This window comes from Peromyscus californicus, unplaced genomic scaffold (genome assembly GCF_007827085.1).
Source record: "Peromyscus californicus insignis strain IS unplaced genomic scaffold, ASM782708v3 Scaffold_4__1_contigs__length_199733344, whole genome shotgun sequence".
Taxonomy (NCBI): domain Eukaryota; kingdom Metazoa; phylum Chordata; class Mammalia; order Rodentia; family Cricetidae; genus Peromyscus; species Peromyscus californicus.
In genome coordinates, this window is record NW_026294562.1 from 40506716 (window position 1) to 40650894 (window position 144179).

Genomic DNA, 144179 nt, shown 5'->3' on the forward strand with positions numbered 1-144179 from the left:
AGCAAACTCAGAAATTAAGCAATTAGTCCATGGGCTCCCACTTGCTAATTTAAAAGTAAAAATAACAACTACTTAGAAACTGCTTTTGCTAAAGCGCACTGACTCATTTGGGCCCACAGGTGACTAAAAGCTGGGTACAGTCTGGGCATCCCTATCTTCATTTTGCATCTCTCTTCTTTGTCATAAAACTGGGTCAGATTCTTGCTCAACTCTGCACATAGACACATCAATCACTCCAGGAGTCTCTGTCCAAGCTGCCGATATCTTACCTATCTCATACCTCTTCCAGGCTAAAGGCACAAAGATAAAAGTGACTGAGGTATGTTACCTTTTACAGGATCCTGTCCCAGATATCCAAAAGGTACCCAAACGTCTCTAGTCATTATCCTAAAACTGTAGTCACCTTGGATTTCAGGAAGAGCAAATCCTTGCAGACTGCTCACCCCTGTGCTGGAGCAAAGGTCTCTTGCAAACCAGTTTGTCCCCACAAAACAATGATTTCTTCCAACTACCTTTCCAAACCAGAACTGAGATGATGCTCAACCCTGCCACACCTTGACCAAGCTGGCTTAATTATGCCCCCACCCCCAGCCCAACGCTTTCTTCCTCTGTCTAAAACCTAAAGCTCGGGACAGTGTCAGGAAAACTGGCTGAGACCCTGAGCCTTGTACTCCCAACACAGCTCTGTTGATTTAAATCCTTTCCTACAGTTTCTCATCACTTTCAGTTGCCTTTAAGAATTATCTTTAATATGTGTGTGCCTGTGTGCCTGTGTATAGGGGTGTGCACCTGAGTGCGGGTGTTCAGAAGGGCTGTCGGAATGCCTGCAGCTGGAGTTACAGGCAGCTGTGAGCCCTCCTCTACCCACCCTCACAGGACATATGGGTTCTGGGAAGCGAACTGGGTCCTCTGCGAGAGCAGCAAGTGACCTTAACCATTAAGCCATGTCTCCAGCCGCTCTGGTTGCTTTCTGTGGAGGCGCGCAGGACCCACCACGTGGGAATAACCTCCCTCTCTCCCAGCCGCAGTCAGAGTCATCCACTGTTCTTTCACGTCGTTCTTTACTCCAGTTTTCTTGTTGGACAGGAGAGACGGCTCTGCAGGGAAAGCATTTGCTGTTCAAGCGTGAAGACCAGAGTTTTGATCCCTGGAGCCCATGGTGAGCTGGGTGGACTGAAGCCCACAATGTCAGTGTTTCTAGAATGAGATGAGGTGGGGGTGGAGGGGCGGGGGCGGGGGGGGGGGGGGGGCGGGGGGGGGGGGGTTGCAGGCAGAGATGGGATAATCTCTGGAATCTTGCAGGCCAACTAGCCTGGAGTACACTCTACAATTTCAAACAGCAAAGAGACCCTTTCTCAAACAAGGTGAGAGAAGATCAATATGGAAGCTGTCTTCTGATCTCCACCCCAGCTTTCTCTCTCTCTCTCTCTCTCTCTCTCTCTCTCTCACACACACACACACACACACACACACACACACACACACACACACACACACACAGAGAGAGAGAGAGAGGAGGGGGGGCAAACAGACAGAGAGAATGAAAGTTCCAATGTTATTATCCATTAAATCTCCAATTGGCTAATTTTGCATTTCCCAGTAACCATCTGTCTCATATAAAGAGATAAGGGACCAATATAAAAGTAAATAATCCTGTGTCATTTCTAAACAGGTCACGACATATGTATTGAAGGAATGGCTTAGAAGATGACTACCTGATATGTCCAATAGTTATCCAGAGACTTTGGTTTCAACTATTTTAGATACTACATTTTTAATTGAGATAAAATCAACTCGTTCCAAGGAGTTTACAAGAGCTAGAAATTACAGAGCAGTAAAACAACCCCTCCTCTGAAATCATTCATGTTTGTAACTGATCCCCTCCTCATGGATAAACTGCACAGAAGACACTCCTTGATCCTTCCCAGTCTCATCTTGCTTGTGTGGCATCTCCCGACTGGAATCCTTACCCAGCCTTGCTGCCATGTGTTTCTAATACGGAGCTGCAACGGAGAAAAGTTGTAATTACCAAATCTCTTCCTTTTAGCTATTGAAATAAGGTGACTTAGAGAAATGCAAGACACTACAAACAAAGAGAACTTCCAGAAATACGTCGGGGGTAAATATATTTTCTTGTGACGAAATCCCTGGGCTCAAATTCAAAACGACTGGATGATTCAGAGCCTGTCAGTGGTTTTTGTCTGGTCTGTGTTCTTGGACCATTACCTAAAACGGGAAGAAAATCGGCTATCCTCTACAACATGCCTGGTCAACAGAATGGACCCGTTTCAAACCCAAGCGCTCACATGCTATTGCTGGTATTGACTGAATTCCTCAGTGACTCATTCTCTAAGCTGTATCTCTTCCAGGTTGATAATTCTCCCCACACTTAGATGGCTGCACTTCTGCATTTAGGTCAATATGTGGGAGGGTAAATTGCCTTACAAATCAACCAGATTAGATAATTAAAACTTTCAGGTACACATTACTTTTAGCACTGTAGGTATTGTGGGCAGATATTTAAATGGAATTATTGCCCAAATGAGAAAGCATTTGGGACATGGAACCCATTTCTGAATTAGTTAAGCAAGGACTAAAAATCCTGAGTGTTGAACAGGGAACTCATAAACAGGATGAAGTTACAAAAGAGGTCTGGGAATTCAATCTTGCCAATAACACATGCGCGTGCACACACCACCACCACCACCACCACCACCACCCCCACCACCACCCCACACACACCTCTCAGAACCTTGAACAGAGGGCAAAAGGTGTTGATATGATGTGACCAAGAAGAAATGGAAGGCAGGTTTGTTGCCAACAGCATTCCTTCCCAAGTCTGCAATTTAGTTTCAGCTTATTACATAAAGCTTAACTAGTGATTTCTCCTCTTGGGTAGGAAGTAAAAACATAGGTGATTGAAAAGCTGAGATGATCACTCATGAATTTTCATTCTGTTCCTTTATGGTAAAGGGGGTTGAAAGAGATCACCTATTAGCTAGACTCGTTGCCCCTCACCAGAATGGCAAGAGCAGAACGCTACACAGCCCAGCGGTAGAATGGGTGCAGTTTTCATTGCAGAAGAGTCATTTCCACATTTCCTAGCTCTGCTCTGTAACATCTGGGTTCCTGAGTTGTGGCACCCTCAAAACCACCAGCATAAATGCAATCCTCCTGTGGGTATTCAAACCAGTCCCCTAAACAAGCACTGCCTGCCTCCAGGTGCTGCTGCCCAGATACCAGTAGGACAAGGGCAGAGGCTGAGCACAGGGCAGCCATCTTGCAAACTTGCTTTAAAATTGAGCTCCTAATTCTTAACTGCTATAAAATACTAAAGAATTTACCAGTATCGGGAACTCTGATGTAAATTTTTAAATGACCCACCAGGTGTTTCAGATTGCCAGCTGTTTTCGAGCCAAAGCCACTCTCATTTAGTGCCTCTTGTGATTACACAAAGTGTTTATAGTCCCACTTGCTAGTTGCGAAGGCAGAGAGGGTCAGAAGTAGGACACTGCTCCCAGTAACACCACTAAATGCCTCCACTGGCATCAGACCTAAGTAGCTTACTACAACATCTATCATAGCAGTAGCAAATAGCTACCAAGTTTCACTGCCTCCGGCCCGTATCTACTAAGAGCTGGCTTCCTTAAGCTGTCTTCAGAAGTGTGTGTGTGTGTGTGTGTGTGTGTGTACACATATTTTTTTAAGGCACCAACAAGGTTTCTCTTCTAATGGGTCTTCTTTACCGTCAGAACTTACTTCTCTCTCCAAGGTTGGGAGTTACTCATGTTCCTTACCTTCTGAGACATGTTCTTCTCCTTCAGAAGCCTTCTTGGCCCAGGTGCCTCCCCCAGGAAGTAGGTGCTGATGAGCTGATGGAGAAGAGAAACTGGACGTGCCCACCCAAGGTCCCACCCTTTCCCCAGACAAGGATCAATTTCCTTATCCCCAAGTCCATCCAACCACCTCTTGCCAAGTTCCATAAAGTTCTTGTATTAAAAGGCATTTGCTTACAACACATTTGTATTAACAGATTTGATACATACAAGATAATTCTCTCTATAGCCAAAGCCAAGACACCTATGCCTGTTATTCTGCATTCTAATCATAGCGAACTGCATATTTTTCTTTCAACTCCTTCCAAATACTAAAAAGAATTGTAAAATCCAAAAGATGCCTGAGATTTCTAAGCGGGAATAACCATAGCCAAAGGAATAATTTAAACAGCGAGAATCTCAGTCATCATTAAGGGGAAACCTGATCATGGGCTTCATATAAAAGCTTGCCTCAGTAACTGCCATATATTTTGGTGTGCATCAAATCTGGCTGGCAGTAATCAAAGCAAATTCTGGGAGAGACGTAGAAAGATGAAACCAGCGAGCTAAGACTGTGCAACACTGCATGTGTTTCCACTGTAGGAAGGGTGGGGAAGAAATGGGGGGCTTCCGGGGTCCTATGGGGTTTCCAAATGGCAGCCTTCTTAAGCAGCTCCTGGAGAACCTGTGATGCAATTTCATGGCCAGCTCCACCTGCTGGGGAGGCCGGTGGGGTGGGGGAAGGGCAGAGCCTGTGCTTTCAAGTGCCTCCTGTGACTCTGTTGCAGGTTTTTTTTTTTTTTTTTCCCTCACTACTTTTTAAGTTCTCTAAATGTTGACAAGTACCAAGAACAAAACAAGGTGCCTGACCAGTGGTCCCTTCTCCAAGATCAAGGCTCAGCAAACTCTTCCAGGAAAGAGTTTAATAGTAGGAATCTGGGGGCCTTGTGGGCAAAAGCCTCCTTCAACATTACCAAGTCATCACAAAATTAGCAGTAGTCAATATAATTTGCATATAATTTTCACATAATAAAAGGCCTTCCTTTTCACAACATCCCTAAAACCAAAAACCATTCTTAGCTCAGAACACCAGAACTCACTGCTCCATCAACAATAATGTGTTAAATATTTAAAGTGGTGAGGAGTTTGAATGTATTCGCCATAATGAATGATGAACCATCAAGTGATGGATATGGTCATTACTCAAAGCAGATCATTAGCTAATGTATACATATCAAAACTTTATAAAGTACCTTGCATGTGCAATTATGACATTCAAACCACAAGAAAATAAAAAAGCAAAAATTCACCATTCTTAAATGTAGAGGGAGGACCTACTGGGTTAGTTTGGCAACTCAAATTATGGAATCATGATCATAACTCCTGACCTTTTCAGGGGGAGGCCTTTAAATGTGTCACTTTTCTTATATAAGACAATCATTTTGTCTATTTAAGGAAATTTAAAAAATAATCTATGAATATACTTCCCAACTTTCATAGTATTTTCAACTAAAGCATTTCCATCTTGAGGCTGAGTATTTTTAAATCAGCTAGTTTCTTCACACTGAAGCTAAATAAAAGTGAAAAACCTTCTTTTCCCAATGGCTTGACTCATCCACCCAACAAACTGTGAGTAACATCTTGTCTCTTGTAAACAAGGAACCGGATGGGCTCTCAAGGACTTTTTTCATGGTTGAAAAGGCTTGGGGTCTAGAGTGGCAGTTAGAGCATTTGACTAGCATGTGTAAGACCTCATATTCAACCCCAATACTAGAGGGGGGAATGGATAAGATATGCTAAGAGGGAAACAGAAGGTAGAGGGAGAGAAGGAGGGAAGGGGGAAGGGGGGGGAGAAAGGAGCCAGAGAGAGTGAGCGAAGGGATTGGTGGAAAGAGAACACAGACTAGCTCCAGTCCAGAGTGTCTATTCCCATGTGTAGCAGCCTGAGGTAAGTCATCAGCAAGTCAGAGCAACAGTAAAGATCCAGTCTGTGACCCTATTGAAGATCTTCACTCTGGAGTCCCTCAGGCTATTAAACGTGGCTAAATAAGGACCTGAAACCTCAACAAGAATTCCAGAGTCCTGACTTGTACAAAGTGTAAGGATTTTGTCTTTAATTGCGTCAACAGCCTTGGACGGCGTCCTAGCCTAAAAAGCGGGTGGGCCCTCTGTGCATTCCTTCCCTCTCTTTCCTTCTGCTCCTTCCTTCCGTCTGGACCTCCTTCTTCTCTTTCCTCTCTCTCTTCCTCCCTCTCTCCCTCTCCCCCCCCAATAAAGCTCTAAAAAGGTAACTATGGCTCGTGACTCTCCTCCGCCCACGGCAGCCAGCCACGAGGAGCAGCAGCTCTGTTTAACCAACATTGGTGCCAAGACCCGGGATAGACCACCGAGGACCTGCTGACTGCTGCTGCTTGCTGCCTCCTCCCCCATCCAGCGAGACCATGAGATCACGCGTCCCTCTCCTCCGCTGGACCCCCACACGGCTACCACTACTGATACCGCCATGATTCTTCACAGTGAGTCTGCCATTCTCGCGGCTGTAGTCTGAGCTATATTCTTTGCGAGGGACACTCCGGGGATTGTCCTCGGGCTGTACTGGCAACGGCAGGCACATTTTCGCTCCTGACAAGGGGGTCAATGCTGTCTCGGGTCTACCGGGTGGACCAACTGCAGTGCAGCCACAGCCCTTCCCATCCCTTGATGAAAAGGATGGCGAACTTGAGCTGATTCTTAGATCTCTCTTCATTCCTCGGGGACGCCTGAGATTGGAGTCTGATCCCGGTTTGTTATTTTAATTTTTTATTTTTCTCTCGGCTACAGCCATGAGACAAAGGGGCGGATACATTTACGACCTACATTGGCGGATAGGGGCGGACACAGTGTAAACCTGGCCACATAACAGCGTCACGGGAACTTCTGCCAGTGAACGGGCAAATAAGAGTTACTTTATCTCCAAGCTTTCTGCTAAAGTTCTAAACCCTTCTCCTTCTCCACTTCTGCATCTGCCACGTGCAACCTTTTCTGTCTGACTTCCCCCAGCAGTGGGCGGGCTCAAATGTGTGGGCTTGGGTGGTTTCTAAGACTCGCCCTAACTCACCTTAACTCCACCCACTCATTCTCAAACTGCCTGTGTTTCTCACGTGCATACAAACAGGGCCCTGATCTTTGCCTTGTCCCTAATTCCAAAAAAAAAAAAAAAAATTCTCATGCACCATAAGCTTTTCTCTTCCCAGTTCCCTGTTCTAACTCACTGTTCAGCTAATGGTACAGGACCGCCACAGAACCGGAGTCCAGAGATCATCAAATAAGAAACTGTAACAGCTAAAAGTTTTTTTCTGTGTCACCAGCATCTTGTCAAACAAAAAGTTCCCAGCCACAGCCAAGAGGGATACATGTCTCCAGAGCAAATGGATGACAGACAGCATCCCACAACACCTGTTTACCTCGGAAGACTCCCCTTCTCCATTCCCCCAGAGCCAACCGACATCCAAGAGTCAGCTGGAAGCAGTTTTTAAGAGGAACGACACCCCTATTCCCATCTACCTGCTTTTTTATAATAAGTGAAAGTCTGGAATGTAAGGATTTTGTCCTTAATTACGTCATCAGCCTTCGATGGTGTCCCAGCCTAAAAAGCGGGTGGGTCCTCTGTGCGCCCTATCTCCCGCCCCCTTCCCTCTCTCCCAATAAAGCTCTAAAAAGGTAACCATGGCTGTGATTCTTTCAATAAGCACGCTCCTCTGCCGGCATGGCCACTGTGGGCGGCGACCAGCCACAAGGAGCAGCGCTACAACGTAACCAGCATAACCAATACAAAGTCCTAGACAAAGCTGAGTGTTGGAACTACCAGTATCTCTAGTACTCAGAAGGCTGAGGAGCAAAGAACTCCTTGAGCAAGAGGCTAGCCTGAGCTACATAGGCAGAGCCTACCTTCAAACAGTAAATGGAAAGAATTGCAGAGGATAAACTCCAAGTCTGCAGAACAGAGCTAATAAGCATTCTCAGTGGGATCCGAGCACTTGTCTGCCAGAAGAGAATGAGCACTGGGGTTAAGTGCATGCCTTCCTAAGGAATGCTTTTCCACAGGGCTGCTTCAAACATTCCTTCACCCACTAAGGAATGAAAACCCTGTTATCAGGAGCACTCAACCCTTGCCCATCTCCTCCCAGCCCTGCCCTCCTCCACACAAAGTAACCCGCTTAATGGCATAGATATGCAAAGGGTGTGGTAAAGTTGGAAAACAGAGGAGTCCTGAGCCTGTCTCCACCCCACGCTGTGTAAACATCAGCCTGGAGGCAGCTTGGGAGTTATCGCCCATGAGGCCATGCACCTGCCTTTCATCTTCCCAGACACACTCTTCACTTTTCAAAATAATCTATGCAGTGCTGGCTCAGGTGGACCCTCTGTCAAAGACATAAAAACAACCATCAATTGACATCTGAAAGTCACTGTGTTTCTCCTCAGTCAGCTGATTTGTGGACAGCCTCATTTCTGGAACCCAGGGAAGCCCCTTGCCTGATAGAAAATGCCCACCAAGTTGTAAACCACCTTAGAATACAATTTCTCTGCACAAAAAGAACACAGTGAAACCTCGGCAGCAGTTTGTATGACTAATAAGCAAAGACTATTGCTGTAGACTGAAAACTATTTTTAAAAAAGCCCTTCAAATCCATGCCCTACCTGATACAGTTCCACTCAGATAGGACTAGCCAGTCAGGATCCTCAAGGTCCTGGCTGTTGGAAAGACACCCATGGGTAGGCTGGTGGGCCTCGTTATGATAAACAAATATGTGGTGGAGAAATGAGAGAGAAACAGAAGCCAAATGGTTCATAGATACATTTTGGACTTACCAAAATAGGATAGATAATGGAATTATTTTCTCTGAATTTGTCAAATACAAATGGACTAGACATTGTTTAGGTATTTATTACTTGTATATATTGTATATAGTTATTGTACTTTTGTATATAGTTTTTATGTTAGTTATAAGCTTTTTCCTTTTTTCTTTCTATTAAAATAGAAAAGGGGAAATATGGTGATATTTTATTTTGTACTAAAATGTTATTTGTATGTTAATAAATAAAGTTTCCCAGGGGTCAGAGCTATAAGCAAGCCATAGGAAAGCCGGGCGGTGGTGGCACACACCTTTGATCCCAGCACTTGATAGGCAGAGCTAGGTAGATCTCTGTGTGTTCAGGGATACAGCCAGCATTGGAGACACATACCTTTAATCTCAATACCAACCATAGAAGACCTGGAGGTCTGTACAGACAGGCAGTGACGAGGCGGTCATGTGGTTGGGTTTACAACCAATGAGAAGGCAGAACCGAAAGTCTTTATAAAGACTTTAACACAGGAAGTAGCTCTCTTTCGGAGAGGTAGGACCACCGCAGGAAGAAGGTAAGGTTTTAGCTTTTAGCTCTGACCTCTTGGCTTTCTTCTTTGCATTGGTTCTGTGTTTCTTATTTAATAAGACAGTTGGTTACATCTACAGTTCATGCACTGTGGAAAGACTCAGAAAGGAAGAAATGAGGGCAGTGAGGAGTGGACAGATATTGGAGGTCTGCTTGCCACTCGGGGTCATGTTGATGTCTGGGCCAGGCTATTGCCAAGGTTGTGTATGGGTCCCTGGTCCTACAGTAGCCAGAGTCTGTGTTGATGTCCATGACTCCTGTTGCCATCAAGTGTCATCCTGATTCCAGTGGTCTGGGCCGCCTCCTGAGGCCATGTTTGGGTCCAGGGACCACACTGCTGCATGCTAATCTGGGCAGCCTTTACTGCCATCTGGGGCCATGGTGACAACCAGACCCAGGCTGCTGTGGAGGGCCATGTCTGGGTCCGTGGCCCTATAGTAGCCAGGACCCAGTGTTGGATTGACATACATGACTCCTGCTGCCACTGAGGGCCATGAGGATGCCCAGAGTCAGGTCAGTCACCTGAGTCCAGTTTGGTGTCCAAGGGACAGGATGCATGCAGATTTGAGTGACCTGTGCTGTTTCTCAATGTCTTGATGTCCAAGTCTGTGGCAAGCCACAAGAATATATTATAGAGATTCAGCTGTGTGTTAAAGCTATACTTTGACTGGCCAAGGGTCTGTCAAAAGGCAAGCCATTTATTATGAATATTTGGTGCTATCCAGCTTTTAATATTTCAGCTGTCTTCTGCTATGAAATTCTTGTGTGTCCAAATATTCCCAGACCAATTGGCAAACAGTTCAGCTCCTCAGACTTCAGACCTGCTGAACTTCTAGGTAACTGACACCCACCACCCCCCACTCCCCACCACCACCCCCCAGCCTGGGAGACAAGCTGGCTGAAGACACATAGCTTTGTTTCTTGTGCTGATGAAGCTCAGACCATCCCCTTACTTTGAGGCCTAGTGGCTCTCCAGAGCAATTGATTGAGAACAAAAGAGGTTTTTACATATCAAAGTGGTAGGGAGGATGGAGCAATATTTCTGAGGAGGCAGAGAATGAGAATGCATGGCTAGGGGAAGAAGGAACAGGTGTTTTCTGTACAGACAGACGGAACAACATGACCAGGGAGAAGGGAAGAACACAGAGGTTTCGTAGATGGTAAGGCAGAACTCTTGTAGAGTTCATCAGAGCCAGGAGTAGGGAGCAAGTAGAGATGGAGGGCGAAGAAACAGAGGAAAAAGATGAGGCTGGAAGCGTGAGAGCTTAGTTGTTAGCAAGACTATGAGAGGGCCGTAAAAGAAGGGACAAAAAGGAACTGAGTGACAGGACGGAACTGAAGCTATGTAGACAGGATTTCATCCTAGAGAAATAAAGTAGACGGACAAAGAGCTTGGTGTATCTAGATTTATTCCTGCCCTGAATGCCTGATAGAATTTTGTCTTAGAGGAATAAAGTTAACAGACATAAGAGCATAGTGTATAGACTTTTTCCCTCAGATATCCCACAATGGACGTAGCAGTTTCCCCAGACTCTGGGTAATCTATCCAGGTCAGAACAGCAGTTGAAGGCCATGTCAGGGTCTGTGGCCCTACTGCAGCCAGGGTCTGTGCTGATGATGTCTGAGGCTCTTGTTACCAGGAATGCTGTGCAGACACCCAAGATCGAGGACCATGTTGGCGTCTGAGGGACATACTGCTGCTGGGGCCTGTGCTGACCTGAGTGGCCTGCACTGCCACCTGGGGTGACATCCAGACCCAGCTGCTGCCAAGGTACATGTCTGGGTACTGAGGCTGGGGTCTGTGATGAAGTCTGAGCCCCATATTGCCACCAAAGATCACATAGAAGCCAAGAGTTGGGGCTGCAACCTGAGGACTTGGTGGTATTCCGAAGACATGTGGTCACCAGAACCATCCCTAACTGAGTGGCCGTTACTTCCACCCAAGGCCAGGATGTCATCTGAGCCCAAGTTGCTACTGAGGGCCATGTCTGGGTCCGTGGTCCAGCTGCAGCTGGGGTCTGTGTTGATGTCTGTGGCCCGCGTCACCTCAGGAGGCATTTGAAACCATGTGAGATGAAATCAGAGGGCCATGCTGAACTGTCCCACCCTTCCCTGGCCCAGGGAAAACTGGCCTTGCCTCTAGCTGGGCACTAGAGCAGGGGTGCTAGCCCCTGCACTCAGGAGAGATGGCTCCATCCCTCACCACAAGCAAAGGTGAACGGCCTCTGAGGACATGGAGGTAGGGGAGCTGAATCCACCCCCTCGCCTGAGGTGGGTAGCCCCAGTGACTTAGACTGACCAGCTCAGCTACCACCCAGGCCCACATGGCCCACCCTAGCATCTACCCCATCTAGGACCTGCTGGAACTTGTAAAGGGACTGGTCCTGTGGAACAATACCCAAAGAATCTTCAAGACTCAGGGTGATACCAGGGTATCCCAGAGGAGTTCCGGTGAGGATCCAGTGATGATGGTGTACCAGAAACCAGAGGCCCTGAACCAGACTCATTGCAATGAACATTTGCTAGTAAAGCTGATAGGATAAAAGAGTATACTGTGTAACATACCACAGCCCCTAATGCCACCACAACAAATGAAGAATTGTTAGAAAAGCAGGAAAGAAGGGGAAGCAAAGAGAGTTTTGTTGTTATTGTTCTGGTTTAGGTTTTTTTTTGTGTGTGTGTGTTTTGTTGATTGCTTTGTTTTGTTTTCTTTTGGGGTGAGGGGAGGATATGGGGGGACAAGGAGGTGAGTGGAATTGGGGTATATGATGTGAAACTCTCAAAGAATCAATTAAAAAACAAACTTTCAAACTGGGCAGCGGTGGCACATGCCTTTTAACCCAGCACCTGGGAGGCAGAGGCAGTTAGATCTCTGTGAGTTGGAGGCCAGCCTGGGCTACAGGGCAAGTTCCAGGACTACACAGAGAAAGCCTGTCTTGAGGGGGGAAAAAGCCTTTCAAAAAGTAACAACAGTAAAATACTGTTTTACTGAGAATCCTGTGAGTGACATAGGGATCTCAAAATAACATACAGATACATTCAAGTGTTTTAAATAATTTACTTAGCTTTATTTTATGTGCATATGGTGTGAAGGTGTCAGGTCCCCTGGAACTGGAGTTACAGACAGTTATGAGCTGCCATGTGGGTGCTGGGAATTGAACCCAGGTCCTCTGGAAGAGCAGCCAGTGCTCTTAACTGCTGAACCATCTCTCCAGCCCCATGCAATTGTTTCCTAATTACAATAATTTTGCAGATGGAAGCTGAACAGTGAGGTTGTAAGTAGTATTTCCAACATGGCTGCATGTTAGAATGACCAGGGAGCTTAAAAAAAAAAAATCAAAATAAAAACATCTTACATGCCCCAGCTACACCTAAAATCAATTAACTCATTAACTCCCATCTGGGAGTAAGCCAGTGGGGTCCAGGCCTGTGTATTTTCTAAGGCTCTCCAGGTGATTTCAACACACAGCCAAGTCTGGGCTCCTCTTCATGGTAAAACTTGTTCCCTGACCTTTTAACTCAGTCTTGCAAATCTGTATAGATGGTCATCCTTTATTTCTCCCAATAACTTCTTTAAAGCTGGAATCTGAGATCTGAACAACTGCAGAGATTCACAAACACACATACACAAAATACATGCACACATTTTTATTTACTTAACTTAGGCCCTAATTATTAGTACATAAATCAGAAAAACTGAGTGCCTTGAAACTTGCATACCTTCTCCAAATATTTTTTTAAAAACTTGAACTCTAAAAAAGCACACATCAAATATATTTAAGTCATAATATACAAACACACACATCCCCACACACAATTCAATCACCTTCAGGAACCATTACCCAGTAATATACTTAATAGGTAAGATCTTACTGTACAAAAAAAGAAGAAAAAAAAAACCCCACATCTGAAAAACCCCAAACAAAGAAATAACCAGACTTTGATTAAGACACGTGCCCTTCCTGTGAGCACTTACAGTCGGCATGGTTTGTCACAGCACTTTGAGGTAGCATGTTCTGTAAAGAAACACAAGTCACAGAGACACAGTACGGCATCAGCCTCGGCCTTCACACAGGAAGATGGGCTTGTCTGTATTCATTGCTAAGGTCAGCCCGGACATGCCTGGCTAGTCATCCGCCCACCTGCATGCCGCCCAGCAGCATTCTGATGCATCTTCCTCCTGTCTGCAAGGCCAGCCTCCTCTGCCATTTGTCCCCACAGGCTGGAGAAAAGCCCAGTAGCAGGGGCACTGGGCATCATGGCATCCTTCTTGTGTTTGACAACTACATTCACTAAGAGAGACTCTTCTTTTTAAGGCTACAAAGAGGTTCATATCGTCTCCATGACTCTGACCTAAAAAGGTGCCTCCTCCTTCTTCCCCTTGGATACAATATTTATGGAGAAGCAGTAAGCTCTCTGGGATTTTCTGGAAGGATGATGAGCAGAGACAATATAAAAAATATCCACACACCAAAACAATAAAACACCAGTACAAGATCAAAACCAAGGACAGGTTTCTTTTTGCAAGCTAATTTTTTTGGGGGGGAGGGGAGGTTGGTTTTTTTGTTTTAGACAGGGTTTCTCTGCGTAGCCCTGGCTGTCCTGGAACTCTATGTAGACCAGGCTGTCCTAGAAGTCAAGAGATCCGCCGGCTTCTGGGAATTGGAGTAAAGGCATGCGTCACCATGCCCAGCTCCCTTTTGCAAGTTAAAATGACAGACGTTTACAGTTTGGGAAGTGGCTTGCTTCTTTTAAAGAAAAGTCAGTTCAGCTCTGCATTTTAAATACAAATACACAGTCAAGACAGGATAAGGATTAAAGCTGCAGAAGGTCCACCAACTTCAGATCTGGGTGCAAGTCATGGGGTTTTTTTTTGTTTTGTTTTGTTTTTGTTTTTGTTTTTCTCAATGGTTACAGATCAAAAAGATTTCAAAAGCCCTTTTGTCCCAACATGGTTCCCTCTTTGAAAGGTGAACCCTTAAAAGTAATCAATATACAAGTCAATAAAAAGAGTACATGTCCAGGCAAGAAGGGCATGTGCTGGGCCTGAGTTGCCACTTAAAACGTATCTGGCATCAGATAAAACCTTCACAGGCTGTCCAGAAAGGAGCCCCAGGCATCACTCAACAGGTCAGCCACTGGTGTCGACTGCACAATAAGCATTAGACTTCAAGTATCAAGGCGCTAGCTACAGCAGCCGCGTGGAAGCTCTCCCCGCACCCCGCTACACAAAGAGGAAAGCCCTGCTGATTGGCTTATCGATGTGAAGGACGAGAGAACTGCTCTCCAAACTCAGCAGCCTCAGGAAGACAAAGGGTTCTTAACATGGGCGGCGCAATGCCAGGGTGCACGAGCTGGCACGCGGGCGATTGCTTTGAGTTCTTCTCTCTCCCTTTTGTATCAAACAGGAAAATGGTTCCGTTGGGTTAACAGTGTCATCTTAAAATGCCATAAATTAAATAAGTTAGTTCACATTTTTTTTTTTCTTTCCCAGCACTTAAATAACAGCCAGTCTCTAGCGCGCTTTTGAAGCCTGCTGTAACAGCTCGAGGTCTCTTCTGTGGACACTGGTCCTGGAGCACCCATAGTCTTCCACCTGCAAAGGGAGGTACTGCTCGAGCACCCCGAGGCCCTGCTCAGCAGGACTGGTGAACAGCTTAGTCCATGATGGTTTAAAGTTTCCGCTGAATCCCAAAAATACAACACTGCCTATAAAAAGAAAGAGAGAAAAGTTGAAGTGTAGAGCTACCGGTTCCAGCAAGATAATGAGGGAGGTGAGTCAGAGCTGAGTAAGACAAAGACACACACAGACACACAGACACACAGACACACACACACACACACACACGTATTGATAAAACACCTGCACTTCCTTACGTCAGCAACAGATTCTTGCCACCCAAATGACAGACCATATCCCAACACACTACCTCTGACACAGTCCTTTATGAAGAAATTATTTCAATGACGCTCACTCTGGGGAGAGCTCATGAAAACAGGCTAGCACATAAACAGCACCATGAAAGTATTTTCACTGCCACATGCATCATAAGAACATCATAGGATACTGCAAATACAAACCTTTGCTATAAAGATGTGCTGGCTTGACCAATCCCAGAAGTACTAATGAATCCGAGATATTCATCTGCTTTAGTTCTCCTCTTGTGCTCAACAGAACGATTGACCTGTGGGTCAAAGTCAGAAAATCAGAACCGATGGCAGCCATTCAGCATGGATTTACTGAGACTCCGTCTGGACTGAGAGCAGTAGAGGAGTCTGAGATAAAAGCAAATTTAGAAAGGAGAACAGTCCAGCCGCTTTTCATCCCCGATGACACAAGTCCCAACTCCCTGCTGCAAAGGGAACTTCTCATGTTCTTAGGAGGGGATAGTAATACAGGGAAACAGAAAGGTGTGTCTTTCCAGGATTGGTCGATTCAGAGAGGGTGATTTGGGTTTCTCTCAGGTGCTCTATTACGCTGTGTGTCATTACCTCTTTATTACGAATGGGTAAACAACCTTAGAACGGAAAGGTAAGAGTTGGGAGTGCAGATCGTTGGTGCAGTGTTGGTCTGGCACGGGGAGGCCCTAGAGTCACTCGCCAGTGCTACAAATAACAGCAAGAAACAAGTACAGACACAAGCTGTTCTCGATGGTTTGAAAGAGTGTTTTTGTTTGTTTGCTTGTTTTAACTGCCATCTTTGGGGCTGCTGAGGTGGTTCAGCGGTCAAGAGCAGTTGCTGTTCCACCAGAGGACTGGGGTATGATTCCCAGCACCTACATGAACGCGCACAACCACCCGCAACTCCGGTTCTAACAGATCTGATGCCCTCTTCTGGTCTCTGCAGGCACCAGGCACACACATACACATAAAATAGTAAAAATTAAAAAAAAAAAGTGTCATCTTCAACAGTACTCAGAGCTGTTTGTGGATCCCTGTTTTTCCTCCTGGTATAGGTTGCTATGGCTTCGTGGTTTATTTTGTACCTGACCAACAAGCTCTTTAAATTTCTTAAAATAAAAAAAAGCTTACCACTCTTCAAAGTGGACTACAATACCAGCTGCCAAGCACAATAGGAAAGTAAGCTGTTTGCTCCCACATATAGAAAGTATGCTACTTATTAATTTAATTTAGTTAGGGGCGTCTTATATTAATTTCCATTCAGAAAAAGAATCCCTCCTTTAAACTCTAGCTGTAACTCCTTTAGCAATGCAGATATTTTCTTAATTTGGGCTTCGACAAGTGCTTAAGACTGAACTATGGTGTAGGCTCTTGGTTGTATTCTTCCTAAAGCAGTGATGACTGGATTCAGCATTACTGCAGAGGACTGGCCACAGAAGTCCTGCACATCTGAACTTCAACAGGATAGAATTATCAGGCCAGTCTGGAGAGATCCTTACCAGACGCACGCACGCACGCACGCGCGCAGTCCACCAACAAGCTCTCAAAAAGTCACTGTCGGTTGCACAGTAAAGTAACTTCATTCTGAAGCCCTGGCTAGCTGGATCTTGCTAAGTAGACCAGGCTGGCATCAACCTTATGGTGATCTTCCCGTCTCTGCTTCTAGAATGCAAGATTACCACTACTTCTGGCCCTTGCCCTATAACTTCTCGACATTGTATTAAAATGTAACATACACACGTAGCAATCCTAGGGTCCAATGCATAAGCTTCTGCAAACTAAACACAGTAATATAACCAACAGCCAGCTGGAGAAATAGCTCAGCCTAAAAGTCTCTCCTTAGGTGGTGGTTTTTAAATCTTCAGTGTGTAGGGTACTTGCAAATCTATGTTTTTTCATTTGGTGAGACTTATGTCCTGGGTTGTTTGAGGAAAAGTAAGTATATGGGTTTTTAAACACTGAGAAAAGTCTTGAAATCCTGAAACCTCAGAAAAGAATCCTCTAAAATTATCCTGAACAATAAGATAGCTCTATAGCTGATCCTCTTATCCACAGGTTCTGCATACATTATTTCAGTAAGACATTCATCAAAGTTACTTGGGAAAAAGCACCACCCAGGTGGCAGTGGGTACAGGTACTTGTTGTGCAAGCCTGATAACCTGAGTTGATTCCCAGAACCCACACGGTGGAAAGATGAAGAACTGCAAGACATTCGCTGATCTCTATATGTGCACCTTAGCATGCGTGGGCACCTTAGCATGCATGGGCACCTTGGCATGCGTGGGCACCTTGGCATGCACGGGTCTACATTCCTGTCATATACAAAGGAAACATAATGACGGGTTGGGGGGCAAACCTACATGTGTACCGGATACAAACACACTTCTTCCCTATCACTGTTCCCTAACCAATACAACAGAACAAGTATTTACATGGCGTTTACATGGGTCCTGCCATTATTCAGAGGATTTAAAGTGTACAGAAGGACTATGAAGGTCATATGCAAATATTACACCATCTTAAATAAGAGGACAGGCATCGGAAGATTTTGGTATTTGCAGCGGGAACTAAAACCAAACTTCTCTGGCTACTGAGGGAAGACTACCTCCTCCACACACACCATCCCCCACCCCCGCAAACAGTATGAACATATGTACACAAATGTTAGGCCAAAATATCCTAAAGACTTTATGGGACTTATTGGGAGCCAGTTTTTCAGGCTACCACAACATATATCATCAGATCAATGGAAATGACTGGAAAGCCAGGCTAGCCTCACTCCACAGGAAACTTATGCTCTTTCTGTAAATGGCTGCACTTAAAGTCTACCACAGAGCAGTGAGGATATTGGATTCATCTCCTTGTCCTCACACACAGTCTGGTCAATCCAGAAAAAAAAAAATTCTCCAGTGCCTCTTTTTTTCAGAGATGAACAACAACAACAAAAGCCAGACCCTGCTCTTAAAAGAGAGCTGGGACCCACAACCTCTTAAAAATTAAGTTACTCTTTTCCAGATACCACGTGACCTGGGCAACGACTTCCTGAATCCCAGTCACTGTACAAAGCCATGTGAGAGTCCATCAATGGGACCAATGGCCACTGAAGAAAAAAATACCTCACAGAGCCTGAAATGCTCATGGAGTGAACAGAGCTCAGAAGCAGGCATCGTAACGAGGAGTCACATCTTAAGACAGCTTTTCTCTGGTGCAGGGCAAGCTTGACCTACCTTGGAGGGATGCTAGCCTTTAAATACTCTTCCATGTGGCTGACATCTGCAGGAAGGAACATCTTCTTTTCCATCAACCGGAAGGGAACACTGCAGGCATCCACAACAAGGAGGAGAACACCCGCACTCCGGAAGGTAAAGTCTGTTCCATTGACCTGAGAATGCAAAAATATCTCATGCTGTCATCTCATTTCAGAAAATCCCTAGGATGCTTGAATTTTCTCTAGCTCCTTCTAAGCCCAGGATTCAAAATACATTATGTTTGGTCTACTGTTTCCCTGAAATGTCTAAAATTCTACCCATATTCCTCCAGATTTTAGCTTCTTCAACTGTAGGTCATAATCTCCATGTAGAGTCCCACGATTGGAAGGTTTCTGGATGCACAAAAACCAAAAATCCATTAAAATATAAAACACAAAATGCATCTGGAGTATTTCTATCTGTGTTCAGTCATGTAGCATCCTGTGTTCTGAACACACAACATGTATACTTTATTTTACACTGTGTGTGCTCTCACTTACATAGTCCCAGCAAATGCTGTTTCAAACACCTTAGTTGAGTCAAGGACACTGCATCCCACCACCTGCAGTATGTAAAATGCACAAAGTTTTCTGCTCAGGTAGAAAAAATAAACAAAAGTCTTCAATTTTTCCTGCCATCATTCCTGTGTATAAGCATCAACTTGCTGTATCTTTGGATTGGACTGTGTTAGAATGTTTGATTTTAAAACTTTGTTTGAGGTGCTGACTTGTGTCTCATTAAAAAAATTTTTCAAATCATCAAATAAAATTTGGCCTGGGATTAGGACAGAATTCCCAACAATTTCTAAAATGTCCCTAAAGATCCTTTTGCCATTTTGTACTATGTATTTATGTGAGATGGCATTCTCAGCATTGATGACTATAACATCAAAATATGGATGAACTCCAAAAAAACACTGAAGATATTCTATATCTGAAAGTATCAGAAATGCAGCCAAAATTTCATTCTTTTTGTGAAAATGAACAAATCCACCCATCTCACTATTCAAATTCACTTTAATCTTTGACAATAGTTAGCAAGATTATGTGCAGATCAAAGAATTGTTTTGAAATACATTTCTTTTAGTGTTTGATTTGTGTTGTTATATGCCCAAGTTTTTACAAAAATTCCTCTGCAAAAAGAAGGCTATGAATGGGAAAAGGTTAGGATGTCCTGCTAGAGTCTGACCTGGGGAATCATTGCTGCCCTGAGGAATCATTGCTGGCCACATAACATACTCTAAGCAAGATGGGGCAGGCCCCATTCAGCCTCACAGGTGACTCTGAAATGTTCCAACCTCAGCCATAAACAGTTGTGATGTCACTGAGGTGAAGGGTCTGGAAGTCAGAGCTCAGATGCTGGTACCCAGGACACAACCCTTCAGCATCTAGGTCTGGAATACCAAAGCTGCCGAGTGCCTCCTTTCTCCTCCAAATACAGCTCTCCTCCTCTGACATCAAAATAGCAAAGTGGGACTTTTACGAACACTTAAGCTGTGAGGTATTGAAGCAAAATAGAACGAGGGGACAGAGGAAACATGGGAAGAGAAAGGAGCCCTCATCCTGGAACCTGGCTGAGTCAAGACACTGCAAGACAACTGATGAATCAAAACTGCCCACTAAGATAGAACATGTCTTCCTAAAGATACCATTAAGAAGTGAAGCCATGTAGGGTCAGAATGTGTGTGACTGTGAGCTGTACCATGTTAGCATCCTACCAACCCTAAACCCCAAAAACACATCTCACAAAACTCCCTTACAGGTTCATTTACAGAAAGAATAAGAATGCCATCTTGTATGTTTCCTTCCATTTTTATGTTTAATCTTTGAACACTGCTGTAGATGAAGTTTCTTGAGCAATATAAGTTAGAAAGCCTCAGAGCTGAAAAAAAAATTAAGCCCAGCTCTCCTCAGAAGCCTACACGTCTTGGAGTGTGTGCCTTCTTTTCAGTCTGTTCCTCTGCCCTCCACTGCGCGCACACCCTCGCTCTCCTGCCTGCCTGTGCTCAGCTTACATTTAAGGCATAGATTCTCCCCTGCCTCTGAGGTAGTTTAAATGAGAATGGCCTTGGATGCTTGCCCCCCATTTGGCAGAATTCTTTGGTGAGGATTAGGAGACAGGGTCTTGTTGAAGGAGGTGTGTCACTGGGGGTTGGGCTTGAGGTTTTAAAAGCCCATGCCATTACCAGTTAGCTTTCTCTCTCTCTCTCTCTCTCTCTCTCTCTCTCTCTCTCTCTCTCTCTCTCTCCTTCCCTCTCTCTGCCTTTTGGCTACTGTCTTACAATGTGAGCTCTCAGCTACCTCTCCAGTGCCATGCCTGCCTACCTGCTGCCATGTCATATGGTCATGGACTCACCCTCTGAAACTGTTAAGTCTCAATAAATTCTTCTATAAGTTGCTTTGGTCATGGTCTCTTCACAGCCACAAAAACTAACTCAAACACTCTACTTAATAAATTCATTAATTTTGGCTTCTTGTCCTGTAATTATTTTGTATGGCAGTCAAGGATCCAGATCTGCTGAGAGTCGGTCCCTAAGGCCTCCGGTGGCAATACTGACCTTCCTCTCCCTACTGTTGACAATGTCACGACACTTTCACAAAAACCTTCCCTACATCATGCTCTGTGATCTTGTCAAGAAAGAGAAATACCAAGCGGGACATGAAGGCACATGCCTGTAATCTCAACACTCAGGATGTTGAGGGAGAGGATCCTAAGTGCCAGGCCAGCCTGGGCTACTTATAAAAATCTTAGCTCAAGAGAGAGAGAGAGAGAGAGAGAGAGAGAGAGAGAGAGAGAGAGAGAGAGAGAGAGAGAGGGAGAATGAAATAAAATCTAAAATAACAAGAGGAAAGCCAGGGTTCTGGAATTATTAAATATTAATCTCTCAATGAAAAAATAGAAAATGAAACAAAAAAACTCCACACTAAGCAGCCATTGCTTCTGTCTGTTAAGAGTAAATCATGCCACACTGACAGTTCATAAGAGCTCGACAGGTTCTCTGCGCTACACCTGTCCTTCCTGAAAAAATATTTCTAACCCATGACTTAGCTCCTGAGAACTCAAAACTATTTGTTTAGCTATGTTTAAGTCTCTCTAACTCAGGAAATAGTTCTGCATATTCCTGACATAATCTTTTCTCTTTTAATTACATTTTATTTATGGGTGGGGGTGTGTGTACTATGGGACAAGTGTTGGAGGTCAGAGAACAATTTACAGGAGTCAATTTATTCCTTCTACTATGTGGGGTCCCAGGGACTGAACTCAGGTAGTTAGGCTTCGTGGCAATTGTATTAATCCACTGAGCCATCTTTTCTACCCACTGTAAATCTTACGTGCAAAAAAAAAAAGGACACAATCCACTACTCACTAATATCAGAATATTTAAATTTTATGTCACATAAGAAATTCCATAATGATTCTCAGAAACTCAAATTGTGCTTGCAAAAAGCACCACCCCCTGTAAAAACAACCACACAGAGGGGGAAAGCAGCTTTCAGAAGCGGCTACCATCATGCTGAGGCCTCGGAAGTGGGTCATAATGTGAAAGTTCTGGGGATAAATGTGCCAACTGTTTGTGAGAAACACTGGGAATCAGAGCTCAGTGGGGGTGACAGCAGCCCAAGATGAATATACATCATATAACCGGCATAAGAGCAGGTAAGATGGCAAATTTCATGCTACGTGTCTCTTATTGCCTTAAAAAAAACAGGGCAGGTGTAAACCTAATTTTGTCCCCACACACTTGGATTTGTGATGATCTTAACTCATCACGTTAGCAAAATGAATTCCTGCAGAGACCACAAGAGACTGTGAGAGGGATGCTGGACACCTACTAGCACAGATCTCCTTACAGAGAGCCCCAGACCACCTGACTTCAGACAGACTGCACTTGAGTCCTAGTTCCTAACTGGGCCATAAGCCCAAATTCTAGTGCTGACCCTGTGACTCGCATCTGCTCCACTGATGCCCTCAGAAGAGATGACACCCTGTCTCTTTGTTTTCTTCACTACTGTCCTTAAAAGAGATGGGTGGCCTTCAAAGAAAAGGCCAAAGGAATTTAGAAGCCATCATTTCCCATATCTTAAACAACCTGGGAATTTATTTTAATTCACAAAACAAGATTAAACATGGGTTTCTCCATATTTAATGAGCATGAGAATTAATCTAACTAAAGATGCCTTTCCTGTGTAATGGTGAATGAAGAATAATCTAAGCAAATTTTTAACATTGGCCTAAGACAGTGGTTCTCAATCTTCCTAATGCTGCGACCCTTTAATACAGTTCCTCATGTTGTGGTGACCCCCAACCATAAAATTATTTTGTTGCTTCTTCATAACTGTAATTTTGCTACTATTATGAATTATAATATAAATATCTGATATGTGACCCCAAAAGGGTCACTACCCACAGTTTGACAACCACTGGCCTAAGAGTAATCAATAAATAATCCGCTTGAAAAAATAACTTTAAAACACAACCGTTTCAGAGGCATTTACACCTCAGCTGCATTCCTGCCACCAGTAAATCAAATGGGATGACAAACCCATGATTGGTCCTAGAAATAATGTATATCACTGGGATTAAAGATCAAAGCAAGAAGCCACAGCAGTTCAGACATGCGGTGGTCTGCACTTGGCCAGGAAGTGATGCTGTGGGTCATTATCTGTGCTCCTAAAATTCATAGTCTGAGATTCTGATCCCCAAAGTGATGGTATTAGGAGGCAGAGTCTTTGAGGAATGAGGGGGAAACCCTTATGAATGAGGCTTAGGAGCCAAGCTGGAGAGACAGGCACAGAGAGGAGGTGCTATCTATGAGCCAGGAAACTGGCCTTCCCCACAGTACTTTACTACTGCCTCCATCTTGGACTTCCCAGCTGTAAAACTGTGAGCAGGAAGTTCTTTTGCTTCTCAGCTACTTAGTCTATGGCATTTTGTTACAGCAGCTCCTAAAGACTGAGGCAACACCAGACTGTACTCACAGAAATAACAGATGGCTCTCCACGCTGAGTTTCTGCTTTACCGGGTGACTGGAATCGTACAGGGAGGTAGCTCTTGTGAGGGTCACTGCTAAACACCATCTAGACAAGAACACATTGCATCTTTGAAGGCAACTGTATCCACATCCCATAGGTCCCTCAAAACACAACTATCCCAAGTGGCTATTTCTTTATCTGAACTTTTTACACCCACTTCATGACCTGTAATTCTATCTCATACATGTAATACAGGAAGTTTATGCTTCTTGGTTTCTGGAACAACCACAATTTCAAAGAATTGTAATCTTGTTAATGAAATCAACAAGGGCTGGGGGTCTAGCTCAGTGGTACATCACATGCTTAGCATGCATTCCCACATACAATCGAGTCAATAAAATTAACTCAGTAATATGTGCTAAATGTAAATCTTTGTAAACATTTCATGAAAAAACAGGCACACATCTTTTTCAAAATGATTTCTTTTTTATTTTTATGTATTTAAGTTAGTGTGTGTGTGTTTGTGTGAGTATGCATGTGTGTACAGGTGTCCATGGAGGCTTGGAGCAGGCATCAGATCCCCTGGAGCTGGAGTAAAAGATCAACGTGAACTGAGCCACCCTATATCAGTACTAGGAACCAAACTCCTGTCTTCTGCAAGAGCAGCAAGTGCTCTTAACAGCTGAGCCATCTCTCTGTCCCTGGGACACATCTTTTTAAAAGATCTTTTTCAGATTAATTATCCTGAACTGGGGTTCATCAATCTAGGACCAAGGAAAGTCTCTAACGTAAGAACGGCTATACTTTTACCAACTTCTAGTGTCCTGAACAGGGCCAGGTCTCAGCCCTCTCCACTGTCTGCAAAGTGCTAGGGTCCATAAACAGAGCCAGTCAATACATTCAGGCCCCCATTTCCCTCTGTCCTGTCGCCCCAGGGAGTCAGGGCAGCCCTCCACTTCCCACAGGCACCTACTTCCCGTTCTTCCCTGACTCTGCTTTCTCTGATGCTGTCCACTCCACCTTCTCCTTTCTCTTTCACTGCTCCACTTTACTCTCGGTCCCTAAAGTCCACCTCCCCTGACCAATGTGCCTCATTTCCAATCCCCAGGCATGAACAGCATACAGTCCTCATAAATCACCATCAACAATTTCACGCAAGAATCATCATCGTTATACCAAGCAACATTTGGAAGCTGAGTATTTCTTTTGAGTCTTAGTTTGGGGCAGAGCTGAGTGAATCTGATTATTTCTAATACACATGTGTTTGGCTCTATGACACAATACAAACACTTCTCAAACTTCCAAGGAACCACGATGCTCCCAAACACTTGAAACGCTTTGCAGCTGCACAACCAAACAGCAGTGCTGTTTCTTCCTTCCTTTTTAATTTGTGAGATGGATTTTCTCTACTGTAGACCAGGCTGGCCTCAAACTTGAAATCGTCTTGACTCAAGTACTCAAGATTTGAGGCATATATCACCACACCTGGCATCAATATTTTTAAATGAATTCTTCCAGATGTATATGGCATAGCAACTAAGAATGCTAAAGGTAGGAGAGGAAGCCTGGGACACCAGTGATGATCAAGTCATTTTGAAAAGTTATCAGGTTTATTTAGTAATGAAGGACATTCTGAACACTGAGCTAGAGCACTCAATGTCTCCTCCATATTCATTAAAAGTGAAAATATTGCATGGGACTTGGAATCTCAGTGGTAGAGTATTATTCTGGTTGAGTATATGTATTTAGAATGTTCTAGGCCCTACATTTTGGAAAAATATGGAAAAGAAAAAATTTACATGAGCCAGGCAAGAACCCCTATTTAAAAATATATACCCACATGCAAGTACTCTTCATGCACATGGAGTCTGGGGTTTGTGGTTGGCTTTCTGTTTTACTTGAATGGGAAAGCAGAGATCGTTAACGAATATGAGTGAGGTGGTGATAGTGAATTGCCATTAAAAAACTGCCAACTGGGTGTGGTGGCTTAGGCAGAAGGACCTACATTTCAAAGTCAGCTTGGGCTACAGAGACTCAGGCTCAAAAAACAAGACAAAGTAACAAGGTTAGGGGGTACAGAGTGGATGATGATGGAAGACAAGGGAAGGGGTACAGAGTGGATGATGGGGGGACAAGGGAAGGGGTACAGAGTGGATGATAGGGGACAAGGGAAGCGGTACAGAGTAGATGATGGGGGGGGGACAAGGGAAGGGGTGGAGAGTGGATGATGATGTCCCTTGTCCCCCATCATCATCCACTCTGTACCCCTTCCCTTGTCCCCCACATCATCATTTTATACTACTAATAAAACAAAGAATTATGGGGCATGGTGGCACGCATCTCTAATTCCAGGACTCAAAAGGTAGTCAGCATGATCAGAAGTTCAAGGTCATTCTAAGCTATATAGTAAATTCAAAGATATCCTTCAATTGATGAGACTATGTCTCAAAAAACATTGAACACGTACATACATAAATAAAACAACTTTATAACACTTTTAGACATATAAACCCAATAGTAATATTGGAACAGAATCCTAAACCTAGTAAACAATTTTAAAATTCTTAATCAACATTAATTAACCTATCAAGAAAAAAGACACATTTGCTATAAATGGGGACTATTTTGCTTCTTATGAACAACATATTCTAGACTAGACCAAAATTCATGTATCAGCATGAATTAATAAAGTTGCACGCTCTATGTTTCAAAGCCAAGTGATCTTACTGCCAAGACAAGAAAATTTCCCTCCAAAGGCCCCCTCCTCTTCCTTGCTTACCTGGTGGGTGCCGCAGCCTTGACAGAGTCCCGTGAGCATGGCTGGCATGCGCTTGACTGCCGAGGGCTTTTTGTAATACTGTGGGTACGCTTTGGCCATGCAGTTACTGATGTCTTTGGAGTCTGTTGCTGCCTGAATTTTGACTCTTTCGCATCCCTGAGATGAACAGTAACTGTGACCATCTCTGTGGCTATGGGCTCTGAGATACAGAAACAATAACCTGTAAAATAAAAACCAAGCCAACTGATGTTAGTTCCTCTCAGAAGCACAAAATTTCTTAACTTGATTCATGGCCAAGGGGATATTTCTCCAATAAAGAAACATTTCCTTAAAAGAAAAATAAATTGCAAAGCTAATAAAATGTCTCACTTCCTTCCTTATCCCCTAGTGTTGCCGGTCACTACCTTAGGGAGCATTGTGATATTTAGATTCAGTTGTCCTGAAAGACATCAAAGTTGATTGCTGGTTTAAATTAGTTCAAGGGGTCATCTGAGAGGAAGGAATTTAGCTGGCTTCGAAAACTCCTTGAAAACTATATTTATATTGAGTTTAGAAATGGAACATTAATGTCAACTATTCCTTTTGTTGTTGCTGCTCATAAACTGTTGTGAAAACAGGGATAATAAAACATAGTAGTGACTGTGGCTTGTATAACTAAGGTCAAGATAATCAAAGCCTTGCGACGCCTTCCAAGAGCACATGGGCCTGGGGTCCATCCTTCTCAACTGGGCCAACACCAGGCTGAAGGACAGTTTCATCAGTTCCAAATTATAGTCTCCCTACCAAGATGAAGGGGAAATCTGATGTCTAAGAAATGCTGCAGCATTATCTGAAAACTTAGTGTTTCCAAAACAATTGAAAGGTAAGCATACAATCAAAATAGATTGTACAAAATTCTCAAAGAATAAATAAAAACATTATAATAATTGTTTTTAAAAGGTAAGAGCCAAACATGGTGGTACATGCCTTTAACTCTAGCACTCGGGAGGCAGGACAGGTAGATGGATCTCTGTGAGTTCAAAGCCAGCCAGGTCTATACAGAGAGTTCCAGGCCAGCCAGAGTTTATAATGAGACCCTCTTACCCTCCAAAAAAGGTAAGAAAATTGGTGACTGTCCCAACATCTAATAATTTTAGTACAAATACTTAAAAAAAAAAACAGGGGCCTAAATTGGCAAGAGCCTTTTAGTATATAATTTAAATTGTCAAAATGAATAAAATTAAAAAGAAATAAATCTTCAAAAGCTGGATTTTTTTTTTAAATAACCAAACCAAAAAATAATGTCCCATCTTTGACACGCATAATCACTAATTTGTGGCCACTGGAATGTACTTACAAATATGGTCATTCCTTTTATTTTTGTGAATTTTCAACTTAGTTGAATTTTCAACAAAGAATGTGGAAATTCTGTTGTCAATAAAATCCAGTTGGACTATTTGTATTTAATTAGAGATTGAAATTTGGAGACTCTCAAGCTTACCACACTGGCTGCTGGGAGTACTAGAGGGCAAATGAGTTGCTTCGTAAACAGAGGTTAACCAGATAATTAACAAATGAGCCCCAACTTCCTTCCCCCAAGCAACTCTGCTCCCTTCTTCCCACTGAACTTTTTGTCTTTCCCAAACATGCCATGCCAATGTTAGTCCATGCCTCCATGCATCTGTGTGCTGTTTCTTCTACCGGAGACTCCTCACCCAGCTGTTTGTATCTCCCCCAACTGCTCAAGGACTAGTTAGCTGGAACCCTTGCAGGATGTCACTGTACTCTCGGCTAACCTGTTAGTTACCCCCTAAGGCACATTAACTACACCGCTGTCAGACTTACAACATTTAAGCTTTTCGTTCTCTAATAACTTGCTTCAGTGACCGAATTTCCTGCAGAGATGAAGCCTATCTCCACGGGTATCTGTATCCCTAGCCAGTAGACGGTCAGCTTAAGGACAGAGTTGGAAGGAGCATGCTACTTGCTGGAGAGAAGAGGAGATCAAGCCTACCATAACCCACAGGCTGAGAGACTGTAACAGGACAAAAGCAGACAAAGCCACCAGGACCCCAGGAGAGCAGGATAAGAATTAAAAAGTGGAAAGACGCAGCCTAGAGAAAGTCGGAAGCAAATATGCCATGGTTACACAGTGAGGTTTAAAAACTCATGGTCAGCTCGAGAAATAACCTTAAGTTAGAAGGGGAAAATGGGTTTTCAGTGAAATATAAACAGTATCTTATACAAATAACTATTACAGAATTGTTGCGGAAGAACAAATTACTTTTGTTTTCAATTGGGCCTACTGATGGCTCTTGACAATGATAATCTCTTCCCCTAAGTTGCCTTAATAAGTAAACAGCAAATATCTTGAGTCCTACTGCCAACTATAATTATGAGTCATCTGAGCTGTGCTCCTAACCCCTAATAGTGACATGCACAAGTGCCCACGCCAGCTGCTCTGCTAAAGAGCCGTTACATCCCATCCCTTCTTAGTTATGCTAAGAGAAGCAGCAATTTCATCCTTAAAGAAAAAAGGCATTAGTTTTCAGTCACTGCTTCGTGAATTACCCCGTGCCAGAGTCGAAATAGAATTTCCTCTCCGATGGCTTCCTCTGTAGCTCTTCCATCGACTGCGCAGGCTCATAGTCTTCAATTCTGGATAAAGAGCCATTCTGCCTCTGCAGAAAGCCGAAGGTAACCTGAAAGCTTGTGTTGGATGGGTAACAGAGGCCAACGCGGATCCAGTCATCCCTTAAAGGAAAGACAGGAAAACAAAACATTCACACTTAAGCTAATATCTTTCTGAATGCTGCAGCATATGGAACTTCAAAGCGTGATTTCTCTCTTTCTTTTGAGTCCTGAGCCTGACACACTCAATTAGTTCCCAAATATCTTGAATCAATACATATACAACAGAAATAAGATCTACCAAAAAAATATAAAAAACCAAAACTTGGTTTCAAGAGAAGTTGGAATTTATTCATGAATTAAAGTTAGATAACATTCTTCAAACAGATGTTCAAGTTGGGTATGGGCACACAACGTGAAACCACCAATCTCCTGACAATGGATTTACCAGCTAATAAAATCATTTGAGAGAATATCTGGCCACAAATATATCTATCTTTTTTTTTTTTTTTTTTGGTATTTTGAGACAGGGTTTCTCTGTGTAGCTTTGCACCTTTCCTGGAACTCACTCTGTAGCCCAGGCTGGCCTCAAACTCACAGAGAACCACCTGCCTCTGCCTCCCGAGGGTTGGGATTAAAGGCGTACGCCACCACCGCCCAGCTCTATCTTTTAAAACAGTAGTGTAAGTGATTTTTCAGTTGAGAGAAATGAAGGTACATGTCCTTTGTCCATACCACCAAACTACTATAATGGTCTTCCTGAACATTCTTAGATATAAAATTATTTCTCTAAAAAAATTAAAATATTTTCTTTTTGGTATTTTCTTTTGTGACATTTTTATTGTGACAAGATAAATACGCCCTAAAATTTACCATTTTAAACATTTTCAACAGTTCAGTTCATTAATTACATTCACAAGGCTCCACCGCCACTGTCCTCGCTATAACCTTTCTATATCATTCTAAAGAGCCTTATTAGATAGCGAGAATTTAACACTGTTCCAATGAGGTATAGTTAATAACAGCAGAGGGGGGTAGAAATCCTTAATGTTCATAATTATTTAAAGAGCTACAATCCATCCATAGTTCCGAAAAACCTGAGGCTGAAGGGCAAGGGGACCATAATGTTGATGTGCCTTGCTTTAGTTAGGATTAAGGATTACCTCAATTTTCTTTTCAGTTTGTCTGTATTTTCCTTATTATGTTTAATAAGTGTAGTATTTAAAGTTTTAAAGTGTTATTTTCAGAAATAGTGCTCTGACCTCTCTGTAATTACACTAAACTCAGAAAAATTATTCATCTCTTCCTCTTGCCTCTGCCCATCATGTAATTTTTATGAACTTTAAGCTAATTAGGCAAGGAAAAAATGACTATTTCAAGCTCATGTTGATTTTTGAAATTTCTAGGCTCACTCTTTTTTCCCTCTAAGAGTCTTACTTGTCCAGAATCGAATGAAAAGTTTACTTTGTCCTTTACAGAACCTGTCCATCATTTCACTGGAATATCTCACCTTGAACCCATGATCCAACTCCATATAACTTTCCAGAACACTGATTCTCTTTGGCATCCCTCCCCACCCTCCCTTCTATTCTTTTCTCATTGGCTTCTTTCCAACTCACTGGCAATCGGAGGCTGGACCTGAAGAACTCTTACCAGGAACACAATGTGAACTCAAGACTGAAGGTGAGACTGAGCAGGGGGCTGCTGCAAGGATCTGGACAAAGATGTTGGGGGCCTAAATTCAACCATAAACTATGGAGGCTGGACTGGAAATATGTGAATGGCATTAAGGAGCCAGAAATGAGAGTTTGCTGGCCATGGGATGGAAAGGGAAGAAGGATCAGCGTAGGAAATGAATTGGGCACTGGGGCTTGGCAGTATCAGAAGGACACAGGTAAAGAGCAATGTTAGAGAAGAAAATGATGGTTCATTTGTAGCACCCACCAATCTCACACCAAGGGCATCCATCATCATGACCACTCAGCCTTGGAAGTGAGCTACTTATACCCAAACTCCCCGTCCTCTGTTTATCTCAACTGCTTATTAAGCAAAGCCAACAATTCAAGGCTTCATGACTAATAGGATAAACAAGCTAATCAATTTTCAGGTACAGGTTTGAGCAACTGCATGGAATCCCAAGAGTTTGGCCACAACACAATGTGGCTTCCACATAATCAGATTCAACTAACCAACTGCAAATTGAAAATATGTAGAAAAACAAACCAAACCAAACCACTATAATTGTTCCGAAAATATAAACTTTTCCCTTGCCATTGTTCCTTAAACAATATAGTGCAACAACTTCTTATAATGCTTTAACATTGAAAACAGTCTACAGATGATCAAAAAATACAGGAGATGTGTATGTGTGGATTGTGTGCAAATATCATGTCATTTTATACAAGATTGTGAACATCTATGGAGTTTAATATTTGCAAGGTTTCCTAAAAAAAAAAAAAAAAAAAAAAAAAAAAACCAGCTCCCCAAAGACTACTGCTCGCCCTCCTTTCTAGTTTAAACTTCTATCCTTTCTGTGACATCCCCTACATTCCTACTCACCAAATCTACCATTCTGAGCAGAGCAGGCCCTTTCTCAACTCTGGGCTTCCGAGCAAGACTGACAAGTTATAGAATCTCACTACTTCTCTGTGTCCTGGCTCTGCTCCCCTAGGCAGGGTGCAGAATTAGTATCCCCATCCTGCATCCACTAAAGAAGGCTTGAAAGATGCTGAAGAAGAGGAGGAAACAGACATCTATTTACTTGATATTTTTCCCACCTCTCTAATGTGAGCTCATTCATCTTTATACCAACTGACATACGTAATGAATAAATTAGTGAGAGATTGCGGCCTTGGATGAAATGTGACATTGTGAGGACAGACAACTGGTTAGTTGAGACACTGTGGCGAGACATTGTTAGGAAAATCTCTCTTACATTCTAAGAGTCAAAGAGATTGGATTTTTTTTCCCTCTAAAAGTAGTATTTATTTAAAGAGAGAAAAACAAAATAGGATGTTCATCCCTTGGTTCCCTTCCTTCCCCATTCCAGCTGTTATTCACTCCTCCAGGACTGAACCCTGGTTAGGGCCAGGTAGCAGGACAGCCCTTCAAATGAAGTCCACAACACTGGCAGTGGCGGGGGGCATCTTTTCAATGGAAGTATTGTAGAAAGTCTCAATGTCTTAAAGAGTCTTCTTGTCTTCTGTTGTCACCATGTTAAAAGTCACACCCTTATGGTCAAACTGACTACCACCACCAATTCTGTGGATGTAGTTTGCCCTATTGGTGGGACAGTCATAATTGATAGCTTCTGGACAGCACATCAGTGGTAATTAATACTCTTCTAGAACCAGACTGGAACTCCCTCATGGTCATATCTCATATCTCTACACATGGCAGAAAGAGTGAAATCGCGGGCATGCATCTTCTCATTGAGCCTATCGACACCTTCCTTCTGGTATTGGTAAAGATTACTGCCTGGGTGACACTCAGTGTATCGTACAAGTCAGTGCGTCAAGCTTCCACTCCTCTTGTTCCACACTGAGGTATATTGGCGGATACCCTCCAGGGTCAATTTTTGCTTCTTCACAAGAATCTGAATGTGAACTTCTTGGTGACCTCAAGGACATCAGAAGGCATTGCAGCCGACAACAAAACTACCTGGTACTGTTGAACTTTTGGAATATATCATAGATATGGTCCTCAAACCCATGGCTTAACATTTCATCTGCCTTATACAGTGCACACATCTTGATGTATTTGGGGGATAGGAATCTCTGGTTAAACATATCAAACACCTGGCCAGGAGCACTCACAATGATATTAGGAAGCTTCCATCTACAGCTTCTGCATCTAAGCATATACATTGGTGCTCCCCAACCAGGCAAGACAAGAGGCACCCATGCAGTCTCCTAGTGCCATAACTATGCTTTATAGCTGCTGAGCCAATTTATGAGTGGCCTTTAGATGTAATTTAATGTGCTGAAGAATTGATATGGCGAACATAGCTGTTTTCCCAGTCCCAGAGTGGGATTGAGCAATCATATCATAACCCCCTTGACACAAGAAGAATGGTTCCCTGCTAGCTAGCAGAGGCCATCTCAAAACCAGAGGCATAAATACTGCAGAGGAGGTATTGTGACAGATTCATGTCATCAAACCTCATTCCAGTTACTCTTGATGATGCCTGTGGACTCCATCCTACCAGAGCCATTATCTCTGGATGAAGAATCCTGACTCACAGACATGATCCTTAGTGTGACTGGAACTTTTGCTGGACCTCACAGCCAAGTTAAGAATACTCCTTGAGGCTACTTATAACTTAAGACTCAGCCTGCCTGATTAGCCTGCCTTTAAGAGACAATGTACCAATCAACCTTACTGGCCTTGATTTCCTATGTAATCAACTTTTTACAAACTAAGTTGTAATTTTAAGTTAAGTACTCTCCCATGTTCCTGACCCAGGGTATGTCATGGTAATAAATGCTGAAAATAGTAAATAGGTTGAAAGCAACCTTAGAAAACAAATATCCACCCTAGACGCTGGAAGCCACATGGATACAGGCTGGTAAGACTGTCTACACTGATGCTTACAGTACTATTTGTTATCTGGGACAGTGGGGCTCAGTGAGTCAGTAAAGCCTCATTCCTTGTGAAACTCCAAGATTTCTCTAAAGTGCCCCCCATTCCTTCCCCATGTGAGGCTTTCTGTGCTGTTCAATAAATAGAGTGAAGCCCTTTGTTAAGGACAGACATGCACACTCAGAGACAGGGACAGACAAAGGGCATTCAGGCAGGCAGGCAGATTCAGACTCATACCATGGGCAGATTACAGAGAGGAGGCATGAAGAAAGAGAAGTGGAGTATCCCGATCTGGGCTTGGTAAACCTCCTGGAAGGAAAAGTGCTTTGATTTCTTTTCTTACTGCACCATCAATGCATTGCGGGGACTCAGAGGTTATTATTATTGCACTTAAAGTGACATGAGACAGGACAGAACGATACATCAAGGCAGGAGTGGGAAATGCCTGTTATTCATTCCCCAACATTCCCTCCTCTTGTCCTGGAAGCCATTACCAACTAATCATGTCACTTTCTTTTGTCCAGTCTACGCTCGGGCTCAAAATTCCTTCCATTTTGTCAGCTCCTGTGATTCATCCCATAATCCTAGCACTTAGAAAGCTGAGGCAGGAGGATTGTCACAATTTCAAGGCCAGTGTTGACACAGCAAGGTTGTGTCATTCCTCTTCCCCACTGGGGTGGGGGGCGGGGGCGGGGGTGCGGTGCAGGAGAGTGAAAGAAAGAAAGAAGAAAGCAAGCCAGCCTCTTAATTTAATTTTCCACATGCTTACTCAGAAAACCACATAAAACTGGGGCCAGCTTTAGGAAACTGCAATACTCAGCAGATGGTATTAAAACCAATCCTTTGAGTAGATGATACGGCTTTGAGTAGAGCTCTTGCTAACGTACTTGAGGTCCTGGATTTAATCCCAACTACCTCAGATAACAAAAACAAAGCAAAACAGATCCCACTGAAGGGTAGCTTTTCTGTACACAACACCTGATAACAGAGAAAAAGAAATGATTTAAAAAACCAAACTGATCCGTATAATCAGTTTACACAATCATACTTCAGCCACACAGCCTAGACTGCTTCTGCACAAGAGTAAAGTGCATGCGACGCCTTCATGTTATGTCATTCTTTTCTCTGCTGTGACTACCTGCTCAACTGTTTGCAAAGACAGAAATAGAAACATTACTTGTTGAAGTTCACGAGGTACAAGAAAGTGGTACGTGGCGCCGGACCATTCCAGTGGATGGTGTACCCCTTCTCCAGCATGACGACAGGCTGGTACTGTGGGGAAATGGCCCTCTGGTTGATACCCCGAAGCACCATTGGGTGGGATGGGTATTCATCTCGTGTGATGATCATGCTAAGATTCGGAGTGTTCCATGTCTGAACATACACCTTTAAGAGAAAGTTAAGAATTGAGGGGAAGTGAATAAAAGATGAAACAGCTCCAAGAACTTACCCAGTCCACGTCAAAGGTCTGTACTTTGAAAAGAGATTCTGTGGTAAGTGCCAGACCAAATAAGCAGTGGCCAAGTGGCCTAAACCATGCTTACGATGCAGCCTGCTTAAGGTAGACATGGTTAAAACCAGACCCCTGTGCTGCCAGCCAAGACCATCATCAATTCCACCACCACAGGCCAGCTGATTCATCAGAATGGAGAACGTCTGTGGCTTACACAGCTTGCCACAGAAACCACTCCATCTGAAGAACACCAATCCAAAACAAATCAGCAAACACGGGAAAACTGATATGCCTCCAGGCAAATCCAAGACTCCCTCCCTGATCCATGGGGTGGAAAATTCATATCAGAAAGCTCTGGCTAAAGACCTCCACTTGCCCAAGAAGTCATTTTTCACCCATTCAAAAATAAAAGCTAAAAAGCTCTCTACACCATCTGGAAAAACGTTAAGCTTAGATAAACTGGAAGGTCCTGAATTTTTTCCAGTAGCATTTGAGCCACGTTCCAGGCCAAACTGAAGCCTTCTGCCAAGGCATCCTCCGAAGGACACACCTCAGAGCAATTTCCTAAAATAAATCAATATCCAGCAACACATTCTCCAGGAGAATAAAACCATACGCAGACTCCTGACATTTTACCCACAAGCACTAGACTTCTATGACTTTGTTCATATCGGCTACTCCACTTTATGAACTTGGAGTATCTTCTCAACACTCACTCCTGCTGAGAACCTTAACCCTGTGCTGACACCACTCAAAGATTCAAAATAGAAGCAGGAAACATATGACTAGTGATTATCTTCCTTTAAACACATTTTTGGGGTGTGTGTGTGTGTGTGTGTGTGTGTGTGTGTGTTCATGTGCACACAGTTGTGAACTCTTGCATGTGTGCGAGTGTGTGGGCACATGTGTGCATGAGATTGTGAAGGCCAAAGGATGCCCTCAGGGGTCATTCCTTCTCAGCCACTATCCACCTTGTTCTCTAGGACAGGACCTCTTACTGGCATGGGCCTCATCAGTTAGGGTTAGGCTGCTGGTCAGCAAGTCCCTGGGATCCACCTGCTTCTGTCTTCACAGCATTGGGATCACAAGCATGTACTACTTTACTGTGTTATTCCCCGGTCTTTAAATATATATATTCAGACCGGGCAGTGGTGGTGCACACCTTTAATCCCAGCACTCGGGAGGCAGAGGCAGGCGGATCTCTGTGAGTTCGAGGCCAGCCTGGTCTACAAAGCGAGTTCCTGGAAAGGCACAAAGCTACACAGAGAAACCCTGTCTCGAAAAAAAAAAAAAAAAAAAAAAAAAAAAAAAAAAAAACCCCAAAAAAATATATATATATATAGTACAGACATGGCATACATGATTTATTAGCCTAAGTGTATTCATATTTAGCATGTACTTGAGAGAGAAACAGACGGACAGATACACCTTCTGCCTTCTGCCAAAGGACAATCTGAGGTAGTGTGCATAACTGTGGGCTCCCAACATTAGCACTGTTTTTTCTGAGTGCTTCATCCTTCAGGCCCATCAGGAGCAGATGGAAATTCCACCTCAAAATATTTACAAGCAACTAAAGAATAGCAATTCAGAAAAGCCAGGTGTGGGGGCACATGTCCTTAATCCTGGCACTCAGGAGGCAGAGGCCGGAAAATCTCTGAGTTCGAGGCCAGTATACAGAACGAGTTTCAGGATAGCCAGGACTACACAGAGAGACTCTGTCTCTAAAAAACAACAACAACAACAAAAAAAACAATCAAACAAACAAAAACAAGCAACAATTCTGTCTTGACATCCCATGTCAAAAAATGCACACTGTATTACTTCTAAGTGAAAGCAAACAGCCACAGATTTGGGCTTCTGCCTAAATTTCAAATCTTCAGGAAAGAATTTCTGACCCGTGGTTCTCCCATTCTTAGAATCTCCTGGGAAGCATTATGACTCAAGCCTTCCTTCAGCTAAAATAGAAATAAAATGACTACTCTGCTTCCTAAGGTGGAATGATTAGGTTCGTATCTGAAATAGCATTTCAAATCCAAAGGGCCAAATGGTTGATGAATAAGAATATACAGTATTTAGTTAAAAACTGGAACTTAGAAAAATTATGAGCTATATAACTATATACTACATACTTTACAGACACAACATCTTCATTAGTGAGCATTCTCCATTTTCAGTCAGTCTGACATGTACGTGCACGCTTGCGCGCGACTGCAGCTACAAAAAGAGTAAAGGCTCCTCATTTTTCTTTTGGTTTTAATTTTTGAGTATCCATAGAGTCTAAACATTGATGGGGACATTTAATGTGGATCCGGGCAAGTCTGAATAAGAACAAAATGAAAGATGGGGATCACATCTTTTCTTTTTTATTATGCTGTGACTAACTCTCCATCCATTCCTCATCCCCTCCGAAGGACTTGGTGCTCTATCACCTTTTTGTCCCCCATCTGTTGAAAGGAATGAAAAATTCCCACAACAAAGGAGTTACAGGAAATGCTGTCCAGTCTTCATCATCCCTCTGACGCCCTTTACTGCTCTACAGAGAACAATCTAGACTTTTTTTTTTAATTTAAGAGTAACATTCTTTTACAGCCATTTCAAAGTCGGAAGAGTAATGAAGAATTCTGCTCTAAGGCATTCTAGGCCAACTACAGAAGGCTAAGAGGATGAAAACCACATCAAACTTGGGGTACTGGGGGAAGCACCGTGTAAGAACCCACAAATGCATGCACTTGTGTTTAGCAGGCTGCGAAGCCAAGGTCAGTGACAGGGAAAAAAAATAACTACACACAACAAAGGCAGGCATCTGGTATTGGCCTTCAGTCTAGTGTGACTTAGAGCGTCCTTTATGCTCAAACCAGCCCCTTTCTTATTCCTTTATCTCCTGTTTTTTGTTTTTTTTTTTTGAGACACATTCATACTATGTAGCCTAAGCTAACCATGAAGTAGAGATCTATCTTCATTAGCCCCCTGAATGCTGGAATCACAGCTATGAACCACCATGCCTAACCTAGCAATCTATTACTAAATCCCACACTTTTACTGTCCTAAACATGGGGCTAAGGATTCGGTCCTCTTCCTCCAAATTTCTGGGTAACTGATGCTTCAGCTCTGTAAGATCTTCCATCATCCCAAATCTCACAGTTAAAACCAGCCTTGTGACTTACAACCCTGCTCTTCAAATGGCAGCTGGCTCTTCAACCAGCCAGACCACATGCTAAATGTGTTCCCATCCTGCCATTCTCCTCATTAAAAGGTATTCTTATTAAAAGGTTCAAAGGAATTCTGCATGGCCAAAGAATACCTTTTAACATACCCTCCTCTCATTTCAGCAAATAACAAAATCCAGGGTTCAATTCCAGTCAGCCTGACTTCAGAGTCTGTGCTCTTAACTATGCATACTTGGCAAATAAGCCTCTCATCTGTTAAAATACACCCCAGCTTAATGGTTTCAAAGAAGTATTTCCCTTTTGTCTGTGCTATCCCTCTCATGTCTCTACAGACTATCATAATACCATTAAGATTTTCCTGGATTCCTTCTTATCTTTTTATTGCCAAACCTCATTTCTTTCCTTGGAACTTTATACTTTCTCAGTGACTCACTGACATTCTGTCTCAAAGTTGGATTTCACAGAGAAAAGGACCCTGAAAGCAAAGGACATATCCGGAATGTACTAAGAAAAACTACAAGTCAAGAAACATCAGACCTACCTACCTATTATGGTACTTGCCTACAGTCTCAGCCCACAGGAAGTGGAGACACAGCCAGGAAGATTGGAGAACATGGCTTCTCTTGTCCAAGCTATCCCAACTATATCTGACTAAGTGCATTGACCTCCCCTGCCCTCCTGACTCACTTCTCTGATTTAACTGCTTTGGGGGAGCTTTTAGTAAAATGTTCTTCCCTTCCCTTCCATTATCATTCACTTTCCTCCCCTCCCCCATAAAAACTGTGCTTGGGAAACCTCCAATCACCCTAAGGAGTTGCCACCTCCTCCCAGAGGGTAGCACTGCCAGGAGCTGCAGACCTGGACCTCCTGCGGGCCTACCTGGGCATAGGTCCCACTGCAGACCACTGCATTCCACTTGGTAACGTTGACACAATTCGGATGGCGGATCAGGTAGTTGTCCATCCTTCCCACATAGGTATCCTTGTAGCCTGTCACGGAGCCATCAACGTCATGGAAAATGGAGTTCTTATCACCATCCAGCTCACAATCCTCAAACCAGGGGCCAGGCTTTCCAAAGAAGACGTTCAGAGAGACCTGACAGCAGAGAAAACCAGAGACGTCACAGAAGCAGATTCCTGCCACAGAGCAGTAGGGGTCACAGGTCACTGAGGTCGTTGACCATGGTAGCTAATTGATCTGAGTTCTATAAAATGACATGCTTGAGCGAAAACATTTCTAAAGCCTCCTGAAGCTCAACTGGGAAACGTTAAACTGCAACTTCAATTTTATTCTGTTTCCCCCGCCACTTAAATGATAAAGCTGGGGGAAGAGAAAGTGGAACCAGCCGTATCTACTTGTAAACTATTATAAACTCCACATGTAGCCGGGCATGGTGGCGCACGCCTTTAATCCCAGCACTTGGGAGGCAGAGGCAGGCGAATCTCTGTGAGTTCGAGGCCAGCCTGGTCTACAAATCAAGTTCCAGAAAGGGCTGTTACTTAGTAAAACCCTGTCTCAAAAAACCAAAAATAAATAAATAAACTCCACATATGAGATTCTGTGCATTTCCCTGTAAGGAAATTAAACCTGAATTAAATAAATATACCAATAATCATTTTGCTTTGCTCCAAATGACATAGTTACTTATCCATACGTACCACTCTCACCCAGTTAAAAAAATTAGTATAACCCAAAACCGCCGCAAGGTGTTGGTGCTGGCTTAAGACGGCAAGATTCTGCTGAACTCACTAGAATACGCTAGAAAACAGGTGCTGCTGCATCTCTTCTGAACACAAAACATGCCTGGCTCTGGAGTTACTTTAAAGCCTTTCCTACGAGGCTGGGGATGTAGCTCAGTTGGTGGAACCCTTGTCAGAGTATGAAAGGCCCTGGTTCGAATCCCTAGCACAGCAGATAAAAAATAATAAATAATAAAAAAAATTAGCCATTAGCTATTTCCCATTAGGAGCAAACATTTTTCAGGGCACACAAAAACACTTCTGTGTACCCCTCAATCATAGGTGCATGTGTGTCAACAGCACATCTAAATAATAAACACCTCAATGGAAAACAGCATCGCTTGGAGTCGGCAAACTATTCCCACAGCATCCCTACCACAGGGAGGATGGATGAGCCCCTGATGCAGTCACTATGGATTCTCTTATGCTATGGCTTCGAAAAAGCTACCTCAAGCCCTATTTTAAACTCGGCAAGTGTTTAAAATATGTGGACATGATGAAAGAACCATAAGCTATGTTCTAGTTTCGGCTGTCTGTGGGTCAGAGAGCTGGAGGCTGTCTCTCTCATACCACTGCTATCATGGAATCAGCAAGATGAAGCAGGCCTGAGGTTCCAAGAAGACTGTCCTCTACATTGTGGGTAATGGAGAAACTGCTAAGAAAAACATTCTGGGGGCAACTGCACCATAAATACAAGTTCTAAGTCTTCTTTATAGTATTCTGTCCAAACCCAAATTTCTATCACATTACTTCAATATGCCTCTTAATTTTTTATTCCCAAGTTTCCTACAAGCCACAGAAAAGTAACCACCAGTCAGGACCCAAATCTCTCAGTGGAGATGGGTCCTCTGTCCAGCTTACTACTCAATGTCCCAAAATCATATGCCATCTTATTCCTATGAAGCTGGACAACCTCCCGATACCATCTCTCTGTCATTATCCTGTTGAAGATATCATCTACTGTCAAAAATAGCCCTCAGTGGGATCAAGTGTATGAGTTAGGAGTTGCAACTATATACACATTTCTTCCTGGCATTCAGACTCAGTGCAAGTCCTTTGTCTGGATGTTGTCTTTGGTTATGTGTTGTTCCCCTCCCCCACCACAGTCCCTGTGAAGGAGCCATGAGAACATACTTACCTGTGGACCAAACTTCACAAGGGAAACGTTATTCCTGGGTGTCGTCTGCCAGGAATTCTTCATGAGGAAGCCAATTGCACTGCTGTACCTGTCTGGAGTTGGCACATATTTTTTGAAAGTGCTCTTTGTGAGATGAATAGGCCCATCATAAATCTGAAAGCCTCGAATTGGGAATGTCCTATTAAAATACAAGGTATGTTTAATAAATGTGGGCCAATTTCTTTCACAGTATTTATGCTTTATGAATACTCTAAGTATCCCATAAGCACCAAATAAAATTCCAAGACATAGTGGTAAGCAAGACACAAGTTCTAATAGAGTGAAAATACAATATCCTAGAAGAGATTACAAAAATAAAATAAAAATAAAGATAACTGCAGATAATTGGTGCTATGGAGACAATCAAGATTCAGGAATACAATAGACTGAGTGTGGAGAGACATGAGGTTTGGGGTACAATAGGTCTTTCTAAAGAACTTCCCTGAATCAACTCAGTGGTGATGTTTTGTTTAGGCCTGGGGATGTAGTTTAGAGGGATGCAATTGTAGAGTGATTGCCTAACATGTCCAAGGTCCAGGATACCATGCCAAAAATGAGGAGGAGGAGGAAAAGAAGGAGAAGGAGGAAGAGAAGGAAGAGGATGTTTCATTTGGTAATTCTGTGTTTTTGTTCTAAAAGACAAATCTGTGTGAGCAGAGAAAGCCTCCTGTTTAAATTAGAAGGAACCCCAACTGTCTGATTAAAACTATACTTCATGTATAGACTCTGGTTAACTCAGAACCTGGGTCTGAGGCTCATTTTGGCGGTATCTTCATTATATTTGTGGGAAATCTCAGTGATGTTCTCAAGACCCCAGTTCCAAGCTGATGCCATGGTCCACCGAGAATCAGCCCATTGTGGGAATGCTCTCTCTGGGTGTGAGTCATGACGAGGCAGGGAAGTGGGACAGACAGACTGTCAGTTTTCCTGGTGTCCTGTGCTGGATCCTGTCTGGGCTCTTGTCCTTGTGAAACAGTGAGCATGTATGACTCTGTATCAATCCTGTTGGATTATGAATATTACTAGAAAAAGAACTCTGTGTTTTGTATGTTGTGGTGCTGAAGGCTGAACCCAAGGATTCATACATTTGAGGAAAGTGCTCTCTGTACCTGACTGTATCCCCAGTCACACTTCAAGAATCTTCAGTAGCTGACATTTATCAAATGTTTGCCAAGGCCTGTTCTAAATAGCTCACCTTCATTCAACCCTCATGAAACACAAGCACTACTTCACATAGACAATCTCTCTGTGCCACTCCTCTGCCTCAGACCCAGGTGCTGGGTTAACTAGCTTTGCAGGATATGCTAGTGCTAAATGCTGTTTTAAGAACTCTGATTGTCAATTCAGAACTCAGAAAATTGGGCATCGATCTACCTCAAGACCCAGCTATATAACTCTTGGCCATATACCCAAAGGACACTCCATTCTACCACAAGGACACTTGCTCAACTGTGCTCATTGTGGCTTTATTCATAATAGATAGAAACTGGATAGATAGACAACCTGGATGTCCCTCAGCCAAAGAACGGATAAAGAAAATGCAGTACATTTACACAATGGAGTTTGTGTAACTCAGAGGCTTAAAAAAAAAATGACATCAGGAAATTTACAGGCAAACGGATGCAACTAGAAAAGAAATCATCCCGAGTGAGGTAATCTGGACCCAGAAAGACAAACATGATTATATACTCACTTATAAATGGATATTACAACCCATGGACCCAGAGAGGTTAGGTAGAGAGAAAGATTGGGGGCAAAGGAACATGGATCTCCCTGGGAAAGAAAACTAGAATAGATTCTGAGGGTGATTGGGGGCAGGTGAGGACCAGAATGGGAGGGATCAGGTATGTGTGGGGAGAGACAGCTGGAACTAGGGAAGCCTTGGGGGGGGAGGGGTGGGGGACTGGAAACCTAGTGCAGTGGGAACTTCCTGGAATCGATGAGGGTCACCCCAATGAGGACTCCTAGTAATGGAGGATACAGAGTCTGAACTGGCCATCTTTTATAGCCAGGGAAGGCTTCCAGTGGTAGGACTGGATTATATTCCATTAAGTTGTTGGCCAAGGAAGTCCCGTGGAGATCTCTAACAACCCAGGCTGATGCTAGGACAGAAGGTCGCCCTCTGAAAACTGACAGAGGGGCCACATTGCCAAGGACGACTTCCACACAGCTCACTGAACGTAGAGGTCTAGTTAGTGTGAACTTGGAGCCTTCACCCATACATGTATCCAGTCTCTTTGGCACAAGAAGGGACTCTGTAGGCTACATTAAGAGAAACCTAAACACCAGCTCAGCCACAAAACCCTCCACCTATGATCTGTCCTGACTACAAGATGTGCTGGGGCAATGGTGGAGCAGAACCTGAGGGAGTGGTCAACCAATGTTGGGTTTAACTTGAGGCTCACTCGACGAGAGAGAGATAGAGAGAGAGAGAGCGAGCTCATGATCTACACGGCCTGGATGGCCAGAAACCAGAGACTGAATAGCCCAGAGACCTAGGGTAGAACCAAATACCACTGGTAAAGAAAAAAAAAACAATGAAATGATTCCTAATGATATTCTGCTATATTCATCAGTGCCTTGCCTAGCTGTCATCAGAGACTGTTCCTCCACTGCAGATGGGAGCAGATACAGAGACCTACAGCCAGACAGAGAAGAGTCTAAACTGGAGGTCTCCATTGGATCCCTCCCCTCAGAGAATGGGAACCCCACAGAAGAGGTGGGGGAAAGACTGTAGGAGTCAGAGGGGATGAAGGACACCAGGAGAACACGGCCCACTGAATCAACTAAGAAGGGGTCACATGGGCTCCCAGAGACTGAAGGGGCAAGTATGGGGTCTGCATGAGTCTGTACCAGGTCCTTTGCATGCATGTTATGGCTGTTAGCCTGGTGCTCTTGTGAGACTCCTAACAGGGGGAGCTGGCATGTCTCTGACTCTTTTGACTGCTCTCGGGATTCTTTTCCTCCTGTTGGTTTCCTTGTTCAGCCTGAACATGAGGGCTGTTGCCTTGTCTTATTGTATCTTGTTTTGTCCTATCTGGCTACTGTCTCTTGCACACCTGCTCTTTTCTGAAGAGGAAATGGGGTAGGGGTGAGAGTGGGGGTCTGGCAGACACATGGGGTTGAAGGGAAGCTAGGAGGAGTGGTGGGAGGGGAAACTGTGGTTGGGGTGTATTGTACAAGAGAAGAATCCATTTTCAATTTAAAAAAAAGTTCACACACAAAAAAACAGGACTCATTATGATGACCGAAAACCTGCCCCATTCTGCCCCCACTCCCTCACCATCTTAACCACACGTAATTACATGGCCTCAGCTGGGTTCTGAGTCGGCTTTGGCATCTACCGACTTTCATTTTCTAGGGCTCTTTTCAGAGGTAATTTCCCTTTTCCAGTGGCTATTTCTGAAAAACCAGCATCATGAATTGCAGGGAAACTGACCTAATGTCATAGTTTATGGTTTGGCAACTTTTCTGTCTCAGGAAAGAAAAACATCAAGAGAAAAAAAAATCCACTTATATAAGGTCTTATGTAAGGAATAAGAAACAAGAGCAGCTCCTTCATAAAACTGATAATAAAACCTATGACATGGATAATTATTAATGCTCCAAAATCCCATGAGGATAATAGAGAATAATAATAATGGTAATAGTGGGTACTGTTAATAAGACAGGAAAAGAGCCTGAGTAAGGCAATCTATCCAGGCTTATTACAGGAAAAGGCTCTGTCTCCACTGTTTAATTCTCCACTGCCAAAGTCCAACTCACCTGTTCCTAGGTAGTGTCCGAGGCTTCTGATCTATTCCCCCTGTACCCATGTACTTGTTTTGGCCACCTTGAAATCCGTAATTCCTACTCTCGCCGACAAAGAGAGATTCCGACACCTCCTGGCTCGAACCTTCATCACTTGGGAAGCTCCCATCACTGGTGAAATGAGGACAGTGATTAGAGACGTTCTTGGGGAAGTTTGAACTGCCCCCCAAAGAAGGCAAGCTATCACTTAAAAAGCTAAAAGGTAAAAACTTAATCTAATAGTGAAATCCTTAGAAATTGTCTTTATACTATAAAAATTCCTTTTATCAATTCGTGAGTTACTTGAAAATTATATATAAACACATGAAGTTTAATTTACTAGCAACAGCTGATTAGCCTCAGGCAACAATGAGTTTGCATAGAACATGGCAATTAAGTGACAAGCATGTGTAATGTGGCCAGCAGAAAACTCATTATCTACAGAAAAAACGAGTTACATAAAAGGCTGGCGGTGCAGGGCAGCTGCAGAGTGTATCACCAGCACGGATCAATGTGAGCCCCAGCACTGTGGAAACACAGAAACACACACACACACACACACACACACACACACACACACACACACAAAATATTTAGTTTGCATTTCTAAGTTAAAGCAGGTTCTAAGAGGAAAGTTATTATTTTTAATCTTCACACTGTTTATTTTCCTCTTTCATTTCATCCTCTATTTTTAAAGACTTTTAGCCTAAAGTTCAAGAGTTTTCTTCTAAACACAGTTAACAACTACCCTACCCTTCTCTGGAATTTCAGAGAAATTTTGTCAGAAATGCAATTAGTCTTAAAAAAAAAAAAGTAAAAAAAAAAAAAAAAGTAGGTTTTTTTGGCCCTCTAGTGGTACCAGGAAGAGAATGATCTTTTTTCTTTCCTTTTTTTTTTTTTTTAACTAATAAATTATAAAGCAACCTCCCCACCCCCCATTCCCAAACACACAAACAAAAACACTACAGGTGATTTTTTTTTTTTTTACCTTACAGCTTTAAAGTGATCAAATGTTTGAGAGCATTACGAACCTGGCAAAGGTCAATCCCTTTCCGTTATCTGCAAACCTGTAAGGGGAAAAGGTGACAGTACATCTAAGTCATCAGGAAACAGGGAAGAGGCAATCCCCTCAGTGTGTGACCAGGAAACCCTAGAGTCCTGACGCTCACTCTCCAACCACACAGAAGTTCAACCTCCCAGTCACCAAAGCATCAATTCCAAGGCCCTTAAGGGTATCAGGTTCAAATCCTGACTTTGCCAACTGTGACCTGCTTCTCAACCCCTTCCCCTCCCTTTTCTCATCTATAGTTTGAAATAATAATACAATCTTTCTCATAGGATTCTCGAGAGAATTAAATATATTAAATCATTTCAAGTATTTGAATAGTGTCTGGAACATAATAAATACCATATAAAGATATTAGCTAAGCCGTCTGTTTTTAATCATTATTTTTCAGAAAGAATTATATTTCTTCTATTTGCTTTAAATTTTTTTCAGTCTGAGACCTAAGCTATCCCTACAGATTTAATAGTGTCAAGGTTGGGAGTAAAAACAGTCAGAGATGGTGGGGAAAAGCCAAGAAAATAATGGTCAGTGGGAGAAAGAAAATTGAAACTTTTCTTTCTAGACTGTTGAACACTAAAACTGAATTCACTATGCACCAGGCCTCTCTTAAAATCATGCAAGTGGAGGGAAAAAAAAGGAGGTACCTCCTGCCTCCAGTAAGATACAAATCAGCAGGCGTATTAAGATGGACTTAGGAAACTTTGGTTTTGAGAGGAATGGCAAGAAGATCAGACAAACTTTAAAGAGTTTCCAAGAACAACAACAATAGAAATAAAATAAAATCAAAATTTAAAACCCCAGGTAGTTTCAAATTTTTATTTAGCTCTTCAACATAAATAGTGTTTGGCTGTATAAAGCTAAACTCCGGGTTTCTCGTTGGCCCACTGAAGCTTTCTCATGTCACCAGACAAGTTCAGTTCCCTCAAAATGTCATTCCTCCAGAATGACAAGATTCAAAACATCTGCAGTCTGTGAACTATATCATCATCCTCAGAGCTCATCCTGTCTGTTAATAATAATAATATAATGATTTCGGAAACTACAGCTGTACCTTCATTCTACTCAGTTAAAAAAAAATAAAATCCAACCAGCTGTGGTGGCACTCACTTCTAACAGAACTTGCAAGGAAAGTGGAGACAGAAAGATCAGGACTTCAAGGTCATTGTTACACAGTGAGTTCAAGGCCAGCCTGGGGTACCCAAGGCCCCATCTTCAAAAAATAAAAATAAAAAACTGAAAAATAACCAGCAGCGTCAGCAGACGTTATCTCTGTAGACAATACTCACGCTGAGTTCTGGACAATAATGTCGCCTCCTCTGACCCAGGCACCATTATCATTATTTTTAAAAGCAATTAGCCTGTCAATGACAGCAGCAACACGTGGCTTTTCAGGGTCCGCATCCTGATGAGGCCGGAACCTGTGGGGTGAAAAAGTGAAGTGAGCAAAGGAAATAGAAACTATCTGTGTATATACATGCTACAGGTCAAGAGGCAGGATTTAAACTGAGCCAAAACAAACAAATAAAAAAAAACCCAAAAAGTTAAAGTACAACTTAATCATTTATAGTTCAAATACATAAAACAATTACATTTATTTACATGTAAGTTTCCAGAAAAAGTGCTTTCATGTATTCTTCAAAGATTAATGTATAGAAGGCTTCTGTAAACACATGCACATGGAAAGTCATATGCAGACCAGGCACTCCTGTCTATCTTCACAAAATTTAAATTATATGTTATTAACATGTGCTCACTGCAAAAACTAATCACATATTTCAACATAAACCTATATGAAATTATGTTATTAAATTGTATGCTGTTTAGATGTTTTTAACTAGACAGACAAATCTAAATTCAGCAGATGGCTTAGAAATGCCTAAACCTAAAAAACCAACTGAATTTTTTAATTACAAAGACTGCATTCTCATTTCTTTCATTCAACAATATTTACAAGGACCTTAATGAAAATGTCAAAAACTGGTCACATAACTCAATTCCATATGCCTACCACTTTACAAAGATAGAAAAAAGAATAAAAAAAAACTTAAATTGAGTTTCAAAAATCAATTCATTGCACTGAGTGTTTCAGTCACACAGGAAGGAGCCTTTGCATGCTGCTGCTACTATAACTGTGGGCCCATGGTAGGTGCCCGAAAATGGCAACAAAAGAAGCATCTTTGTGGGAAGAGAACCCAGCACAGGTGCCTCAGACCTGTGAGCTCCACACTCCTCTGTACTCTATACCAAACCACTGTACTCTATATCAAACAAGTCACTGGGGAAGAAGAAATGACGTGGGAAAGAGGGAAACAGAAAGGCACACGTGTGTCCCTTCACTCAATAAGCAATGGGAGGTCAGCGAAAGCAGGAAACCAGGAAACCATGTGATCAGATCCCCACCTCACCCCACCCCCAACTTCCCACCCCTCCCAATATATCACAGGATGACATTTGGTGAATGGATTGTAAGACCATACCGAGGCCCCTTATGTATTTCTGATGCTGGTAGAGCAGACTGGAATGGAGCATCAGGGATGAAGAGTATATCCAAGTCTGGTGCCCTAACTAGCTCAGACCGAAGAGGTAAAAGGCCTTACATTGGGCCAATACAAACTTTCCTGGCATTGCACTTACTGTTGAAAAGCTTTACCTAAAGTTGTTACAGAAAGTCAAACAACTAGACGAGCTGGAAGGGAACTACGTAACGTTCTAAATGAAGACACACAGGTACCATAAAGCAACATGTGATCCTCTGCTACAGCTTCCTCATCTTTTCTGACTTCTCCACACTGTCCAATCACTGATCATTTGCACCAAAGCAGTGGCCCCGATTTCAGCATCTTCATTTGGCATTTAGAAAACACGGGCTGGAGTGATGGCTTAGCAGTTAAGAGCACTAAGCCATCTCTCGAGTCCCTTGATTGTTAATACTGATGACAACTTGATGGAATTTACAATCATTATAGAAATACATCGCTAGCCATATCTGTGATGAATTTTCTAGACTGGGTTAACTGAAATAGGATGATCCACCTTAAATGCCAGTGGTACCATTCCATGGGCTGGGGTCCTGGAAAGATGAAAAAGAAACAGCATCTGCCTGACAGCATTCCTCTCTCTCCCTGCTCACTGACTGTGGAGTCACGGTGACCAGCTGCCTCACACTCCCGCCACTATGCCTTCCTTCCACGCCATGACGTCCCTCCTTAAAGTGTGAGCAAACATAAACCCTTCTCCCCTTAAGGTGCTTCCTGTAAAATATATGGTTACAATAACAAAAGTAACTAATACAACACTCCCCCTCCCGATTGAAATGTACTAATTAGTTATAATGCACTAATTGGTTATAATGTCTCACCCCCATCCCTTTTAAAAAGTTCTTTACGAAATCCCCCAATTTCAAATGAAGTTCTCTTAAGAGTCCCCATCTTTGAATTCCCATCATTTCACATCTTGCAGACACGGAGAAAGACTCATCTGATAATTAGTGAGTCAGCTTCTTCTCTGGAACAGACTGAATATGTCTGCTGGAGCCTACGATCATGGTGTTCAAGTCACAGCCTGATTTATTACTCATTTGTGTTGTCTGAACACATGTGGGCACAGTCTACACAACAGTTTACACAAAACTAAACACACACACAGCTGCCAAGTATCTTATCATTCTTCTACAATTAGTTCTTTCCAGTTACAACTTCCTAATGGAGGGGAGTCCTTACCAATGTGTATGCACTTGAAACCTCGTAGGAGAACTCATGGAGTGCAGAGAAACGTGCTGTGGATGATTGATTGATAAATAAAACACTGATTGGCCAGTAGCCAGGCAGGAAGTATAAGCGGGACTAACAGAGAGGAGAATGGAGAGAACAGGAAGGCGGAGGGAGACACTGCCAGCCGCCGCCATGACAAGGAAGATGTAAGGTACTGGTAAACCATGAGCCACGTGGCAAAGTATAGATTAATAGAAATGGGTTAATTTAAGATAGAAGAACTAGATAACAAGAAGCCTGCCAGGGCCATACAGTTTGTAAGCAATATACGTCTCTGTGTGTTTACTTGGTTGGGTCTGAGCCGCTGCGGGACTGGCGGGTTAGAGAGATTTGTCCTGACTATGGCCAGGCAGGACCAGAAAAACTCTAGCTACAGGAACAACTACCATTTTCATAGTTAGGCACATGTCCATCTAGCAAAGACCTTCTGAAGCCATAATGGGTAGTGTAGTTACACGTCAACAGCTTCTTAAATATACTACTCCTCCGTTCATGTACATACATATAAACAAACATACAAAGTATATAATGTACTTCTGCACACATGCTCACAAGTGAGGGAACAAACACATGTGGAGGCCAGATGTTCCTGTCTGCTGGCTTCCTCATTCACTCTTCACATTATTTTTTGAGACAGGGCCTCTCAGTGAACCTGGTACTTGATGATTCCGCTAGACTGCCTGTTCAGCAATTCCCCGGGCTCCTCTTACCTCTGCCTCCCACCACGCCTGGCTTTTATGGGGGTGCTGGAGACTGAACTGACATCTCATACTTGTGAAGGAGGCACTGAGCCCACTGAGCCCTCTGCCTGCAGCCCCGTATCAATTCTTTCAAGGCAGGAAAAGGAGCCAATTGTTTAACACTGTTTCTGGCAGCACCAACTTGACAAAGCATACCTCACTAAAACTGTCAATTATAGAAGACTTTTAAAAAGCAAGTGTGGCCAGGTTTGGTGGATCCTGTCTATAATCTCAACACTTGGGATGCAGAGGCAGGCAATTCCCTGTGAGTTCCAGACAGAATTCCATAATGAGACTATCTCATACACACACAGAAAAAAAAAAAAAAACAGGGGCAACTTTCCACAGCAACTCTGTTATTATTCTGGCTCTGCCAATATACTGATGGGTTTTTATTGTCAACTTGATATAAAGTACAGTTACCTTGGAAGAAGTACCCCCAATTGAGGAATTTCCTAGATCCGACTGGCCTGTTGGGCTGTCTGTGGGGTATTTTCCTGATTGCTAAATGAAGGAAGGCCCAGCCCACTGGGGGTGGCTCTATTCCTAGGCAGGTGGCCCTGGGCCTGGAAGAGGCTGTATAAGAAAGCAAGTTGAGAGAGGCAGTAAACAGCAGCTTTCCTCCAGGTCTCTGCTTCAAGCACCTGCCTTGAGTTCTTCCCACGGCTTCCCTCAGTGTGGACTGTAACCTGTAAGTGGAAATAAACCCTCTCCTCCCCAAGTTGCTTTTTGTCATGGTTGTTTTTTATTTTTGTTTTTGGTTTTTCAAGACAGGGTTTCTCTGGCTGTCCTGGAACTTGCTCTGTAGCCCAGGCTGGCCTCGAACTCACAAAGATCCGCCTGCCTCTGCCTCCCGAGTGCTGGGATTAAAGGCGTGCGCCATCACCGCCCAGCCACGGTGTTTTTTATCACTGCAACAGAAAGCAAACTGGACAGCCAGTACTTGTGGTTCATAATTTTTTTCTCATCTATTTGCTCCCCTTTCTTAAGCTTTTCTCTTTTTTTCCTATTTTGGGTTGATTATCCAACAAGGTACACCTTGTGTTTTATTTACATAATAATCATCTTGGGCCTCCTTAAATGTTCCCTGGTTACTGCTCTCGAAGGTTTCATGCTTAACTTGACCTTGAGCAATCCCAATAGGTGATTCACCAAGTGGACTTTCCCGTTTTCTCCTGACCTCACATCTTAGTCATGTATGGTGAGAACCCTGCCTTGCACATTAAGTCAGATTCATCAGCCTCCGGTGTGGTTCCTGCTTTCTTCTCTTAACAACTGAGCCCGCCATCATTCTTCCAAGTGTCTAGCAAAAGCCTTTGCAAACTATCACCCATTCAACCTCATAATCTGGTCAATAAACTTGAAGTATAAAAAAAAAAGTACGTTCATGGTTTCTACTGAATGTGGCTTCAGGTTGCCACATTATCCAGAGCACTTTATTTCTACCCGAGACGTTTTGTTTACTTTGGCAGGCACACAGCACACGAGAGAGCCTGCTGCAACACTGACCCACATCCCAAACACATTATGTGGTTACACGGGAGAGCAACACAGCCTGCCAGGAAGTGAACCTGAGGCTACCAGCAAAACCAGAGGCAGCTCGATCAGCACATCTGGGATCATTCCCTTGAAAGAAATCCAATGCAATGTTCCATCTGACCACTAACCATGAATGCAGATACTTAGGTTTGGGGGACTGACTTGTTTTTCAGTGACTCAGACTTGTTCTCAAATTGGAAACCTTTGTTACCTCTCTTCTGTTTCCATTTCTTCCTGTAACTTCCTCTAACATGAATTTCCATTTTGGAAAAGGAAAAAGGCATCAACTTCCTTGGCATTTTGTTACAATAAAAAGTACCTGCTCTCAGGACTGAGACAACAGAGAGATTTCCCAAAACTCTTATATGAGCTTTCAAAACTTCATCTACATAGGCTGCCATCAGAAAGACCACCATGTACTTGAATCTGAAAGTGTTGCCCGGAGAGGTAAGTCTGGCTGTAAGTGAAAAGGCAGCCCTACCTTGCACTGTTATCCAAGCAGAGGTATTCCCTTGGGTCGGAGGCACTGGAGTTGGTTGTTTTGACACCTTTGTCAACAAATAAACCAGCCTGAAATAGACAACAATGGGCTACAATGAATATCGATCTAAGGTACATCCACATGCACAACGAGGTGTGAAAAGATTTTTCAGCCTATCATTCACCAAAAACTGGGAATGGGGGTGGGGATCTCCAAAGCAAAGGTTCTGTGAAAAGCAACAGTCTTCCTGGATATTTTTAGCTTATTCATTCAACAGACACTTATGTATTGTACACTTAATGGTTTATATGTTAATTCGCAAGTAAAATATATTCCCTGCTGCTACTGATATCAAGACTATGTGGGGGGCATACAATTAAACAAATAGCTGTGGTCCAATTCTATAAGCACGAGTACAGGGAAACAGAGACACTGGTGGCGTAAAGGCACTGAGACGAAGCTTCCTGGGGCAGCAAGAGGACTCCAGATGTGTCTCCTACATGATGCTGAAATCCTCAAATGGGGAGGAACTGACTGAGCAGAATGGGCTGGGGGTGAGCATGAAGCAACTGAAGGTCCCAGAGAAAAGTACTCCCGTGAAGATTCTGTACCAAAAATGCCTAGAGAGATGAGATGGCATGGAATATTAGAAAACATGTCCTAGACAGGACAGACAGCACGAACAAGGGAGGAGAGAAAAGAGATTCGCACACGTCAGGGCATGCACACTTAACACCCGCAGATTCAATTCTCTTACAACTAACGAGACAAGTATGTTTGTTATGGCATATGACACCAAGAATTAGAGATAGTTTTCGTATCACAAACGTAATTTATAAAGGGTTCACTGGAGATATAAGACCATGGGGATCTGAGCAAAGCATCCAAGCAATTCTACAAACAAGAAAAAAGGGCTGCCTCTGAAGATGGGCCAAAGGGGGCAGAGGAGAAGAGACCACACAGGAGCCGGGAGACACTGTCAGTCATTCAGGAGGAAAATGAAATGACCCGGGTTTGTGGTGAGCTGAGAGTGATGCCATGGCCTAACTGATGAAATATCTGGGGCCAAGAAGAGCAGCTTAGTTGTTTTTGTTTTTGTTTTCAATTAGGTCAAACATGGAATTAACTAGCTGTTTGATTCACTGAAATAGAAATAGAGAAATGGGGCAAGCATAAAAGGAAGGACTTCCAATTTGAATGTGTTTCTAATGTGTCCATAAAGCACTGAAGTGTAACCCCGTGAGCGTCACATAAACATGGCTGACCTGGAACCAGGCAAAGGTTCAGGACACTTCAACAAGCAAAGCCACAGGGGATGGTCAGAGTGTGCACATTCGTGACAAGTGATCCCAACATGGCAGGTGTCTTTTTAGGACTCCGAAGATTCAATTTCCTTTAGTTATAAAATATTCTTCATAATCATTCCCAAGTTCAACAAATTAAAACCTAATTAAATGCTCAGATTTAACACTCTTATAATTAGTAAGTGCATATCGTCATGTCATATGACACTAAGAATTAGAGAGTTTTCCCATCACAAATGTAACTTTAAAAATTAAAGACTTTTTCCCCTTTGAAATGCTACTTTCCAAATATTAGCCTTAGTCAGTTGCCCATCTCATGGCAACCACAGCTTCTTCTCACTTCTTCTCACAGCAATCTCACTTCTTCAAGTGACCCAAAGCTTCTCCTAACACTTAGATTTGGGTGTTGGACCGTTGTATGTGCACATGTGTGTGTGTGGGGGGTGAACCTGTGTGCACATGTATGTGTAGTTTGTGCCATACCCTGAAGCACTGCCCCTAGTCAGGCAGCAGGTAGCTGCCTCTGGGGCGTGGCCACCAGGGGGACCCTTAAGACCTGGGATGCACATATGTGCTCTCTCTACCTTGTGGATTTTGGATGCTGAGACAGACCAGGGCAGAGCTCGCCAGAGAACAGCTTGGACCTTGCCTCACCCTTCTCGGATGCTGCTACAATCCCTTATTTCTGTCTTGTGAGTTAACCCCCAAATAAATTCCTTTGATCATTAAGCTGATTCGGTGGATTGATAGCAATTTAACCGAATTATGTATGGAGGTCAGCTGTCCTGGCTATCACTCCTCACCTTATTCTTTTGAGACAGGATCTACTGCTGAACCAGGCTGGTAGCCGGCAAGGCCCAGGCGGCCTCTTGTCTCTGCTTGCAACAGCTCTGGGGTTACAGGGGCACACAGCCACATCCGGCCCTTTGCACAGGTGCTTGGATCCTAACTCAGGTCCTCATGCTTGCACAACAAGCATCTCACCTACTAAACCATCTCTAACCCCAACACTGAGACATGTTTTCGAGGATCCTCTGATGGTCATACATGGAAAGGTTCATTGAACTCTGATACGACTCATATCACAGCAAAAGATCTGATGATTACATACACAATAAAAAAGATTAAAGTGGCTTGTGAGCAGGAAATGAATCACAGATATTCATGATGATGGAAGGGAGGGGTGAATGACAAATACCATAGAAACTGGACTTTCTGAATGACCTTTAGGTGACTTCAATTAAGCGTAGTATTCTTACATGGTATTTCACCATTTCTTTTTTTTTTTTTTTTTTTTTTTTTTTGGTTTTTCGAGACAGGGTTTCTCTGTGTAGCTTTGCGCCTTTCCTGGAACTCGCTTTGGAGACCAGGCTGGCCTCGAACTCACAGAGATCTGCCTGGCTCTGCCTCCCGAGTGCTGGGATTAAAGGCGTGCGCCACCACCGCCCGGCTGTATTTCACCATTTCAATACTTGGTAGCAGTAAATGGCCAAAAGGCACTCAATGAGCACTGTGGAGAGAAGCAGGGAAGCAAAGCAGGGGTCCCAAGCTCCAGACATGTATCCTCTAACATGTACGATCCCAGAAACCCGACACTGAAGACAGGAAGGTGAGAAAGAGGGCAGGCAGGAGGGCGGGCAGGTGGGCGGGCAGGCAGGCAGCAAGGGACAAGACAGAGGAGGACTGATCAGTGAGTCTATGACAGATTTACACAGATCATATGTGCAAATGTGTGCTGTGTCTTGGGAGGATGTGACTAGACTAGCCCTTACCAGATGTTGGCCCTAGGTTAGGAATCCCAGGCCCCAGAACCCTGAGCCAAGTGAGCATCTGCTCATCATAAATTCCTCCATCTGTACTACTCTGTCACAGGAAGCAGGAAGAGGAAGGCCTGATTGCAGCAGTGGATCTACCCTGTGCATCCCACGACTTCAAAAGCCAGAGGCCTACCTTAAAATTTGAATGAACCCTGTTGTTATAAAATATTCCTAGTGGAGTGAGTTCCGGTTTCTCCAGGAGCTGCATCCCACTGGATTCCCCAGTGGGTTCCTTGTGGAATAGATACCATATTCCAGCATCCTACAAACGAAAGGGCAAGGTCATTAAAAACACTATCTCTAAATTTTTTCAAATGTATAAAATAACAGGTTTTGTTATGACATTTTCATACGCACGGATCACTATGCCTCGCTCATGTTCATCCCATCCACCTCTGGCCCACCCACAAGCTCCCCCTCCTCTCTGCTTAGATATTATATACACAGACACACACGTACATATGTACAATCCAGATTCTTTCTATGAAGAAAATGATGTGGTATTTCTCTTTCCTCCTTGCTTCCCTTCCTTGTCCCCACCCCCCATCCCATAATAGACTTCCTCCTGACCCTTGCAGTCCTGGTTTCATGTCATCTACACACATATTTGTATTATAACTGGATTCTGAATATACAACATTGTCCTTTCATGCATGTAAAGCCTCAGTTTTTATGAAGCCACCACGTGAAACAGCCTCATAAAATACTCCGTAACAAAGGCTTTCCATTGTTTTAAGAATTGAGTGCAAAAAGTTGCCCACATTATATAGCATCCCCCAAGCAGTTATATCTGCTTATTTTTCAAAGCAAATACAATTTTGCTTGCAGGATTGGACAAAAGACGTAGTTGGCAAGGACCCAAATCCAGCTTTCCCATCATTCCATGTCTACAGTGTTATGCAGATGGAGAACTCTGCTTGCCTTCTGGATGCCCGGGACAGCAGAGCCTTTGAGCAATGTGGTTTTTCATGTTTACCTCCAAACCTGATCAATAGATGAGTCATGCCTATTAAACAACTGTCTGCTGGCAGACAGAGCTCACTGGCTTCTTTCAAACAACTCCAATGCCCTTCCTGTTCTCGGGCAAGTTTGTGCCAACGTGGGGGAGAAAACGCCACATGCATGAATCAGGGTGCTGTCTCTCAGTGTGGACCCTGTCTGTTTTACTGAACGACTACTGGCCCTAACAGCAGAACAGTTTAAAAGTTTCTGACATAAAGTGAGACATGAAAACAGAAATAAAAGTTCTTATTAACTCCATTCCCATTTTTTAATTTTTGTAACTGAATTAATAATTAGCTCAAAGTGAAGGATAAATTCACGCTCTGGAACATTGATAAAACAGCTTTTTTACTTAAACATACAGCATAAAAAGATATTGGTTCAAATTCAGCAGTGTTTATTTAGTGCCCACTAAGAGCTTATGTATAGTAAGACTACTGTCAAGTAATTAACAATCTAATGGGGGGAGAGGGGTAGGGGGAGAGAATTAAAATATAACATATGTAGTATCCTGTTGTTACTAAAATCCTTTAGGAACACAGAGGAAACACAAAGTGTGGAAAGTATACATACCTACACACCCAATGACTATAATGTCAACATTTTTCCATGATCGAAGTTTACAAATGGGTCTTAATAAAACAAACTATTATGAAAAAAACGTTGGTCACCTCAACATTTTGGATGCAATTGAGACAGTAGAAGAAAATATAACAGGGCTGGAGAAAGGCTTGAGACTACACCCCCTGCAAGTGGAGGGCAAAGCTAGCCCTCCCAAGACGCCATGGGTTTGGGGGACGAGGGGTACAGGCACACAGCAGCTGTTCACTGTTAGGCACTGTCATGTCTAAACAGGTAATGACAGCTTTGGGAAAGGCAATGGTAAGGTGTAATGAAATGGTTTCATCTACTCTGGGAGCAGAAGGCCCTGACAAATGCTATCTTTACTGAAGCAATTTTTCTAGAGAAGATAAAAAATTCAAGAGTGACCAGAAGAACATGCATGAGACACGTTCATTATGCTTGCTCAAGATCGGGAGGGTGTCTCACAGCTTTGCCCCAGGCTCTTTATGGGCTATTCGCAACTGCTCTCCTCTGTGGTCCTAGCTGCTAGCAAAGCTAAGAGGAAGCTGCACTCTGGCTGCTGACTTAAAGCAGGCCAGGCTTGTCTCTCTGTCCTAACTGTCCAATAAGAAATGCTAAGCACAAACCCACACAAGCTCCTCAGATACTTGATGGAGAATGAATGAATTGAAATATGAAATCATCGAATGTCCAGTGTCTGCCCAGTCAAAAGACAATCTTCAAATGTCAGAGCCTTTCAAGTTCCATTTCGTGTTTTAAGGACATCACAGGTGCAGATTCAGCGGTTACACAGTGATACCTGCATCCTGGTTTGCTCAAGGAAACGCTCTCTTCAGTTCCCCTCTTACATATGTCTCAGAAATGATATTCCACATTTCTGTCCTTGTCAACATGTTGAACAACTGTGATGTGTACATATGGATATTTACATATTACTGAATGTTCACAGACCTACACGGTAATTTTCAGCCCAGTTACAGTTTTGATAGTTTCGTTAAAAATTCATTCATATAAATCGGTAGTTTTGAACTACACTCAACTATAAGGATAACTTACCCCATGTTTATCCATGGGACAATTTCTACCATTTAAAAATAATGTTTTTTTTTTTCTCTCCTAGAAATTGTTCTCCTGTGTGTATATGTGCTTATATGTCTGTCTTAAACAAATCATAGCTGCTTTATCAAGATGTCCCTAAATGTAACTAACCCCTGCATTTCCAAAAAGATGTGTATGTTGGCCAGAATGACACAGTATTCTACACACTGACCCATTCCCATAAAGACATGGAAAGGCTTTTCCTTTTCATGAGCACTAGCGTTGGAAGTGATATGTTGCTTGTTCACCAAAGATGTATACACGAGAAGCCCGAAAGATGACATATGACACACTACCAATCCATCCTGGAGATGGCACTCCCCTAGAGGCCAGCTTACCTCTGTCCTTTCATTTGTCGTCTGTCTCTAGACAGAAGTTCCCAACTGCCAAGGATTTAGAGAAATGGCAGAACCACCCCAGTTAGCTCACTCTCCATCAGACAAGCAGCACCAGGAAACAGTATCGGGTTTTCACCACAAACATCACACCCATATAAGAGCCAGAGCAGCCACAAGCATGAAGATACCCAAAAGAGTGTGATTTACCTGGGAGCCTGCAGCTGCGTTATTGATCAGATGGTTGTTGGGGTGAGCAATCCAGAAAGTTGAAACAGCCCTGCAAGGCATTGTTGAAGGTGACTGAAGAATTCTTCACAAAAAACCCTGTCCACTAAAATCTCCCCAACAACAGCTTCCCCAAAAGTCAAAGGCCTTGACCACCACACAACTCCCTGTCCACTAATTACTCACATACAGTCTGTGGTAGGTACAGGAATGTAGTTTCCAAACACTCCATCACGCATGATGGTGCACATGGAGCTGTTCCTGTCCGTGGGGAGGAGAGTTCCTGGCTTGGTAAGAAGCCCCAGGTTATGGAACAAAATATTTCTCTGTTCAACACCATCCTCCAAAAAGAAGCAATGACCTAATGTGTCAAATCCAATGGTGTCTTTGATCTGCAGAAAAGTAGGTGCATAATGTCATTGGACACAGACTGCTTGGGAATTCTGTGAAAAGTGATCATATAAGACAATTTAGGCGATTAACAAAAAGACGAGGCTTCTACAGATAGAAAGACAAAATCTCCAGTAAGAGCAGCTTGAAGCACAGCATGTGGTTAAACTATTTACTCGTGTAAAATGGAGGAATCCTGAGAATCAAGGAGAGCTAACATGTCAATAACAACGATTGCATGTCAGCACAATGGGAGGCTACTTACCAGCAAGCCACTGGTCCCGTGCACAGTGATGCACCTTGAAAAACTATGATGAATCGACAGGCCATCCACAGACGCTGGCTGTCTGTACCCTCCTTTCGAATCTACATCTCCGCACAGGTGAAAATGTACAGGGTAACGTCCCAGGTGCTGCTGGCCCATGTGTTTTAATTCCACATAAGAAAGGTGGACTGAAGTAAAATTCTTCTCTATCTACAAGGCAAAATACTCCAAATCAAGTGGAATCTTTTTCAGGAAGGAAAGAAGCAATAAGTATGCATATATATTTCTGAAACGGAAGATGTCTACAGACGAAACATCTTACATTTTGGGGGTTGGGAAGATGAATCCGTTGGCAGAAGGTCTGCTATACAAATGCAAGGGCTTGAGTCCAATCTCCAGCCCCATGTAAAGAGCTAAGGACCGGAGGTAACTGTGATCCCAGTACTGGGGAGGCAGATACGGGCAGATTCATGGGGGTGCTGGTCAGCCACTCTAGCCTAATTGGTGAGTCCTGGGTCCCAATGAGACCTTGACATAAAATCAAGGTGGACAACTCCTGAGGGACAACCCTCAAGGATGACTTCTGACCTCTACATACATGCAACACACACACACACACACACACACACACACACACACACGTACACACACACACACACACACACACACACACACACACACACACACGTACCTGCACCCCCACACAAACACACATACACCAATAAAATAAAATAAGTATATTTCTTTTCCTTTTGTGTTTTACCAGAACCTCACTTAATAACTCAGCACTTTAGAGGCTAGGGATGTAGCTCAGTAGTAGTGTTTGATTGCCTTGTGGGGGGGCCCAGTTTGATTCCTAGTACTGTGAAGGGAAAACAATAGTAAACGCTTCTTTATACAGGTGCATGTTTCAAAGAGCCATGGGACTAACTCCTAATCAGAAAGAAGGAAAAATGAAACAAGGAAAATCACAAACTGCTTTCTGGGGCTAGGGGTGGGACAAGGTAGGATAGAGTTTTGGGGTGGAGCTGGGTTTCATTCCTCAGACAAGGCCTAGCTATGTAGTCCTGGCTGGCCTGGCCCTCAATATGTAGCTCAGGCTGGCCTCATCATCATCCTTACAGGAATCCTTCTACCTCAGCTTAGCAAGCCCCAGGATGACAGGTGCACACCACTACACCTACCTGTGTATTCTGTTCAAGTACACTGAAGACTCAACAGTGTCAGTAAGGTTGCAACATTAGAAAGCCTCTGCTGAACTAAACAGATCAGAATCTGAAGACACACTTCATCCCCATAACCGCAGACCATCCTCCACAGTGAAAAAGATCCAAGTTCTAACTTCAGTATACGGTGACTGCTAAATGCACTTATAATGAAGCCAAGATAATCATTAAATTAGACCAGAGGCTGTCTATATTTTGGCCATTCAGAGTCTTATTTTCTTTCATCTCTATATTCCCCACCACAGCTGGATAGCTACTAAATTTCTAAATCTGTACCCGTGTTCAGTTTGTGAAAGCTCTCTTTAAAAATTCCCGTATGGGAAAAACTCCCCCATGATACAAAGTTGGAGCACTCTCAATGTCTTCAAGCACTTCAAGCACTTTATTTTCACATAACTGAAAATAAAGCAGTAACACTGCACCAGCATTTCTGAAGTCACAGATTCAGAAGCAAAGCTAATAACCAAAGGCCACCCAGCACAGAAAGAGAGCTCAGACACGCACAGCCAAATGTGGATCAGACCCAATGACTGGGCACACAGAATACCGTCTACCACATGGTAACTGCTTGTTTTTCTACAGAATCAAAATCTGCACTCAATAACTTTTACAGAACCAGATTTTGATTGCGCGTATTAGTACTGTTGACCCTTTAGTAGTATCTGGTTCTTAAGAGGCCAAGAGATTCTAAGAAATTGCAGGCATGGGATCAAGATCATCATGGTATTCTCTGTGTGACTGTTCTTCCTGATGCATAGAGTTGATAATTCACTGAATAATTCTTAATGGATGAACTATAGTCCAGGCTATCTAAAGGCACAACTTTCTTATTTATTCGTGTGTGTGTGTGTGTGTGTGTGTGTGTGTGTGTGTGTGTGTGTGTGTGACAGAGAGAGAGAGAGAGACAGAGAGAGACAGACAGACAAACAGAGAGAAACAGGGTCTCACACAGCCCAGTCCAATATAGTAGCCACAGCTAACTTTGAACTCCTTGATGCTCCTGGTTCAGCCTCCCAAGTTCTGAGATTACAGGTATATACAATCACACCTTGCTTCCTTTTATGTTTATTTGGTTTTTTTTTTTTTTTTTTTTTTTGGTTTTTCGAGACAGGGTTTCTCTGTGTAGCTTTGCGCCTTTCCTAGAACTCACTTGGTAGCCCAGGCTGGCCTCGAACTCACAGAGATCCTCCTGGCTCTGCCTCCCGAGTGCTGGGATTAAAGGCGTGCGCCACCACCGCCCGGCTTGGTTTTGTTTTTAAACATTTTCTAATATTTAAAAAAGAATTACAATGTCTTTTTAATATCTATATATATGAATAACACACACATCCACAAAACACACACACACACAACCTCTACCTAACTTTACCACTCAAAATTCCTTAGCAATTTGAAATTTTCTTAGTACTTAGCTACTAGGTTTCAAAGAAGTCATCAAATCCTTTTGCCCACCATCACATGTCCTCCAAAGGTGTCATAGTCAAAGAACTGGCATTGATTTTCAGCATAGCACGAGTCCTCCATTTCTCCTTGGATCACAATGTCCCGGGTGAGAACTCCAACCTCAGCTCTCATGTCTATCCCATCTATGATCTCACCAACATGCAGATACTGGGGGGTCTCTGGTGATGTGCATGAAGGAAGGACAATGTCAGAACAAAGAAAATGTGAAACCACCCAGAAAAGCATTTTCCATCATTTGACAATCCCAAGACATTATCTAACACCTCAGGATGACAGACTCCCAGAAGCAGGGATCTTTAAGACTGTCAATCCAACTGCCCACCCAAAGCCAGAGCTCCTGCTGCGGCTCCACCTTCTGTAGCTCAGCCCTTCCGTAGTGAGCACTAAAGCTGGGACTGGTCTAACACTTTCTCCCTAGTTCCTGCCCTTATTCTGCAGCCACTGGACGGACATATGAAGAGTCAAATGCCAGGATATCTTAGACATAAACGCTTCTGCAGCTCTTGCTATGGCAAGTCACATTGTACTTCTACTTCAAAGTATGTAATCAGCATCTGCATACTAGCCAGTGGAGATGGCCATCTTTTTTCCCCCGGCTTACTATCTTTTAAATAGCTTCTTTTCCTGGAAGTTTACAAGCAATTTCAAAGAAGTTTGTTTTCTCCTTCTGATGTTTTTCAGGAAGGAGTGTGGGACTTTCCACAGATAGTGATGATGGATGGTATCATTGTAACTTGGGAATTTCCTTTTTATTTTTTATGTGTCTAGTATTATGAAAAGAAGTAAAGTAGAATATTGAACAAATCTAGGGAAAAAATGCCAACTCTAAACTGAGAATTTTACTTAACATTCTACTTATTCTTTTTTTAAAGCACAAAAATTTCAAACTTCAACATTCTTTACTCAAATACAAGCAAGTACTTCTTGAAGGGCATCTGTAGCTTCTGCTTTGTGGCCTCACAGTGTAATCGTGAGTATAGAAACAGGAAAGCAACATTAAGAAAACAGTGTGCTAAAACCCACAAGGGAAACACAAGGGGCTTTGGGCAGGACCAGTGAGCAGAGTAGGAGTGAGCACCTGGCGGACGGTAGCCATTCTTTCCACTCACAGCTCACAGTAAGAATCTCGTTGCAAACTGCTCTCTTCTAAAAACTGTACTACTTACAATTACAGTAGAAGATAAAAATCTAATCAAAATAGCTTATTTGGTCCATTTTAAATATGGCTAAAGATCTCTTTTCTTTTTTAGTCAAGCAAGTAGGAATTCAAAAAATACTTTCTTCACTTAAGAAAGGCTAATATTAAACGCCGGGCAATGGTGGTACACGCCTGTAATCCCGGCATCCCAGCACTCAGGAGGCAGAGGCAGGCGGACCTCTTTGAGTTGGAGGCCAGCCTAGTCTACAGAATGACAGTCCTAGTCTTCCAGGACAGCCAGGACTACACAAGAAACCCTGTCTTGAAAAACCAAAAAAAAAAAAAAAAAAAAAAAGGTCTAATATTAAAAATTAATTAGCCGTTAGGCGAGTTTAGAAAACCGGTTTGCCTAGTCCTCATCTTTTCCTTTAACAAGGAAATGGAGACAGAGGAGCACTGATCACCTGCTCTGTCTCACCAGTGACGGGAACACTGCCCATAAGGGCAGCATTCTATGTACCACCCTCTGTGCACTCACACTGAGATCAATGTCCATGCTGATAAGGGGTGATCAGGAAAAGACTGCAGGAATCAAAGGCCGAGAAAAGAGTGTGTTTCCAGAGCGGAGTGAGGAGTCCGGTACCTTTAACTTTGACCTGAAAACGGCTGCACTCCGGGCACGGGAGCAGAGTGAACTCCTCGGCTTGGTACATGGAATAGTCGGTGCTGGCAACCACAATTCGGTCTCCAGCTTCCCAGCCGCTAACGTCGTCCAACAGGTGAAGCTTCACGCCATCTGCAATCTCCACCCGGAAACCAGAAAGAGATATTCCTAAACAAACAAACAAAATCAGGAGAAGTGTTTTCTTAAATAAATAAATATGTGTCTCTGAGTTACAAATCCAAAACCAAAATAAATACAGTTCAATAATTTTTCCCCTAATGCTAATCATTTGTCTCTGAATAATAAAAATAAGAAGATAGAGATTCTGGCCCCTGGAAGGAAGAGAGCCCATACACTACCAGTCATGATACAAATGTTACATCAGTAAACTTTCTTTAAATGTCTGAAGATTCTCAGTGCTGGCGTCCTTTGCTTACTTCATCTCAGCCCAAAAAAATGCTGCCACCCCCAAAATACTCACCTACACCAGGAAGGCGTCACACTTGAACAGAAGTGGCCAGACCCAGAATAGGTCTGAAATAAATGGCTAGTGACTTTATTTGGTCCAAGTCATCAGAAGAGACAGGACATTGGTACACAGACCCTCTTTGTGCTAGGAATGAAAGTAAACTGCAAAGCATGCCTCATTTCTGTGCTTTGTGCATGCTTTAATCATTTCTTTTTAAAAATTTATAAACAATGAAATCTATTTTTCCAAGTTCTAGAGACTGTAAGGTCCAAGGTCCAGGCACCAACAAAGTCAGCCAAGGCTGGCCTCCTCCTGAATGCCACCTTTTCTCTCGGTTCTACATAGTGGAAAGGCAAACATATTCTGCATTCTTTGCCTAGGAGGAGTTTCCACTCTTGTTCACCAAACTATCTACCCTGTTGTTGGAGGTTTGCTCTTTTGGGGGGCCCATCACCCAGCTCCCAAAGAAATCACACACGGAGGCTTATTATTACTTATGAATGCCCGGCCTTAGCTTGGCTTAGTTTCTAGCCAGCTTTTCTTATTTTTCTTATCCTGTCTACCTTTTGCCTCTGGGCTTTTCCTGTTCTCTTACTTCTGTAAATCTTACTCTGACTCCGTGTCTTGCTGTGTAGCTGGGTGGCTGGCCCCTGGAGTCCTCCTCCTTCTCTGGCTCCTAAATCTTAGCTCCCTCCTCCTTCTATCAATTCTCTCTGCATGCCAGCCCTGCCTATTCTTTCTCCTGCCTTGCTATTGGCCAGTTTTTTATTAGACCAACAGGTGTTTTACACAGGCACAGTAACACAGCTTCACAGAGTTCAACAAATACAACATTTAAAAAAAGTAGCATACCTTAAAATAATATTCTACTAAACTATCCCATTTATAAAATGTTGGGAAATTGCTGGGGAGGAAGCTCAGTGAGTAGAACGCCAGTCTAGCACACAAACTGTGCCTGGATTTGGTCCCCGAGCACTTCAAACTGAGCTCACAAGAAGTCTTTAAAGACTTCTGCACCATCCTTGCTGGAAGTAACCTCTGCTCTGGGCCTGAGAAAACACTGGCAGTTTTTATAACTTTCTCATCTTTGCAAGGGGTATCAGTGAAGGCAGCAGGGTCAAACCCTTCATGTATTCACCACTCTTTCTTCTTCACAGTATAGGTTACTGATGTTTGCCAAATGGACAATTATAGCCTGTTTGATACACTGTGACCTAGGAGTACACAGCTGTGACCTTTCTATCTTAGCTCCTTTGGAGGATGACCTATTGTAAATGATGGAACCTTCTGACTACTAATAGGTGGTATGAAAATTTGAATGAGGATGGCTCATATATCTGAATACTTGGTTCCCGGTTGAGGAACTGTCAGGGAAGAATTAGGAGGTGTGTCACGGGTTTTGAGATTGCAAAAGCCCATGCCATTACCAGTTGGCTCTCCCTGCTTCATGGTTGTCTCAAGATGTGAACTCTCAGCTACCGCTCCCACCTGCTGCTGCGTTCCCACCAGGATGGTCAGGGACTCTAACCCTCTGAAACTGTAAGCCCCAGAGTAATGCTTTACTTTTATAAAGGCTGCTGTGCTCCAGGATGGTCAGGGACTCTAACCCTCTGAAACTGTAAGCCCCAGAGTAATGCTTTACTTTAATAAAGGCTGCTGTGCTCCAGGATGGTCAGGGACTCTAACCCTCTGAAACTGTAAGCCCCAGAGTAATGCTGTACTTTTATAAAGGCTGCTGTGCTCCAGGATGGTCAGGGACTCTAACCCTCTGAAACTGTAAGCCCCAGAGTAATGCTTTACTTTTATAAAGGCTGCTGTGCTCCAGGATGGTCAGGGACTCTAACCCTCTGAAACTGTAAGCCCCAGAGTAATGCTTTACTTTAATAAAGGCTGCTGTGCTCCAGGATGGTCATGGACTCTAACCCTCTGAAACTGTAAGCCCCAGAGTAATGCTTTACTTTTATAAAGGCTGCTGTGCTCCAGGATGGTCAGGGACTCTAACCCTCTGAAACTGTAAGCCCCAGAGTAATGCTTTACTTTTATAAAGGCTGCTGTGCTCCAGGATGGTCAGGGGCTCTAACCCTCTGAAACTGTAAGCCCCAGAGTAATGCTTTACTTTTATAAAGGCTGCTGTGCTCCAGGATGGTCAGGGACTCTAACCCTCTGAAACTGTAAGCCCCAGAGTAATACTTTACTTTTATAAAGGCTGCTGTGCTCCAGGATGGTCAGGGACTCTAACCCTCTGAAACTGTAAGCCCCAGAGTAATACTTTACTTTTATAAAGGCTGCTGTGCTCCAGGATGGTCAGGGACTCTAATCCTCTGAAACTGTAAGTCCCAAAGTAATGCTTTATTTTTATAAAGGCTGCTGTGCTCCAGGATGGTCACGGAGTCTAAACCTCTGAAACCGTAAGCCCCAAAGTAATGCTTTACTTTTATAAAGTTGCCTCGGCCATGGTGATTTATCAAAACAATAAAAAGGTGATTAAGACAGGTGGTCTTCCCAAACATTGCCTTTGAAAGTCAAAGCTGATTCCTAATCAGGCAGAGACAAACTCAAGTGCTAATCCAGTGTCTCTCTAGCTTACACTTCGGTTTGCTGCATTCAGTGCAGTGTTGAAGCATTAACTGTTCCTACAATATCTGTGATTCTAAAAAATGTCATGAGCAAAACGCTGATCTCGGGGAAATATAAACAGAATCAAAGACAGCTACTTTACAAAAATCAATAGACGAGAACGATTCATGTTGAATAAATGCTTCTCCAGCATCATCTTAACCAGCAAGATGTTGCTGACTCTAATGAACTGAAGAGTAGGTCTACTTGAGTTGGGAGAATAAAAAGACAGGAAATGTTGGCAAGGAACAAGAACAATCTGGATAGTCTCACAGTCTTAGTCAACTGCCCAGATAAAACCTAACCTGGCCAAGTCATGAAGTCTGTCACTGGAGACTAATCTGCCCTGCCTGTCTATTTTCTGCAAAGTACACATATATGCAAACATAAACATACACATAAGTATCTAGTAAACTGGGAGTGCATTCTCAGTATGTTTCTTGGACTCACATTTACTAAGATAAATAACTCCAGCAATTATAATAAATTTTATTTATAACATTTTGTTTACAAATGAAAATGTTATAAACAAGAAATGTTTATTTATAGCATGTCTTCATTTTCATATAATATATCCTTCCAAAAATAGAAATAGGCAACTTAAGAACAAAGATCATCAGAAATCCTATCACAAATCACTACTCCAAATTTAAGGTTTTATTAAAATAAAATACTCCATTAAAAGGAACAATGAGGAAATTTTCAATCTTTTTCACATTAAATTTCAATTCTTTTTTTCCAAGATAACGATACTAAATAAATTTTGATTTGAAAAGTCATTAGAATTTATTTCTCTTAAAACAATAAAAGTCAGAAAGGTCTTGGGAACACACACTTCAGTGTTTGTTAAATTCTCACTTTTTTCTAGGCTGAGGAGAAAATCCTGCCTATGATAATCTCCTCCTGGCACTCCTCATTGAAGTCTAAAAGGAAGTGAGTTCAGTCTCCTGCTTCCTAGGGAGAATTTCCACCCCTTCCGGAAAGCAGGAGTCACTGAGGACATCAGCCCATGGCAGATGTCAGGAGTTCCCACTTTCAGAAATGAGCAGCCAATATGATGTGGAAATTAAGGTTCCTACGCAGGAGAAACTGACTCAACCCCTGGTGCAGTCTCCTCCGGCCTGGAACTTTCCTGGAGATGGGACTATTGAACACATACAAGACCAAACTGCTAGGGCTGGTGCTTAACACCTCTGCCTGAGACTGCTATTGAGGCCGGAAGCCGGGCTTGGTCCAGCTTCTCCACCCATCATAGCGACCACATCCTCTCTTAAACCCACATTGCTTAGAAGCAATATGGGAGAAGTTCTTGTCACATCTCAGACATTCCATTTATTTGGCTTCTTAATATTTTATTTATTTCTATTTTATGTGTATAGGTGTTTTGATTGCACGTATGTCTGTGCACCACATGCTCTAGGCACCACAGGCATGCAGTGTCCACACAGGCCAGAAGAGAGCACGTCAGATTCTGTGGAACTGGCATTGCAGGCAGTTCTAAATTGCAGGTGGTGCCAGGAACTGAACCCAGGTCCTCTGGAAGAGCACCAGTGCTTTTAACCGCTGAGCCATCTCTCTCGCCCCCATTTATTTGCTTTAAAACAGAACATTGTGCTCAATCACAGTCATACAAAAGATTTCATTATAACCCGAGTCATGTTTGTGGCAGCATCTATACACATTCAGGGCCTGCATGTACTATGTTAAAACTTCAAATGTGATATGTATGGCAGCTCTAGCTAGTGCTTCTCTTCTGATCCTCATTCTTCAAATGAGAAGACTGAGGTTAGGAAGTGAATCCCATGTCTATGATCAAAAGGAAGTAAAAGAACCAGGATGGGATCCCAGGCACTCTATCAACAACAGTCGGAATTAATGGAAAATTAATTGGGTTGCTACACAGATGAGAAAACCTGGGTAATTGCAGATACAGTAAGTACCTCTTAATTTTGCTCAGCTCACATTCATTTCATACCTCACGTGCTTGGAAGAGGCAGGTATTGAAAAAAACCAAGACAGGAAGGAGCCAATCCACAACTAATGCAAGAAAAGCCCTGGCAGCAAATAGGGAAATTAAGAAATCCCACAAAGCCAGACACTCCCTAAATACCCAATGTAAAGCATTAGTCAAACAAATCATAGCAGCTTGGGCTACACAATGAGTGATAGGCAAGCCTGGGCTACAGAGTGAGAGGCTGTTTAAAGAAAAAGGTTTTAAGGATTACAATAAAAACTTATATTGAAGAAAATTTAGCTAGAAAGATGGCTCAGCAGGAAAAAGCACTTGTTGATCTTGTAGAAAACCTGGGTTCAGTTCCCGGCAACCATATGGCAGCTCACAACTACCCGTAACTCCAGCTCAGGAGATCTGATGCCCTCTCTGGCCTCCTCAATCATCAGGTACACACACATGCGGTACACATACACACAGGCATTCACACATACACATAAAATAGGAACAAATAAAATCTTTGCTTTTAAAAATAACTGATTAAGAAAACAGGTTAAAAAATGGGAAGGAGGAGTGCAAATAAAATTTAAACATCCTAAGAGCAACTTCTTCTTCGGGAAAACCAGAAGGCAGGTGTCTGTAGAACTCATCAAGCTGACAACCATGACCAACTATCACACTACTTAATTAGACACTATGACTCAGGATCAAGAACACAGTCCAAGGAGGGCTGCCAAAACTTAAATAGATCAGTAGCTAGTCCAGACTTCCTGAGTCTACAAGATTTAAGTTTAGTAGGGAAATCAGCTCCAACTCTGACTAGCTGACAAATCTGCCAAGACAGACTGATGTTTGAACAGTAGTACCCTACAGCCATCTGTCACAGGACTTACCCATGTCTCACAGAGTTCAAACCCCCTTTGCCTACCTTCAATCCATTCACTATAGGCCGTCACGGAGAACTTCTGACCATCCAAGGTGTAAAATTCTCCTTGAGCCAGGGCCTTCCCGCCAGTACTATGGTTTTCATAGTTTCTCACAGATTCATTGCAGGAAGAACTTCCACCATCGATGACACCAACTAAAGCCCAAGCTTGCCTATAAGGAAAACAGCAAGCACATCTGGTCATTTGTCACAGAAATGACCCAAGCCCCAGACATGGATATGGTGGGAGGCTGGTTTTCAACATCTGTATTTCATTTCTCACTTTTCCCATGAGGCTGCAGTTTCTAGGCTTTTGCTGAAGTAACTGATGTCACAGAAGCAAATGCACCTGATTTTCAAAAACTTGTTTTTCCAGCTCGCTCACAGGTAAAACAGCGATGACTATGGCATCAGTTAATCATGGACTTCCTTCCTGGACACACACACATGAGCATGTGTCATTCTAGACATAAATCCCTTGCTATCTCCTAAAAAGACTGCCTGCCATCTGCTCTCTTGTAGTGTTTGCTGGTTGTTTTTGTTTTTGAAACAGGGTCTTGGGTAACCGAGGCTGGCGCTGAATTATATAGTTGGGAGAATGATCTTAAATTCCTGACCCTCTTGCCTCCGTGACCAAAGTGCTGGGACCGCCATCACACCTGACTTCTCAACTTGTTTTATTTTTTGTTTGATTGCTTTCATGATATTTCTAGGGCTGGAACTCATGACCTGGAAGCTTTAAAAGTTAATGCTGGCGGGTCTGGGTACCTGGATGTTCAAGTAGATCAACACTGAGTTAACAGTAGCTCTCAAGCCTTAGCATCAGAATGGCTTGAGGGAAGAACTCTTAAATCAGATCACTGCCCCACTCCCCCACCACCACGACCTGAGAATCAGAGGATCAAAGAATCTGTACGTCTAGCAAATTTCCCAGTGATGCTAAATGATGCTCCTAACCATACGTTGAGAACACTTAGGGTCTAGGGAGAGGGCTCAGTCAGTAGAGAACCTACTGGAAAAGCATAAAGACCTAAGTTCAGATTCTTTTTTTTTTTTTTTTTTTTTTTTTTTTTGGTTTTTCGAGACAGGGTTTCTCTGAGTAGCTTTGCGCCTTTCCTGGATCTCGCTCTGTAGACCAGGCTAGCCTCAAACTCACAAAGATCTGCCTGCCTCTGCCTCCCGAGTGCTGGGATTAAAGGCGTGCGCCACCACCACCCAGCCCTAAGTTCAGATTCTTACTACCTCATAAAAGGCAGGGTCCAGTGGCACACGTCTGTGATCCTACTGTTACAGAGGCAGACACAGGCAGATCTCTACAGCTTACTGGCTAGTTACCCTAGGCAAATCTATGAAGTCCAGGTTCAATGGAAGGTCCTGTCTCAAAATACGAGGTAAGTGATTGAGGGAGACACTAAAGGTTGTTCAAGGGCCTACACACACACACACACACACACACACACACACGCACGCACGCACGCACGCACGCACGCGCACGCACGCACACACACGCACGCACGCACACACGCGCACACACACACATACACACACGCACGCACGCACACACACACACACGCACACACACGCGCACACACACACACACGCACACAAACACACACACACACACACACACACACACACACACACACACACCTAATTTAGAGGTCACAATTTACAACGGTAATTATCACTCTTTTGACTGTTGTCCTACCCTTTGAAAACCTGATCTAAGACACCTTGGGCATTAGCAGTTTTTAATGTCTGTGTATTTAGACACAGTGGAGAATCACTGAATTTGAAGTTTCTAAACATCCTTAAAGCCACAGAATTGCTATCTAACAAATTTTCAATTTTACAAACAATTACCTGTAGAAAGCAATGTGTTTTTTTTGTTTTGTTTTTTTGTTTTTTTTTTTTTTTTGTTTGTTTTTTGGTTTTTCGAGACAGGGTTTCTCTGTGTAGCTTTGCGCCTGTCCTGGAACTCACTTGGTAGCCCAGGCTGGCCTCGAACTCACAGAGATCCGCCTGGCTCTGCCTCCCGAGTGCTGGGATTAAAGGCGTGCGCCACCACCGCCCGGCGCTGCAATGTGTTTTTAAAATGCCATCTGACTTCCACAATAACAAATACTTAATGGACTCGCCCCAGCTTGTATCCAAAGTTAGTCAAAGAAAAAATGTATAGCAACAAAAGCCAGGAAACTTGTCTTAAGCCCCCTGGTTCAAACATGAAAAGAAAAATGTGAACTTCATACTTTGAGAAAAAAAAATACTAAATGTAATCTATGCCAGACAGATGGCTAGATACTCAGAGAAAAAGTGCACTAAAGCCAGCCTCCAGCCTTCCAAGTCCAGCAGCTGCCCCCGTGAGGATTAGGGGCTGAGAACCAGTCAGAGCTGTTTATATCCCTTGATACAGCAGAAAGGATCAAACAAAGACTGTCTCAACTATTATCTCCCAGCAGAGAGGAGAGGAAGAATGTCAGAGGCTCCCTTTCCTGCCCAGAACTGCTTCAGCAACTATGAAACAATGTTCTGTTCTATTAACATTATCTCAAGAACACTCCCACTTCCTCCTCCACTTGTGGGAAATTTCAATGCCCTAGAACACAATCTTCAAGGGGTGCCTGCTTCTGTACACTGGAGACAATGTCAATACCATGGAAGGCTGGTTAACACCATTCTAACTTCTCCATTAACTGAGCAGGGATATTTTAAAGGGAATTTAGAGAGCAGTTCAGTAGAGGGAAGAAGCAAAGTCAGGACAGTTATGGTGACACAAGATCAGAAGCAGTGATGACACAGAGGAGCACAAGCTGTCACTGCTGCCACTGCCACACCAGGAAACAAAGGAGGTGCTCTGGTTTGGATCTTCAGTGTTCCCCAAAAGGCCCAACGTGTTGAAGGCTTCTTTTCCAGCCAATGTGGCTACTCAAGAGTAGTTGAACCTTTAAGAGATGGTGGGGAGAGGGGGGTTGAGGTGGCCAGGTAAGGGCTGTAGAGAAGTTAAGAGCACTGGAGGAACAGTCTTAAGTACCCTGCACCTATAGGTAGCAGCTCACAACCTAGCTCCATGGGATCTGACACCCTCTTTGGGCCTCTGGGGACATGGACATGGAAACAAACACAGACACATACATGGGGATAAACACACACACACACACACACACACACACACACATGTATACACATGCACGTGTCACTGGGGACATGCCTTGGCATGGCTTCATGCACCCCAGGGCCCCTCTTCTCACTCTGCATCCTAGGTGTCATGGGGTAAGCATCTTTACCTACTATCATTACTGTGATGCTCTCTGCCTTGCCACAGGCCTAAAGCCACAGGGCCAAGTGACCATGGCCTGAAATTTGTCAAACTGTGAGCCAAAAGTAAGCTTTCCTTCTAAGTTAGTGAATGTCTTAGATATTTATTTTGTCATGGTTACTGAAAGTTGACTAACACAATAGGCATCTAACTTTGCCAAGAATATGTTTCTACTCCTTGGTCTATGCATTATAGGAACGGGTGCACACGCACATCAGTAAAGGGGTAAAGAAACAGTTACAGAAACACATCTGATAGTAGGTTCAAGTTGGAAAGCCATTCTGATATCCACAGTAAACAAACTACAGTATACTCATTCATAGAAAATAAACAATGGGGGAAGCTGGGCATGGTGGCGCACACCTTTAATCCCAGCCCTTGGGAGGCAGAGGCAGGCGGGCATGAGTTCAAGGCCAGCCTGGTCTACAAAGTGAGTTCCAGGAGAGTCAGAGCTACACAGAGAGACCCTGTATTGGAAAACAATAAATAAATAAATAAACAAACAAACAAACAAACAATGGTGTAAAAAAAAAAAAAAAAAAAAAGGCCAGCCCTATGTGCAGCAGTATGAACAGAACTCATGATGTGAGCAAAAATAGCCAGACACAAACTATTTAGTCTCTTACCACTTATATGAAGCTCAGAAGAAAACTAACCTAACCCTTAATGTGCTCCCTACTTCAGGAGAATGCTTATCTTTGAAGAGGAAGGAATGGTTAGAGCCTAGCAGTGGTGGTCGGAGGGAATGCTGACAAGGTTTTATTCCTTGGCCTGGGTGGTGACTACATGAGATCGCCTTGTAAACTACCATTAAGCTGTGTTTTCTTATTTCAGCACTTCTCCATTTGTGTGTTATCGGAGTAAACCCCGAGGCTTTGCTCCTGATAGCCTGTGTCTAGACAGCCATTCCCTGCTACCTAGACAGCACACGCCTCGAGCCCTGAAGGCCTCTGGCCTCTGCAGCAAGCCCAGTATTTCCCTAGGCCGGCTTAGGCTGTTGGTTTTCTGTCTCGTGTTTTGACAGCTCATAAGAAAAAGTGAAGAAGAAGCAATTCAAGATGATAACAGACCTCTTTCCTTCACTAACATCATCTTCAAGAGTTTCTGTGGACAACACTGTGCCTAGGAGAATCTAAGTGGGTCATTTCAGTGTGCCGTTTCGAGGCCTCTATTTCTGTCACTGCAGACATTTCCCAAAGTTCCTAAGAACATTCAGCAGAATTACAACTTTAGGCTTTTTGTTTTTCTTTCTCTTTTCTTTCTTTCTTTCTTTCTTTCTTTCTTTCTTTCTTTCTTTCTTTCTTTCTTTCTTTCTTTCTTTCTTTCTTTTTAATTAAATGGTGAGCCAGTCACTTCCCTCAGCCTCCAGACAGTATTAGGAAATCAAGGGTGATTAGTAGAGAATCAGTAGTGATAACTTCTGTATGAATGATTAGCTCAGCTCTCCAAATTTTGGCTGCTTCTCCTATGCCAGAATTCGACAGAACTGAGCCAATGAAGCAAGTGGAATCAAAATAGCATGTAAAGAATTCCAGTTATATTAGCATGCAAAAAATTCCAAAAGAGAAAGAAAAAGAGACCTAAGCCTGCCTACCCCTTAGGGCTTTTATGACAGACTTTCCATGGAACTGTGCCCTAACCTCTCAGCTGCTCAGTTGTCTCAATTAACCTAGGCCTCAGCATCTTCAGTTTTACTATGCTCAGAAGGTAATGGTAAGAGGAAGTCTCTTCAGAAGCAAATTATCTTCCCTCTGCCCAGTGTTTTTCAGAACCTCATCTCTACGTTTTCCACTGGCCTTAGAGACAATTCATAAAGGGCTTCATAAATCAAAGTCAAGACTGTTCTGTGTACTACATCTAGTAGTTTAAAACATGGTGCAAAAAAGAGGCAATCTGCTGCACCCATAGGAAAGGCCTTCCGGGGTGGCCATGCAGCCAGCTAAATCAGCAGCAGCTGTCTGTGGTTCTCTGCCCACCTCTGCGTTCACAGGAAACTCCACCACAGAGCTGGGAAGGGAGGAACAAGGTCTACCTACCTGTAGCCCAGCCCTTGGATCAGCTTACTTCCCAACCGGTCCTGGATCATCTGGATCGTTCCCTGTAACAGGCTCTTGACTGCTGAATCTCCAACAGCAATAGCTACGATCCGACCGGGATCCTGAGCTCTCAAAAATTCCTGAAGTCGCCGGCTCTCATTGTGGTACTCGTGGGTATCAAACTTCTCATATTCCAAAACTCTGGCTGTGTCTTGGTCAATGACCCTCACATTGAGGCCCCGGGAAAAGTCCTTTTCAAAGGCATAGGAGCCAAAGGGCAAGCCTGAGGAATGCAGAGTCCTTGCCAGCATCGTCCATGATGTCCTCCGTGCCCCATGTAACTCCAGTATCCCACCAGCCTCCACGCCAATAAACTTTTTGCCAAATGTTGGCATACTTTCACCTTCATCTGACTTGCCATACAAGGTAATTGTCGCTTTGGATCTATAGCGGCATTTTTCTGCTCCAATATGAAGCGCCCCACCATCCTGGATCAGGATGTAACGAGTCCTCAAGGTAATGTTTCTGGATCCATCTTTATCATCCCCAAACACAAGCAGTCCTGCAAGGAACAATACTACTTGAACCTTTGGAACTGTGTTCTAACTAGCAGATGTGGGTCACTGGGGGTGGGCCATGGCCCCCTGGTTCCAATCCCAGCTGTTTCCTGGCTGCCATCATGATGTGACCAGCTGCAAGCTCCTCAGAGGAAGATGCACCGGTCTCCATGCCTCCCCTGCCATTGTGAATAGCACCCTCTGGAGCTCTGAGCCCAAATATACTCTCTTAAGGTACTCCTGTAAGCACTTAATCCCAGCAACGAGAAAAAATTGTACATCCCTTTGTCTTTTGTCTTTCTTTTTTTGAACAAAATCTACTACAGCTATTCTACATGAGGAACAGGAAATGATGCCCACATCACAGAGCATCCATGGGGCTCCCACAGACAGGGACTGTTACCTACCTCCATCCTGAATGACTATAGAATTCACTGTAGCATCTGAGGTCAGGCGGAACATATCCCCCTCCTTGATAACAACGTGTTTTGCAGAATCTTGTCCTGGATCCCAGTTCCTGAGACGAGGGTTTTGATCTGGACAATTCTCTACAAAACAACACAACCCTGATGTAGAATCCAATCCAACAAAGTGCAAGAAAACCACATGACCAGTCAAGGCCAAGAATTGCTGTCATTGAGCACAGATCTGCATGGAAAGTACAGAGACACTGATCTCCTGTCCCTGAAATGCAAATCCCACCTGTTCCCAAACAGAAGAGGTATGACTTCTTTACTTTAATATATTAAATAAAAAATGTTAGCACAAAATCGAGTCATTACCTGGTTTAGGCCAAACTTCACAAGATAAAAAATGAAGTTCCCCTGACTACCTACTTTGGAAATAACAGTAAGAATAAATTTCTTTTGGACCCACACTATAAAGATGTTTTAGAAAAGAAAATAATAGCCTGGCAATGTAGCTCACTGGCTAGCTTATCATGCCTGAGGTCCTGGATTTGATTCCCATAATTTCAGCCAAACTGACACATATTCTCCCCCCCCCCTCTCTCTCACTCTCCCTCCCCTCCCCCCAACTGGACTAATGGAAACAGAAACTGCAGAAATCTCTAACATGTATGTTAGATATTCAAAAGTTTCTTCCTAAACACAGAGAATCAGAAAGTAGGCAATAAGAGCACCTCTTTCCCCACATGGACACTTCCTCAACAAAACTACAGAACGCAAGGGGCTAAAACCATGACCTCTCACTTTTAGAGATGAGGAAACTGCAGAGACAAGAAGCCCAGACAAAGATTAGTTTGTGAGTGCAGTGATGTGGAAGCTCCGCCTGAAGAAATGAGGTCCGTTAACTTGCAGTCTTCCTAACCAGAAGTGTGACCTGTCTCCTGAACAGTAGATAATAAAATGGCGGCTGTTTATGTGTGAAATACTTCTAGGGGAAAGAAAAATCATAGCTTCACTTTTGATCAGCTAACAACTCATGATTTGCCAGAGATCATTTTGTCCACTCTACAGCAGATACGGTGAATTTTGTAAACTATAGATGGGGGCGGGCATATTTCTACAGGTCTATAAACCTGGGAGAAAAGCCATCATGTTTGAAATAAATAAATGATAAACAATGTGGTCCTCAATTTAGGTGCAAGTGTCCTCAGACAAAGGAAGAAAAAGTTGGGGGTCCAGAGGCAGCTTCACAGACTCAGACCCCAAAGGGTGGAACTTAGTACTTAAGTAGGAGGGGCATGAAGCGGAGACAAGAACACAAGAAATGTTGGGGCTAGGAGGCGGAACAATGAACAATGCTTCAGAGAGTGGACCACTCTCACAGAGTCTGGTTCCCAGCACCCACATTAGCTCACAATCGCCTGTAACTACAGTTCCGAGGGATCCAATCCACTCTTCCGGCCTCTGTGATTAACCCACACATGTGGCATTCCCTCACACAAATACACACACACATAAGCATAAATTAAAAACAATAAAAATAAACCTATTTCAAAAAGACTAGAAGGAATATATATATCTCTCTCTCCCACCATCCTCGTCCATTACTCAAGTCAGCTGTATTTAAATTAAGCACCTGTATTTAATTAAGCAAAGGTAGGAATGGGAGGCATATGCTTGAGGACAACAGAGAAATACTGTGCCGAGGCTGAAGGCTCATGTGTGATAGTGGAGACTCAGATAAAGAAGAAAGCATTCTAAATTTGCCTTTGAACCTGCACACCCAGTGCCATAATTGTCCCATTTCTCAGTGCTTAAGTGGCTTATGCTGCTACTCTGAAGCGACAGCAACTAGAATTCAATTAGTCTCGTAAGGCCTTGGCAATTATTTGATGAGATTATTTTTCTCATACCAGATCTATAATTACTATTTAACTCTTCACACAATTCATTATAAACCATTATACTAAAGGTAATCATTGGAAACGGTGGGGTAGCTCAGTGGTAGAAGGCTTGTTTAGAACAGAAAAAGCCCAGAGTTCAACCCCCAGCACTACAAAAAAATAAAATGACTTTTCTTCAACCTCCCTATTTTCTCATAAAACATAGAGCTGGAATTCTCCAGAGTGTTAGATAAGAAGCAAAGGTCACATGTAACAAGCTACTGAGAAGGAATTCCAATCTGTGGAGACCTGAAGTCCATTGTAAGAGTTAAGGAATTCCTCTTCATTGCTTGTAATCAATTCCTAGAGAGCACATTCCATTAGAACTATCACCCAAAAAATTCCCAGAGTTGTTCCTTCCAGTAAAATATTCTTAAATGAGAAAATGTAGGATGTGCAGAAATCATTAAATATCAACTCACCAGCCCCATCTCCTAGGCACATTCATAAGAGCAAAAAGCCACAGTGAGGCTGACCATAAAACACTCCAGCACACTAGATATTTCCAGAGATCATCTCCACTTGTACTGCCAACATGTGGGACTAACGAGCACTGACTCCAGGACCCACATCTGCAGCCTCATGTTTTAGATGGACTAAGAAAATCCCAAGGAAAGCCACAGATTGCAGCTCTGATTTCCCACTAGTCTGGCATCCCGCTCCTGACGATTATTTGGAAAATGTGAATCAGAACTTGGTTATTGTGTTTGGAACCTGGAATAGAAAGTCAGTACTGCATGCAAGGGAAATCAATGTTATAAATTCCTAGTGTGGCCAACTGGTTTGGCCAGCAAAGATGTGGAAAGGCTCCTCTCTCTTACCCCGTTTATTCTTTTAGAAATGTTGGTAACTACTTCCTCCAGGACTTTAAATTGACAAAATCCCTAAAGTACCCTGAAAACCAAAATAAAATAATATTTGTAAGTTTTACAAAGGGCAAAGGGGGGCCTCAACTGTTACACTATTATATCCAGTTAAGGAGGCTTCTCCTCAGACAAAAACTTGTAGTAGACTTTGTTCAAAAAAAAAGACAAAGGAGTACTCAACTCAGGTAGTAATGGTCTGGTCCTCTATGTCACAGCCCTGGGGCCTCTGAGTTTTACACCATTCCATGGGCATTTCTATGAAGCTGCTGCTACTGTTTATTGAAAACATACTGAAGTTGACGAGCAACATGTTTCTCCAAAACCAATCAAAATAAATTTATTACCATTAAATAAATTCATTCTCTCATTCTCTCATTCTCTCTCTCTCATTCTCTCTCTCTCTCTCTCTCTCTCTCTCTCTCTCTCTCTCTCTCTCTCTCTCGTGTGTGTGTGTGTGTGTGTGTGTGTGTGTGTGCGCCTGAAGATCAGGGAGTGGGTCACGCATGGAGACAAGCGAGTAGCCCGGAGAGTCACCCCTCAGTCAGGCTAGACTGGCTCCATTCAGAGTCAGGAACCTTTCTGGTCCCACCTTCCTAGTGCTGGATTACAAACACATGCGAACGAACATACCGAGTTTTGTTTTTTTAAGACCTTTTTTTTTTTTTAATTTTTATTTATGTGTGTTTGTTTGTGAATGTATGTCATGTGTATGCAGGAGTCCAATGAAACCAGAAGAAGGTATGGGAGCCCCTAGAGCTCAACGTGGTTGTGGGCCACTGTCCTACCCCTTGTAGGTTTTGGGAACTAAACTCAGATCCTCACCAACTGAATTACCTCCTCAGCACTGATCATTAAATTTCTGACCTGACTTCTTGACAAACAAGTGTCATTTAAGAAATGAAAATTCCCTCTATGATATTTAGCTATGAACAGAATGGGTAGGACTGGACAAATGTATCAACTCACACACACAGATAGACGTTTCTTTTAAGGATACACTCCATAACTCAAAAGTATTTTACACTGTTTATCAAGCCTGTTTCATATCACAAAACAGTTTCTTTTTTAGTCACTTGTTGGTTTTTTAAAATGAAGTCCACTTTATCACGGTACATATGACCAAATAAACATATTTCAATCCAGAACTCACAGCTCCCACAAAGTACAATCCTGCACTCCCACAAATTAGTAAAGAGCATTTTAAGAGATGCTCCAAGAACAACTTGAACCCTGAGACACAATGGGGAGCCAAACATGCTAAGAAAGCCAAGCTTTCCCATTTAGTTTCTCACAGATTCCTCAAACAACTGCTCTCATTCACAAGCCATTACACCTCATCCTACCTATGGGTTAGGTAGTTAGAGCCAGCCTAAGCAACACAAGGTTTTTTTCTTAAAAAAGTATTCTACTTCCTCTCTTTAGCTCTTCTTTTAGACTATGCTCTATGTGCTCGCACACACATGTGCATGGGCACGCAGTACATACCATCTGGAGCATATTTTGAGGATATTCCCAAAATGACTGCAAGCGCCACAAAAAACGAGAGGCTGGTTATCGCGAAGCAGATGAAGGTGTTCTTGTGTCTCTTCTGCTTCCGGTTCTCCCTGGACGTTTGCTGCTCCTCCGAGGAGAAAGCAAAGGTTGCTGGGGCTTCTTGGCTGGTGGAGGTCAATTTGGCTGAAGCGTGGTTCTTTGGAGGAGGAGGAGGACGTAAGGGAACCACCTTGCCAGGAACGTAACCAGGTGAGCGATGGCCGTTTCCGTTTTGAGGTTGCAAGAAAGCAGGGGAGTGTCCCCTGGAACCAGCGGCATACATGATACCTTGTCACTGTGAAAAGGAAGAGAAGGTTTTACACTGTAATGGCTTTAAAACTTTGTTTTGAGACAGGGTCCTGTAGACCAGGGCGGGCTAGAAGTTAATATGTAACCCTCAAACAAATCTACAAATAGGCACCATTATCCCCATTTTGTTCATGAAAAAGCTGAGCCCTGGAAAGAGGTTCACACTAGCCTAGGCACCTGCTCTAAAGATTGGCCTCTTAACAGTTTGTGGGGGCATAATCAGAACCTAACAGCCCTCAAATAGCATGTTAATCTCTGGAATCTTCCATGAATTAGTTCAGCCGACTAACCATGCACAATTCTTTTTTTAGCTGAGAAAAACTGTCACACACAAAGGCCCTCCTCTTTATGTTCATTATAGTCAGCACTAAGAACAAGTTGGGGATGAAACTGTTAATTTGGTGGGGGGGGGGCAGGAGGGAAAGAATACAGAAGGGAAGGGGGAGGAAGGGAAGAGCCAGCTAGCTCTACCATATAATGTCTTGCTACGATAACTGTTGATAACTATGATGTGCATAACAGCTTCAGAAATACGACACCCAATCTCGTCCATTATATTCTTTCCTTAACAACCAGAGCATCCCAAGTCACCTGACTGCATCCAATACCCTCACAATAAATTTCCCATGTCTACTACCAAATAAAGAACTTGGTTGTGCAGGGAGCCTCCAAATGGCTCCCAACAATCAGCAAACCCATTAAACATAAAAGGGCCCACTAGTAAGTATTTCCAGGACCCAAATGACATGGAAATGAATGGGGAGTACAAAGGAAGTCATGAGGCAAAGACCATTATCCGAGTCAGTATGTCTGTCAAAATGACTCAGTCTCTGGGGCTCGATGTGTGAATAAAAGCCATTGTTTAGATGAAGCTTAAAGTCATTATTTAGTTGAAGCTCACACTTAAGACAAAGAAAAAAAACACCGCCATCCAAGGTGCTATTGAAGAAACTGCTGGATGTACCACGCAGCAGACTCAAACAACGAACACAGTCAAGCAGAGTGTGACAAGACGAAAAAAAAAGCCATCCATTAACAAAGAAAGGGATAGAGACGATGTTCCTGAGTGCCAGGTTCACTGGGAGGGGACACAACTGTCATGATCTGCTGTGAAAGGGGTGGGGTCGATGCCCCTGGAGCTTCCATCCTTCCGCCTCATTGTCTGGGGTGAGAAGGCTGGCGTTATTTATCAAGCTGAAGAGCCCTTTTGGGGGATAATGTTTCACACCAGATGTAGCCACAAAAAATAAAAAATAAAATAAAAAGCAGTGAGAGGCTCTGGGGAGCCACCATCCACTGGAAATAACAGAATAACATGTCCTCAGTGTCACAAAATGGCAACTTCACATGAAAACTCAGAAGGCATCTGCTATAAATGAATCCTTCTGAATCCATTAGCCCACTGGCTGAAAACTAAAAACGAGCCACCATTCTTGTCCTCAAAAGTGAAATAGTACTTCTATGATATTTTAGAATAAACAACGCAAAAAAAAATCTTATTTTCAATTCATAAAAATCATTAAAATTGTAAACCAAACATGTTTCCTTCAGGTTTCATTTCAAATTGATGGATTTACTCTAGACATGGTAGTATGAATACATTACTTTAAAAAATATTGTTTGCCACTTAGGGATCTAAATTATTCATGAAAACGATGTCTCCCTAATTCAGGAGGCAGCGGTGCTGACACTGTCGTCAGAGAAATACCGGGGCTCAGACAAAAGCTTTGCAGCATCCTCAAGAAATCTAGCTCCCAAACTCAGTTTTAAATCACTTGCTTGGAAGATAAGGCAAAATTCAGCCAGGAAATACTGCCAAAATGCATTCAGGCTCCCAAACCCTCAACAATAGCTATTTAATCCCGAAAATCCCGTATCGAAAAGGCACTGAAGTTTCCTCTGGTATTCCAGCTTCAGTGTGAGCGTCAGGCGCAGTCTGGGTTTTACTGGAGCCTCAAGTTTTGCTTTAACCATGTGGGCTGGCATTACCAGTCTTGTTTGACTTATTACCAAGTCTTTTGAGCAAATATTTCTAAGTCATCATATAAGTAAATACTTATAAGATAATTATTTCAAGGACTTGTGAAATATCATCAAACACCCAAAATTAAGGATTAAAAACTGTGGAATAAACATCTGATCTCTACATGAAAGACTTGGATATTCCCATTGTGGATGGCTTGCTTATTTCAGGGGCTGTGCTATGCTGTAGTAGCCTTTAAAAATGTACAGGTGTGTGTATGTGTGTGTGTTCCAAGTATAATAGGGCACATATTTACTCCGTGTATATATACACATGCACACACACACACATACTGGAAGGAAAAGGGATGGGTAAAAATTTGTCTGATTTTGTGTTAAGTTTAGTCCCAGAAAATCTGTTAAACTACAGATTTCTCTATTTTTCTCTCTTCACATCTTTCCTCTCTCTCCCCATCTTCTCTCCCTGTGCCCCCCACTCCCCACAGGTATTTTCTATTACTTCAGTATTCTTGAGGCTCTGAGAAACTTCACTAATCTGTGTCACTGATGCAACTGGGAGAAAGTAAGAATATTATTTCAAGGGGAAAAAAAGTCAGTTCTTGTCTACCTACTACAAAATACAGTTCTGACCTGAAGCTTGCTGACTGATAGGTTGCTTCACATCTGCAAGCAGGAACTCTAAAAACTAGTTGGCTAAACGTTACCCTTTCACAATGTGCTATAATGGTTTCAATCACACAGCATGACATAAGGTAGACACCAAGAAAAAAAAATGGAAAACCTTCCCTTCGACTTTTTGTTGACAGGAAGAAATGATGAGATGGATCAAAGGGAAAGCCCTCCATGCGGAGACGCCAGACGCACACCACAGGTGCTTATCACAGAGCGATGGAGGACACTTGGCTCCCATTCTGTATCATTAGTCTCTTAAATCACCCAGCCCTTCTACCCACTGTAGCGGCTCCCACTGTCTTCATCAGACATGCACACACCCGATCATACGGAACACTCCGTTAGAATCCAAAAGCCAGGGGTAGTGGTGCACACCTTTAATCCCAGCACTGGGGGGGGGGGGGGGGGGGGGGGGGGGGGCAGAGGCAGGAGGCAGGCGGATCTGTGTGAGTCTAAAGCCAGCTTTGTCTACTGCTGTGGATATCGTTCTGTATAAATAAAACACTGATTGGCCAGCGGCCAGGCAGGAAGTATAGGCGGGACAAGCAGAGAAGAGAATTCTGGGAAGTGGAAGGCTGAGTCAGAGAGACACTGCCAGCCGCCGCCATGACAAGCAGCATGTGAAGACGCCAGTAAGCCACGAGCCACGTGGCAAGGTATAGATTTATAGAAATGGATTAATATAAGATATAAGAACAGTTAGCAAGAAGCCTGCCACGGCCATACAGTCTGTAAGCAATATAAGTCTCTGTGTGTTTGCTTGGTTGGGTCTGAGCTGCTGCAGGACTGGAGGGTTAGAGAGATTTGTCTTGACTGTGGGCTAGGCAGGACCAGAAAAACTCTAGCTACAGTCTACTGCGTGAGATCCAGGACAGTCGAAGCTACACAGAGAAACCCTGTGTCAAGGAGGAAAAAATAAAATAAAATGCAATCCTTTTGCCTTGTTTATACTCTTTCAAGTTCCTCCTATAACTTTTTTTTTTTTTTTTTGGTGCTGGAATTAAAGACGTGCCACCACTGCCTGGCTCCTCCTATGATTTTAAAGAGAATCTACTTTTTTTGGTTTTGGTTTGTTTTTTGGTATGAGTGCTCTGTCTGCACATATGCCTGCATGCCAGAAGAGGGCATCAGATCCCACTGTAGATAGTTGTGAGCTTCCATGTTGGGTGCTGGGAATTGAACTCAGGACCTCTGGAAGAGAAGCCAGTGTGCTCTTAACCGCTAAGCCATCTCTCTAGCCCCAAGAGAATCTATTTTTAAATGGAAATTTTAGGCTTCTAGAAACAGCCAAGATATCAGCATAGTCTAATCAAAGATTTCCCAAGCAAGGTAGTAATTTTTGAAAAACAATCAACTGAATGGTCAACAATCTTTGCTTCTAAGAATGTCTATGCAACTCATTAAATCTGGTGAGGCAATCTTTCTCTTTTATTAAGCTCTTAGAAAATCTTTACAATGTAATCACTGTTATGTCTAAAATGTAAAAACATACAACAGAAAGTAAAATGTTCCGGAAAGGAGGTGTACACAAATTACAAAAGCAAACAACATATTCTACTATAGTCATCTGAACTTCTGACCTAATCAAGCTGTTGGCTCCCAGCTGCTTTAAATTTTCAATTAAGATTCTATATTCCCAACTTCCTGTCTTAGAAAGAGACTCAACAGGGCATAACATCCAAGTGACCTTCAAGTTTGTCCTTTGGTTTATTTTAAAGGGATGATGTTAGGTGTCTCATTCAATTTTTCTTTACACAGAGATTGTGCCTGCTGCTAAACAATGCACCCAGGCTTGAACACACAAAAGTGTTCAGTAAGAAATGAACTTAGAGCCAGTGGTGGCGCACGCCTCTAATCCCGGCACTAGGAGGCAAAGGCAGGTGGGGCTCTGTGAGTTCGAGGCCAGCCTGGCTTACAGCCTGAGTCCCAGGACAACCAGGGCTACACAGAGAAACCCTGTCTCAAAAAGAAGGAGAGAGAGAGAGGAGAGGGAAGAAAGAGGAGAGAGGGAAAGAGGAGAGAAGGAGAGAAAGAAAAGAAAACAAACAGCACCCAGGGACTTTTTAGGCCCTTTCATTTCTCAAACTTCCAAGTATATACTTAAATATCATCAATGTCATAAAAATTTTGTATTTGAAAACATAGAGATTTCTGTGGCATGGAGAGTTTGGAAAGGGGGATGTGTAGTTTAGGGAAATATATATTATACACTGTATTCCCAAGGCATACAGTATAAAATATGTTTTCCTAAAGTAACACTGTGAGGGAGGAATTCAACATGAATCCCACGTCTGTACATACAATGGCTACTTGGAAGGAAACAGCAGGTTGAATTATGTGCACTTTCCTCTGAGATCTCCGATTTGAACGCACACACCCCAGAGAATGCACGCCCCCCAGGCCATGTGCACGGCTACCACAGGACCACACTACATACGCCAGGCCCCGCCACCTCCTCATCCGTGCCATTTCCGCCCGGTCTCAACATCAGGGTACGTCACGATCCCTGTAACTGCCTGGCTTTGAAACCTTAGCTGACTTGCATTGCAACTAGTTTACTTAGAGTGACCCTGTCTCACTGTCATGAAGCACTGTGTACCAGGTCAAGGTCCCCGGGTGCAAGAGGAACAGATGGGCTCTGACTACAAATACCCCCCCATGAAATAAAGGACAGGGATTCAGAAACTAATTATTTTATATTTCCATCTGCTTTCTCCACTCGATCAATGTAGACACATAGGACGAATGTCACCAAAATTAAGTACTAAGTAGTATTCATATTATCTTCCTCACAAACAAAAACTCCTCTAAAAGATACTAAGGTTATTAACATACAATATAGGGAAACTATAAGGGATCTTTCAAATATCCAACCCTAAAAAGACCAACTGCACTTAAAAAAAAAGAAAAGAAAGAAAGAAAAAATCACTACCACTAATCATTTACATTGGAATAAGTATTTTTACTTAGAATTACTTTTCCTACTCCAAAAATCACTTTTCAATTAAGTTATACTGTCCTAGAAAGCTATAGTCAGGATATAGCAAGCACTTAAAAAACAAAATTAGAAATAATGAGAGGCTGCCCTAAAAAATAACAAAACAACTAAGTACTTACATTTAAAACAGTAAGTGTTCCTAGTGAAATTAGCAACCTAGGTACAATTTCACTGAGTATGTCCTTAGCAAGTTATACTGTAATAGTCTGGTCAGACACAGACCCCTCATAGAAAGGATATTTAGGGGCTGGAGAGGTGGCTCAGTGGTTAAGAGAATATGTTGTTTCTGCAGAGGACCTGAGTTCAATTCTCAGCATCCATGTGGTGGCTGCTCACAACCATCTATAACTCCAGTTCCAGGGATATGATTCCTAATTACGACCTGCCTGGGCACGAGGCATGCATGTGGTGCACAGACAATACATGTGGACAAAATACTCATAACATAAAATAAGTAAATCTTTAAAAATTAAAAAAAAATAACATTTACAAATGTCTGAGACCAAAAGTCAGCCAAGTGAATACTTTCTAACCATAAAAGTGACCCTTAAGCATTTTAATTAATTCTTATGCCCCTGTTCGTCACGCCATATGAGGAAGCCGTCTAACAATAAATATACTAAACAGCCCTGCTCGTTCAACTCTGCTAATCAAGGCCCTAAGAAGCAGTGAGTGACAACCCTAAGTCCTCAACAGCTGAAACATGCCAAAGGCTGAGGTCCACCATCACCCCAGTGTTAGAAAACTACTGCCTATCTAGAGTGAGGGGTTGAGGTGGTAACAAATCTAGCTAATACCACTTGCCCGAGCAGAAGGAAAAGCAAAGGGGGGCAGAGCACACAGGCATCCAGGTGGACTGTGGAGGGGACAATTAAGAATGGTGTTCTTCTAGAATAAGCTCCTGCAATAGGGCGAAGAGACCAGACCAAACCAAACTGGATTCAGTCACTCATGTTCAATGCCACATAATCAACCTGTAATTGAAAGAAGGAAAGAAAAACAGGTCTCAAAACAAAAATGTCCCCTGAGTCCAGAGACCTTGCAGTCTATCTGAGCCCTTGCAGTGAGAAGGACCCTCCTGCGGCTGTGCACAGAAAACAGGACCCTGCCTTAGGCAGAGGCTAGCCGGTCAGCTTTGACTGACTTCTGTTTCCTTCTTCCTACCCTACAGAGCCTGCTGCTCTGCCTTCCTGCAGAGTGAGAGCTGCCCCCATTCACAAATCCCTAATAAAAGCCAAGCAGATCCATGACTGTATATTGTGTGGTTCCTACTTCTGACAGAGCTCAAAGGTTCCTCAATCTGAAGAATTAGACAAAGGGGAAGAGTCACTTGCATCTCGGCCCCTCGGCTGTTTCTTTTTATCCCCTTACTCTTCTTCAGAGTCCTTCCCTCCCCCGCACCCCCTCACTGTTCATTCTCTTAAAAAGCTCCCCCCGGCCGGGCGGTGGTGGCGCACGCCTTTAATCCCAGCACTCGGGAGGCAGAGCCAGGCGGATCTCTGTGAGTTCGAGGCCAGCCTGGGCTACCAAGTGAGTCCCAGGAAAGGCGCAAAGCTGCACAGAGAAACCCTGTCTCGAAAAACCAAAAAAAAAAAAAAAAAAAAAAAAAAGCTCCCCCCCCCTCCAAGGCTCCTTAGGCCAGTTCCCACCCTCCCCTCACCCTTGTTCCCCATTGGCTAGAAAGGCACAGAGAGGCTTCCAACCTGCTGACAGTGACAGATGGCTGTGCAGAGGGCCCACAATGGAGGCTCCCATACGTCATCCCCTTGCAGCTGACCTTCCAAAGAAAAACCCAAAGCTGGGGTCTGACCTGGAGGAGGCTAATTCAATTAATACAGCAAAGGGCAGGGCTGCCAGCGGCCTGCCTTGGCTGGCTGCCTTCTCTGCAGACCGTGAGGGACAACCCTTTAAAAGGTTGCCTAAGAAGACAGCGCGGGGTGGGAAGTTATGTCAGTAGAGCTGAAAGGTAGGAAAAGGGCTAAAAGAAGAGGTGTGCTACACTAAGAACAGATGCACCAAAAGGTCATGATCCAGTGACACACTAACACCGAAATGCTATGACTCACAGAATAAAGACTATGCTCTGGCCTGGTTTTCAAACCAAGGACGATTATCAAAGATGCCTGAAATGATCCAGGCTACTCAATCATGGGACCGGGACCCATGTATACTACTGCCCTTCGCCCCCAAAAGAAGCTTTCTAATCAGAGAACACAAGAACAAATTGCTTTGTTTGTGTTTGTTTTTTGAGACATGGTTTCTCTATGTAGCTTGGCTGTCCTGGAATTCATTATGTAAACAAGGTGGCCTCAAACTCAGATCCATCTGCCTGGGATTAAAGGTGTGCACCACCATCTCTTGACACAAGGGTGCTGCCTCACAATAGAGATGTGGTGGTTACAACATACATATTTTTACACACATGCGCGCGCGCGCGCGCACGCGCGCGCGCACACACACACACACACACACACACACACACTCATGCGCAAAGCATGCAGACATGCCTGCACTTGCATAGATGGCCCTCCAATCAAGAAGCTCCAAGTCTAGCGCTAAGCTAAGGGTAGTGGGGAGATAATGCGAGTCAACATGTAACAACAGTTCGTGGTGGGACAAAGAAACTAATTTGGTAGATCTGAATTTATACACTCTCATTCAGTTTCCATGAATACAACACATTTTGTGTTTCCTAAAAGCCCCATCAAACTGGCTCACCCAAATGTAGACCACTCCTGCCAACTCCCTTACCTTGTGAGTGTGCACTAACAGCCACCACTCCTGCCAACTCCCTTACCTTGTGAGTGTGCACTAACAGCCACCTCTGAGCTCTGACACTGACAACAGCGTACCACTCAACAGCGACCAAGGTGGTTGGGGACACGGCAGACCCAAGAAGTCTCTCGTAGTCTTTGGATCTTGAAAGCATGATGTCACCTGTAGGTGAGTTCTAAGTCAAACTACAAGGCATACTCCATCTTCTCCCAGACCATGTGAAACCTCAGCCAAGCAAAGCAGCCATGTTACATCTTGTCAGCAATTGCCCTGATGGTCACCAAGACTGCAGGCCTGGTACCCTGGAGTTGCTCCTCTCATGAACAAGATGGTGGCTGAACTTCCAACAGCTAAACAAGGGAGGGCTGAAAACCTGAGAAGCATGACCAGCCCAGGTGTCCCAGACTCAGTAACAACAGCAACAAAAACAAAAACGACTAGAAGGTTCCAGGTCAAGGTAAGACAGTGTGGTAACTGGGCAGCTAGGAAAAGTTAGCTACTGACTGACCCTGGTGAAATGGCTGTAGGTCAGGCCATGCCTACATTTGGCCTTGTGAGCTAGACCTTCAAATACATCCCATTTCCTTTCACGGTTCACAGTGCTAGCTCCTCACCATGAACAGCCTTTATTTAGATTTGATTATGCCATACGGTGGCTGGGGAGTGGTTATCAAATGTATTCCCATTCAGCAATTAAAGTCACATCTTTAACTTCTTGAGAACAATCTTTTAAGCTTCATATAGGACTTCACAGTCTAGTCAACAAAGTTGGCTTTACAGTAGTGGCATTTCCAAAGAAAAGATACCCACAATGAATTTTTCTCATTTCTTCTGAAATGGGATGGAGGCCTTTTTTTTCTGCTACTAATTCAAACTTGCCAAATATTCATTCTTTGGCAAAGAGTATTGGAACAAATAGCCAAATAGCCAAAACCAATATAAATGAAAATGAAAGCCAATAACTAAGAACTAAGTAAAAGCTTCCAGATCAATAACTGGTTCACTCAAGAGACTCAGTATCCAGATCTGACCAAGAAGACACCTAGTTTGTGGTGCAGTACGTTGTGTGTTTTAAGATATTTCATCAAGGGGCTGCAGAGATGGCTCAGTGGTTAAGAGCACTGTCTGCTCTTCCAGAGGACCAGGGTTCAATTCCCAGCAAATACACAGCAGCTCACACCTTTCTGTAACTCCAGTTTCAGGGGACTCAACACCCATGGCAAAATACCAATCACATTTTAAAAACAGATATTTCATCAAACTCAGAGTTGATAAGGACAATTCCTTTCTCAGTGGCTCAGTATGAATTGTCTTAAATTTCAATTCTTTCCAGCAACCATACCCCAACAGTATTTCTACCTAGTGCTAAAACTATTTTGGTACACTAAAGCTAAGACCACAATCACTCCTCAGCAACCTGTGTAGCATAAAATTCTCATCCACGTGACAGGAAGGAGGCAGACATGGAGTTCAAGATCATCCTTTGCTGTATACAAGTTCAAGGCTAGCCTGAGCTACTTGAGACACTACCTCAAACAAGCAAACAACAAAAGTTCTTGTTAAATACAACTTTACTTTTGCCTGCTGTCCAAACTAAGAAGCAGTCTTGGCATGTAAAAAGGTCACCAATTTCCACCTTGTAAAGACAATGTCTTGTTACAAATCTGTCTACAGAGGGAATTTCAAAACAGATTTGTCTCAGAGATCAAAGGACTAATTTGTAAGGAGACAGTAATTACAGTTTCCGGGTCTGTTTCACTTTTTAAAGAGACATTTTACTTGAGAGCCTATGCCTCCCTTATCTATATGATGCCGTGTTCCTTGCCTAGTCTAAAACTGCAATAAAATATTTGCTGAACATAGCTCTTGACAACCAGCATTAAAAGTTTCTCAAAATGAGCAAAGAGGAAAAAAAAAAAAGAACACCCATACTATCCCTAGCATGCTTTTATTCTGTGATTCACAAAAATGTGTTTCCAGGAACTTGCTTCTTACAAAAAAGCGTACTTCTACAATATTGCAAATTTGCATCCTGTTTAGAGAAAATGCAAGTAAAGCTAACATTGTTACATGAAGTTCCTTATTTGACAGGAATGTATCACAAATATCACCTACATGCACCATATCACGGATAAATAAACATGGGAGATGAAAAGACATGGGTCTACCTTTTAAACTTAGGTACAATGAGTTTCTAAGCCCAAGTGAAACTATTTAAACACTTAAATAACTAACTGCCAACAAAAGCAAAGTGGAATAGAAGAATAAATAGGGAAGGTGGGGAAATTACCGTCTGGAGAGAAGAACAAAGGGGTTCCTGTCCCTGCTCAGCCATCGCTTTAAAACATGACCTTACCTAATTAGTGAGCCTCTCGGGTCCCCACTTCCTAGCTTTATCATTATTTTTAGGCTCCCCTGGAACCACAGGCCGGGATTCGGCATGGACAGCAGTATCCAACACCCTGAATCACATTCACGTCACCCAAAAAAAAGCCACATTTAACTTTATAGCTTTAAGTATCTGAGTATGGATTTCCATCAAAAGCAATTTACAAAACGTCAGCTGGCCTCGTGTCCATTTCCAGTGGAGAACGTAAGCAAGCACTGCTTACAGTTTCACGTTTCCCCCGACAACAGCTGCTGTTAGGAGAGCATTTAACAGTCTCGATGAAAAGTATACCTCTTTACAAATGGAGAAAATAAAAGTGATGTTCACAGTCTCCGAGAGGCAGCTGCCCCTCCCCCACTCGATTCCTATGTTGACCTTGTTGGGACAGTGAAGTAGAAGGGAGCTAGCTTGGGATACAAACTCAGACAAGGCCCTCTTGAGTGATGCCCCAACCAGACAGCCCATCCCTCTAATCCATGCTCACAAAAGCCAGCAAAAAGATTTCCTGTGAGTGGGAAGGGCAGATACTTTGACAAGGGAGGTACCTCACAGAATAGCAGCCAGGCGGCAGTCCCAGACACCTGCTTCCATTCTGAAAAGAGCCAATAAATAGAAACCTATGGCTAAGGCCAGTTTGATTAAGCTATAATTTATATTTATGCATAGCTTGTTTAAAACTACAGTATAAAGTACCTTTGGATTGATCGTGTTGACTCAGTAATTTTCATATCAATTGCAAATTTAATTTTTGCCAGTATATTGAATAAGCATTATAAAACTTATCTCATAGATGAAGGAATTTAGGGATTTGCCCAGTCGTAAACTGTTATCAACTGCCAAAGCCTTCTTTCAAACCCAAGCCTGACTTCTCACCTTCAATTTTTCTGGGTGTATCGGCAGGCCAGTAACCCAGACAGTCATGGTGGCTGTGGAAATGAGAGGCCAGCCTAGGCTATACAGTGAGACCCTGTCTCAAAAAATTAAAGAAGAAAAACAAGTGGCCCTTCTTACGCCGATTTTCAGTCTCTACTATTTTATCTGATTTGACAAATAGTTTCAGAAACTGTTCTACTGCCCAACCTCCAGTAAGCACTTCCTCCTAAAGCACAGGCACAGTGAGTCTCCCTCCATTCACACGCTGATAAGATCTTAGGGTTTTGCTTGGGTCCCCAGCTGCGGTCTTACTCATCTCTGCCCATGGAAAACACACAGGGATCTCCTGCCCTCTGGCTTCCCCCTCTGCAGCCACTCCTTCACTTCCCTCTCCCACTAACAGAAAGTGCCACAGAGTGTGCTGAGAGTCCTCCAGAACGTCTGGCACATGGTGAGTGATTTATAAGTATTCAGTTAATGGATCCCGTGGCAGATGGACAGATGGGGGCATTACTAATAAGTATTTCAGTGCACTTTATAATGTATAGACATTTATAAATGTGGGTCTCAAACTATAAATCCAATAGTGATTTTGGTTTTCTCTTTCTGAAATGTGGCTCATCTCTCTGTTTCAGAAGCTTGCTCAGAGGCACACAACTAGTAAGTGGTATCCTTTCCATGTCATAATGGCCCAGAAGCCCACTTCACTTTGCCCATTTTCTTGGTAGCTGTGAGGGCAGGCTTGGGGTGTTAGAGCATAACTGGGGTGTTGCCACATTCAGCTTTCATGTGATTCTAACGCTTCAGGAAATCCACTAGTTGTAGGCTAGATGGAGAAAGCAGACCTTCCTCAGACAATTAGCCATGGAATAGCTATTGCACAGAACTTCACAGGAGCCCAAGGAAGAATGTATCTCCTAATGTCTTGTACACACACACACACACACACACACACACACACACACACACACACACAGAGATACACTCACCACACTTCTCAGCTTACTCTCATCCACAGGCAGAGAGAGACAGGTGATGGATCAGAATTCACTTCTAACCTTAATTTTCTGTCCTGTAAGGACAAAAATCAGTTAAGTCAGAAGACAAATTTCCAGCTCCAACGCACAACCTCCTTTGATTCTAGAGCACATACACATAACTAAGGCGAGTCATTTCAAAGACAGGAGAAACCACCATTGCAAGCGGTCCTCTATTTACTAAATGAACAGCATGCTGGGTGCACATTCTGCTTCCCCCAGAAATGCAAACTCAAAAGAACTCTTCGATAGATAATGAGCAACACACCAGAGTAGGCCACCTAGACCAGTGCTGAAGGTTCAAGCTTCCTTAATCTCTAGGGATATATATAATTTGTATGTATTTGGGTTTAGCAGCCATTTCCAACAGATATGCCTGGTTGCCATGGGAATTCAGGCCTCCCTCAGCTCGGATGGAACTTTTTTTCCAGCCTTGTCTCCTTTTAAATTCTCTTTTCACTGGCAAGAGCTCTCAAGACATACACACACCTTCAACATGTGCGACTGTGCAGCATCACACTACATCATTGGCACAAGGGTGTCCAAGACCGTGATTGGGAGCGGAATAGTTCCTAAAATACTAGGCACTCTATCTTTAACCCCAACTGCTGATGAAAGGAGACATATATCAAAGCCTGTTTTCCTAACTTTAAGTGGAGGATTTAAGGGAGATGTTTCCGCTCCAGAGAGAGATCTGGTGACAAGCATCAACCCCCAGCAGAGGGTATGCAGGCAAGGCAGGACATTGGTTTTATTGCTGGAGAGTAGTAAGTAGTATTAAGTGCAGCACCTCAGGGCACTCACAGCGAGAACCCTATTCTTTGCCATGACCTGCGGGGAAATGTTGGGAGTGGAGTCCTGTGCTAAAACTGGTCCCCAATTTTAACGATGCCCAGATCCTGAAGCCTCGCCTTACTACAAGGAGCAGGGTCACACTAACTCAGGGGAATAGGAGACAAAGATTCCCCCCACAAACTTTACACAAGCGCGCGCTTGCGGACGCCAAGGCTCCACAATGCACATTCCACCAATCTTTCACTGCAGTCCTCATCCTCCACGCAGCCTTTCCAGAAAGTTTAGGGCTGTTCACACCGACTTTAAAAGGTCCATTGTTACCCTCTCCAGGAACACAAAGTGGTCGAAAAAGGGATCAAGCCCCGATTCCCAAGGAGCCCCTTTTCCTGGAAGAACATTGAGTCTGGGGGCGCGTATGGAGAGCCCCGGCGGGGAGGCGCAGACGAAGGCGAACGCTGGGACCCACGAGACGGGGGGCTTCTCCGCAAAAAACGCCAGCACGGGGACAGCCAGGCCTCCGGGACGCCAAGGTGCGCGAGCCGGGTCCGCGCCCTCCGGGCCCCGGGGACCGCCAAGGAGGCGGGGCTGGGGACCCGCGACCAGCGGAGCCTTACCTTCCCCTCCCCCTCCTGGCGTCGGTCTACTCAGGTGTCTACGCGGTGGCCCGAGGAGCGGGAGAGGAGCTCCTGGAGTCCCCGCGTGCGGATCTCCTCTCCATGGCCAGGAACCCGGGACCCGCCGCCTCTTTGAAGGCAGCGGCAGCGGCAGCCGCAGCCTCCGCCGGAGGAGAAGTAGTCGCGACCGGGGAGTAACGCTCCTCCCTCCGCCTCCGCGGCCACCTCCTCCAGCCAGCCCGGCTTGGCGCTCTTGGATCCTTCCCTCCCGGAGGAAGAGGAGGGGAATCGCCGTCCAGGCGGCGCGAGCCCGTGCGGCCCGGAGACAATAGCGACAGGGCGCGTTCCCGAGCCGCGCAGGTCCCCGGTCGGCGGGCGCCGCGGCTCGCTAGGGTCCGCCTCGGCCGCCACCGGTCACACACAAGCGCCGGCTCCGCTGGGCCGAGAGTGCTGCGGATTGGGCAGAGGGCGGGGAGCTCGGGAGGCGGGCGCAGAGGCGGGGCCTACGGCTGGTGGGCGGGGCTTGTTGTCGGAGGGACGAGGCCTGCGGAGGCCCCTCCCACCTCCAGCAGCAGACGAAGGCTCAGCGCCTCCCGTTGCCTCTAGCTGGGAAGAGCTCACGGTGGCACTGCCGGCGGCCAGGGCTCCAAGGCGGCGCCCTGGGCTCGGCTGCAGATGACTACCTGGGCGTTCGCGGGAACCGGCTGAGCTGAAACTGAGTCTGCGCTCCTCAGTAACCTTAGCTGAGCCTGAATCGGTTTCCCGTCGTCTCCTACTGACCTGAGCCTGCAGCCCCATCACCTGCAGAAATCTGACCACGTTACTGGGTATCCATCACCTCCAGGATTATGCCGGATCCTCTGCCCTCATCACCCCTAGCTGAGTCTAATACTGCTTCCCGGTCACCTCTTGACAAGGCCGATGTGAGCCTGCAGTCCCCATCACTCGAAACTGAGCCTGCATTTTCTCCGGTCTGGCCACGCTGCGGAACCCACATTATCACCAACCCCTATCTCCCAGGGTTGATCTCTATTCTCTTCCCTCAGTTAACCAATAACTAAGTTAGACATGATCTTTGATCGCTCCCGAATGAAGCTGACACCGCATTATCCCCCAATAATATCTCACAAGCCCTCCCACACCCCAAACTTTCTGTGCCTCAGGTCACGGCGCCTCAATTGCCCCCACCTGGCCAGCAAGAGATCTGGGTTCGTAACCCTCTCCGCTGAGGCAGCGTGCTCTTGACTTCAAATTGTTCCGTTGGGAGATTGGAGCAGCCCCAGCATCTCACTCAGGGGCCAGAATAAATACACCTAGGTCCGGGCCACGCCTTCTACCCACGCTATTCTATAGTGGCTGAAGCTTGCAGGGGGCGGGGTTGAAACACTGAAAGCCACTCCTCAGCCCACACTACACCAAAATACACTGGCGGGGTGGCTTAAGTAGCCCTGCCACCAACTGGTCCCCTCGCGGAAGTTGCTCTTGCAGCGGAAAAGCCTTGCCTGCAGCAAAGGGCGCGACCTGACTTGATCCGTTAGACCCACGAGGTCCGGAGCTAATGACAGCTGCAAGATTGCTAAATCCAGACAGTCATCATCCTCTATTTAACTCAGAGTTGGACGTGTCCCCCTGGGGAACTGTTTCAGTGAATACTGTACAGACAGGATTGTTCATTTTTCAGGCTTGCTTTTCTGTTTGCTTGCTTGCTTTCTCCATCCTTCCAGTAAAAATTCCCTCATGTAACCATGACACACCAGCAGGCTGGAAGGGGAAAACCCGATTTCCAAGGTTTGGTTCAGGACTTTGTAGAACTGAATCAGTGTTTCCAGCCTGGGGCGGATAAGAATCTCCTGAGATCCTGAAAAACTTGGATTCCGCCAACAAAGCACTATGGATTGAGTCAGAGGAGCCTGCAAAATGCAAATTTTGGAACCGCTTCTAGAATATATCCACAATTAACATAAAACCTTGGAAAGATGCGCCGGAGGAGCAGCTCCACCTACTTCTGAGATGCCACAGACTCCTTAACCATCTGCCAGTTCCAGCTCCAGTCCCTTTGGGGAGAGAAAAAGGACGACTTAAAAATAATAGCACAGATGGTTTTCTACGACAAACTGTAAAGGAAGAAGGATACTTCAGTGGCCTCAAAGTGAGATGTTTAGAACTTGAGAGCCCCCTGTGGGGGGAGGGGGCTGAGATATGACTCGGTGGTTAAGAGCACTTGCTTCTCTTCCAGAGGACCCGGGTTCTATTCTCAGCGACTACATGCCAGTTCACAACTTTCTCTAACTCCAGGGAATCCAATGCCCTCTTCTGACCTCAATGGTAGGTACACAGACATACATGACACACATACAAGCAAAATACACATAAAATAAAAATTATTCTTAAAAAAGAGGAGAGGCAAGCCACACACACACACACACACACACACACACACACACGCACACACGCACGCACACGCACATACCGCAAGCGCTCAAATGCACATTCTCTCTCTCTCTCTCTCTCTCTCTCTCTCTCTCTCTCTCTCTCTCTCTCTCTCACACACACACACACACACACACACACACACACACACACACACATCCTTATATATCAAGATTCTATTCCTGTTACCTGCTGGATGTGGAAATGGCATCTTTGCAGATGTGATTAAGTTAAGAGTCTTGATTGAGAGGTTTTCTGAGTTACCAAGTGAGCCCTAACTGCAACCACACTTACGAGAGGAAGGCAGAGAGAAATTTAAACCACAATGGTGTGGAAGGTGTGTAACCAGGGGGGCAATGATGGGGTGACACAGCCCAGGAGTCAGGAAGAGAAGCAGCCACCAGAAGCTGGAAGGGTCCACGAAGAATTCTCCCTAGAAGCTGACTGTACTAGTGAAGCCAAGTTCAAATGCCAGACCTCTAGAAATGCAGGAATCAATTTATTGTTTTGATCTATTGATTTGTTGTCATGTGGTCCTGACTTGTGCCAAATTTGTTCAAAATGCCTTTCTTCTGAATCTTTATTAAGCATCAGGCACTTTTCTCGGAGTTCAAATATGTTATATAAATCCTCCCAAAAGTTATGAAGCCAGTTTTGGAGATGTAACACCAAACCTGGAATTTTTAAATAGCTTGTGCAAGAGTATATTAGAATTAAGTTGGTCAATTACTCCGTAGCTAAAAATAGTCATCACAAATTCATATAAACCATTTTACTAGAGGTTTTGATTGTAAAGAGCTCTTCCATTACCTGTATTCATTGCCAAACCAAGGAACATGAGAGTCAGGGAGACTAAGGAGGCAGGGGAATCCTGTGTCTTCTGCTCAGTTTTCTTGTGAAACTGAAGTCTGTTAAGGGAGTGGTTGGATATTTTTTTCCATAGACTACTTTTGAGAATTTTATAAACTTTGTTTTAGATGTTCATCTGGAACATGAAAAATCAAAATCTGCTAAGAAAGAAGAAGGAACAAAGGGACAGACTGAGAGCACATAGACTCCACATCAGGAGTACCAGGGAACCAGGTTCTGAGGCAGAGTGTCAGGATGTTCTTTAGGCCTGTCCACCAGGTGGCACCTGGAAGTGGAAGGACCCAGAAGCAGGCTAGAGAGGAGAAGCTATGTGGCAGTGTGTTCTCAATGCCCACCACCAACCCCACTGGAGGCTTTGGGCTAGCATGGTTCAGCAGAATGACTGGGTCTAGATGGTGAGGTGTTTGGATACTCTTCTGGAGCAGCCATTGGACATGGTCCACCCTGGGAATATCACCCACTTACATGGTATTTGTTGTCCTCACCACTATGTTCAAAAGCATCAAGGGGCAAGGGGTGCTCAGAGCATGTCCCCCACCCCCACTCTGGTCATGCCTATTTCTTCCCATTTTCAAGCAGGATAACTCATTGTTTGAGAGTTAAGATCTGCTGTGGGATGGTCTGTATGTCAAATGTGTTGCTGATTGGTCAATAAATAAATCACTGATTGGTCAGTGGCCAAGCAGGAAGTATAGGCGGGACAAGGAGGAGAAAAAACTGGGAAGTGGAAGGCTGAGTGAGGGAGACACTGCCAGCCGCCATGATGACAAACAGCATGTGAAGATGCCGGTAAGCCACGAGCCATGTGGCAAGGTATAGATTTATAGAAATGGATTAATTTAAGCTGTAAGAACAGTTAGCAAGAAGCCTGCCACGGCCATACAGTTTGTAAGCAATATAAGTCTCTGTGTTTACTTGGTCGGGTCTGAGAGGCTGTGGGACTGGCGGGTGAGAGAGATTTGTCCTGACTGTGGGCCAGGCAGGAAAACTCAAGCAACAAAGATCCTTTAGTCAGATTGCCTGGGTTAGAACCCAGGTCCACAGCTCACTACTATAACTCTGGACAAGATGCCCAACCTCTCTGGGTTGCATATTTGCATTTTAAAAGAGAAATAGTAATGGTAACTAGCTGACAGAGCCATTGTGAGAATTAAATACAGAAATGCTATAAGCGGCTTAGCTGGGCAGCTCATAAGTTCCCATCCATTTGTGCTACACAGTGATTTTTTTTTTTTTTTTTTAGGGAGGCACAGGAAACCGGTCGCCGTTGGAACCCAGGCCATACCTGAAGGTCACAGATAAATCCACTACCCACTGCTGCCAACCAGGCGGATGAAAATGAAAGTGCTTTGGGAGAGAAAGGGGAGGCCCCTCATGCTGAGACAGGGAGCAAACTAGGGCCTCTGTGTTCAGCAGTCCGTCGCCATCTCCTGCTTTGCAGTTTCCAGCTCTAACCCTTTTCATGACAGATCATCCCTCGACTTTCATCCCCTCCTCCTTCGGCAGCTCTCCTCCCGTCTGTTAGAACTCAGTTCCTTCCGTCTTTCACCCTGTGAAGGTCAGAGCGATCGTTTTAGAGTTGTGTAGACCCGGTCATACTTGTTCCTGTTAGCCCCGGTGAGTGCATGGGTGTGGAAATGATTCATGAGAAAGGTGTTGATAGGCCATTTCCCATCCACACCTTAATTACGGTTTTTTTTAGAAGCAGCCCCGCCCCCATCCACTGGGTGCAATCACATTACAGAATGTTAGTGTGACCTTTCTCCACCATGGCACAACTGTGTGTCTACAGACCTTCTTTTCTTTATTTATTTCCCTGTGTCCAGCCAACCACATTCTCACACTTCATTGATCCTAATGAAGGCTGTGTGTGTGCTTCCTGTTGAGCTTGCTGGCCATTTGCCTTAACTTATGATGTAAGCAATCCTGGTGTAATTAAAACTCTGACACGGTCTTTTCACAAAAAGGAAAAACATGTATGCACTCTATTTCAAACCTCTAAATTCTATTTGATTGATAAGAATTAAATCTCTCTCTTTTTTATATAGAACAATAAACACCTTTATTACATGAGCTATGAATGATGTTTTATTTGCCTTTCCGGGCTTTGATCTTCCTCAGATAGAACTCCAGCTCCTTGCCTTCTAGCACGTAGCCATCTGCTCTGCCACACTGGCCTGGTCTTGAGGCAATACAGGCAAGAAGCTTGCCCTGCTGGAACTGCTCCTCCAGAAGACTGCTGATTTTGGCGTTCTTTTTCCTTTCATCATATTTCTTTTGGATTTTCTTTGATCGCTTTTTGTTTAATATTTCTTCCTCTTCAGGAGTCAGCTTGACCCCCTTCTTGTGGCCCAGGGGCAGCGCCTAGTGAAATTCATACCACTGTCGATAAGCACAGTGCAGTTCTTCACCAGGGCCTTGGTGCAGACCAGCTCGTTATTGGATGCGTTGTAGACAACATCAATGATCCTTGTTTTCCGAGTACAACACTCAGAGCCCCAGGAAAAGTTCCCCACATCCAGTCTTAGGGCACGGAACTTCTTATTGCCTCCTCAGACTCGGACTGTGTGTATACGAAGAGGGCCAATCTTCATGTTGGCAGCAGGCCAACCCAGCTCATACTTCCACTTCTTGTGGTTGGGCTTTCTCTTATCCCCGGTCTTGTGGTGCTTGTGCCAGTTGTCTCGAGAGATGCCCATCGCTGGGCGCTGGCTGCAAGAATTAAATCTCTTATCATTAAAAAAAAAAAACCCAAGATTTTCTACTCTGAGGAAAAGGTAGCCTCATATAACATCTTAAAAAAAAAAACACACAAACTATTTTGTCGTGGTGATGGTAGTGTGTGTATGTGAATGCTATATCAAAGGTATCTGGGTGTGTGCACACATGCACGTGTGGAGTCCAGAAGTGGATACTGAGTGCCTTCCTCTATCCCTCTTCACTTTCTTTTTTCTTTTTTTTACACCCGATCTTTTACTGAACTTAGAGCTCACTGATTGGCTAGACTAGCTGCCTAGCAACTCCCCCCCCCCATCCTCATGTCTCTGCCTCCTAGCACCGCTGTTCCAGCCACACAACTACACCTGGCCACTTACATGAGTGCTTGGGCTCTGAAGTCAGGTCCCTATGCCGGGCAGCAAGCACTTTATCATACAATGAACCGTCTCCCCAACCCCTTTTCAGTGATGTTTCCCTAATTTTCTTTTCCTTTTTCTAGCATTTCTCTTTCACAACTTACACAGCCACTTTTACATATGTGGTATTCTTTGCCGCCGACACCCGGACCAAAGAATTTGAGAAGGGCATCTCTTGCTGACTCCCATTTCACGGTTGAGGACTGCCCTTGAAAGTGGCTATGAGTTGTTTCAGGTCTCTGAACCTGAATGAAGTTGCTTCTGTAGCTTAATTTGGATTAAGGTTTTCTAGCATACATGCCTAAGATACATGCAGCCTCACTATTCCTGCATTGTATCCCGTGACATCCGTAAAGAGAACAAAGACTTAAGAGCCATGGCATCTCTTCAGTACGCTCATATATGCAGCGTACCGAGAGATTTCTAATAACGAATTTGCGTAAGAAAAGAGAGAACTTGTTTTATGCGCACACACACATACAAATATGTGGTACAAGTGTGGCCCTCAAAGGCTCATGTTCTAGGTGCTCAAGGTGGTGACTGGAAAAGTGATGGGCCTTCTAAGAGCAGAAGCCGAGTAGAGGATCTAGAATAGGTTGGGGAATTTATGTAGTTCTCTCCTATCCAGACTCTGAAGTTAGCTCCTCAAGGGAGTGGGCGATTATAAATTTTAGAAAGTGAGACTAGGGCCTCTGAGTCTGGAGCCTCCTGATTGCCATGTGCTCTCCAGCAAGAGCTCCTGCCTCTGGGATGCCTCCTCCCCCCAAGCCCTTCATCAGCTTCCAGAACTGTGACCTCCCTTCTTTACCAGCTGCCCAGCTGTTTTGTCATAGCAACCACAAATGGAGTAACCCAGCACACAAACTTCACCTTGGAATAATACCAATATCCTGAATCATGTGTTATCGCGGGACCTCTATTCCTTCCTTCCAGGCACCCAGAGAGGTATAGATACACTCTTCCTCGAAAGGTTAGGAAGCCTGTGTTCTCTTCAAACAGGAGAACTAGAAGGGAAACGTGTAATTTCCAGTAACGTGTCACTATTAAAATTCCCCCAAAGTGTGTTATACAAAAGCTCTCCATGTTCCCCAAAGTTATTACTAAAAACCAATTTAAATGCAAAAGTCACAATAGGTTCTCTCAGCATTCCCAGACCCTTTGGGTGGGAAGAGTGTTCTCCAGGAATTGTAAGCTGACCTTGACTTGGGCAATTCTAGTTAACAAATTTTTAGTTACCATTTCAGTTAAATTTCACAAGTTTTAAATTACTTTTCTACATTTCACTCTGAAAAAAAAAATGAGCATGAAACTACTTTGAAAGACAGTCAAGATCACTGGCCTACCATGTGTGGTGAGCCCTCACCCAAGGTCTGTGGTGGTATTTTACTTGTACTGAAATGTGATTTTAATTGTATGTTAATAAATAAAGTTGTCTGGGGGTCAGAGCTATTGGAGCCATAGCAAGTGTGTGGCGGCGGTGGCGCACGCCTTTAAGGACCTGGAGGGCGGTACATACAGGCAGTGACGAGGCAGTCACATGTTTACAACCAATGAGAAGGCAGAACAGAAAGACTATAAAGACATACACACACAGGAAGTAGGGCCCTTTTCGGAGAGCTCTCTTGGCTGGAGAGGATCCCTGAATCAGGAAGGGTGAGGCTCTTAGCTCTGACCTCTTGGCTTTCTTCTCTGAATTGGCTCTGTGTTTCTTATTTTATAAGACCGTTGGTTACATCTACAAAGGTCCACGTGTCTCAAACTATCACATGTATGCTTTCAAAATACACTTTTTTTCTTTTCTTTTTTCTTTTTTTTTTGTTGTTTTTTGTTTGTTTGTCTGTTTGTTTTTGTTTTTCGAGACAGGGTTTCTCTGTGTAGTTTTGGTGCCTGTTCTGGATCTCATTCTGTAGACCAGGCTGGCCTCGAACTCACAGAGATCTGCCTAGCTCTGCTTGCTGAGTGCTGGGATTAAAGGCGTGCGCCACCACCGCCCAGCCAATACACACTATTATGCCTCAATAAATCTAGATACAAATTACTTAATATTAATGAACTAACAAAGTGTCAAATGTTCCCTATTTCTAAAAAAAAGGAAGGAAGGAGAAAGAAAGGAGGAGAAAAGGAAAGAAAGAAAGAAAGAAATAGAAAAATGCCATTCGTAATAAAAGTGGAAAACCTGATTTTATGTTCCATTTGGATATAAAAATTTGCTACATGCAGCCAGGTGTGGTGGCACATGCCTTTAATCCCAGCACTCAGGGGACAGAGAAAGGAAGACCTCTGAGTTCAAAGCCAGCTGAGTCTACAGAGTGAGTTCCAGGACAACCAGGGTTAGAGAGAGACCCTGTCTTGAAAAAAAAAAAGCTGTATACTCAATCTAAGGCACTGTCAGAAAGCCACTGTTAAGATGTTTAAGTGTTTAAACAGTGTTTAAAAAAGTAAGCTTTAAAAGTGAGGAAAATCTTCTAAACCTTGTAGTGTTGCATTGCTACCACATCTTGGCCAGGTGCTCATGAGGTACACAGGAGATCAAGCTGAGCAAACCATAGAGAACAAGCCAGTAAGCAGAACTCCTCCATGGTCTCTGCTTCAGTTCCTGCTTCCAGATTCCTGCCTTGAGCTCCTGCCCTGACTTCCCTATAACCTCTAAGACATAATAAAACCTTTCTCCCCGCAACTTGCTTCTGGTCAGTGTTTCATCACAGCACCAGAGAAGCAAAGTATGGCAGGGTCCCACCTCCTGATGAACAAACTGGACTGAGTTCACAGCTCATTGGGAGAGCTCTTGTTGAGTATGCGCAAGGCCCTGGATTCAATCCCTAGCACCTGGGGGGAGGGGCTGTTATTAGTTATGTTTCTGTTGCTGTGATAAAACTCCATAACCAAGGAAATATCTAGAAAGGAGAGTTTGTTTTGGCTTACTCTTCCAGAGGGTTAGCGTCCATAATGGCCTTGGAAATGCCAGCAGGCAGGCAGTGTGTCCACCAGAGCAGGAAGTTGAAGGCCTACATCCTTTCCCACAATCATGAATCAGAGAGCAAACTGTTAGTGCCACAAGGTGTTTCATCTCAAAGCCCATCCCCAGTGTCACACTTTTTCCAGCAAGCCTGGGCCACCTAAACATCCACAAAGAGTGCCACCAACTTGGGACCAAGTGTTCAAATATCTGAGACTAGGGTTGATAACCATAATGGCACAGACTGTGATAAACTCTCCAAAGTAAACACAAGTTGTGAGTATTGAGTGACATGGAAGTTATGTTTGTAAAAAATGATCCAGGGTCTCAAGAAAATGACCAGGCAAACCCTAGTTTTCCAGCAAGGCAAAAAGTTATGCTTCTGCAGAAGGGTGTATAGCTGTGCTAAGTCTAAGAAGCAATCCGACCATCTGGGGGTCCCACTAGGTTTTTATTCCTAAACCATGGGGTGCTGTGCCTCACCCTGAGTGGTCAGAGCTTAGCCTCACATTCTCTCACTATTGGCTAATACAGAGCAGCACAGTTTCTAGTGAGAAATGAAACTCGAGCATATATTTTGATTTCAAGAAATGCAGACCTTGGAAGAATTTGAATTTCTGCCAAGTAACTTCTTCACAGTTTTTTTTTTTCCTTTTTTTGGAGTTTTGTCTTCTTTAACCCTTATGTAAGAAAGGCAATGCATTTTATTTACATTTTCCAAATATTGGCTTCTGACATTTAAATTTTTGTGAGTTCTCTTTCCCATGGACTCTAGACTGGACATGTATCTTTCTCTGTCACACACACATTCTATAAGGAGAGCATTTGCACAGAGAGATGGGGCTTGGTGAGGGAAGGAGAAGGTGTGATAACACGGACAAGGAATGCTTCTCCCAACATGTCATAGTTAAGCTGAGATCTAAAGGAAGTTAACTACCCTGCAGAAGAGAATTTTGACAAGTAAGATAAGCTATGTTGGTGAAAAACGATCGACTGAGGTCTGAGAGTCTGGGAAGGCAAGCTTGAAACACTGTGCACCTGGGAAAGACCAGCTACAAACTCTTCTGCCTAACTTCTGCTTGAGCCGCTTTCTACCCAGATACCACAATATATCAAAGGAAGTCATAAATGTACAGTTATTTTCATGGACAGTGTTTCACTCTGAGTAAATATGTGGAAATATTGCTTCGTTGAAAATTAGCAATAGCTGCATACATGCCAGGCAGGATTCTGTGTTACTGGCAGCACGTAGCTACTATGTGAACACATTCTGCTAGAGAGAGTAGGGGATAGACCACAGCATCCTCACTCAGCCACGAGACTGAGAGGCCACATGTGGGGAAAGAGGACCACAGATATCAGAGAGAGAAGATCCGGCCATCTCAATATACCAGCTGAGCCTAGTCCCGCCTGCCCTATTGAATAAATTCAGCTGTTAAAGTAACCACACAGGAACACTGCAGCTGAATCCAAGAAAACAAACGACAAACGGAACCATAGTTTTCCTTTCCTCTCTCTTTAGAATCGGTCTTACTCTGTAGCCTAGGCTGATCTCAAACTCTCCATCATCCCACCTCAGCCTCCCACATGTTGAGATTACATTTATGAAGCTCCATTCCCAAATCAATCAGTACATCTTAAATAGAGGTGATCTTGTCTCCCGGAAGGTATCTGGCAACATCTGGAAGCAGTTTTGATTTTTGCACTCAAAGGTTTTGGGGTAAAGTGCTACTGGCATTTAGTGGGTATAGGCCAGGCAAGATCCTAAATATCCCTCAATCTACAGAATGAGGCAAAGACTCACCCAAGCTCTCAGTAATACCTATTATGTAAAGAAACTCTGACCTAAACAAAGCAGTTTCCTATAATTTTTGAAAAGGCCATTGTCACACAGTCCCTCACAGAGGTCATGCCAATGTATTTTACCAAGGACATTAAATGAAAATCCTAGGTTCCTGTCCCTTCACCAGACACACAGAAATGTGTTAGTAAGTATACAGCATATTCCTATATTTCAATAGGAATAACTGATACCATGATCTTGAGATATAGCTCTTGAGTAATGAGGCTGTATGTATTTCCCACGTGGAAGTCAGTTATAGCCTCATGCTGTCTGTCCATATCTTAGCTCTCTTTCTCTGTGATTATTCTTTTTTTATGCAGTGCTGAGGATTAAACCCAGGCAAGCACTGTCACCTGAAGCTGCCAACCCTTCGTGTCGATTTGCTAAAGCTTTAGATGTGTCCCTTTGTTTATTGTCTTCGTTGAAACTATGCTCTGTTTAGCAAACTGACTTAAAGTGGTAAATAGCTAGAAACCAAACTATACCAAAAAAAAGTCGACATAAGTGAAAAAATATGTTTGTATACTGTAACTTGCACCAGTGAAAGAAACCAACAAATGATGGATGTGTTGGAGAAAAGAAATACTAATATTTGCTGCCAGAAACCATACCGTGAGGTACAAAGAGTCAGCATGTATGAGCAGGGGCAGATGGACTGTGTACCTCAAAGAGGACACAAGAACGTACCCTATGAGGCCAGGCAGCTGAGGATCTGAAAAACTGGATTTCAAAATGCACAAAACTGCTTCAAAGAATAGTGAAACTTGATAAAAGTCATACTCAAGTTTAGTCTCTTGGCTACCCTCTAATTTTTGACCCCTGTGACCTCTCTTTCTTTCAGCCCCACTTAATATAAAAATAGTCACCATCCATGGCTCAGATTCAGTCTTGGCTCTACTGAGGACTAACTATGTGACTCTGAAAGAGCTACTTAACCTCCCAACGTCTCCACTTAATCATCTGGAAAATGAGAATAATGATTCTCAGCCCACAGAGCAGTGAATTGGTAATCAACATGACAAAGAGGAGTGAACAGCTAAAGTTAGCTATTATACTTGTGCACACTAATACATGTACATGATTACTCTATCTCTAACAAATAGCATAATATTTGAATTTTTAATCTCCTGTTACAGGTACCTCTCCTCATTTCACAGATAGACCAAAACTCAGAGAAAGTGAGTAAAACTTTTCTCCTCATCAACTTTAGGTTGTCTGCAATATTAAAGAAAAAGCTATCTTTACAAGGTGTGGTGGTTTGAATGAAAATGCCCCCCAGAGGCCCATAGGGAGTGGCATTATTAAGAGATATGGCCTTGTTGGAGGAAGTATGTCACAGGGGTTGGACTTTGAGGTTTCAGATGCTCAAGCCAGGCCCAATGTCACTCTTCTTCCTGCTTCCTGGTGATCCAGATGTAGAACTCTCAGCTACCTCTCTAGCACCATATGTGTTTGCACGCCGCCATGCTTCCCATCATGATGATAACGGACTAAACCTCTGAACTGTAAGCCAGCCCCAATTAAATGTTCCTTTGTAAGAGTTGCTGTGGTCATGGTGTCTCTTTTAAAGTTAGAAACCCTAACTAAGACACCAGGAAACCCATGAGAACAAGAAGTCTTCATCACACAGGCAGTTGGAAAAGGATCTTCAAGTATATGAAGAGTCATTGTGAGGACCAGAAATTAACTTTGATCTCTGCAGCTGATCGGAGAAGTGATGCCAATAAGATCAAGGAATGCAGAACTTGGTTCTGTATCATTTCACTTGCTATGTTTTCTACAAACCTCCTTCAGGTTTCATCTCTGATTGAGTGTCTGTTGAACAAATGAATGAAGCCTAAGAAGTCCTGACTCATCCATTAACTCATTCTTTCACTTCAGACAGATTTATCAATTCCTTCATGTTTCAGTTTTATTACCTATAAATCAATAAAATTAAAGCAAATAATTTCCCAAGAGGACAACACATTACTTACAAAATAACAAAATACCTGCCAAGGTACCCAGCATAGTCCTGTACAACACTCTGTTCCCTCCCCTAGCCCACACAATACCAAAAGCCATGTGTGACAGCTGGAATTGAACAAAGATAAATATCTCACTTTAGGAGCTAGAGAATCTATCTTCAACTCAGCTGGTGATTTTTGCTTGCTTTTGTTGCGTTGGGGCCTCACATTCCCACTGAGTGCATAGAACAAAACCTGCAAATCAATAGTGGCACATATACTGCTGCTATGAGCCAGGCACTGTGTGTGTGTGTGTGTGTGTGTGTGTGTGTGTGTGTGTGTGTGTGTGTGTCACAGAAGTGGATTCTGTTGGTCCATACCCCATCCTCAGGAAGTAGGTATCAGTCAAAGAACTAAGACAGAACAGCTAGTTTGTCTCTAGAAGAGTGTGCAGTTAGTAAGCACCAGCGATATGAACCCAGGGAGTCTTGCCTGTTAACCACTTCCTGCACCACAAGAGAAAAAACAAAACAAAACAACTGCACAGGATCTGCAGTGTGAAGGATGATTAACTGTCATGAGGCAGATGTTGGCATCTTTGACTTTGATTTCCCATCCAGGAAGCACGGGGATCCTAGTCAGGGGTGGACAGATGAAGTGATTCAACCTCAACAGAGTACAAAATAGTAAACTGGACATGGTCTTATGCCAAGGAGAGGAATCCTGCTATGTGGAGTGGGACATTTCTCCTAGACCATGCTGCTCAGACAGAGTCATGAATTGGGGACCCTTGGGATCACCGTGTGACATGGGGCTCTGACGTACTTTCATTTACACAGGAAATAACACAGTCATTGACACAGTTGCCCACCGTGTGCATTGCAGGGATGCTGACGCACTGAGCTGGGGGTTGGGGTGGAAGCAGAGGTGGGAGAGCTGCTTCCTTGTGCCAATAGGTTGCCTGCTTAGGGCCTGTTCTGTGCCCCGAGTCATGTGGGGCAGCTGCATACACAGCTCAGACTTTGTGCAGCAGAGGAGGATGGACTCCCATTGCATAGCTTGGCATTTTGGTTTTGAGTCTAGTTTTTAGCAGCTGAACCATCTCTCCAATCCCCCATTGCAATAGCTATAAATCAGGTTTTTAAAGTTTTAGTGCCAGGTTCAATTTGGGGTTGAATTTTAAGGGGAAAATGGGAAGAAAGGGGTAAAGTGGTCTCAATAGAACTCTTGCTCTCTACTTTTAGAATTATTTAGATGTAGTATTATACCAGGCTTTTTCTTTGGAGCCACTAACGAGCCCCAAATCATGACACAGGGACTTATTAGTTATGAATGTGGGCCTAGCTCAGGCTTTTTCTGGCTAGCTCTTTTAACTTAAATTAACCTGTTGCTCTTCATCTACCTTTTGCCTCGGGGTTTATTACCTTTCTTCCTTCTGCATATCTTGCTTTCACTGCTTCTCTATGTCTGGCTGGCTGACAGCTTCCTGGTTCCTGGCCCCAGGCATCATTATCTCCTCTCTTCTTCTCTCATTCTTCTAGATTCTTCCTCCTATTTATTCTCTCTGCCTTCTAGCCCAACCTATCCTTTCTCCTGCCTAGCTATTGGCCATTCAACTTTTTATTAGACCAATCAGGTCCTTAGGCAGGCAAGATGAAACAGATGCAAAACATATTTACATAATTAAACACACATCCTTACATCGTTAAACAAATGCAGGATAAACAAATGCAACACACCTTCACATCGTTAAGTAATATTTCACAGCCCAAACAAATGTAACACATCTTTACATAGTTAAAATAATATTCCACAATATAGTATCTTGTGCTAACTCTCAAGTTCAGTGGTTAAGTCTTTCTGCTGAAGAAAAACCAATTTGCTGTGTGTGTATCAGTGAAAAGAATGTCCATACATGCCGTACACTTTCTGGAATGCATGAGTGGACTGTCACTATCATTCCACAATGACAGCAGTGAGGACCCTAAGGATAGCTAACACTATTCAGAACTCCATTCAACTTGTTCCTAAGGAGAAAAACATCCTTCATTTTTAAATTACATGTATTTTGGTATAATTAGCCTTTGTGGTAAAGACTTATTCCTTGTTAACTGCCTCAACCCACTCCAGACTATTATCCTCTATTAAGGGCAGGAAGAAGGGAAGAGAGTGGGAGAGAGCAGCAGGAATTTTGGGGAGAGCCAAGTTAGTATGTGCTTTGCATCCAGATCCCAACCAGTCAAAGAATGACACGTTTGTGATCAAGTGAGAATACTTGGACATGGACCAAGAATTAGGTGTCATTAAGGGATCACTGTTAATCCAGTCAGACTTGACCATGGTAACACAGTTACAAATGTCCTGATGGCCTTATTTTAAAGACATTAGCACAAACAGTAAATGAAACATCTGTAGCAATTTGGTGATAATTGCTAACTCCAGGTTGTGAATATGAGTGTTGATTTTGCTATTCTCTATATGCATTTTTCTGTATGTTAAATTTTCTCATTAAAACTGTTACAAATTACTTCTTTTTCTCTTGAATGCCCTTGTCTGTTTTATTTTAAATTTTCATCTTTTGCTTCACTTTCTTTTACAGAAAATTTGGTGTATATGAGACATAATTTGAAGACTAAGCCTGATCTCATTTTTGATTGACATTTTAGAATTGTATCTTTTATACAATTCCAACATGTAACACATGGAAAAAATATTAAGGCCTTTTTCCTTCTCATTTCTTTCTTTGTTCTCTCTCTCTCCTTTTTGCATTATTGAGTACATACAAGACAAGTACTCTATGACTTAGATCACTGAGCTACATCTGAGCTATGCCTCCAGGCCTCTTTATTTAGTCATAGTCACTTTAATTGTGAGACAGTCCCACTAAGTTGCCCAGATTGGCCTTGAGCTTGGGACTTGTGCCTCAGTTTCCTGAGAGAAGCAGACATTACAGGCCTGTGCCATAAGGCACAAATTTTCTTTTTCATTTTGGCATCATTTCAAGCTTACAGGAATTCTAAGGATAATGCGAAAAATCCTTCACCCATCCATATGCATCAATTGTTGACTCTTGGCCACGTTTTCATCCTTCACTCTTCCCTTTTTCTTCACATTTAGATATGTTGTGTCTGAATCACTGGAAAAGAAATGACAGATGTCATTCCCTTTAATACCTAAACAGTACATCTCCTGAGAACAGGGACCTGAGGACACAGCATAACACATTATCAAATTCAGCACACAGTACACATTCAGGCTTCATCAATGGGCTCAACGATGTCCCCAGTCCAGAACTCAGGATCCAACCAAGGGTTGTATGTCACACTTGTCATGTCCCTTCAGACCCTTTAGTCTAAACTAGCTTGTCAGGACTTCTCTGTCTTCTATGACATAAGTGTTAAAGAGCACAGGCATTGTTTTGAATAATGTCCCTTAGTGTAGGCAGAAAAGCTAGTGACTGTTTATTATCAAGGCTTCTGTCAATTCAACCTTTCTCTTTTGTAAGAACAGCTCTAATTGTTTTATAAGAAAAGATAAAATGAACTGTTAAACCTACGAAGTATCCATGAAGAGCATTATCCTCAAGCGGGTTAGGATAGACTTTACTAATGAAAAAAATTAATTGAATAAATTTCCCTGACAGAATCAGCTTTAAGCTAAATTAAAACAGCTAAAATAACTTAGTATTAAAACATGCTATCAAAGAACTCTTCAGGGATTTCTAGAAATTCGAGTCTCATTTCTGTTAATTTCACTTATTTTGAACCTTGTAAGATATGAGTATTTTATCTGATCTGTGCAAGATATATTTATGCAAAAGCAAGAAAACCATGTTGTAACTTAGGGATATCTGCCATAATTAGATTCTTAGACAGAGGGGAACTTAGAGATTATCCCATTCAACTCTCATGGTTTTTTTGTTGGTTGGTTGGTTGGTTGGCTTGTTTCAGAAAACAAGACCCATATCTAGACAATATCAGACAAGTCCTTGTGGACATTTGTACAAGGCAGCTCACTCAGTACTGTTTGTAAGAGTTTAGAAGAGCTCCCAACCTCCATACAGATTCTCTGTCATCATTTACTCATAATGTAAAAGCACTTTTAGTGAGACACCCAAGAGATGTGAAGCGGAAAGTGAGATTCTAAAATAGTATGCACAGTAGAATCTCATTTTTATAAAAGCAAGTGCAGGTGGTTATGTGTGGGTGTAGAGTAGAGTTGAGACATAAATACATCAAAGTGGCAGTAGTGATTGCCTCTAGGTAAGATTAGAAATGATCTGACCTGATTTGTGTGTGTGTATGTGGTACTGGGTTGAAACTAGGGCCTCTGAAATGCCAAACAAGTTAAGTACTTCACACTGAGCTACACATGCAACCAGTAACTGTATTTTTAATCTTAGTGCAATGAGAATGAGAAATTTGGAGTAATTGAGATTTGCTTGTTTGGGTTTTTTTTTGTTGGTTTAGAGTTATTGCTTTCTTTCTTTTGGGAGGGTGTTTCGAACAGGGTTTCTCTCTTTTTTTTTCCTCTCTTCTTCTTTTCCATTTTTTTTGTTGTTGTTTTGTTTTTCCTGTTTTACAGTTTTGTTTTGTTCTGTTTTGTTTTGAGACAATATGTAGCTTGCTCTGGCATGAAACTTCCTATGTAGCCCAGGCTGGTCTCTTGACCCTGCTGCATCTATCTTTTAAATGCCTGAATAACAGGTGTGTGCCACCATGTGCAGCCTGGGATGTCTATATCAATATTATTTCACTAAACAAGATTTCAAGAAGAGGAAGTTGTTTCCTTTTCACTTTTTCAAGTGAATATTAATCACCATCAAAAGTATGCTTGGCAAAGTTTGAAATCTTTGCTGGAAGCACTATTCCTAACACCCAGGGCCATATGTAACTGCATATGTAACAGTGAAGAGAAAGTGAGCTCAACAGAGAATTTACGGTGATTCAGCCATCATTAGAGAAGCTTTCTCCTACAGCATATGGGGACAAATATAAAGACCCACAGCCAGACATTACTCAGAGAGTGAAAGAACTTAGAACACTCAGCCCTAAGTGGGATGTCTCTACCAAATCCCTTCACTCAGAGCTCTGGGAACCCTGCGTAAGAGGAGGCAGAAAGTGCATAAGAGCCAGGGGGAGGAAACCAAGAAAACAAGGCCCTCTAAATCAACATAAACAAAGCCCATATGAACTCATACAGACTGAAGCAGCATGTACAGGGCCTGCATGGGTTTGCACCAGGTCCTCTGTGTATATATTATGGCTTCCAGGTTAGTGTTTTTATGAGATTCCTGAATGAGTGGGTCTCTGACTCTTGTGACTTCTCTTTTCCTTCTGTTGGTTTGTCTTGTCCAACTTTGATGTGATAGTTTTTATTGTAACCTATTAGATTCTATTTTGTTATATTTTTTAAAATGAATGAATGCATTAAAACCTAGCCACTAGTGTAAATGTTAACTGAACTGTCATATATACCTACTTGGCGATGTGCACTAAAACCTAGTCACTAGTGTAAATGTTAACTGAACTGTCATATATACTTACTTGGCGATGGAAAACCAGCTTTTTTCTAATAAAGTGACACTAGATATGTCAACCATTCCAGGGCAGTCCTCATGTTCAGGAGTAGTTGACCAATATATAATGGACTCAAGAGTTTTTTTGTTTGTTTGGTTTTTGTTTTGGTTTTCGTTTTGTGTGTGTGTGTGTTGTTACAGTTTTGGGTTTCTTTTTCTTTTTAGATGATGTTTTATTTTGTTTTCTTGGTTTTGAGAGGTTTGTTGTCACATTGGGTTTTTGTTTGTTTTTTGACAAAGAATTTAAAGTTGGGTGAGTAGGAAGGGGAAAAGATCTGGAGGGCCTTGGGGGAGGGGAAGAATACTATCAAAGTACATTTAAAGCTAAAAATTATTTTAAATAATAAAAACATAACAAAACAAACAAAAAAAGTGGTGTTATACAGAGGGGTTGGACTCTGAAGAGAAACGGAATGAACCTTCATCATTTGAGAAAGGTTTTCTTTGTATGCATTGTGGTTTGTGAGGAGGGGAGTTGGGGAACAGATGAACAGAAAAATGGATGTAGATGGATTAATGGTTGTACAAATGTGCTTCAATATATATGAACAGGTATGGTGGATTACAGTCCAAAGGACTGGAAATGCATGTGGGGTACTGCAATAGATGGCTAGAAAACCTGGGTTTTTATGTTTTAATATACAAGACAACATTCATAGTAACAACATTTCTTCATGCTGTTGACACCCTCGTGGGGAAATCCAGGAAACCTCAGGGCTCTACCCGTCCTGAATCTTCGTCCAATCACTTGTCCTGTGTCTTGAAAAGCATCCAATCACCTTTGGTGCCTGAAAGAGTAGATGGAAAGCTGAAAACTGGTTGCAATCAACCATTAAGGAATTAATTTTTTTTTTTTTTTTTTTTAAGAAAGAGTTTCTCTGTGTAGCCCTGGCTGTCCTGGAACTCACTCTGTAGACCAAACTGGCCTTGAACTCAGAGACCTGCCTCCTCCTCCTAAGATCTGGGATTAAAGGTGTATGCTATACTGCCTGGCTAAGGAATTAAATTTTTTTTGAGACAGTGTCTCATTACTTAGCTCTCGCTGGTTTAGAACTTTATATTAGACCAGGTTTGTCTCAAACTCACAGTCCTGTGTGCTGGGATTAGAGACATGTGCCTCCATGCTTGGCCATTTAAAGAATTTATGATCTCTGTAGAAGGTGGTGGGTCTCCTTTAAAAATCTACAGAAATCTGCAATCTATCCCTTCAAAACAAAGGGAATAAAAAGCACATTATTCTGGCATAATTCCAAAATGAATTTCCAGACCTATTCATTGACAGCTCTGAGGTTCACCAGCTCCAGATTAAGAAATTCTGAATTACAAAGAATCAACTAAGCAGGGCTCATAAAGAACTCATGGAGACTAAATCGACAATCATGGAGCCTGTATGAGTCTGAGCTAGGTCCTCTGCATATATGTCATGACTATGTAGCTTGGTGTTCTTGGGGAATTGTTAATAGTGGGAATGGGGGTGTCTTTGACTCTTTTGCCTGTTCTTGGGACACTTTTCCTTTGCCTCATCCAGCCTTGATATTAAGGTATGTGCCTAGTCTTGTTGTAGCTTGTTATGCCATGTTTGGTTGATATCCCTGGGAGGTCTGCTCTTTTCTGGAGGGAAACAGAGGAGAAATGGATCTGGGGAGAGGGGTGTGGGGGCTGGAATCAGTGGCAGGAGGAGAGCTGTGGTCAGGATATAAGAGAAGAATAAAAAAAATCTGGATTAAACTATAGAGACAGAATTGGCCAGAGAAATTTTGGAGATCATACCTTTATAGTTTATTGGCAGAAAGGGTTCTGGCAAATTTAATTTAGCTTAAGTAACTAGGCACTGAAAATAAGAGAAAAAAATCCAGCAGTTTGGTGCACATCTGTAATCTCAACAATCAGGAGGCTAAGGCATGAAGATTTTAAGATCCAGACCAGCCTTAGCTACATACTGAGACCCTGTCTCAAAAAGCAAAACAAAAATTAGAAGAAAGAAGTTAGAAGTCTATATCTTTTTTCTGGTTGATATTTTGAGTTAAAACAATGCCTTTTAGAATAAATAATTCACCATAGTTCCAAGTGATTAAGGACAAGAGTTCATGATTCCTTACAAACAAACAAAGAAAACTATATTCACTTATTAACAAGTCTATTGAATCCCCAGTGTATGCCAAGCCTTGTTCCAGGAGCTGAAGACAGGACAAAGAACCACAGTGACAAAGTGCCTGCCATGGGGAACCTACTTTCTCACTGAAGAGAAGGAGTCAAACAACAAACTAGCGTTATGTGACATAATGTCATATTGTAATATGTGCCCAAAAGAAAAATACAATAGAGAAAAGAGAGCAATGGGGAGGCCGTGTGCCAGGAAGCAGACAGGCAAACCTAACCATTCAGTAGGCTAGTCACAGCTATGCTGCATCTAGTCTATTTGATGGAGAATAGTAACATGTCCCCAGGCATGTGGTAGGCAACTACGGATTTTACAAATGTGTTCCTTTCTACCACAGTTAGGAAAGAAGGACCAAAACTTGTTGAAATTGATATATGTTGTAGATAATGATATACCATTGTAATTTTCCCTCAGGGCTATATGGATTTGTAGCCCTCTACCATAACATAGTCCAATGAGATATAGACCATCTAAGTATCTCACAAAACACATTAGTGGCATCATGTGAACAAGAAGTAACTAACATGTGGAAGGCTATAGTAAGAAACATGTATTCCAGAAAGTGGGGAGGAGAGCCTATAAAAATGCAGGACTTCCTTTTGTATCCATAAAATTTCAAGGGTCCTGAGAGTAAGGTGTATGCTGGAATAAGTTCCCAGGTAAGAGTTAATTATTGCATCTTGCATCTCTCCCAATGAAAGGAACCACAGTGCCTCCAGGACTTCTTTGGGTTCAGAAGGCAACACATTCTATTCCTACACTCATGGTTGGGGCCCATACACTTAGTGCTGCTTTGGATGAGTCTCTGAACAGAAAAAACCTGCAGATCAAGCTGAATCTGCAATGGAAGTAGCCCTGAAACCATGTAGTGTGTCGACTCTGTGATGCAGGAGAGCCATATGGAGTTTGCCCCCAGAATCCTAACCCTTCCAAGTACTGCTTCTGAGCAGGTCCTTGAGCTGAGCCTTCAACAGACTGTCCCACCACTTTGTTGCTGTGGCAGTTGGCTGGCCTGCCATATGATAGGAGTCACCCTTACGTCTTTATTGCTGTAACCAAGTCCCTTTTCTAGTATATGGGGCTCCAGGCTAGTGAATTAAGCCTTTCCCAAGTCCTCAGAAAGGAATGGTTCCAGGGGGCCAGAATTCAGGAAAAGGAAAACCCTTCCTCAAAATATTGGTCTACTGCCGACAAACAGCTACACTTCAATACAAATGAAGTCCAGGGCAGTGACCCTCTTCCCTACCCTCTGTTGCTTCCTCTCTTAGTAAGTTCAGACTCACAAAGCTTGTTCCCTGCATGGCCTTCATTTCTGCTACGCTGGCCCCTTGATTCACACATTCATCATGCCAGCCGTGGGATGACATTGGCTAGCTGCCAGCCAATTATTGTGGAGGGGCTACCCACCACCCCCACTTTCCCCAGCGTGCTCTCGAGTAGGAGCAGCAGGAAATGTTAGTTAGAAGGATAGAGGGGGGGAGATGGAAATAAAGACAGAAGATACAGGATAGCCACAAGAGGGCCTGGATCCTAATCCAAAGAGCCTCAACTGTCTCTGCCCTAGGGTATTTAAAGGAATGCCAAGGGGTAGAGCAAAAGACCTCCCCGCAAGCACAGCCAAATGCAGACCATCTCAGACACCTGCACTCAGGCCCGTGGTCCAATCATCCTCTCCATGCAGACCTGCTGGGTAAGGCCACTAGGAAACCCAAATGGGCTCCCACAAATTATCCCGGTAATTTTGCCTTGTGGGCTTTCCATGCCTCTTTTGTGATGTTCTCTGGTGGAGGTTAGCATTTCTTCAAGTCTATCCACTCGCCTCCACCCTCAGCCACCAATCCTTTTTCTTTCCAGGCTCCTGGCTAACTCATCAAGCCGTTTGCCCATGATTTTTTACATATTTTAATCCAAAACAACTTGCGTTTCCACACAAAATGGATGCCCAGGTGCACAACTGCCTGGGAGGCTTTTTCTTGGCCAGCCTCCATACACCACCTCTGAATGCTCCACGGACAAACTATCACTCACTTATTTGCAGTTCACCCTCACTTACAAAGCCAAAGCCTTTTCTGTTGTACCAATTGGTCATGCAGAAGCCCTTTCCAGCCAAGACTGTGCACTTGTTGGGGAGGATTGCTGAAGCAATGTGCCCTTGAATGTCTGGACTGCTCCTCATGCAGCTTACTTGTCTCCACCGGCCCTCATGCTCAAGCCCAGGTGTCTCACCTTCATATGGCAATTACTGCTGTGTTCCTCTTATGATTCTGTTGACTTTCTAGTTGATCAGTCAGGCATGAGCATTCAACCTTGACAAGAGGAAAGTACGCTCTGCTGTCCTCCTGCCCTGATCTCAAATGAGCTCTTGCGGATATTAATACACTGCATATCCTTAAACACAGGAAGTAGCTGAAGTCTGTTTTCTCAAAGGCTAAGAACTGAACGGTGCTTCTCCCCTCTCCACACTCAGAAACTACCTGAGAATATGTCTAGCTAGTTGCATGAAATTTTCATTAACGCAAATGCGGCAGGAGGGTCCGGGCATTCATATACTCTCCTAACCATTCTAATGGAAATAAAGCCTCATAGTTGTGGTTATTTCCAGGTCTTGCTATTGTAGAATAGCTGGGTTCTAGTGGTACCATATTGCCCTGGCTGTTGTTGATTGTATTCTTACACTGGCATTTAGGCACCTGGGTTTGGGGTGATTAGGTCAAGGTCCTGATTTGAGTTTGTCTTTGTTGGATGGGTGTCTTGTTCCTTGGTTTCTGTTTGCTCTTTGGTCTTCTAGTCTTTGTGGCCTGGATTTCTGGAGGCCAGCATGACCTCTGATCTAGTAAAGTATCTCTGTCCAAGTTGGAAGCTGGCCTTCTGGCAGTTAGCTTAGCCTTTGTTGCAGCAGGGGGGTGGGAGTTCTCTGTTCTGAATGGTATGGCCTACACCTGTTCTTCTGACTGTAGCCTGCATCTGAGCAGGTGAAGTCTGCTGGAGTTGCGAGAAAGGGCTGTTCTGACTGGTGTAGCCTGCACCTGAGCCACAGGAGTCCACTGAGGTGGGGGCAGGGCCCAGCAGCAGTGGGGGTGATGAGGTGGGGGACAAGGACTGTGGGAAGGGCCTTGGGGAGCAGAATCTGGAGAGTGGGGCAGTTCAGCTGGCAGCCAGGTCACTCACCTGTCCTCACTCACTTGCTGTTATTTTTTTTTTTTGAGCAAAGACTTTTTAATGAATATATTTTGCAAATATATTGGAGAATCATGCAATGCTGTCTGCATTGTATGCAATCCTTTGCAACTGGACCTGTAATAGCAGAACCTTTCATCTCACCTTTATTGTTTATTATGAGCCCCCCATTATCTTAAAAATAAAGAAACACCCCATCTTTTCTTCGATATGACTTTCGTTGTTGAATTACCACTGCTGGATAGACCTTTTTGCGTAGTTCTGGTTTGCCTTTCTTAACTGTGGCCCTCACCATGTCGCCCACACCAGCACCAGTCTGTTCAGTTGTCCCTTGATTCCCTTCACAGAGATGTTATACAGATTTTTGGCTCCTGTATTGTCAGCACAGTTGATCATAGCTCCTACCACAAGACTCAGGGCAATCTGGAATTTTGCTCCGGAGGACCCACCACATCTTTGATTTTATATTGTGAATACCTGGAAAGAGTCAGAAAAGCCATGTGCAGTTATTTTAAGGGAATTCACTTTGGAAAACGTTCAGACAAGTTCAGGATTGGGTAATACTACTTTTCTGCCTCCTGTGTTTTAGCATGTGACCTAAACTGATCATAGCATCAGCATCAACGTCATTAACATCATCACAGCATCAGCATAATGTTATTTTTTTCTGTTCAGTCTTTTAGGAAGTAACTCCAAATTACCATGTTATTACAACACAAATGAGATTGCTATTATTTGTTTATTGTTATTTATTACTATAGCATAATTCTAACTATAATTGCATTTAATACTTAGGAAAACCTAATAAAGGAGACTGTGAGAGACTCACAAAGCCATTCATTCCCAGGTGTGATGATTGCTAAGAGTGCCTTTATCATAGTGATGATCATAGCTATGATTTATTTCAGTGAATGATACAAAGAAAACTGAGCAAAGGAAAAAGGTTTATGGCTGAAAGCCAGAGGTAATCAGGCCAAGCCTCTAAGAGTCCGATAGTATGTGTAATGAGTGGTAACAGCTTATTTGATGTCTTCTACCAGGCAAGCTCACTAAAGTCTCAGTGCCTGAGATTTTTATTGGAGAACCAGCCACACAAACACCAAAGTGAGGACTCTGAAAAGGAATTCAACACAAGCCATGTTGTCTGCACAAACTGTTTAGGTAGTCTGTAGCATCCTTATCAGAGATTGGTGGGAACCTTCCCCAAGTTGAAATATTTTAAAATCAATATTAATTCAGATACTTCAACAGGGTTTTGTGTAACCCAGAATGGCTTCTAACTCCTTATGAAGGGGAGGATGACTTTGAATTCCTGATCCTGCCGTCTCCACCTTCTAAGCACTGGGATTACAGGTATTACATGGTGTTGAAGATCTGTAGGTGAGAGGTTTTTCTGTGTCCCACTCTGTCCCATAGCAGGCTTCCAAATAAACACTCAGAAGCCCATAGCTCAGACTTATTACTAATCAGCTCTTACACTTAAATTTACCCATAATTCTTATCTGTATCTAGCCATGTGGCTTGGTACCTCTTCTCAGTGTGGCATTCTCATCTTGCTTCCTCTGCATCTTGCTGTGGGATGGTCTGTATGTCAAGTGTGTTGCTGACTGGTCAATAAATAAATCACTGATTGGTCAGTGGCCAGGCAGGAAGTATAGGTGGGACAAGAAGGAGAATAAAGCTGGGAAGTGGAAGGCTGAGTCAGAGACACTGCCAGCCGCCACGATGACAAACAGCATGTGAAGATGCCGGTAAGTCACGAGCCATGTGGCAAGGTATAGATTTATAGAAATGGATTAATTTAAGCTGTAAGAACAGTTAGCAAGAAGCCTGCCACGGCCATACAGTTTGTAACCAATATAAGTCTCTGTGTTTACTTGGTCAGGTCTGAGCAGCTGTGGGACTGGCAGGTGATAGAGATTTGTCCTGACTGTGGGCCAGGCAGGAAAACTCTAGCTACAGCATCTGGCTGATGACTCCTGACTCCATCCTTCCTCTTCCCAGAATTCTCCTAGTCAGGTCTCCCTGTCTATACTTCCTGCCTGGCTACTGGCCAATTAGCGTTTTATTAAACCAGTTCAAGTGACAAATCTTTACAGTGTACAAGAGAATTATTCCACAGCAAAGATCAGCCCATGTTGTTGTGCATGGTAAGTGTGTGGTTTGAATGAGAATGCCCCCCCATAGTTCTTGGTCCCCAGTTGGTGGAACTGTTGAGGAAGGATTAGGACATATGGCCTTGTTGGAAGAGGTGTGCCACTGGTGGTGGAGGTGGAGGTTTCAAAAGTCCGTGCTGTTACAAGTTAGTTTGTTCTCACACTTGAGGCCATGTAAGTATGTAAGCTCTCAGCCACTGCTCCTGCTGATGGTCGTAGACTCGCCCTCTGAACAGTAAGCCCCAATAAACTCTTCTATATGTTGTCATAGTTATGCTGTCTTAACCCTGCAATGAAACGTAACTAAGATAGTAGGCAAGTACTCTACCAACTAAGCTGCACCTCAACCCTTTATTTGTTTGTTTGTTTGTTTGACACAGGGTCTTGCTATATTTGACTGCCTCGCTTCAACTTCAAAGAAATACTTCTGCTTTCCCTCCCAAGTACTGGAATTACTATGTGAGTCTCAGGGTGTAGCTCACTTTCAAATATTTGTTCTATGAATGAAATCTTTTTTTTAAAAAAAATGACTTTAATTTTATGTTTGATTTTATATGCATGCAATACCAATGGTGGCCAGAAGGGGGTGTCAGATCCCCTGAAGCTGGAGTTACAGCCAGTTGTGAGACTCCATGTGGGTGCTGGGAACTGAACTGTGGTCCTCTGCAAGAACAGCCAGTGCTCTAACCACTGAGCTGACTCTCCAGCCCCTGAATGAATTCTTTCACTGGCAGTTATATCTGTTCATAGTTATCAATACCCATAGAAACCTATGGATAGAGAGAAAAGGACTAGGGATTTGTTTGTGCAAAGGACTGTGGTTTTACTTAAGGCAATCAGGTCAAGGACTGTACTGCTAAACCACACCCCCACCCCAAGGAATCTCACTATTGCTCATTTCCAAACACTTATGATCAAAAAGTAAAACATTTAGGTTGTACACTTTTGTTAGTTCCTTTGCGTAATAGTTTGTTTTCACTTTGACCAGTGATGTAAAAAAATAGTGGTGTAGTTCATCAAAGATTGGGGTTTCTTCCTAGGAAGTTTAAATAGTACAGTGATTGAATCACTCCATACACAGGCATAAGTTAAATGCCTAGTAAATGTTTTCTTTACTACTATCATAAATGGCATTCAGTGATAACAGACAATTCATTTTGAAAACACTCTACTGTCTTTTAAAAACAGAAAGCCAGAGCTCAGAGGTTAAGAGCACTTGCTGCTCTTGCAGAGGACACGAGTTTGGTTTCCAGCCCCCACACAGTGGTTCACGACCATCCTTAACTCCAGTCCGGGGATCCAACAACCTCTTCTGACTCCCACGGGCACCAGGCATACGTGGGGTACACATACATATGTGCAGAAAAGACATATGCATAAAATAAAATAAATCTAAAACAGAACCAGAAATTGGTTCCTTCCCTTCCGAGAAAAAATATTTATTCATCGCTGGCATTGTTCTTATCTGTGAGGATTGGGTAATGGGAAAGTCATGGAAAAACCCATGTGACAAATACTGAAAACATCAGGGTCTCTCTGGAATGGAACAAGACACCAGGAAACAGGAAAGCTGAACATCACCAAGGCCTTGAGGACTTGAGAGTGATGGATGGAGGCTGCATTTTACTGGTACTTTCTTGTAAAGTTTCCTGGTAAAAGTTTGCTTAGTTGGCATGTGAGTTGCTGTGGCGACAGAGGGATGGGAAGAAATTATGTACGGATGGCCCTCACTCATTTTAACTTGGCTAAAGTTGATTTCTTTGAGGCTAAACTGTGATGGTATATACCTATCTCTGAAGGAACTGGTGAGTATCAAGAGTTGGACCAACCTATGTCTTTACTATATTTGCTTATGACCCAGGAAGGAATTCATTACTTTTATGATCTAGGACAGTGGTTGTCAACCTGTGGGTTGTGACCTTTGGGAGTCAAGTGACCCTTTTACAGAGGTTGTATATCAGATATCCTAGTACCAGATATTTACAATTCATAACAGTAGCAAAATTACAGTTGTGACGTAGTAATGAAAATAATTTTATGGTTGGGGGTCACCATACATGACGAACTGTATTAAAGGGTTGCAGCATTAGGAAGGTTGAGAAGCACTGCTCTAGGAAGTAGTTTTGTCTCTTTTCTATCTCTTCTGTATTTCCTGATGTAATGAATTTACATGGGTCTCTGTCTTTGCAATATTTCCGAATGACTCAGGAAGGCCACTGTGTAGATAAAGTACAAATGTTTGGTGAGAGTTGGGGACTTAAGATAGCAATCAGAGTTTGCTTGAAGGATTTAGAATATTTCACTGCAAATTGTAAAAAGTATTTGAACTTTAGAGCTACAAAATTTGAAGTTCAAAGCTTTCTCCACCACCGATGAGCTCTGTGCTCTGAGGTACGTCAAGTTCTAAAACTTTGTGAAAAAAGACAATATTGTCTGTTCTCCCAGTCTGGAGTTTTTATGAGAACCAAATAAATTTTAAATATTGAACTGTTTCATGAACATTTCAATATATGGTAACATTTCATACATGGTAAGGACACTTCATACAAAGTGAACGCTTTGTAATGGAGGGTCACACAACCTTTGTGGGGCAAGAAGTGTTGCTTTCTCTCTCTAAGAATGAATTAATTAAGAACTGGATTACAGACAGAAAGAATGTAAAGGCCAGAAGATGTTGTGAAATGCTGTCTTCTGGATGTGCTGTGACTGAAGCCATCGTGAACTCATAGTATCTGTGGTTACCTGCACAAGACCTGTACAAGATCAAACCAGCCAAAAGTACTGCACAGGTGGGGTAGGTACATCCAGGCCCACCCCTTACTCAGGATCTGTTAGCAGTGGATAGTTGCTAAGGGAAAGAAGACTCATTCTTTTTGAGGACAATACCACTGGTAGATTTCTCATGATGCCTGGTCCCATAGCCACGCACATAGGGGCAACACTAACTGAACTTTGTGAATTTTTTTAAGACATGACATTGGGAGGGGAATGCTAAGGAGTATATAGGCAGAGTAGGGGATAGGAAGTGGAGGCTAGATATGATCATATTTCATTGTACATATATGTATGATATTCTAAAAACTAAAGAGAAAAGTTTTAAAGAATTAAACCAGAAGGTGTGGAACACAACAACAACCCACCAGTTTGATGATCACTGCAATGCTGGAAAACTGCTAAATTCAACATAGTTTCTTTTAAACCCAGCTTCTTTCTGTGATATCCTAGGAACACATTTCTCTGGGGTCTACATACAGAACTGACACAGCTGTGGTCCAAAGGGGCCAGGTTATAAATCCATCAAGCAGCAGAACTTGACAGGATCATCAATGTGGTTTTGAAAACATGAATGATGCACTACATAAGGGGTCATGAAGACCACCTGAGGCCTGGTGCTGTGTGGCAAGGTAGGAGTCCCTGCAAAGATGCCCTGAGAAGTCATTTCATGAAGCTGTGGGGATGAAATTCAAGTTACTGTGGAGACTGCAGGATACTGTAGATGCCAGGACCATGGTTCATACACCAAGGAGAGCTGCAGGCATGTAGTGGAGCTTACGAGATAATCCATGTCTGTTGTAGGGGGCAGAATTGGAAGGATGGGGCTACTCAAGCCTTTTGAAGCCTCTTGATTACATTATGAGCTCCAGTGTCAGACACAGTGCTGCAGGATTTGTTTGGCCTGATGGCTTCGGGCATTGTTTTGCTTTGATCATTCCTCAGTGTGCCAAAATTCTTGCATTTGGAGTGGGACTGTGTACTCTGTGCCATTGCAGTTTGGAAGTCATTTTTTAAAAATTGTATAGGCACTCACAGTTAAGAGACTTGGGACTGATAAAGTGTTGAAACTGGTATGATGGAATTTGAACTTTAGGATTAGAAGTTCACTTGATATTTTAAATTACTCACTGTTTATTTATTTGTTTGTTTAAAATAAAAAAGAGATTGGGATTGGAAGAGCAACAGTTCAGCATTTGTCTGGCATGCACAATGTCCTGGATTTGGTTCCTAGCACCACAAAAACGTGCAGGTCCCCTCAGATCTCCTAAACCAGGCTTTAATAAACCCCTGTTGACCATTCAGTAACATGATCCACAGGAACAAACGTGACTGCAAGGTGCAAAGACTTAGCTCTGAAATATATTGCCAGGAAGTATGGGACAAAAGGACCAAATATTTTCCAATGTTTTAAACTATTAAAATTATTAACAGGTTAGGTCTCAGTTTATTTGCAGTACTTGGAGCTTTTTTATTCATTTCTTATTTAAAAATCTGTTTGTTGTTATTTTATGTGTTAGGAGTATTTTGTCTGCATGTATGGTACACTGCACGCATGATTGGCACCTGAGGCCAGAAGAGGGCGCCAGATCCCCTGGAACTAGAGTAATATGGTTGTGAGCCAAGTGCTCTGAACCACTGTGCTATCTTTCCAGTCCCTTGATTTGAATTTTTATGCATTTTTTCATGCAATGTAATTGTTGGTTTCATAAATGAACTAGTCATGTTCCATCTTTGTTTTATATGTGTATGTGAGTGTGGCTTGCATGTGTTCGTTTGCATGTTCACATGTATGTGGGCACACATGCATGTATGTGTGCATGCATATAGAGACCTGAAGTTGACATCAGGAGTCTTCCTTGATTTCTCTCCATCTAATTCACAGAGGTAGGTTGTCTCGATTAAACCTTGAATTGATATACAGCTAGTCTGGTTAATACTTTTAGCTTTTCTTGTCTTGGAATATTTATTTTGATAAACATCGTACATAGTTGGCTTGAATCCCTTGGTAACAGCAGAGCAAGTCATCAGTATATCAGATCATCATAATTACACAGAAGATCTCTTTTTGAACATATGCTCCTGTTTTCTGTCTGTTCTATGATCAACAATGTCATTTTCTTTTGTAAAGAGCATGAATAAATTTTGAAGTATGATATAGTTCCACCTCTATGAGATATTTCTCATTTCATGGGAACCTAAAACACAGATTTCTGCATAGAACATTTGTTCTAAAATTATTATTTTCTATACCAAGCTTTAATCATTTTAAAATTATTCTCCCGTATGGAAAGCTAAAATAGTTATGTTTTTTGTACATTACAAGGTTTTTAACATTTTAAAAGAAAAATTTCCCTCAACATGAATAGTCTTTCTTCTTAATTATGCAATAAATAGAACTATGCAGAAGGAGCTATTGGTTTAAAAATACAGGGCAATAGAAAAGGCTTTTGTTTTCTCTTGCTCCGAGGAAATTCAATATAGTGTTTTACAGAAGTTGGCAGGGCACAAAGTGGGGTGAGGAGGGCCCTGTGCCCCAGTTTCAAGTGTTTGAAACTCAACCTGAATTCTAGGCTGATCACTGTGAGGTTTAGGCTTTTGGTCTAGAATATTTTACACACACAAAAAGGGCATTTTAAAAATGTTCCATAATATGTTTTAGAAATGAAATTAAGACAGACTCCCCAAAGAAGATAAGCAATCAATAATGTACTGTGATATTAGAAGCATGGAGCAACTTCTTCATGTCCCCCCACACAGTGGTCCCCAGCCACCACTGACAGGATTATTTCAGGCCTTATTGACAATGACACTGTGGAAGAAAAATATAAAGTGAAGACCCCATTTTATTACTGAATTCTTTATTTGTAACTGACCACAAATCACCTCTCCAAAAGCAGTTAATTGTCAAATGGCTTTTAAATATCAACTTTGTGCCAATATGTCTATACAAGCACAAAAGATCTAGGAAATCACACTGGTGAAGAACAGAGAGTATGATTTTTAAACAGAAAGAGGAACCTGTTTCTTTATACAGGACCTAAGCATCTAAGCATGTGGCATCACCCAAATTATTCTGCAAATGACTGCAAGTTCAAAAGCTAGTGCCCATGGAGATGGCCCTTCCCAGATCCATTTCCAAAAGGGAAGAATGGAAAGTTGAGTATTCAAACCCCAGCATATAGCAGGTGACTCTTCTCAGGAGTGGGGTTCCCATAGTTCCAGCATCAGAAGAACAGGTTGTCTCTCCAAGACTACACCTGTAAGATGTTATGTGTCTTAGCTTCTTTTCTGCCTCTGTGATGAAACACTCTGAGAAAGGCAACTTATAGGAGAAAGGGCTAATTCTGGCTCACAATTCTAGGGGACAGTCTATCCCTGGTGGGGAAGTCCAAGTGGCAAGAGCTTGAAGCAGCTGATCACATGACATCCACAATCAAAACAAAGAGCAATGAATGCATGTTGCTGCTCAGCCCCCACCCCCTACGTAGTCCAGGATCCCAGCCAGGGAATGTTGTCACCCACAGTAGGTGGGTCTTCCCACCTCAATTAATGCTCTCTAGATAACCCCCCAAAGGCCATCTCCCAGGTGATTAGAGATTCCTTCAAGTTACCAACTAGCACTAACTATCACATTATTACAATTAAAATGCCATCATAAGACTCAAAGCTTTTAAGTATGTGAAGGCATTTGACATGAATGAATAACATGGCCACACAGAAATCACCCCAAGAGCTACTGTTCTTCAAAGAGAAATAACTTTTTCTTTTCTTTCTTTCTTTCTTTTTTAAACCATGAACTCCTGATCCACCTACCTCTACCTCCTGAATGCTGGCATTATAGACATGTGCTACCATAGTCAGTTTTATGAGGTGCTGGGAGTCAACTTCACGGTTTTGTGAGCATTCTACCAACTGAACTCTGTCTCTAGCCCCTATAATAAATATTTTGATCATATTGAGCTGAATCCTAATCATGTGTATATCCATGATAGTGCTGCAAGTTTAAAAGAACCATTGCTTCAAAAAGAAAGTTAGAAAACAGGAAAAGATCTTCCTGTTGGAAGTTTGAATCCTTCCAATAGACTCACCCAAGGCATTCTCACTGCACAGAGCAGTGGAGGAGGTGTGGCATTGGCCATTTCCACTTCCCGGCAGTGCCCCTGAATTATTTTGGAAGGTATGAAGATGCTACTTTAGAAATAAGGTTACAATTATGTAATAACTCAAAGGTTTAAAGTACCTGTACAAAGAACATATGGGTCCAGTTTAGCAAATGTAGGAGACTGAAAAAGGTTGGTGTAAAATTCTCCTAGAAGGAAAAGGATATATTGTGTAAGTAGTAGATGAAGTCACAGCTACATGTTGTTTAAAACATGAGAATTCTGGGCCTGGAGAGATGACTCATCAATTAAGAGCACTGCCTGTCCTCCCAGAGGATGCAGGTTTGATTCCCAGAAGTCACATGGTGACTCACAAATGTCTGTAACTTCAGTTTCAGAAGACAGGATGCATTCTTCTGACCTCCCCAGCACTAGGCATGCGCATGCCACACAGACATAAGTACTGACAAAATATCCATACATATACAACGTTTTATATATTAGAAAATCAATGGGGAATTTTGGAGATGGTATTTTGTTCATTCAATGACTATCTGCTAAACAGTAAGTATTGAGGATGTGTCTTCTTTACACTGAGGCTTAAGATAAGCAGTTGACTCTCACACTGATCAGGTGTTTGTTGCAAAATTAATGTCTTATTTACAAATAAACTTTTTATGTATAGCTAATCTAAAACAACATAAAAAATGTAAAAACTGGATACTTAAAAATTGCAAGCCCCACCCCATCCCTGTGACCCTATCAAAATGATGCTATTTGGAAAAATGTCCTAGTGATTGTGTGATTTAAGAGTACTTGCCAGCCGGGCGGTGGTGGCGCACGCCTTTAATCCCAGCACTCGGGAGGCAGAGCCAGGCAGATCTCTGTGAGTTCGAGGCCAGCCTGGATTACCAAGTGAGTTCCAGGAAAGGCGCAAAGCTACACAGAGAAACCCTGTCTCGAAAAACCAAAAAAAAAAAAAAAAAAAAAGTACTTGCCATGCACACATGAAGATCTGATTTGGCCCTCAGCACCACCATGCACTTGTAACCCCAGAGCTCAGGTGGTAGAGACTGTAGGAATGCTGTGGTTTGCTGGCTAGCTGTTCTAGCCTAGTTGAGGAGCTCCCGGCCAGTGAGGGACTGTCTCTCAAAAAACAAGGTAGACTGCTGCTGAGAAACAACACCTGAGGTTGTCCTCTGGCCTCCGTACATATGTGCAAGCTCACCACCCACCTATACACACACACACACACACACACACACACACACACACACACTCTCTCTCTCTCTCTCTCTGTCATTCAAATGAAGCCCCTGTGGTCATGTGACTCCAGATAGTTCTGGAGACAGTTGAATACATAGTTTAATAAAGTGAATTATGAGAGCATGAAGCACGCTGGACTTAACGGCATGGCATCCAAGTTGCACTGTGGGGCCACAGGGCACTACCATGACCAGGACTGGTGGAGAAAGGACTAAAAGAACCTCTCAATAGAATGTCTGGACAAGCACACTCAAGCAACTGATACCACTGATTGTATTATGACATTAGGCTGGATCGTACAGCCTAGACCATGCTGGAATATTAAGGCTGTACAATTTCATTATAGTGACAACAACCTTTTGCAGAGGTTTAGTCCACCTGAAATGTTACAAAAGTTCCTATTGGAAATGGAGACAGTGGCTTATGGAAGCACCACACACAAGAGTATCATTGCTTTGCATCATTTTAGAAACCTGACATCTGCCCTTAAGTGAGCCTTCTGGAAGATGAGAAAGGGGAACTATTGGGGCTGGAGAGATGGCTCAGTGGTTAAGAGCACTGACTGCTCTTCCAAAGGTCCTGAGTTCAATTCCCAGCAACCACACAGTGGCTTCCAACCATCTATAATGAGATCTGGTGCCCTCTTCTGGCAGGCAAGCATACATGATGGCAGAACACTGTATGCATAATAAATAAATAAATCATAAAAAGAAAGACCTATTTTAAAAAAAGGAAAAGGAAATATTGTCTGAGTCATTAAGATGGCATGGCCTTGTAGATGTAACGGTCTTATTAAATAAGAAACACAGAGCCAAATACAGAGTTAAAAGCCCAAGAGGTCAGAGCAGTAGCTAAGAGCTGAGACTAAAACTGTCTTCTTATCCCTCGCTGCCGCTGCTGTCCTTCCCCTCAGAAAGAGACCTACTTCCTGTGTATCTGTCTTTTTATTGACTTTCTGTTCTGCCTTCTCATTGGTTGTAAACCCACATGACCTCCTCGTCACTGCCTGTCTATACAGACCTCCAGGTCTCTATGGTTGGTACTGAGATTAAAGGTGTGTGTCTCCATGCTGGTGGTGTCATTGAACACACAGAGATCTGTCTGTCATGTGACAGGGATTAAGGGGTGTGTCCTACCACTGCCAGACTTCTGCTATGACTTGCTATTAGCTCTGACCCCCAGGCAACTTTATTTATTAACATACAAATAAAATCACATTTCAGCACAAATAAAATATCGCCATATGACCTTCTCTAAGCTCTGATGACACCCAAAGTAGGATGATATCATTGAGGAAGTGTCTTGTTTCAGCATCAAAGGCCATTTTAAATTCCTGATTCTAAATAGCAACCAGTATTATAAAGTCATCAGCAGAAATGTAAAGGCATCATGATATGTCATTGCAGAAGATTCACTTTCAGACATGACTTACTAAAGTTACTCAATTGGAAGTAAAAAATTGTGTACACTAAGTCATTTTAGGAAGAAGGAAGCCAGTTGTGATGATGCACACCTGTAATGCCAATATTTGGGAGGTAGAGGCAGGGGGATCAGGAGTACAAAGTCATCCTCATCCACTCAGCAATTGTGAGTATAATCTGGGCTATACAAGGCCTTTTCTCAACAAAAGAAAGGAAGACAAAAAGGAAAGGAAACATCATTTGATATAAATGTATATTATACCTATTTCTTGGTGATAATATTAAAGTTCTTTAAGGTTATTTAACTGTGCAACATGGATATTCTTTATCGTGTTATAATAATTTATACGTTGTTTAGCTCTAAAGTTATTTAAGCATGTTACTACAAAGCACAATTATGAAGAATTGGGGGCTCAGGTAGGTTGACTGATGGAACCAATTATGCACAGTAGTCTGGTTGTTGATTGACACCTGCCTTTCACATTACTTCCAGCATGCCTCATGCTCTTGTATTTCCATGTTCTTGATAGAATACACCATTGAAGTATGCACCCTTTCTCAAAAACATAGCTGCTGGTTAATTGGCCTATTTTTAAATCTTATTACGATTGAATAAGAATACTTGCCTAAATTCAAATAGTTTTGCTGATACAATAAAACAGAGGAAACCATCACAGAGATTTTCAAAGGCTATAATTACTGTTTTCATCAATTAAAAACTTGTTTCAGAGGCTGGAGAACTCATTTGATAGAATCCTTGCCTAGCATACAGGAAGACCTCGCTTAGATCCCCAGCACTGCATAAACCCAGGCATCCTGGTGTACATCTATAATCCCAGCACTGAGGAGGGAAAAGCAGGGAGATCAGAAGTTCAAGGTCATCCTTAGCTACATAGTGAGTTAAAGGCCAGACAGGGCTGCACGAGTCCTTCCCTCTCTTACAAAATAAACAAACAAAACACTTCAAAGAGTAAAGTTTAATGTGTCAACTAGAAACTAATTTTACTCCCTCGATTACCTTGGATGTTCCCTCTTATGAGGGCAAGGGACACCAAAAAAGTACAAATGAAGAATAAATTTATAGTAGAAAATAGTAATACAGAATCTCTTGAGGAATCCACACATGGATTTCTTCCCAGCATGCTTCTGTTTCTACTAACCCATGGGCTTAAATCTGAGTAAATTCTCATCTTCATAAACTCTAACTCTGCTTGGGGAGGGGGGACAGTAAAAAGAAGTCTTCACTTACAGTCACTTGAGATAGCTCTGTCACTTGAGGTAGCTCTGGTTCCATTATGGTTATATGCTTGCTTGATTGTAGATTTCTTATGCTTGATTTGAACCTTAAGTTGTCAAATGCAAATTTGACTGGAAGTGATTCTAAAGTAAATACTGTCTATGGTTAAAATAGTCGTAAAAGTGGCTGGGGCTCAATAGAAACGTATCTGTCTAGCATGTTCAAAGGCCTGAGTTTGATCCTTAGCACCATAAAGATAGATAGATAGATAGATAGATAGATAGATAGATAGATAGATAGATAGATAGATAGATAAGGGGCTAGAGAGATGGCTCAGTGATTAAGAGCACTGGCTGCTCTTCCGGAGGACTGAGGTTCAATTCCGAGCACCCACATGGCAGCTCACAACTGTCTGTAACTCCAATTCCAGAGGATCCAATACCCTCATACAGACATACAGACAGATAAAACACCAATGTATAGGAAATAAAAAATAAATAAATCATTTAAAAAGATATATAAGCAGATAGATAGATAGATAGATAGATAGATAGATAGATAGATAGATAGATAGACAGACAGACAGACAAAATACGTAAAATGAAACCCTGAACCAGGCATGGTGGTGTGTAGAAACCCACAGAGGTTTCCTAGGGAGAACTTACTCAGGGTCCAAGAATCTGAGCTTGCTTTACCCAGCAGGGCTGCATAAGGGGATGATTTGACCACGGCCGTGATTACCAGGTGTTTGGAAGGGTCTACACTTGGCTGTGCGGTGTGCTTTGATCTAGCAAGGGGGAGGTCTTTTGTCCCACCTTTTGGCATTGTTATAAAAAGCCCTTTTGAAGAGACAGAAGGGGTTGGTGGATTTTGATCCAGGTCCTCCCGAAGCTAGCCTGTGTTTCTGTCTTTCTCCTCTCTGCTATCTTTCTATCTAAAAGTTTCTTATCCCTCTCTCCTCCTCATATGAATCCTTTTAAAAGGTGGGAGCTGGCTCCCACAGTGGTGAACGTCTTTAATCTCATCACTCGGGAGTCAAAGGCAGTAGATCTCTGTGAATCAAAACCAGCCTGATCTACAGAGTGAATTCCAGGACAGCCAGGGCTACATAGTGAAACCCTGTCTCAAAAAACCAAAAGGAAAAGAGAGAGAGAGAGAGAGAGAGAGAGAGAGAGAGAGAGAGAGAGAGAGAGAGCGAGCTACATCTTAATGGGTGTTAGTTGCTATTTAAAAATTGTAAATATCAGGAAGCCACCCAAGTCCCCCACCCCGCCCCTTGGCCTAGGGTAGCAGACCTTACTATGATGAACAGATATGTGATGGAGAGGTGAGAAAGATAAAGTGCATGGTGGAGAGATGGGAGAGAAAGAGAAGAGGAGCCATTTGTATGGTGTGGAGACAAATGCAACTGGAGACACAATGGTGATGAAGAACAGGCTGACATGAGGAGTCTGCACAGCCACCTGAGGCCATGCTGCCACTGGGAGCCATGTCTCAGTCTGTGGCCCTACTGCAGCCAGGGTCTGTGTTGATGTCCATGGCCTGGGCCATGTGAATGTCCATAATCTGGACTGCTGCCTGAGGCCATGTTGATGCCTTGCTGAGCTGGCCCTGCCCCTTATCAGCCACTGAACTCTGGAGAGCTGGCCCCATGCCTTGCTGACCTGCAGCACCAGCAGTGATGTGGGTGGTGGGGACCTGTCCCCACCCCTCAAATGGTGGTGCAGGAAGGCCCAGAGTAGACGCTGGCTGACCAACTCCGCTGCCACTCAGGCCCAGATCCAGGGCATTGAGTTGGCCCACCCCAACATCCACCCTATCTATGAGCTACTGGAGCGTTATGAAGGGACCAGTCCTGCAAAGCCATAGCCACAGGATCTCCACGGCTCTGGGTAACAGCAGGATATCTGAGAGGAGTCTCAGGGAGGGTCCGGTATTGGTGTAACAGAAACCGGGAGGCCTTGAACCAGACCCATGGCTCATGGCAATGAAAGCTGTTCTAGCAAACGGGTATATTGTGTGACATGTCGCAGTTCCCAATGCCACTAGGATGAACGCATATGTGATGGAGAGGTGGGCAAGATGGAGGAACAGAACGGTACATGCACAGCGGAGCCCGAGCCCCGATAGCTGTGACTTGTATGAGAGGAGGTGTCGATTGATAGAGGAACAGGTTGTTGCCCGGAGGGGTTGGTGGGATGTTTTTCTGTTTGTTTGGGTTTTTTTTATTTAAATTTTTTATTTTCTTTGTGGTTGGAGTTTACAAGGGTGGAGGGCAGATATGGAGAAACAGGGAGGTGAGTGTGACTGGGGTGCATGATGTGAAATTCTCAAAGAATCAATGGGAAAAATATGTTCTAAAGGAGATGCTGCACATCAAATGTCACTCGAGGTTTTTAGGCAAAAATTGACCATGGTATAACCCCAGCCCTCAGGAGGCTGAGGCAGGAAAATTATACACTGAAGCTCAGCCTGGGCTGACTAGTGAGTTCCAGGCCAGTCAGCCAAAGCTACAGAGCATGATGAAACAGAAGTTCAAGTCTCAGGAAAGGTTATGTAGAGGAGCATGTCTGTGTGCCTTCTACGACACTTGTACAAATCTCTGTTTTCCACTAAGAATTTCATACATGCATATAACGTTTCAATCAAATCCCTCCTTTCCCCTCATTCCCTCCCCTCCAACATCTCCAATTGCTTCCTCCAACTATTTCCTCCCAATTTCCTGGGTTTTTTTTTTCCCACTAAGTCCACTTGGTGCTGCCTCTGTGTGCATGGGGGTAGGATCATCTACTGGAGCATGGGTAGTCTCTCAGGGGCCACATCTCTGCAGAAAAACTGACTCTCTTTCCCTTACAGCATCCATCAGTTGCCAATAGTTCCTTGGCTAAGTGTGGGACGCCCGAACCACCTCTCCCATCCACGCTGGGATTTTGTTTAGCTGGACCTTGGGCATGCAGTCACAGACGATGTGAGTTCGTACGTATCACTGCCCTGTTGTTTCCAGAAATTACTGTTCTGCTGTAGTCAGCCACTGCCTCTGGTTCTTCCAATCTTTTCACCCCCTCTTCCTGGATGATCTCTTAGTGTTGGGAGGTGGGTGTGTGATACGGCTGGCTCCTTAAGGCTAAGAGCTCTGAAGTCTCTTACTCTCTGAACATTGTCCAGTTGTGAGTCTCTATGTTAATCACCATCTATCACAAAAAGAAGCTTCTCTGATGAGAGTTGAGAGACGTGTTAATCTGGTAAGCATTTGTGAGTTTGTTTAATATTCTTTAGCTGAACACAAGTAGTAGGTTTATTTAATAACTGGGTTAATTCCCAATAAAATATCTTGGATATCTTAAGCCTTTCATCATCAATAGACTAAGGAAATTCTTTTGAAAAATATTTTATGGTTTTTGTTAAACTTCATAAATGATTAACTTTATTCATCATATATTAAAATGCCCAAAAGGGAATTACTGTATTTCATATTGCTATGGAAACTTGCATCATTAAACTTCAGGTGAAAGTATACTATCTTCTACCTTTAATTCAAATAAATCTTATAAGAAATACACAAATAAAAGCTATCAGGAAAATATTTGCTGTTATAAGGATCTGATACTGTGAATGCTCAGCTGGCAGATTTCTGTTTTTTCTGGAAATGGCTCCACTCTACCAGCAGAGGTCACCCTGTGCATACAGGGCCAAAAGCTGAAGTTCATTTACATCTTAGCACTTGGCTTGGTAGTCTCTGAAGGGATGGTACTGTTCAGTGTGTGTGCAGACCAAAGCTAGTTGTCCCTCCACACCTCTGTGGAACCTTGAGATCTTGTAAGGCACCTCTCAGCATCAACACTTAGAGGACCTGAGTTCAGCCTTAGTCCTCCTGATTGTAATTACAATTGTATGGCCGTTTGGGGACATTCCTAACAAAGTGTCCAGAGTTGAGTGGAGACAAGTTAGCAAAAATGAGACAGCTCTGTTTCTATTCTGTTAGACCAATTCTACCATCATTTTGTATGGATAAGGTGAGAGAACCGAGTTCAATTGGAAGGTTAACTTTGGGTTTTGTTTTTTCTTGGGGAAGAACCTCTGTATGTAGCTGTAGCCCAGGCTGACTTCCAATTCACAGACCTGCCTCCAGCTCCTTAGGATTGGGATTAACAAGCACAGGATACAACACCCAGCTTTGGCTTTTATTACACATGTTCAATATAAAAATTATTCATATATATGTATATATAAACTTGGCTGGTGGATTATGAGAATTTATATTCTTCTCATTAAATAGTCACCAAATATTTGGCGTGGAACAATACAGTCAAACATTTTATACATTGTACGTTCTAAGGTTTAAATCCAGGTAATATTTATTTTAACTGTGCAATGCTAACATAACTCAGATTACTTAATTATTTTCAACTGAGAAATGAACAAATTGTAGTAACAGAGTGTCACCTCTCTGGAGGCAGTGGAACCTGGGAGAATGGCGTCGATAAATGAGGTGGACTAAAGTCTCATGCAATAGCCAACCTTATTTAGAGCCTCGGACAATTTATGAGTGTTAGGAAGGTCCCATGAGGAAAGTTTTCAGGAGTTCAAGCTGTAGACAATCACAAGGACAAGCTGCAACTGGCAAAAGCATGCTTCTCCATAGAGGCATGTAAAGGCTAGTTTAACATTTTAATTGAATAACTACAGCAAGCAATGATGAGTAATCTTGGGCTAGAGAGATGGCTCAGCGGTTATGAGCACTGGCTGGTTTTCCAGAGGTCCTGAGTTCAATTCCCAGCACACACATGGTGGCTCACAGCCATCTGTAATGAGATCTGGTGCCCTCTTCTGGCATGCAGACATGCATGCAGACAGGACACTGTATACATAATAACAAAATAACTCTAAAAAAAAAAAATGAGTAATCTGAAGTAAACTCACTCCTATCTGCCATACTTGGGAGGAACATGAAAACACGTTCTAAGAACAATTTTGTATTTTGAAGAAACAGAGGTCCCAAGAATTCTCCTCATACAACTCCATTCCCGGACCCTGTTCCAACAACAGGGAATTTTGAAATTTGAAAATTTCCAAACTATACATATTTCAGAAGTGTGTGTGTGTGTGTGTGTGTGTGTGTGTGTGTGTGTGTTAACTCAAACTGGCCTGGAACTCAAAATCCTCCTGCCTCTACTCCTTGAATATTGACATTACAAGTATGTGGCACCACATCAGCTTGCTTTTGATTTTTCTGGAGCATTATTTTAGAACTGAAGGCTACAGTTGAAGTATCTTTCTCCACCTTATAAATGTAACCTTAAACAACAAGATTATCTCATTCTATGTTCTTTACATTGTCACATATATAAAGAACAAAAGTCCCACCACCAAAGAGCAACAAAGAAACTCCATAAATCTTAACTCAGTATTTTTAAGAAACAGGGAAAAAAAAAAAAAGAAGAATTTCAAGATGGATGTGGTGATTCACACCTGTGAGACCAGAACTTGAGAAGCTGTGGGAGGAATATGCTGCAAGTTCAAGGTCAGCCTGGGTTAAATAGTAAGTACAAGACTAGCTAGCCTGGGTTAAATAGTAAGTACAAGACTAGTCAGCCTGGGTTAAATAGTAAGTACAAGACTAGTCAGCCTGGGTTAAATAGTAAGTACAAGACTAGCCAGCACTACAAAGAATGTCTCTGTCTCTAAAATCAATCAAACAAACAACCACGGAAAGAATTTCACTGTCAACACACAGCAAGCTCTCATGAGCCTCCTCCATGGACAATGCCCGCTCTCCTGCTCTCCATGACATCCACTGCCTTCGTCAACTTTTCTTCTTACAACCTTCCCCACTCTGGCCTTCCTTCTAACTCTACTCCTCTTTCCCTTCTTCCTGTGGACAGTTCCCTGCCCTGCCTCAATTCTGCATGTTTTCCATTACCGTTCCACAAAAGGCAGGCCTTGGAAAAGGAAGAATAGAGAAAGGATGTTCTAAATGCCCACAGAAGAAATGATGAGGGGCTGGACAGAGGACTCAGTGGTTAAAAGCAGCGGCTGCTCTTGCAGAGCACCTAAGTTAGGGTCCAAGCATACTCACGACCTCTGTAACTCCAGCTCCAGGGGATCAATCTAATCTAATGTTCCCTAGGGAACATGGACACATGTGCACCCCTACACACACACCACATAATTAAAAGTATAAAAAATCCTTTTAAAAATAAAAAGACATGATGGAGTATCTCACACTGTCAAAAAGAGGAAGCAAGAGAACTAGTGTTGAGAAGGGATGCTTTTCAAAATGATGTTTGCCTTTTGATTAGCTTTGACAACAGCCAATTATTAACCAAATTTGACATTCTCTGCCTTGACTATAATATCAAAACCAGAAATAAAATCTGAAATCCTTTGACTTGAAGGATATCAATAATTGCTACATTTTACCAGAGGACCAAGACCCCGTGAGGTGCAGTGTTTGGATGATCTGATTGATTGCAAAGCTGGGATCAGAATCCAGATCCATTAACCTCAGCCTGCCTTGTCTGTCACAACATATGGCCTTGGGCTACATTTTTAGCTATCACACTGATATCAGAATGAAGTCTTCCTTAATTTGAGAAAAGCCACAATCTCAAAACAGAAATAAAATTATCTAAGCCCAATGGCAGAGCAAGTGCTCAGCCTGTGTGGAGCACAAGCACAAAACCTAGCATTATGACCCTGTCAAGGAACCTGAAGAGGCTGAGGCAGGAGGATCATAAATTTGAGGCCAACTTGAGCTGTTAAACAGTTAGAAGCCAAATTTTATCTTTTTTATACTTTTCTTCCTCCATTTTATTTATAGAAAAGATTTTTCCATCTGAGTAATAAACAGACAATATCAGATGATGTGTTTTAATGGCAAACACTTTTTATCTAAATGGTATACTAAAAATTTCAGAAATATGACTCATGTATTTTTTAAAGATTTATTTATTATTATGTATACAGTGTTCTGCCTGCATGTATGCCTTCATACCAGCAGAGGGCACCAGATCTCATTATAGATGGTTGTGAGTCACCATGTGGTTGCTGCTGGGAATTAAACTCAGGACCTCTGGAAGTGCTCTTAACTCTGAGCCCTCTCTCCAGCTCTGACTCACGTATTTTTGTAAAAAGTACTTTCATTGGCAATAAGGAGGATGACTACGATTAAAGAATGTTATACGCATTCAGGAAAAATGTCAAAGTGAAATCCATTGTTTTGTATAATTAATATACACTAGTAAAAACTGCAAAAGTCACTGCAAATACTCCAAGAAAACCAAATTTAGAAAACATTAAACATTTGGACTACTACTTTTTTTAAGTTTGTGGTGTCCTAGGTAGGTCTTCTTATCCAGTGCCATCATAGGTAATACAAAGATGAGAAAGTCATGAGTACCCCACTCTGGCGGAACAGCCATCTGCTGTGCTGGTTTGAGTGAGAATGGCCCCTGCAGGCTCATATAGTAGAATGCTTGGTTGGTAGAACTGTTTGGGAAGGAAGAGGAAGTATGGTCTTGTTGGAGGAGGTGTGTCACTGGGGGTTGGCTTTGAGGTTTCCAAAAGCCCACTCTTCCCACCCCCCATTCCTTACCCCATGCTTATGGATCAGATGTAAGCTCTCAGCTGCTTCTCCAATCATGCTCCCCACCACGATGGCCTTACCCTTTGGAGCCGTGAGTCCATTAAACACTTTCTTCTACAAGTTGTCTTCATCTCAGTGTCTCTATAGCAACAGAAAATAGCTAAGACACTTGCTTATTGCAACCATCCCAGAACCAAAATGCCACTCATCTCTAGCATCTCTTAAGTAAACCTGCCAACAGTGATTTAAGTTGTCTTTCCCAGAAGGTGAAGATATGTCCACTCCAAAATACCTCTGTGTTATGTAACCGACCACTTCAGTGCATTTCCATCTTGTCAAAATATTGTTCCAGGAAAGCACTTGTCTTTCCTTTCCCAAGAAACGCACAGAAATCAACTGGTGTTGACACTTGGTCTTGGGGAAGGCATCTCAGCAGGAATGGCTCACAGCCATGACAGCAAGAACGTGATGCATCTCACCCACATCTCAGTACAACACCAAGCAGAGAGACACTTGAGTTGTCTTTATCCAGATACAAACATGACTGTCCATGGATCTCTAGAAGTAAGGAATGATGGTTGTAAGTGATCTACATTTAAGTGTAGATCCAACTCTCTCATTTTTCACTTTCCACATTGGAAGAGATTTTAAAAGAGAATTTCCCGTGCTGACAAGGATATTGAGACATTTGTCCTATGTTATACTATTGGCAAGGATATAAATCAGCATATCCTTTCTGGGAAATTATTTGGCAATCGTTAAACCTGAGAATCTCAAGGAGAAAAGATCAAATCCATGATTGTCCAGTGAAAGCAAGTTGTATTTTGGGGCGCACCCGGGAGTGGCCAGCCCGCTGTCTTACCTTAAGCTGGCCTCTTGAGATCTCTTTTACAGGAGAGATAAGGTGTTCACAGGGGTGAGAGAACTGGCTGTTACACACTGTTAGGAAGATACAATGAAAGGGAAGGAACAAGATAAGGATATCCATCATGTGAGTGGAGTTGCAAGCAGTTTACATCAGATCGGACTTAACTAGAAATAGAAACCTTAACTTGCAAGGACTTAAAACAGGACAAACAGTAACTTATTCTTAACTGTCTTAACTGCAGACAGAACCCTTAACCTGCAAGGTATATTATTCCTGTTTTGGTCTCACACAATGAACCATCAATTTAAAGCTAAGAAACGAGTCATGACCTCTGATTTGACAATTTTGCTCCTAAGACTTTGCCTATGTTGGGGCTGTGGAGATGGCTCAGGAGCAGAGAGCACTTGCCACATAAGGATTCCCTGAGCCTTGATTCCCAGCACCCACATCAAGAGCGAGGTGTGCTTCAGGACAGAGGCAGGTGGAGGCTTTCAGGCCAGCCAGTCTAGCAGAGACAGCAAGATCCTGGTTCAGGGAAAAAGCCTGTCTCAAAAAGGAGGAAGAGAAGCAATTGAGAGAAACATCCAGACATCTGAAAGAGCTGGCCTCCGGGTGAGCCCACATGTGCTGGTGCGCTTACACACATGAGGCACATGTATATACACCACACACAGACAGAAACACAGAGAGAGACAGACAAATAGACAGAGAATTCAACTATGAAAGCACTCAGAATTAGAGGAAAAGGAAGTTAATCACTACCTTATTTATAACAATACACGCACACACACACACACACACACACACACACACACACACACACACACACATGTACATACACACAGACTAAATAAATAATAACCTAATACATAAGTGTTCAACAACAGGGAATTGGCATTTGTCAGGCAGGCAGAGCTTGCCTGTCATCCTGTCACTCAGAAGAAAGGTAAAGGGGTTATGAGTTTGAGGTTATCTTGGTCTACAATAGCAAGACCCAGTCTTAGAAAGCAAAACAAAAAACAAAAAACAAAAAAACAAAAAACAAAAAAATGGAGCTAGGTGTGATGGTGCAGGTCTATAATCCCAACACTTGGGACTTGGAGATGGGAGCAGCAGGGGTTCAAGGCCATCCTTGGCTACTTAATGGGTTTGTGATCTGCCTGGGCTACTCAAGATCCTATTTCCAAAACAACAACAAAGCAAACCCAAGTGGCTGGGATGGAGCTCAGCTGGTGGAAGGCTTACCTAGCATAAATGAGTCCCTAGATTCAATCCCCAGCACCACATAAAACTATACATGGGGTGCAGGTCTGCAGTCCCAACTTTCAGGAGGTGGAGCAGGAGGAGCCGAAGGTCAAGGTCATCCTCAGCTAAACAGTGAATTCAAGGCTGGTCTGGCTACTTAAGATACAGTCTCAAAAAAAAAAAAAAAAAAGAAAAAGAAAAAGAAAGGAAATAAAAACAAAATGACAGTAGAAGATTCGCAAGAGAGTTATAGTTTGAGCATAGACTGGAATAACGGCAGCTGCTGAATGCGTTGTTACCAGATTTAGTGGCACATGGAAATGTATAGAACGCATTCCATGGAGAAAGATTGCACCATAGAAAATCCTCATAAATATTTATCATTTGGGGGATAGGGAAGGTTCAGTCTACTACTGAGGTATAACTCAGCCTCTCTCTCTCTCTCTCTCTCTCTCTCTCTCTCTCTCTCTCTCTGTATGTGTGTGTGTGTGTGTGTGTGTGTACACTTTAAAAATTACAAACAGTAAGAAAAGCTTCCCAGTGCCTCTCTCTGGTAACAGGATAAAATGGTACTTATTTCTTATTCTGTATTTCTCTATGCTTTGTAGACTTTCTACAATAGACATGCATTATGTTGGTCAAAGGATGCCTACTTACACAGAAATAGCTTTAGGAAACCTGTGACTTCACACAATGAGTATAGCCAATAAACATACACACTTTACACTTGATCTTAGTCAAAAAGCCAATAAATAGATTAAAAAAAAAAAAAAAAAAAACCAAGCCGTTCTAAGTTGGCTCTCCAGCTGTGATGAGGACATGTACTGGAGAAAGTATACAACAGTGCAAAGGGGTGTCCGGCCACACTTGCTGCTGCGGTTGTGTCCGAAGCCTATGTAAGCCTCAAGCACATGCACGCACCCTTGAGTCTGAGCTGAGCACAGTCTTTCTTCTTCTAGCCCGCAGCAATCCAAGCAGAAGCACCTTGGCGGACTGGCCTAGAGCCAAGATGTCTTCCACCACTCTGTGAGAGCCACAGAAAGGCCAGCTCCTCTCAGAACAGGCAGACAGAGGACACCCTCTTAGCTCCTGTACATCCAGCCATATTGGTACAGACACAACTGTAAGCGGGTTCCCCAGGGCCGAGTGACATGAGTTTTCTTTCAGGGGGTGCTGGGCAAGGCCAGCTGGCTTTGTCAGCAAAGCCCTGGCCTTTTTCAAGGAAGATAATGGACAAAAAAAAAAAAAATGGAGAGAACTGAAACTGAAGCCCTGAGTGTAGTGATGGGGGAAGAGCTGGGCTGTGAGCACTGTGGAGACACTGTCAGGAAATGCCCATTGTTCAAGAAGCCAAGGACTCCATGTGAAGCAAAGAAAGCTCTGGGCTGAGAGCTAGGAGTCTGGTGCCTGTCTTTTCTAGTAATTTCTAGAATAGAATTGAGAGGAGAGTGAGGGACACATAAATGACCTGTGGAGTTGCTTCTAGCCTTCACAATGTACACAGAAATTTATAATGAAGATAAACAATAACCATTTTCTAGTGAAAAGTTTACTCAATACCCATTACACAAAGAGAAACCAGTCAAATAAACCACTGTCACTCTTCACGGTACTGTGAAATTTGTAATATAGCAGTTCTCAACCTGTGGGTCAAGACCCCTTTGGGGGCCAAATGACCCTTCCATGGGGGTCTCCTAAGACCATCAAAAAACTCAGATATTTACATTATGATCCATAACAGTAGCAAAATTACAGTCATGAAGTAGCAATGAAAATAATTTTATGGTGGGAGTCACCACAGTATGAGAACCTATATTAAGTTATCAAAGCATTAGGAAGGCTGAGAACCTCTGTTCTAATAGCTACAATGATCCACTATACTACTTATTTAAGAGGATGTTTTCCACTAAGGTTTGATTTTTTCCTCCGTTGTCAGAGAAGCTTCCCATCCCACTGTCAGTGAGCAGCAAGGGTTTTTATACTCACACACATACAGGTTTGGTTAAAAGCATGAATCCCATACGTCGGCACTCTGTTTCCTAACTGGCTGGTCTTTAAAGATGACTTAAGGCCTCTCAACTTCAGTTTATCTGTCTTTGAAATAGGAATAATAAGAGCGCCCTCTTCCCTAGTACTACTGTAGGGAAAAAATACCTAGAGTACCTCTCAGTATGCCATTGGTATTTATCTTAATGAAGGAAATGCCAAAATGCCAGCTTAAACAAAGCACAGGAATGCTAAAATGTTAGATTTGAAAGACACCTTAAACAGAATCAATTTCATTTAAATCATCTCATTTTGCATAAAGAAATCCTAACTCAAAGAGGTTGAGTAGGGCTCAGCGACCCATAACAGCCTCTCTCTCCTTCTCTCCGTCCCTTACCCTCTCTGGGTTATTTATATTGATTCTCTTTGTATGACTACTGTTGGTTAATTAGAAAAAAATATTTGGTAAGTGGCTTGGAAAGTATTTCTAACCATTTCTAAGACTTTGAACACTTGATTTGCTGCGTATAAGCTTATATAACTGCCATTTCAGAGAGTCTTTCCAAGATGAACTTGGCATTTGACTAAACAGCCCAATTGACCCTTGCCACAGCTCACCCAACCC

General features: G+C 43.0%; 1 protein-coding gene and 3 pseudogenes across 5 annotated transcripts; all 4 read right to left on the reverse strand.

Moving 5' to 3' along the window:
• Nucleotides 1-383, reverse strand: part of LOC128095411 (selenoprotein F-like) — a 1754-nt pseudogene extending 1371 nt beyond the window's left edge.
• Nucleotides 384-12860: 12477 nt separating this feature from the next.
• On the reverse strand, nucleotides 12861-96104 carry Cemip2 (cell migration inducing hyaluronidase 2). 5 transcript variants are annotated; one of them, XM_052762972.1, is made up of 25 exons: nucleotides 94821-95290; nucleotides 93364-93446; nucleotides 80328-80670; nucleotides 76034-76174; nucleotides 75070-75631; nucleotides 69721-69890; nucleotides 63736-63924; nucleotides 61943-62112; nucleotides 59265-59474; nucleotides 58796-59001; nucleotides 58592-58661; nucleotides 55495-55623; nucleotides 52241-52329; nucleotides 46997-47128; nucleotides 45676-45711; nucleotides 44621-44776; nucleotides 40817-40994; nucleotides 38819-39034; nucleotides 34497-34705; nucleotides 28679-28861; nucleotides 26129-26348; nucleotides 23356-23454; nucleotides 18356-18510; nucleotides 15309-15412; nucleotides 12861-14936 (listed from the first exon to the last, which is right to left on the reverse strand). In XM_052762972.1, the coding sequence occupies exons 3-25, from the start codon at nucleotides 80656-80658 to the stop codon at nucleotides 14743-14745; spliced, it is 4149 nt and encodes a 1382-aa protein (XP_052618932.1). In that variant the 5' UTR covers nucleotides 80659-80670; nucleotides 93364-93446; nucleotides 94821-95290; the 3' UTR covers nucleotides 12861-14742. The 5 variants fall into 5 exon arrangements, 4 of the variants coding, with proteins under 4 accessions (XP_052618932.1, XP_052618933.1, XP_052618931.1 ...); XM_052762973.1 differs by lacking the exons at nucleotides 93364-93446; nucleotides 94821-95290 and adding an exon at nucleotides 96009-96104; XM_052762971.1 differs by lacking the exon at nucleotides 93364-93446.
• On the reverse strand, nucleotides 31243-34489 carry LOC128125511 (eukaryotic initiation factor 4A-I-like; annotated as a pseudogene).
• A 4086-nt stretch (nucleotides 96105-100190) lies between the features above and the next one.
• LOC128094378 (40S ribosomal protein S8-like) lies at nucleotides 100191-100819 on the reverse strand (annotated as a pseudogene).
• Nucleotides 100820-144179: the final 43360 nt, after the last annotated feature.

Bases quoted from the DNA above. Each gene is read 5' to 3' on its own strand.
- Cemip2 (XM_052762973.1), bottom strand. From the start codon at position 80,658: ATGTATGCCGCTGGTTCCAGGGGACACTCCCCTGCTTTCTTGCAACCT. The intron at 76,175-80,327 runs GTATGTACTGCG...GTTGTTTTGTAG, and splicing joins CTCAAAATATGCTCCAGATG to AGAATTGTCCAGATCAAAAC. The intron at 63,925-69,720 runs GTAGGCAAAGGG...TTGTTTGTTTAG, and splicing joins CTATAGTGAATGGATTGAAG to GAATATCTCTTTCTGGTTTC.